At 42.5% G+C, this 144,179-nt stretch overlaps 2 protein-coding genes and 1 long non-coding RNA gene across 3 annotated transcripts; 1 reads left to right on the top strand and 2 right to left on the bottom strand.

Annotated features, from left to right (window-relative positions):
* Positions 1-31,400: 31,400 nt before the first annotated feature.
* On the bottom strand, positions 31,401-62,243 carry LOC140135196 (nicotinamide N-methyltransferase-like). Its single transcript, XM_072156350.1, has 3 exons — positions 62,048-62,243; positions 42,552-42,756; positions 31,401-34,572 (listed from the first exon to the last, which is right to left on the bottom strand). Exons 1-3 carry the CDS (start codon positions 62,196-62,198, stop codon positions 34,152-34,154), a joined length of 777 nt encoding a protein of 258 aa, XP_072012451.1. The 5' UTR covers positions 62,199-62,243; the 3' UTR covers positions 31,401-34,151.
* LOC140135198 (uncharacterized) lies at positions 55,525-114,982 on the top strand. Its single transcript, XR_011856485.1, has 3 exons — positions 55,525-55,613; positions 112,656-112,686; positions 114,760-114,982. It is a non-coding gene; the product is annotated as an uncharacterized lncRNA (long non-coding RNA).
* A 116-nt stretch (positions 114,983-115,098) lies between these two features.
* Positions 115,099-130,791, bottom strand: LOC140135195 (nicotinamide N-methyltransferase-like). The gene is made up of 3 exons (XM_072156349.1): positions 130,602-130,791; positions 119,044-119,251; positions 115,099-118,564 (listed from the first exon to the last, which is right to left on the bottom strand). The coding sequence occupies exons 1-3, from the start codon at positions 130,750-130,752 to the stop codon at positions 118,141-118,143; spliced, it is 783 nt and encodes a 260-aa protein (XP_072012450.1). The 5' UTR covers positions 130,753-130,791; the 3' UTR covers positions 115,099-118,140.
* Between the last annotated feature and the right edge of the window lie 13,388 nt (positions 130,792-144,179).

Raw genomic sequence — 144,179 nt, 5'->3', positions numbered from 1 at the left:
GGAGGAACTGCTCCGCGTCATGCAACAAGACGTGTGGCTTTCTCCGCGACAACTAAAAATCGGAACCATGATGACAGACAATGGAAGGAACATGATGTCCACGTTGCACCGAGGAGGGATGGTCCATGCGCCTGCATGGCGCACATGCTCAATCTGGTTGTCAACAAGTTCCTGAAGTCTTCCACCCATTTGCAAGACATTCTAAAAATGGCCAGGACACTGTGCACGCACTTCAGCCATTCTTACAAAGCCAAGCACACCCTCCTCGAGTTGCAGCGGCAGAATGGCCTACCCCAGCATAATCTGATATGCGATATTTCAAGCTGTTGGAATTCCATCCTCCATATGTTAGACCACCTGTATGAACAGAGAAAAGCCATTAATGATTTTTTGATGATGCAAGCGGACCGGAGTACTCTCCTGTATAACTTTGATGTCAGCCACTGGCAGCTCATGCGTGACACCTGCCGTTTGCTCAGGCTCTTTGAAGAGACCACGTTATTTGTCAGTCACCAGGACTGCGGGAAGAATAACGTCATTCCACTGCTTCATATCCTAGAACTCAGGCTACAAAATCTGTCTGGTCAGGGCACTGGAGAAGTGGAGACTACATTTAATGACCACATGAGTCTGGTGGGGGCTGAACTGGAGGAGGAGAACATTGGAGCACAAGCAGAGTCTGGTGCAATTTATGGTTTTTCTACTCAGGTGACAGGAGAGGAGGAGCAGGAGCATCTGGAGGAGGTAGAAAATGAGGCAGATGACCCAGAAGCACTGTGGCAGTATACAGTGGAGATGGAGGCCGGGAGTCCCTCAGAGTCACTTGAGCAGATGGCCCGAAGCATGCTGCTTTGCCCATCTAGTGACAGCCAAATAGTCAACATCCGCTTTGCTACCGGTCAAAAAACGGATGACTTTTTTTCCAGCTGCGAGGGGGAGGAACAACTGGTCTACTATAGAGAAATACTGTGAACACAGTTGGCCGCTGCCTATGTGTGCCATTGTCCATCCTCTGTCAGGTCTGAACAGGGGATTCCTGACATTCATTGCTCAAGTACTACTGCCACGGCTTCTGTGGGGAGATGGGGGGGTAGGAGCAGTAGCAGCTCCATCGGCAGCAGCTTAAGTCTGGAGTCCTTAATGAGCAACTTCCTTCATCCGCCTAGTGTGGAGGTTAGCCTCCACCAGCAGCAGCAGGCCATGGAGCAGAACCTGGACCAGCAGGTGGTGGCCTACTTGGACAGCATTTTACCACCCCAGGTAGAGGATCCCCTATACTACTGGGCAGCCAAGCTTGATGCGTGGCCGCAACTTGTGGAGTTTGCAGTAAAGAAGCTGTCTAGTGTGGCCAGTAGTGTGGCATCAGAGAGGGTGTTCAGTGCGGCGTGGGCAATTGTTTCCCCAAGGAGAACACGCTAGTACACCCATAATGTGGAGAGGCTGACCTCTGTGAAGATGAATCAGGCTTGGATCGGCCCGGATTTCACCTCCCGAATGCCTTATGCATCAGATTAGATCAGCCATTACCCCTCCCCCAAACATTGAGAAATGAGTCTGGATTCTAACTACCTGCCTTAGCCACTAGTCTGATGCTGCCACCCACCTGATGCCACACATCTGCTGCCAGTTGCTCCATCTTCCTCCTACCATCTTTACCAGGGACTGGAATTGTCCATCACCTACACAATCTGTCATTGAGTCACTCTGTGGCTTACCAGATTGCCACCAACTCCATGCTCTTTCATTGTGACAATCTGCGGGCTCCTGCTGCTGCTGACGCCACCTCCACACTCTATCATTGTGCCACTCTGTGGCTTACCAGGTTGCTGTGACCTCCAAACTTTGTCATTGTGCCACTATGTGGGCTCCTGCTGCTGCTGATGCCACCTCCATGCTCTATCATTGTGCAACTCTGTGCCTTTCCATGTTGCTGGTAATACGTATGGCCTCAAGGAAATCACACTGTTCAATGTTATATGTTTACCTTTCTTACAATGTTAATATTATGCACATAACCAGAAGCGTTATTTTATTATATTGTACCCCATGATATTTCATGTAAGCACATTTGCTTTAACTCATGACACAAAATCAATTTAAGAAAAATTGCCAGAACAAAGAGGCAAAACAACTAATTAAAGGAAACCTACCACTTGTAGTGGCAGGTTTCTGATGGAAATACCGGGCACCAGCTCAGGGTGAGCTGGTGCCGGAGCTTATTTTCGTTAGTGTTTTAAACCGCGGTATCGCGGTTTAAAACACTTTTTAAACTTTATAGCCGGCGCAGGCAGGTACGCGCTCGGCGCTTACCATGCGCGCGGCTACATAGGAAGTGAATGAGAGCCGCGCGCATGGTAAGCGCCGAGCGCGTACCTGCCTGCGCCGGCTATAAAGTTTAAAAAGTGTTTTAAACCGCGATACAGCGGTTTAAAACACTAACGAAAATAAGCTTCGGCACCAGCTCACCCTGAGCTGGTGCCCGGTATTTCCATCAGAAACCTGCCACTACAAGTGGTAGGTTTCCTTTAACCATTTAATTAACAAGAGGTTCATAGTAATTATCATATCTTACAATTATAAGACAGAAAACTGTATGTCCAATATATGTATGCCCTTTTTTATGAACAGTTTACATGTAGTTGGTTTGCAAGGTTGACTTCTTCACAAATTTCTTTATTTAATGTCAATTAGTGCCTTACTGTACTAAATTATGTGTTTGTGCAATAATGCAGTTTTTAGAGCTTTTTTAGCCTGAAATTAAATGATAAAATCTAGCCTAATACAGTCAGCCCTGACAGAGTTGGCACAGCTTCCGTGCTACCAGCATCTCTGGGCCATAAAGTTATGTGATATATGAAAAGTGTGGAAAAATCGTGCTAGCCAAAATAAATGATAATATTATGTTGAATGAAAATATGATGAAAAAATTAAAAAGTGTTTGAAGGAAATCACTGTTTGGGTTTATACATTATGAACCAAACAAACCTTGATAATGCTGTAGCTACAATGATGCAGAAATATATATTATTTAATCCCTGAACTGAGTGGTTTTGCTTAAAAACCAATTATATAATTCAGGATAATGAAGCTCTGTTGCTCCTTTGGCTGGCCCGGCTATTCTCCTCATATAATAATTATACACTGCTCCAGAGAACACTGTAATCACTGTGTTGTCCCTGACAGGCAGAAGTAATCAATCGCTGCACTAGAGCTAAGAACTTACTTTCTTTACTACAATAGGGCTGAGTTGCAGTACTAGACATAACCCAAGCCGCTGTCTATGAGTGATCCAGCTCAGGTTGATTAGTCCTGTCTGGCAGTTCAGGAACCTCCGTGTACCGTGTTTATGCACCCCAGATTTTTGAGCAAAACCACTCGATCAGGGATTAAACAAGATATGTTGCTACAGCATTCTCAACTTATGTTTGATTCATAATACATAAAAACAAATGGTAGTTTTTCTTCAAGGAATGACACCTTTATTGGCCAAACAGAAAAATGAAATATGCAAGCTTTTATGGCACACATACTTTACATCAGGCAACATTACACTGAAAGAAGAATACAATCTATAAGAGATGCTGCACCAAATTTATTAGTGATACCTTATTAAGATAAGCCAAGGCTATAAAACTGAAGTTTTTCTTACTCAATGAAGTTCATTAGGGATATTGACCTCGGAATGTAGTTACTGTATAACTCAATTAAATAATGAATTTCTTTTTGCATACTTTGCAACTGTAAAATCCTGCAAAAAAACAATACCTAATTTTTCAAATTTCTGCTTTATTCACTATCCGTGCTAATAGGTTACAGAGACATTGGGGCAGATTTACTTACCCGGTCCATTCGCGATCCAGCGGCGCGTTCTCTGCGCTGTATTCGGGTCCGGCCGGGATTTAATAAGGCAGTTCCTCCGCCGTCCACCAGGTGGCGCTGCTGTGCTGAAAAGCATCTGAACGCGCCAGAGTTCACCGGCTCGGGCTGAGTGAAGGTAAGCGCGTCCCGAGCGACACATTTTCTGTTCTTAAATGCGGCAGTTTTTCCGAATACGTTGGGTTTTCGTTAGGCCACGCCCCCGATTTCCGTTGCGCGCATGCCGGCGCCGATGCGCCACAATCCGATTGCGTGCGCCAAAATCCCGGGGCAATTCAGGTACAATCGGAGCAAATCGGAAATATTCGGGTAACACGTCGGGAAAACGCGAATCGGGCCCTTAGTAAATGACCCCCATTAAGTTTTACTCTTAATGTCTCATCTAAACTGGGCTATAGTGGCTGACTGACCTGATATCTGCCACACACCTCACTCCGCCTTCCAAGGTAGCAAAGGAGGGGTTGGGGCTCATTTACTAAGGGTCTGAATCGCGCAATTCCATCGGGTATCCCGACGATTTCCGATTTCTGCGAAATTCCGGTAGGATTTTGACGCACGCGATCAGTTTGCTCCGGGTTGCATGCAACAGAAATCGGGGGCGTGGCCGTCGGAAAACCCGATGGATTCGGAAAAACCACGGTGTTTAAAAAAAAAAGTGTCGCTTGACACACACTTACCTGCACCAAGAAATAGAAGGTGAACTCCAGCGGACCTCGGCGCAGCAGCGACACCTAGTGGATATCGGCGCACGGACCTTAGTGAATCCCGGCCAGACCCGAATCAGCATCGGAGAACCCGCCGCTTGATCGCGACTAAACCAGGTAAGTAAATGTGCCCCATTGTTTTCCATTTCCCACCTTGGAAAATATATTTGCATATTTCTCAGAATCCCCTATTGGAGCATCAATGGCTTTAAGTCTCCACAATCCTATAATGCGACCATAATTGGCAAAATCTACATAAGGAGAACTCTTACGTTCTGACCCTAGTTAACAGCCTCTCACTTAGGCAATCCAGTTCCCTATGCTGTACTGAAAAGACCCAACCAGGTTGAAACAGTGCTGGCTACAGTTGGAAATCTGTTCCTTCTGGCCCACTTCTTCCGCCGGAGTTCACCAAGCTAGACTTAGTAAATGACCCCCTGTGTGTTTGTGTTTGATTGCTCTTTCCACTCGTGACAGGGCCCTAGTCTTCCTATGAGTATCCAGCTCTACACTCCTTGCTGGTAAAATTGCTGTCATGCCTTTTTCAGACTCGCTCTGCTTTTGCATTTTCTACCATGTTGGTATTTGCAGATTGTTGGATTGGGATATTCTCTTTATTTGTTCCCAAGTTGTTGTTTACCTTGCCTTGTTGTGTTTTTAGTTTATTTGTTGTTTTCGGTGTGTGCACAAAACAAGGGATCGTTTCTGAGTTGTCTACTAGGAGAAAGTGACAGCTTGGGACTGGATTTATCATCAGGGCCCAAGATTTGTGTCATATGTGATTCCCAAGGCCCTGCATTACATGCACAGTAGAACTTTAATAGGCTTACTTAGACTTTCTAGGTCTCCGTGTTAACTGCAGTGTATACAGTGGCCTTAAAGTCAGTGAGATCACTCACATTTCTTCTCTTTGTAACTCAAGGAGATCAATAACAAAATGTTCTCCAATTAGAGCTTTCCTAACAAACTTCTAATTATATCTGAAAACATGGAACTTATCTTTCCTTATTGTCATATGTTTGTCATAAACAGTAAAAGCAATAAAATGCAAGCCCACAATTTCTAATTCACTGTTATTAACAAAAATACAGCATTCCACAGATAGAAGTCCAACCTGTCTCTATCAGTGCTGGTCTATACAATTGTAGTTGCCTGTGATTATGACCGTAAATCTTCTGACTATGGTCGGATTCTTCTCATGTCTGCACACTGCATTACAAGACCAGCTCAGAAACAGGCACTTCCTGCCGGCAAGCGGCAGCTTGCAGAGACTTACTATACAAGCCACAGGGAGATAAGGGGGATAAAGGGCTTGTACGCCGGCGAATGATAGCCCCACCACTGCATTTTTGCAGTGCGATACATCAGGAGCCTCCAGCCTCTGTGCAGTGCAGTGCTGTGCAGCGTACTACTTCTACACCAGGCCCTGCCTGGCATATAAATAAACACAGCCGGCGACTTATTACATGTGAAAAGTTGCCGGCTGTAGCAAGTGCGCAGGTATGGGGACAGTGTTAACATCACTAGGGGATTCAAATTTGAGAGCTTTCTGTCATGGGTAAACCCCTTTAATGAAGTCTTAATTTTTGCAGGCAGAGATGCCTTTCGCAGTGATACTATTTTTGGTTGGCTCTGCCCTATAGATGAAAATTAGAGAAGAGCGAGCACTAAAATGCTCGGGTACTCGTTATTCGAGACAAACTTTTTCCGATGCTCGAGTGCTCGTCTCGAATAACGAGCCCCATTGAAGTCAATGGGAGACTCGAGCATTTTTCAAGGGGACCAAGGCTCTGCACAGGGAAGCTTGGCCAAACACCTGGGAACCTCAGAAAAGGATGGAAACACCACGGAAATGGACAGGAAACAGCAGGGGCAGCATGCATGGATGCCTCTGAGGCTGCTTAATCGCACCATTATGCCAAAATTATGGGCAACAGCATGGCCATGACAGAGTGACCGAATGAGGCTAGATAGCATCTAAAACATGCAATAATTGACCCTGACACTATAGGGGACGGCATGCAGAGGCAGCGGCAGCAGTGGCAGGCTAGAGAGTGTCATGGCGACATACCCTAAATGGACTCAGGTTTCACCTGAGGAGGTGAAATGATTTCCTATGTGAACAAAAGGTTGACGCTATATTTAGTCGATAACACAGCATGGTGGCGACATAGTGACCAAGTTCCATAACGTATCTGGTGAAACACCCGAAAATTAGCCTGACACAGCTCTTTTGATAAGGGGACGACATGTGGAGGCAGCCATGGAGACGACTTCCAAGATTAAGAGCGACAGTATGGGGCATTCATATTGCGCTGCTATGATTGCAACTTCAGGTCTCCAGCATGGCGGCGACAGATGGGCCGAGTTCCACTATGTATCTGGTGAAACACCTGAAAATTCTCCCTGACACAGCTCGTTTGATAAGGGGATGATGTGCTGCATATCCTCTCGTGCTCCAGCATCTGGGGTATAGAGAGTTGAAATGAGACATTGGTGGACGCTGTGGAGGGTCGTGGAGGCAAAATGGACAGGAAACAGCAGAGGCAGCATGCATGGATGCCTCTGAGGCTGCCTTATCTTGGGATGGACCTGGCGGTCCACTGCCAGGCGAGCTTTCGCCTGTCCAAGCCCCTGTCTCTCGACTCCTCCCCACCCAAAATGGGCCTGGGGGCCAGAAGCGTTTACTTTGAAAAAATTATAATTTTCAAAGCAGGCCGGGTGGTTTGAATATTTCACCTAGGAATAATGGAATAGCATAGTGGTTCAATTTTTAATTGTTTTTACGGAAATGGTTCCATGATTAAGAGCGACAGTATGGGGCATCCATATTGCACTGCTATGATTGCAACTTCAGGTCTCCAGCATGGCGGCGACAGATGGGCCGAGTTCCACTATGTATCTGGTGAAACACCTGAAAATTCTGCCTGACACAGCTCGTTTGATAAGGGGACGATGTATGGAGGCAGTGAACCAGTAGTAGATTAAAGGTGCTGCAGTTAAAACTATGTTAGTTGGATCTTGAGATGGAGCTGGCGCTCCGCTGCCAGGCGAGCTTTCGCCAATCCAAGCCCCTGTCTCTAGGCTACTCCCCAAACAGCACTTCTAAGAACCTTTTGTATAAGATCAAGTGTAGTAGCGTTCTTATAAGTTTAGGATATGGCGGGTAAGGGGAATGTAAACAGATGCGCAAGAAGCGCTGAAATAATATCGGTAAATGATAAAAAATTGCCAGTATATTTTGTGGATTACACAGCAGGGTGGCGACAAAGTTAACAAGTTTGATGTGGAATCCATGAATACAACCCAAAATTCTGCCTGACACAGCTCGTTTGATAAGGGGACCATGTATGGAGGCAGTGAACTAGTAGTAGATTAAAGGTACTGCAGTTAAAACTATGTTAGTTGGATCTTGAGATGGAGCTGGCGCTCCGCTGCCAGGCGAGCTTTCGCCAATCCAAGCCCCTGTCTCTAGGCTACTCCCCAAACAGCACTTCTAAGAACCTTTTGTATAAGATCAAGTGTAGTAGCGTTCTTATAAGTTTGGGATATGGAGGGTGAGGGGAATGTAAACAGATGCGCAAGAAGCGCTGAAATAATATCGGTAAATGATAAAAGTTTGCCAGTATATTTTGTGGATTACACAGCAGGGTGGCGACAAAGTTAACAAGTTTGATGTGGAATCCATGAAAACAACCCAAAATTCTGCCTGACACAGTTTGTTTGATAAGGAGACCATGTATGGAGGCAGCTATATGGATGACTTTTGGAGGCAGCTATGGCGATGACGTGTGGAGGTAGCAATGGAGACAACGTGTGGAGCCAGCTAAAAAGACGACATGTGGAGGCTGCTATGGAGACAATTTAATTTGGATAGTGCCTGTATGTGGCAGTCCAAAAAAGTTTTCAAACCAGAGGAGCAGGTAGGTGGTCCTCTAGAAAAATTAAATAAATTGAGTACCTGTATGTGGCAGTCCAAAAAAGTTTTCAAACCAGAGGAGCAGGTAGGTGGTCCTCCAGAAAAATTAAATAGATTGAGTGCCTGTATGTGGCACTCCCAAAAATTGCTTAAAACAGAGGACCGGGTAGGTGGCCCTCCAGAAAAATTAAATACATAGAGTACTATAGCTAGAGCCAGTTGGCCCTGGCAAAAAATAGCCAGTTTCCTATGCTTTAGTGTACAAAAAGGAGGAGAAGGAGGAAAATGAGGAGGAGGAGTGCATACATTATTCAGGTTGAGCTTCTTTCACCTGGTGGAGAATGAAAATGCGGAGAAATCCAGGCTTTATTCATCTTGATAGGCTTGATAAGCCTGTCAGCGCTGTCAGTCGACAGGCGTGTACGCTTATCGGTGATGATGCCACCAGCTGCACTGAAAACCCGCTCGGACAACACGCTAGCGGCAGGGCAGGCAAGAACCTCCAAGGCGTACAGCGCCAGTTCGTGCCACATGTACATCTTTGAAACCCAGTTGTTGTAGGAAGCTGTGTGATCATTTAGGACGATGGTATGGTCAGCTACGTACTCCCTCACCATCTTTCTGTAAAGATCAGCCCTACTCTGCCGAGACTGGGGACAGGTGATAGTGTCTTGCTGGGGTGACATAAAACTGGCAAAGGCCTTGTAAAACGTACCCCTGCCAGTGCTGGAAAAGCTGCCTGCTCGCCTACTCTCCCTCGCTACTTGTCCCGCAGAAGTACGCCCTCTGCCGCTAGCGCTGTCAGAAGGGAAATACTGTTTCAGCATGTGCACCAGGGCCTGCTGGTATTCATGCATTCTCACACTCCTTTCCTCTCCAGGGATGAGAGTGGAAAGATTTTGCTTGTACCGTGGGTCCAGTAGAGTGAATACCCAGTAATCGGTGCTGGAATAAATTCTTTGAACGCGAGGGTCACGGGATAGGCAGCCTAGCATGAAATCTGCCATATGCGCCAGAGTCCCAACGCACAAGAATTCACTACCCTCACTGGCCTGACTGTCCATTTCCTCCTCCTCCAACTCCTCCAACTCCTCTTCTTCTGCCCATACACGCTGAACAGTGAAGGACTGAACAATGGTCCCCTCTTCTGTCTCGCCAACATTCTCCTCCTCTTCCTCCTCATCCTCCTCCACCTCCTCCGATATGGTGCTTTGGCTATCAACAAGGGAATCTTCTTCTCCCGTCTCTTGTGACGAGCGCAAAGCTTCCGACTTCATGCTGACCAGAGAGTTTTTCAACAGGCGAAGCAGCGGGATGGCGAGGCTGATGATGGCGGCATTGCCACTGACCATCTGTGTTGACTCCTCACCTGACAGATATCAGACATCCACGTCCACTCCTCATTGTAGACTTGAGGAAGCTGACTGACCTGACTACCAGTTCTGGTGGAAGTTGACATCTGGCAGTCTACAATCGCTCTGCGCTGCTGGTAAACTCTGGATAACATGGTTAATGTTGAATTCCACCTCGTGGGCACGTCGCACAACAGTCGGTGAGCGGGCAGTTGGAGGCGGCGCTGCGCTGCCCTGAGAGTGGCAGCATCTGTGCTGGACTTCCTGAAATGCGCACAGATGCGGCGCACCTTCGTGAGCAAATCATACAGATTGGGGTATGTCTTGAGGAAACGCTGAACTATGAGATTTAACACATGGGCCAGGCATGGCACATGTGTCAGTCTGCCAAGTTGCAGAGCCGCCACCAGGTTACGGCCGTTGTCACACACAACCATGCCTGGCTTCAGGTTCAGCGATGCCAGCCACAGATCAGTCTGCGCCGTGATGCCCTGTAATAGCTCTTGGGCGGTGTGCCTTTTATCGCCTAGGCTCAGCAGTTTGAGCACCGCCTTCTGTCGCTTAGCGACGGCACTGCTGCTGTGCCTAGAGCTACCGACTGATGGCGCCATGCCCATGGATGGTAATTCAGAGGAGGAGGTGGAGGAGTGGTGGGAGGAGGCATAGTAGGTCTTTGATATCTGGACCGAGGTAGGCCCCGCAATCCTCGGCGTCGGCAGTATATGAGCAGCCCCAGGGTCAGACTCGGTCCCAGCCTCCACCAAGTTAACCCAATGTGCCGTCAGCGATATATAGTGGCCCTGCCCGGCAGCACTCGTCCACGTGTCCGTGGTCAGGTGGACCTTGTCAGAAATGGCGTTGGTCAGGGCACGGATGATGTTCTCTGACACGTGCTTGTGCAGGGCTGGGACGGCACATCGGGAAAAGTAGTGGCGGCTGGGGACCGAATAACGAGGGGCGGCCGCCGCCATGAGGTTTCGAAAGGCCTCGGTCTCTACCAGCCTATAGGGCAGCATCTCCAGGCTAAGCAACTTGGAGATGTGGACGTTGAGGGCTTGGGCGTGTGGGTGGGTTGCGCTATACTTCCTTTTGCGCTCCAGCGTCTGGGGTATGGAGAGCTGAACGCTGGTGGATGCTGTGGAGGATTGTGGAGGCGAAGATGGGGTTTTCACACGGGAGGTGTTTGGGCCGTGGTCCTGGGCAGGGGGCTGACTAGCAGATGACACAGGGGAAGGAGCAGTGGTGTGCGGAGGTGAACGGGCTTGGTGCCATTGAGTGGGGTGTTTAGCATTCATATGCCTGCGCATACTGGTGGTAGTTAAGCTAGTAGTGGTGGAACGCTTGCTGATCCTGGTTTGGCAAAGGTTGCACACCACAGTCCGTCGGTCATCCGGTGTTTATTTAAAGAACCTCCAGACTTCTGAAAATCTAGCCCTCGCCACGGGAGCTTGACTACGGGCAACATTTGGCGCTGATGCACCAGCTCTGGCCCTGCCTCTCCCTCTGGCCCCACCACTGCCTCTTCCAACCTGTTCTGCTATAGGACTCGCCTCCGTCTCAGAAGCACTGTGTTCACCCGGCCTATCAACCCAGCTTGGGTCTGTCACCTCATCATCCTCCGATCCCTCAGCCTGCTTCCCCCTTGGACTTCCTGCCCTGACAACAACTTCACCACTGTCTGACAACCGTGTCTCCTCATCGTCCAACACCTCTTTACACACTTCTTCCACTACGTCAATAATGTCATCATCACCCACAGACTGTGACCGGTGGAAAACCTGGGCATCGGAAAATTGCTCAGCAGCAACCGGATAAGTGGTTTGTGACTGTGGGAAGGGTCCAGAAAACAGTTCCTCAGAGTATGCCGGTTCAAATGCCAAATTTTGCTGGGAGGGGGCAGACTGGGGGGTAGGAGGCTGAGGTGGAGGAGCTGGAGAAGTGCTGATTTCGGTGACATGGGTGGACTGCGTGGAAGACTGACTGGTGGACAAATGGCTAGAAGCATTGTCCGCAATCCACGACATCACCTCTTCGCACTATTCTGGCCTCAACAGTGCTCTACCACGAGTCCCAGTAACTTGAGACATGATGAACCTAGGGAGTGTAGCTCTGCGGCGTTCCCCTGCTCCCTCATCAGCAGGTGGTGTCTCACCCCGCCCAGGACAACGGCCTCTGACCCCTGCAGTAGTTGGACGCCCACGTCCACGCCCTCGTCCTCTACCCCTAGCCCTTGGGTTAAACATTTTCAAAATTAAAGTGTAAACTTAAAATTTTTTTTTTTTTTTTGTGTTTTTTGTGTTTTTTTTTAAACAAAACGATGCTATCCTATTGCTATGGCTAGTTTCTAACCTACACTGACAGCACACAACTGGATTTTGTGCTGTGCCAGATGACTTTGAGTTGTAAGATAAATAAACGTAAAAAATAAATAAATCAGCAGACTGTGCCTAATACAAATCAAACCCCTAATAAATTGTCCCACTTCGGTGTTTGAGGTGGATGCAAATTCCTCACAATATGGTACTAGCTGCACTACTAATGCCAGCAAGCCCAGCCACAAGCAAACCAAAAAAAAAAGGAAAATATAATGCTATTGTAGGCCTAAATAAGCCATTGGGGTTCTCCTATGGCTATTTTCTAGCCCACACTCAAAGCACACTGCTTTGGCAGATTACTGTGAGTTCTAAAAAGAAATAAACGTAAAAAAAAAAAAAAAAATCAGCAGACTCGGCCTAATTCAAATCAAACCCCTAATAAATTGTCCCACTTGGGTGTTTGAGGTGGATATGTGTGTCACTAAGAGCTAAACACAAGTCTCCCTGCAAATTACTCACAATATGGTACTAGCTGCACTACTAATAGCAGCAAGCCCAGCCACAAGCAAACCAAAAAAAAGTAAAATATAACGCTATTGCTAGGGCTAAGAAGGACTGTTGGGTTCTTGTAGAATCACTCCTGCCTAACACTATTCTAATAGAACAGCCTAACGCTTTCCTTGACCAGCAGTAGCTCTCTCCCTAGCGGCATCCAGACAGCGAATGACGCGAGCAGCGCGGGCAGGGGCTAGTCTATTCCAGGGTCACCTGATCTGGCCAGCCAACCACTGCTATCTACGTGTAAGGGTACCACGTCATGCTGGGTGGAGTGCAGAGTCTCCTGGCTTGTGATTGGCTCTGTTTCTGGCCGCCAAAAAGCAAAACGGCGGGAGATGCCATTTTCTCGAGCTGGCGAAATACTCGTCCGAGCAACGAGCAGTTTCGAGTACGCTAATGCTGGAACGAGCATCAAGCTCGGACGAGTATGTTCGCTCATCTCTAATGAAAATGTATTAACTTTTGTGTTGGAGTAGAAAAAATAACAAAAATGTATAACTGAGTTTTGACATTTTTTTTCTTTGTTTACTATATATCCTAAGTTACACATTATCTATATTCTACAGGTAATCATAGTTACAGCATTAACATATTTAGTTATTTTTTCTTAAATTTCACTAAAGTTACAGAATAAAACCTAATATGGGGAAATAGCTATGAATTTTATTAATGTTCTCTAATCCAGTCTTGAAGGTGGATAGCTGAAGTATAAAGTCTGTCTCTCTTTTTCTCTCTCTCTTTCAATCTTCCAGCAAATGATTGTTTTCAGTTTCCTGCCTTTTCTACAGCCCCTGTAGTAAAGGAAGCTGTATATGTCTATAGTTGAATATGATCTCTAAGTACTAGTTTCATACCCGGAGCATGTTTGTAGCAGTGAGATCTTTCAATCAGGACACGGGAGACAGGACAGTGCAGGGAACACTGCAAATACAGTTTTATTTTTTAAAATCTGACAAGTGTCTCTTCGTTTTGTAATAACTTTTTATTACTTTAAATTATCTAACTGATTTTGAGACTATTTTCTCATGACACATTGTAGTTTACATTAGTAGAATAATTTTGCTGATTGGTTGGGTTTTTTGGGGGTGGGGGAATTCAACAATTTAGGAAAAATTTGAAAAAAATTACAATTTTATGACTTTCAAATGTTCTATTTTTTGGACAAAAAGTTTTTTTTTTGTAGGAAACTTTTGCCATTTGTCTTCTTTTTAGTCCCAAATTTTTTTTTACGTTTGCTTACTTTTTACAAATTTTAAAAGGTTTATAGTTTTAGTAGCAAATTGCATGCACCAATACCTCCTCGAAACACCCATGCACTACTAACTCCTCTACCGATGACTTGCACTGCTATGGCCTCCGCACACCGCATGCAGTACTACATCCTCCACAAACGGCGTCCACTACTACATCCTCCAAATACCACATGCACTACTCTTACTTCTATAGATCCAAAGGCAGCAGATCAGGTTTGGGCGAGCGGGAAACAAATAACGGCCCAGTGGCACAAGTCCCTCCAATTCTGGCCAAAAGTGGCCCCCCACCTGTTGGTGTACGCACAAGGCTACACACCTCAAATCACAAGAGAACCCAAAAGTATCCCCCCAAGGCAAAGTCGGAGGGAAGAGAGGAGTAACCAGAACAAGTTGTATAATTTGCAGATAAAATACTTTTATTTTAAACAACAACAATAAAACGACAAATAATGTAGACAAGTAGATACAGTATGGTGATGACACAGAAAAACTAGCGGTCAGAACCCAAGGCAGTAAGGGAAAAATTGTGTATATAACATGGTGGACTGTAAAACCCGGGAAAGGGGGAAGGGAATCCACTGAAGTACTGGCTGGTAATGTCTACCGTGCCTGGTACTCATGCAGTAATGTGGGAACCTACACAGTAATGGAAAAAGGTCCTTACCAATAGGGTAACGATATGTTCCTCTGCCTGGACTGAAACGCTGGCCCCGACGCGCGTTTCGGCTCAAGGATGAGCCTTCGTCTGGGGGCAATAGGGGGCATACTACAAGTAAATGGACGGTGCTGGAAATAAAGCTGGGGGGATGACGGGGGGGGGGGTCGTAATAGTGATTGTGCAACAGTACCTACCGTACAGATCCCTAGTATCTTTCCTATCTCACTGAGCACTAAGTCAATATATTAGACGCTGAGCAGGAAGGGGTTAAATGGCAGGTTCTATTTAGCATTCAGCATCAAACACTTTGTTAAAATCTAGTGCAGCATAGCACTGTCTAGTCTTACTGTGCATACTTTTACTTTACTTTACCTTACGGCACTTTGGTTAACACTGTAATGTACCCCCTAAGAAAAATTCCATGTGAAATATTATCCTTTATTACAATTTTGATATAAAGCACTTACCAGTTGTTAGAATTATTATATTACTTCATGATGCCCCACATGTTCAGGAAATACTTCTATAATATCATAACTATAAGACCTCAATCTTAAATAAGAGTCACCCATCCCATATACTCTATACCAGTGGTGGCGAACCTATGGCACGGGTTAGCAGAGTTAGCCAGATAAGACTCAAGGATTCCTCCTGTGGTACAATACAGCCCAGGATGCGCCATGCTCAGCGCTATTTTAAAGTGACACCCTTGGGTGCTAGGACTACAGGAGGAGTGAGAAGGTGTGGATAGAGTTGGATTGTCATTTGAGCTCCTGCTCTGGGTCCCCTGATTCTTCCTCTTTAGGGGATCCTGGAGGGAAGCTCAAATCCAAATTTCTCCATATTTCTATTGTTTTGGTGAATTCAGGACAGTAATAAGATTAAAACCTGTGATACAGCAGGAATCAATTAGTTACTGCTTACATTGTCATGTTGGCACTTTGCGACATACAAGTGGGTTTTGGTTGTAGCTTGGGCACTCTGTCTCCAAAAGGTTTGCCATCACTGCTCTATACTCTATTAACTGCTAAGAACAGCTGAGGTGTGGAGACTGGCCAGCAATATATTTATATGTTAATGCATATATGAAAGTTTAGATGAAATTTATATATAATCTTTATGAAATTAGTAGTACACATATATGATGTTTGTATACAATTTATATGAAATCAGTGGGAATTTTATATGATATTTTTTTATTTTTAAATTTACATGTTGACTAGAGATGAGCGAGCACTAAAATGCTCGGGTGCTCGTTATTCGAGACTAACTTTTCCCGATGCTCGAGTGCTCGACTTGAATAACAAACCCCATTGAAGTCAATGGGAGACTCAAGCATTTTTCAAGGGGACCAAGGGTCTGCACAGGGAAGCTTGGCCAAACACCTGGAAACCTCAGAAAATGATGGAAACACCACGGAAATGGACAGGAAACAGCAGGGGCAGCATGCATGGATGCCTCTGAGGCTGCTTAATCGCACCATTATGCCAAAATTATGGGCAACAGCATGGCCATGACAGAGTGACCGAATGAGGCTAGATATCATCTAAAATATCCAATAATTGAGAAAAGTAACTGTTCCAGCTCACCTCCAGCCTCCTATACTCTGGAAACGGCACGGACTCCACCTCGTTTGTCAAGGTCGAAACAGCATAAGAAAAAACTTTCAATGATCCAGCCAGGTTCCAATGAAACTTCAGACTTTATTTTGTCAAAACCGTGCATCCACAGTATGGTTTCAATATTCCCCTTCAATCCAACGCGTTTCGAATGGACAGACCGTTCTTAATCGTGGTGTATCTGAAGTGAAAACGTGCACTCGGCTTTATACTATCTGGAATGACTGCACCTGTGAAGAGGTGTGGTGACCCGACGTGCACATGTATACCTTTCAGATACTCTGTGTTACAAAAAGTTTACATATGTTTTTTTACAAAAGATAAAACATACATAGCTTTATTATTATACATTACAGTAAACAAATAAAACACTGATGGGTATAAAAAAAAAACCTTTCTTGTTTCCCATTGTTCCAATTAGACCTCCGATGCTTCCCATCTCCAGGGCAACGAAGGCGTCTCTTGTGCCGATCACATGCAAAAACAAGTGATGGATCACCTTGTGTGATATATCAGTGGAGACGTTGCTTGTGATGGATCACCTGGTGGTAACCCGGTCTCTGTGGCAACCATGTATGCGGGGCCCTCTCATCGCGCCCAATTCATCGTAGAAATTTGTTAGTGCCTATCTACGGACAGGCATATCAGGTGAGTGAAAAACGAATATTATTTGATATGTATGATGTGGTTTGCATCCACGTTGCCTTGGTGTTCGGGGAGCATGATTGGATGCACGATTGGATGCACGATTTTGACAAAATAGAGTCTGAAGTTTCATTGGAACCTGGCTGGATCATTGAAAGTTTTTTCTTATCCAATAATTGACCCTGACACTATAGAAGAAGGCATGCAAAGGCAGCGGCAGCAGCGGCAGGCTAGAGAGTGTCATGGCGACATACCCTAAATGGACTCAGGCTTCAAACCAATGGGTTGCAGAGAGGAACCAAAGGAGGTGAGCAAGAAGCGCTGAAATGATTTCCTATGTCAACAAAAGGTTGACAGTATATTTAGTCGATAACACAGCATGGTGGCGACATAGTGACCAAGTTCCATAACGTATCTGGTGAAACACCCAAAAAATGAGCCTGACACAGCTCGTTTGATAAGGGGACGACATGTGGAGGCAGCCATGGAGACGACTTCCATGATTAAGAGTGACAGTATGGGGCATCCATATTGCTTCTATGATTGAAACTTCAGGTCTCCAGCATGGCGGCGACAGATGCGCCGAGTGTATCTGGTGAAACACCCGAAAATTCTGCCTGACACAGCTCGTTTGATAAGGGGAAGATGTGCTGTATATCCTCTCACGCTCCAGCGTCTGGGGTATAGAGAGTTGAAAGTTGCGCATGGAGACATTGGTGGACGCTGTGGAGGATCGTGGATTCGAAATGGACAGGAAACAGCAGGGGCAGTATGCATGGATGCCTGTGAGGCTGCCTAATCTTGGGATGGAGCTGGCGGTCCGCTGCCAGGCGAGCTTTCGCCTGTCCAAGCCCCTGTCTCTCGGCTCCACCCCACCCAAAATGGGCCTAGGGGCCAGAAGCGTTTACTTTGAAAAAATTATAATTTTCAAAGTAGGCGGGGTCGGTTGAATATTTCATCTAGGAATAATGGAATAGCATAGCGGTTCTATTTTTAATAGTTTTTTTTGAAATGGTTCCATGATTAAGAGCGACAGTATGGGGCATCCATATTGCGCTGCTATGATTGCAACTTCAGGTCTCCAGCATGGCGGCGACAGATGCGCCGAGTTTCATTATGTATCTGGCGAAACACCCGAAAATTCTGCCTGACACAGCTCGTTTGATAAGGGGACGATGTATGGAGCCAGTAAAGTAGTAGTAGATTAAAGGTGCTGCAGTTAAAACTATGTTAGTTGGATCTTGGGATGGAGCTGGCGCTCCGCTGCGAGGCGAGCTTTCGCCTGTCCAAGCCCCTGTCTCTCGGCTCCTCCCCAAACAGCACTTCTAAGAACCTTTTGGATAAGATCAAGTGTAGTAGTGTTCTTATATGTTTGGGTTATGGCGGGTGAGGGCAATGTAAACAGATGCACAAGAACCGCTGAAATAATATCGGTAAATGATAAAAGTTTGCCAGTATATTTTGTGGATAACACAGCAGGGTGGCGATAAAGTTAACAAGTTTGATGTGGAAGCCATGAAAACAACCCGAAATTCTGCCTGACAAAGCTCGTTTGCTAAGGGGACGATGTATGGAGGCAGTAAAGTAGTAGTAGATTAAAGGTGCTGCAGTTAAAACTATGTTAGTTGGATCTTGGGCTGGAGCTGGCGGTCCGCTGCCAGGCGAGCTTTCGCCTGTCCAAGCCCCTGTCTCTCGGCTCCTCCCCAAACAGCACTTCTAAGAACCTTTTGTATAAGATCAAGTGTAGTAGTGTTCTTATAAGTTTGGGTTATGGCGGGTGAGGGCAATGTAAACAGATGAGTCCCAACTCGCAAGAATTCACTCCTGACTGTCCATCACTGGCCTGACTGTCCATCTCCTCCTCCTCCAAATCCTCCAACTCCTCTTCTTCTGCCCATACACGCTGAACAGTGAAAGACTGAGCAATGCTCCCCTCTTCTGTCTCGCCAACATTCTCCTCCTCTTCCTCCTCATCCTCCTTCACCTCCTCCGATATGCGCTGAGAAACAGACCTGGGGGTGCTTTGGCTATCAACAAGGGAATCTTCTTCCCCTGTCTCTTTTGATGAGCGCAAAGCTTCTGACTTCATGTTGACCAGAGAGTTTTTCAACAGGCCAAGGAGCGGGATGGTGAGACTGATGATGGCGGCATCGCCACTGACCATCTGTGTTGACCCCTCAAAGTTACTCAGCTCCTGACAGATATCAGACATCCACGTCCACTCCTCATTGTAGACTTGAGGAAGCTGACTGACCTGACTACCAGTTCTGGTGGAAGTTGACATCTGGCAGTCTACAATCGCTCTGCGCTGCTGGTAAACTCTGGATAACATGGTTAATATTGAATTCCACCTCGTGGGCACGTCGCACAACAGTCAGTGAGCGGGCAGTTGGAGGCGGCGCTGCGCTGCCCTGAGAGTGGCAGCATCTGTGCTGGACTTCCAGAAATGCGCACAGATGCGGCGCACCTTCGTGAGCAAATCATACAGATTGGGGTATGTCTTGAGGAACCGCTGAACTATGAGATTTAACACATGGGCCAGGCATGGCACATGTGTCAGTCTGCCGAGTTGCAGAGCCGCCACCAAGTTACGGCCGTTGTCACACACAACCATGCCTGGCTTCAGGTTTTAGCGGTGCCAGCCACAGATCAGTCTGCGCCGTGATGCCCTGTAATAGCTCTTGGGCGGTGGGCCTTTTATCGCCTAGGCTCAGCAGCTTGAGCACCGCCTGCTGTCGCTTAGCGACGGCACTGCTGCTATGCCTAGAGCTACCGACTGATGGCGCCATGCCCACGGATGGTAATTCGGAGGAGGAGGTGGAGGAGGGGTGGGAGAAGGAGGAGTCATAGTAGGCCTGAGAGACCTGGACCGTGGTAGGCCCCGCAATCCTCTGCGTCGGCAGTATATGACCAGCCCCAGGGTCAGACTCGGTCCCAGCCTCCACCAAGTTAACCAAATGTGCCGTCAGCGATATATAGTGGCCCTGCCCGGCAGCACTCGTCCACGTGTCCGTGGTCAGGTGGACCATGTCAGAAACGGCGTTGGTCAGGGCACGGATGATGTTGTCTGACACGTGCTGGTGCAGGGCTAGGACGGCACATCGGGAAAAGTAGTGGCGGCTGGGGACCGAATACCGAGGGGCGGCTGCCGCCATGAGGTTTGCGAAAGGCCTCGTTCTATACCAGCCTATAGGGCAGCATCTCCAGGCTAAGTAGTTTGGAGATGTGGACGTTTAGGGCTTGGGTGTGTGGGTGGGTTGCACTGTACTTCCTCTTGCACTCCAGCGTCTGGGGTATGGAGAGCTGAACGCTGCGCATGGAGACATTGTTGGATGCTGTGGAGGATCGTGGAGGCGAAGGTGGGGTTTTCGCACGGGAGATGTTTGGGCCGGTGTCCTGGGCAGGGGGCTGACTAGCAGAGGCAGCAGATGACACAGGGGAAGGAGCAGTGGTGAACCCGGCCAGAGGTGAACGGCCTTGGTTCCATTGAGTGGGGTGTTTAGCATTCATATGCCTGCGCATACTGGTGGTGGTTAAGCTGGTAATGGTGGAACCCCTGCTGATCCTGTTGTGGCACAGGTTGCACACCACAGTCCGTCGGTCATCCGGTGTTTCTTTAAAGAACCTCCAGACTTCCGAAAATCTAGCCCTCGTCACGGGAGCTTCACTACGTGAAACATTTGGCACTGATGCACCAGCTCTGGCCCTTCCTCTCCGTCTGGCCCCACCACTGCCTCTTCCAACCTGTTCTCGTTGAGGACTCTCCTCCGTCTCAGAAGCACTGTGTTCACCCGGCCTATCAACCCAGCTTGGGTCTGTCACCTCATCATCCTCCGATCCCTCAGTCTGCTCCCCCCTCGGACTTCCTGCCCTGACAACAACTTCACCACTGTCTGACAACCGTGTCTCCTCATCCTCCGACACCTCTTTACAAACTTCTTTCACTACGTCAACAATGTCATCATCACCCACAGACTGCGACCGGTGGAAGAACTGGGCATCGGAAAAGAGCTAAGCAGCAACCGGACAAGTGGTTTGTGACTCTGGGAAGGGTCCAGAAAACAGTTCCTCAGAGTATGCCAGTTCAAATGCCAAATTTTCCTGGGAGGGGGCAGACTGGGGGGAAGGAGGCTGAGGTGGAGGAGTGCTGATTTCGGTGACATGGGTGGACTGCGTGGAAGACTGACTGGTGGACAAATGGCTAGAAGCATTGTCCGCAATCCACGACATCACCTGTTCGCACTGTTCTGGCCTACTACGGGTCCCAGTAACTTGAGACATGAACCTAGGGAGTGTAGCTCTGCGGCGTTCCCCTGCTTCCTCATCAGCAGGTGGTGTCTCACCCCGCCCAGGACCACGGCCTCTGACCCCTGCAGTAGTGGGACGCCCACGCCCTCGTCCTCTACCCTTAGCCCTCGGGTTCAACATTTTCAAAATTAAAGTGTAAACTGTAAATTTTTTTGTGTTTTTTTGTGTTTTTTTGTGTTTTTGTTTTTTAAGAAAACGATTCTATCCTATTGCCGTGGCTAGTTTCTAACCTACACTGACAGCACACAACAGGATTTTGTGCTGTGCCTGATGAATTTTAGTTTTGAAAAAAAAAAAGAAAAGAAAAAGCAGACTGTGCCTAATTCAATCAAACCCCTAATAAATTGTCCCCAATTGAGATGGATATGTGTGTCACTAAGAGCTATACAGAACGTTCACAAGACTCCCTGCAAATTCGTCACAATATGGTACTAGCTGCACTACTAGTGCCAACAAGGACAGCCACAAGCAAATCAACAAAATATATATATATATATATATATATATATAACGCTATTGTAGGCCTAAGAAAGCCGGTTGGGTTCTTGTATGCCTAGTTTCTAACCTACACTGACAGCACACAACAACTGTATTTTAAGTCACTTTAAGTTTTGAAAAAAAAAAAAATCGTCAGACTGTGCCTAATTCAATCAAACCCCTAATATATTGTCCTACTTAGGTGTTTGAGATGTGTGTGTCACTAAGAGCTAAATAGAACGTTCGCAACTCTCCCTACAAATGCGTAACAATATGGTACTAGCTGCACTACTAGTGCCAGCAAGGCCAGCCACAAGCAAATCAACAATATATATATATATAACGCTATTGTAGGCCTAAGAAAGTCGGTTGGGTTCTTGTATGCCTAGTTTCTAACCTACACTGACAGCACACAACAACTGGATTTTAAGTCACTTTGAGTTAGTCAGACTGTGCCTAATTCAATCAAACCCCTAATAAATTGTCCCACTTAGGTGTTTGAGATGGATATGTTTGTCACTAAGAGCTAAATATAACGTTCGCAAGTCTCCCTGCAAATTCCTCACAATATGGTACTAGCTGCACTACTAGTGCCAGCAAGCCCAGCCACAAGCAAACAAAAAAAAAAATATATATAACGCTATTCTAGCCCTAACAACGGCTGTTGGGTTCTTGTAGACTCACTCCTGCCTAATAGTAAGCTAATATAACACCCTAACACTATCCCTGCAGCAGCAGAAACTCTCTCCCTAACGGCATCCAGACAGAGAATGATCCGAGCAGCGCGGGCAGGGGCTAGTCTATTCCAGGGTCACCTGATCAGGCCAGCCAACCACTGCTATCGACGTGTAAGGGTACCACGTCATGCTGGGTGGAGTGCAGAGTCTCCTGGCTTGTGATTGGCTCTGTTTCTGGCAGCCAAAAATCAAAACGCCGTGAGATGCCATTTTCTCGAGCTGGCGAAGTATTCGTCCGAGCAACGAGCAGTTACGAGTACGCTAATGCTCGAACGAGCATCAAGCTCGGACGAGTGTGTTCGCTCATCTCTAATGTTGACATATCCGTTAGTGTCACTAACATTTAAAATTAAGCTAACATCATCTATTAAGTGTCATGTATGTTATACAATGGATAATTTTTATTTGAATAAATAATTCTAGTTAACTAGTATATCTGATGGCAGATGCCTATAACTCACGTGTCTGCCATTTTTTTAGGTTTCTATTTACCGTATTTTCCGGGCCATTAGGCGCACCGGAAGATAAGGCGCATTAGTCTGATGCGCCTTATATATGTAATAATTCCATATATAAGGCGCATCGGACTATAAGGCGCAGGGTCGGGGGCGTGGCGGAGGTCCGGGGGCGGAGCGGAGACCCGACGGGACGCGACGCCGAGAAGAGACGCGGCGACGCAGGGATGGTGAGTGGGGAAGGTGAGGGGGAGGTGGAGGAGGGCAGCGGACCATACTTACATAGGTCCCCGCTACCGGAGACAGCAGATCTCCAGCGGGAACTGCAGACCACGCGGCAGAAGTTGTTCGTGCCGCGTGGTCTGCAGTTCCCGCTGGAGATCTGCTGTCTCCGGTCTCCGGTAGCGGGGACCTATGTAAGTATGGTCCGCTGCCCTGTGCCATAGATAGGGCTTTTCAAGGCTTTTAAGTGCGCCCTATAGTCCGGAAAATACGGTAGGTTCTTTTTATTACTGCCCAGGGCATCTTTAACGTAAAGATAAAAAGTTATATTCTGTATGCTAATGAGCCAGAGGTGCTCAGGCTTACAACACCTGAGCGCCTCCTGGCTCTGTGGACTCATAATTTATTCATGCCCCTTCATTTATTCGCACCTGGTATCCTTCACACTGCTAGTGATGTCACCTGACAGTGTCTAAGTTGTCTATTTTAACTTCCAGTATCTGAGACACTAGAATTTTTGCCTCATAAATTCAGATTAAACAGGTTCATGGAATACGCCCAGTTTGGGCTGTGGTGGGAAAAAAGATAACATTTACCCTACAGCAGCCAGGGCACAACACCCATGAAAAATGGAAGTGGTGATGGATAGTCATTAGAGAAGGGGTGAATCGATTCTAAAAAGTGGAATTCGTTTAGAACATCAGGAAAACTTTGGTTTGGCAGGAATCCAAAGTTTAACGTGAATAGTGGGAACAATTTTTCTCCCCTTTATTAGAAAAATGGCCATGAGCACAACGTGTTACATGGGGCAGTGAACTCTGGAAAGATGAAAGGAACACCCAAGATCACATGAGCAGACATGTAAGCCAATCACTGACCAGCTAGCTTATGTGATGTCACATCTCTATAAAAACAGATGGCCATTTGCAATCCCATCATTTCACACTGCATGTGCTGTCTCTAGCATCTAGCTGCTTGGACTCAGTAGCTGATGAAGTGATTTTTGCTCAAAGTCCAGGGTGTCCATTTTGGGGGATCTGTATACCCCAAATTAAAAATTTTTTTGTTGCTAAAGTTGATATAAGGAAATCTGTGTCAAATCGACATAGTTTATTAACCAATATGTCAGACAGAGAGGTGGCAGGTGGGGCAGGCACAAATCGCAGCACAGTAAGGGGGCATGGCAGCAGAGGTGACTTTGTGAGGCCAGAATTGCCGGTGTCATCTAGCGGCAGTGTGTTGATGAACAACCCAAAGGTTCTCGATTGGTTGACTAGGTCATCCACTTCCTCCCAAATGACATCTGACCACCCCAGCCAAGAATACATGTGTTCGTCAGAAACAACCCTTAGTTGGCATGACCCAGGAGCAAGTCAGCCACCCTCACCTGTCTTCAACTAGCCTCTGTCCTGTTCATTTCCCTCAGCCACCTCCACACTTTGTCATTGTGCCACTCTGGGGTCTACCATGTTGCCACCACCTCCTGAAATTGTCATTGTGCCACTCACTGATCTCCTGCTGCTGCTGCTGCCGCCACCTCCATACTCTGTCATTGTGCCACATTGTGGTCTATCATGTTGCTGCCACCACCAGAATTTGTCATTGTGCCACTCTCAGACATCATGCTGCTGCCGCCACCTCCACAATCTGTCGTTGCGCCACCCCATGTTGCTGCCAGCTCCAGAATTTGTCATTGTTCCACTCTGCGGGCTACTCATGCTGCTGCCAACTGACCACTATCTCCCTGGAACACCCTGTGAATTCCATCATGCTGTTTTCACCCTCCACCATTCTATGACGTTGCTATGTTTGGTTTTCCCCTTCATTTCATCAGAAGGAATGAAAAGCTTCAGGATTGATAACCTAAAGCAGGAGTGGATACAGAACACAAAGGACGTGCAAATATCCCATTTACTGGTCATATCGGTTTTGGATCAACTCCTGTTTGTTTTTGGCTTTAGCAATACTGATGGATTATTGATCGATTGAAAGCGGACACTGACGGATGAAAACAACAGCAAAATCATCAGTGACATCAATGCAAAATTAGTGCCGACACCCTCTCCATCCTTTTGGGGGGTTTCTACATGTATCCGCGTTTAACAGAACAGGTTCTATCGTAATCTATGGAATCATCTGATGTCAGTTTAAAAAGAGTGCACTCTTTGATGTTATAGTGGGATCTTCACCCTAAGCTCAATCCTTTCAAGCTGGCACAGACGTTACCATGTCAGGCTGCGTTCCCGCTTCACTTATTTGGTGAAGTTGGCCCCTGTAAGTGCCCATGGAATTGAAGAGTAAAGTGATTCTAAGAGTGGCGACTGTCATGTGTGTGTCATACTAAAACACAGCATTGTTTGAAGACCAAACCACACTCCCTATGCATATTTGAGCATGGCACAACGTTCTACAACACCCTCTGCAGCCAGGAAATACCTGTTTTTTAACATGATTGGCTATGATTCGATTCAGGTTGAATTGAATTTTGTCGGAAAATTCTGCGAATTCAACTAATAGAATTTTTGAAAAATGTGCCCATCTCTAATATTCATATAATGCTACTTATTGGATGAAGCAGGACCCCTGACCCTCTGAAGCTTTTAACTGGATATAAAAACAAGGGTAGAACAGCAATGTTGGAAGTGGCAATTGCTGCAGTTAAAGTAAGCTGCAGCTAAGAAGCAAGGAGGTAATACTGATCTCCCCAAGGAATTCACACACTTTAATATTATGAGTTTATCTTTATTACAATGTTAATAAAATGCACATAACCAAAAGCGTTATTTTATTATACCCTATAATGTCCTGGCACAAAATCAATTCAAGAAGGATTAACAGAACAAAGAGGCAAAAACAATTAATTACATTATTATTTAACAAGAACTTCCTAGTAATAATCATATTCTGGAATCATACTGAAGACTAGTGTGCATCAAAGTACAAGTATGCATTTTTTTATTTCAGAATTCAGCAGTGCGTAAGATAAGTTGACCCGTTCACCCATTTTTTTTTTTAATTATCTCTGATTCTATACTAAATATAATGTGAAGTACATTAATTCTAGAGCTAATTAAGTTTAGAGCTTGTTTAGCCATAGATTCAATGATAAAACCCGAGGCTGCAGCCTACAGTCAGCCCTGGTGGCATTGGCACATGCACATCTTCTGTGTCACCAGCATCCATGCACCATACCATAATATACTTAGCTGTAGGACGGGTCGGAACTGGGAGTGTTAAGACAACACAACATAAATTGATTGTGCTTTTGTTAGTTAACCAGATTTTAAAACTTGTTGTATAAACTCAAGGTCATTCACCAGCCTTTTGTTAAAAAAAGAAGCAGGCAGTACTTTTTCCTCAAGCACTATTCACTTTTGTCCATATAATAGTTCAGCCACATGCATACATGACCCACAAATGCTGGTTATCCAGGGTGGGAAGAGAAACACTATTATCTACATATTTATACTGAATTATGCAAAAATGTGGTTTGATTCTGTATTGAAAAAAATCTATAAAGTGTTGAGCTGGTCCCAACCTCCAAATTCAGGTTCTTGGCACATTTAAAATAAACAATATGATACCCTCTACCTGCAAGTAATAGTTGACAGGAAAAGAACGGCGCAAGGAGGAAAAAGTCAGAAAAGATCCAAAGCTGACCCCTTAGTTTCCAATAGAGCAAATATAAAATTAACCTCCGCCTCTACGTTCTCCTGTTATCGCTACAGATGATAGAATAAAATAAGCATACCTCACTGCAGTGTCTTTTTCCAATGGGGGAGTCCCGGTACTCACAAGTGAAGGTTGTCCTATCAGGTCAGTGGCTCGAGACCCGCACAAAAACAGAGAGGTATGTACGTCTTTCCTTGGTATTTTCAATTCAACGCGAGCTGTCTTCCCAGCGTCTCCAAGGTAAGCGGTAGTTCCTGTGCTGCTGCAAATTCCTCCCACCGGGGAACTCCGTCTCTTTCACAGTCGTTCCACCTGCTGTGTCCTCCCTCCTGTTTGTTACTCAAATGAGAAAAGGACACACGATGGTGCAGCAAGTTCACAGTTGTTAAAAAGATTTTTAATAAAAAATACTCACAAACGTTGAAATATAAAAAGGCCTTAAGTACAAATACACGCTCGGTAATGCCTAAGATGGCTTCTTCCGGGGCTTACCGGCGTGTTCTTTGAACCACGGGGAATTAAAGTTCGATAGTATTGATACATTTCACCCCTTACATTTTGTCTTTCTACGGACGAAAAAATGAGGAACATTTGAATATGTACTTTATAAATTTATTTGTGTATACTGATGTATAATTTATGTATAAAAGACACGCATTGTAAAATGCCGGTAAGCCCCGGAAGAAGCCATCTTAGGCGAAACTCGGAGTCGGGCATGCATTACCGAGCGTGTATTTGTACTTAAGGCCTTTTTATATTTCAACGTTTGTGAGTATTTTTTATTAAAAAATCTTTTTAACAACTGTGAACTTGCTGCACCATCGTGTGTTCTTTTCTCATTTGAGTAACGAACAGGAGGGAGGACTGGGCAGATGAAACGACTGTGAAAGAGATCGAGTTCCCCGGTGGAAGGAATTTGCAGCAGCACAGGAACTACCGCTTACCTTGGAGACGCTGGGAAGACAGCTTGCGTTGAATTGAAAATACCAAGGAAAGACGTACATACCTCTCTGTTTTTGTGCGGGTCTCGAGCCACTGACCTGATAGGACAACCTTCAAACTTGTGAGTACCGGGACTCCCCCATTGGAAAAAGACACTGCAGTGAGGTATGCTTATTTTATTCTATCATCTGTAGCGATAACAGGAGAACTTAGAGGCGGAGGTTAATTTTATATTTGCTCTCTTGGCACATTTAGCACCCATGACTGTATGATACCGTTGGCGTTCGGGTATATTGGAGCACACTGGTTGATTGACTGCTGAGCAGCCATTCAAGATGTTTGCAGCCTCTTAACAACCGCAGCCATGTCCAGGAAATGTGACACTGCAGTATAAGAGCATGTCCAGACACCATTACAGACAGTAGACAGAGCTAGGGAGAGGTTGCTGTCTTCATAGGGTCGTCAGACAGGCAGGGATTTCTCTAACTATTGCCATTTTCAGGGCACTTAGGAGGTGAGAGAAAGCAGCTGTGATGCAAATCTTAAATAATTGCTCTTTGTAGGGTACTATGAAGAACTGCATTAAGCTGCTGATAAGCTGCTGTAGTGCAAGGCTAGACCTGTATTTGCATCAGTTTTAACACAGTGTTAACAGGGTTAGCTTTGGACCTATTTGTGTCAGTGTCACCTCACACTACCAGTCTTTTAAGTATTTGCATCAACGTTAACTTACACTACCAGTCTTAGACCTATTTACATCAGTGTTCTCCTATACTACCAGTGTTGGACCTGCAGAAGTGTTTCTTCATCCTACTAGTTTTAAAAGTATTTGTGACAGTGTTATCAGTAAGTTACCAGTCCGGGACCTATTTGAGTCAGTGTTAACTTACACTTCCAGTGATGGATCTACTTAAATTAGTGTTACCTCACACTACCAGTTTTAAAAATATTTGCGTCCGTGTTCTCCTATACTAACAGTTTTGGACCTATTTGTGCCGGTGTTAGCTCACACTATTAGTTGTAGAAGTAATTGTGTCAGTGTTACTTCTAAAATTTGAACTGTAAATTAACAATGACACAAATACTTCTAAAATTTGAAGTGTAAATTATTTGTGTCAGTATTAATGCACAACTACTATTCGTAGACCTATTCACATCATTGTTAACTACCACCACTGGTCTTGGACCTATTTGCATTAATGTTAACTTACACTACCAGTGTTAGACTTAAGTGTCAGTCTTACCTCTTATTACCAGTCTTAAAAGTATTTGCATTATTAACTACCTCTTCCAGTCTTAGACTATTTAGTATTTCAATATTACCTCACCCAACAAGTGATGTATGCCCTACAGGGCAGCCCATAGTAGAAATGCCTTCATCAAGCAGGCGCTGCTGACACACTACAACCACATGAGGTCCCACATTGTCATGCATCAGAAGCAACCAGGCCCAAATGCACTTGCCTTTGGTCTCATAATTGCTCTAATCCCAACTTGGTACCTAATGGATATGTAAAGATTCATCTAGCTACAGGGTTGTGAGTCCATCCAAAGAAATTCCTCCCCACATCATTACTGACCCAATGCCAAACTGGTCATGCTGGGGGAATGTTTTGAGTGGCAGAACATTGTCCACAGTGTCTTCAGACTTTTTCACGTTTGTCACATGTGCTCATTGTGAAAGAATAGCACAGTGAGCCATTGTTGAATCTGCCAATCTTGGTGTTCTTTGGAAATTCCAATTACCCTGCAAAGTGTTTGACTGTAAATACAACACTGACTTATGGATATAAGGCCCTCATAGCACCCACATATAGTCTGCTTCTGACAGTAAAAAGTACAAAGTGGTCCTGCTTAGGCTTGTTGCCTTCCTTTGGCCCTCACCGCATTGTTTGGTGTACTGGACCAGGGCCACATCTGTCATCTGAGACAAAATGAAAATATCAGTGCAAGAGACAGATGGAGGAGCTCTGATGGGGATGGCAATAAAGAGGTGGAGGGGCCTGCAACCTGCCAACTGGCAGGGGGAAATAATTTATGGCAGGGAAAATAATTTTTAAGACATGCATACTTTTGCTTATGGGAGCTCTGCATTAGCAAAAGTCTGTGCACTCTCTATGATGTCAACAAACTGTGCCACCATCACATCATACAGAGTGAGCAGGCAGAACACAAGGACATGAATCCTGCGCTGCTGCACTTTAAGCCAAGGAATAAAAGAATCTTGAGGAAGTGCCTGAACACGGGAGAGGAGTACTGAGTTTGCTTTTTAAAATATTCTTTATTGCTGCTGCTGGACAGTACATAAATAAAGGGGGCTGCTGCTGGACATAATATTATTAACGGAGACTCCTGCAGGACATTATATTATTAAAGGAGTTGTCCAAGACCCTATTAAATAGCCCACCCGACACCATTTCCAGTGCTGTATCAGGCAATGAAATATAGGAATGAGTGTGTGTGACCGGCCACATGAAACGACCAGAAGCCATTCACAGCAAACCTTTAGTGCCCCTGTAAACAAACAGGGGCATGGACCAGAGAGACGGTGACGAGGGCAGGGATAGAGCCAATTCACTCACATGGGGCCGGCAGGGGAGAAGAGCCCTGGCCCCTGTGCAGAGCTCTCCCTGATTGGTGGTTGAGCAGCAGACAGCAGGGGTCTGTGTTCTCGCTGCTGCTCTCCACCAAACACAATCTGCTCTAAGGCTGAGGTCATCAGGGATGTGCCATACAGCAGCTCTGTGGAGGAGAAGCTCCTATCTATCATCTATCTTTCCCATATCTTCCTCTCTCTTTCTATCTCTCAATCCTAACCAAAGAAGCAAGCAGCTGATGAAAGATTATTTTTTTAAAAAATATAATCTTTCATCAATCCTGCAGTTTCTTGGAACCAGTTCTCCGGATGCTTTGATGGGGAGAAGGTAGAGGCCTTTTATGCGGCATAAAGTAGCATTATGAAGGGAATAGCAGAGGCAGCACTGCTTCTGGCTCTGTAGACCTGGTGGCCGTATGACCGCCAGGTCTGCAAGGGCTAAGCAGAGCTGCTTGGTCTAATCTGCCCCCACAGGGGGTCATTTTCCTCTGTAACTGGGGCTCTATATATGCTGGGGTCAATGACAAAATGCAAAAGTGACCAAAACAAACAGCATAAAAGCATGAGAACAAAGAAATGGCATGTGGTAACCAACTACAGAACCGTTCCTTTATAGGGGTTGTCTTGCTAATCATTTCTACCTGGTGTCTGTTCCATTACATTATATGAGGAGCAATTGATCCCCATAAGTGTTGATTTATAACAGGACACGTATAAGAAAGATTTAAAGTCTGAAACTAAATTTGGTTCGTTATACTGGAAAGAAGTTAGTCAAAAACTACTGTATGTGGCTAAACTATACAATGGACTAAAGTGAATATTGCTTAAAGAGGACCTGTCACATAAATTTATGTGCAGTAAATGGATTTAAAACGATCCGACCTCTTACCAAATAAGAGGTCGGATCATGTATCCGGCGCGCTGGCAGTTGGCGTTATTGATTACGGATGCAATGCCGCCGGGTTCTTCTACAATGTGTCCGCTGGCGGGGGCGTGCTGGGGGTTTGTCGGCACGCCTCCTAATGAATAACGCCGACTGCCAGCGCGCCGGATACACGATCCGACTTCTTATTTGGTAAGAGGTCGGATCGTTTTAAATCCATTTACTGCACATAAATTTTAAAAAAAATGGCTAGGGAGAAAGGGGCTGGGGGGAGGATTATGGGGGGCACATTTTCTCTGTGGGTTTTCCGCGGTGACAGGTCCTCTTTAAGCAGATAAATATACTTTTGATTGACTCTTTTTAAACAAGAGTGGTGAGTAAAAATATAAAAGTATCTTGACTTTGATGGAAGCAGGAAATTTCACTTTTGAATTGTAAAATAAAGCATACTATATTCTTAAAGTTACTTAAAAGTCTGTGTGTGACATATGCGAATATATACCAATAACTAGCATACATTAGAGCTTTCAATTAAGGATATGCATTAATTAATCTTTCAAATGCACGGTATTCATTCATTGGAAAGATTAATAAAATTTAAAAACTGTATACCGTATATACTCATTTCTAAGACCAGTTTTTCTGCACAATTTCTGTGCTGGAACCCCCCCCCCCTCAGCTTATATATGAGTATATAAACTTATATACTTACCCTACAGCACTCCCTGCACCCCCTGGCATTGTGGGCTGAGGCATTTCTAGGCAATCTGCCCGTCCATACATCATGATGTGGTGGTGTCACCACTTGCTGATGTCATAGTTTATGCGCAGAAAGAGCACAAAGACTTGCCTCTACCTGCAGAGGCAGGAGGATGCCAGAAAGAGCTGTGAGGAGAAGGATCTGCAGGAAGCACCATAGGGTAAATACACTGCTCAAAAAAATAAAACACCCAAATTACACATCCTAGATCTGAATGAATGAAACATTCTCATTGAATACTTTGTTCTGTACAAAGTTGAATATGCTAACAACAAAATCACCAAAAATAATCAGTGGAAATCAAATTTATTAACCAACAGAGGTCTGGATTTGGAGTCACACACAAAAAGTGAAAAAACACACTACAGGCTAATCCAACTTTGATGTAATGTCTGTAAAACAAAATGAGGCTCAGTATTGTGTGTGGCCTCTATGTGCCTGCACGAGCTCCCTACAATGCCTCGGCAACCCACAAGGGGCTCAGGTAGTGCAGCTTATCCAGAATGGCACATCAATGCAAGCTGTGGCCAGAAGGTTTACTGTGTCTGTCAGCGTAATACACAGGCTGGAGGCACTACTGGTAGAAAGTCCAGTACAGCATAAGACATGGAGAGAACCGTAGGAGGGCAACAATCCAACAGAAGGACTGCTACCTCCACCTTTGTGCAATGAGGAAAAGAAGGAGCACTGCCAGAGATCTGCAAAATTACCTCCAGCAGGCCACAAATGTGCATGTGTTTGCACAAACAGTTAGAAACTGACTCCATGCGCATGGTATGAGGGTCCGACATTCACAGATGGGGGTTGTGCTCACAGCACAGCCCAACACCAGGCAGGTTTCTTGGCATTTACTGGAGAAGACCAAGATTGGCAAATTCGACAATGGCACCCTGTGCTATTCACAGATGAAAGCAGGTTCACACTGAGCACATATGACAGATGTGACAGAGTCTGGAGACACTGTGGAGAGCAATCTGTTTCCTGCAACATCCTTCAGCATGACCAGTTTGGTAGTGGGTCAGTAATAGTGTGGGTGGCATTTCAGTGGAGAGCTGCGCAGTCCTCAATGTGATTACCGGAGGTAGCCTGACTGCCAATTAGTACCATGATGAGATCCTCAGACACATTGTGAGACCACATGCTAGTGCGGTTGGCCCTGGGTTCCTCCTAATGCAAGACAATGCTAGACCTCATGTGGCTGGAGTTTGTCAGCAGTTCCTGAAAGATGAAGACATTTAAACTATGGACCGGCCCACTTGTTCCCCAGACCTGAATCTGATTGAGCACATCTGTGACATCATGTCTTGCTCCATCCACCAACGTCATGTTGTGCCACAGACTATCCAGGAGTTGGTGGATGCTTTAGTCCAGGTGTGGAAGGAAATCCATCAGGAGACCATCCGCAACCTTATCAGGAGCATGCCAAGGCATTGTATGGAGGCAATACAGGCACGTGGAGGTCACACTCAATAATGAGCCTCATTTTCTCTTGTATTACTGATAGTACATCAAAGTTGGATGAGCCTGAAGTGTATTTTCCCCATTTAATTTTGTGGGCGACTACAATTCCAGGCCTCCATTGGTTAATAAATTTGATTTCCGTTGATGATTTTTGTTGTGATTTTGTTGTCAGCACATTCAACTTTTTACAGAACAAAGTATTCATTGAGAATATTTAATTCATTCAGATCTAGGATGTGTTTTTTGCGTATCCCCTTTATTTTTTGAGCAGTGTATATATGTTTATTATTTTTAATTAATTCTGGACATTTTGTTTTAAATGGGGCCATATTTGACATTTTATCATAAAGGGTGCATGCTAAAAATGTTATTATAAAGTGGACCATGCTGGACATTTTATTATAAAGGGGGCCACGCAAGGCATTTCACTATAAAGAGGGTCATGCTGGGCATTTTATTCTAAAGGGGGTCATGCTGGGCATTTAATAATAAAGAGGGTCATATTGGGCATTTCTTTATTGAGTAGAGGCTACTGTGAACATGTGAACGGTGATTACTGTTGGAAATTTCATTGTTGAGAGGTGACTACCTAATTTAAGAGTAGTTGCTGCATTTTCCATTCTAGGCTTACACTCGAATCAATATATTTTCCCAAGTTATTTGTGGTGAAATCAGGTACCTCCGCATATACTTGAGTCGGCTTATATTCAAGTATATATTGTAACTTTTACTTAGATGTCTATTTCCCCTTGTGAGCTACAATGAATATGACCCGCTTATAGTCAGTGAGATCACTGACATTTGATCTCTTTTTAACCTCCCAGCGATCAATAACAAAACCTTCTCCAACTAGAGCTTTCCTGACAAACTCCTCATCATATGTAAAAACATGGAACTTATCTTTACCGATTGTGTAATATGTTGCATCCAAGGCCCCAAATAATATTAGGTGTCCTCCAGGTTTTAGTAATTTTAAGAACTTCTTGAGATATCGGATGTAATCATCTTGGTCTTTGCTAATAGAATCAAGGAGTCCAGTGATGATACAATCCGCTGGTGGTAAATCTATTGGTTCTGTTATATTCTCTTTCTCCAGGTCACATTTCATAACATGTTGTAGCGCTGATCTCACTTTTCCTTCTTTATCTACTAAAAGGTCACTGAAAGAAATGGAAAAATCAAAGAAAGTCAACAATAATAGTGCATGTAGTCATTAGCAGGAGCATACATGATAAAGTGAAAAGATGAAGAATGTCAGTTTTTCACTGACCAAACCCTGATCGCACTTATTATACCATGTATAAGGCTTAGGCTATAGCTGAAACATGTAGGTTACACAGTGTAGTCTATTTAAATGGATGACTAATAAAGAACCTTGATTTTATTTAGATGTACCATGACAAGTTGATTTAATCTCATCTAAAGCCAGACGCCGCTGTGCTCTCCTACCTTCTCTCTGCTCTCCTCTCATCTAAAGCCATGGTATGTGAAACGCATTCATTCTTATACATACAGAATAATTTGGGATTTTTTTACTTTCCTTGCCAATGTTTCTTTCAGTCTAAGTAATGTACACTTTTGTTGGACAGTGCACGTTCTTCTGGGCTAAAACGGCTTGCACAGGTATGTAAATAATGTGTGCGCTGGGATTGTGGCGCTCGCGCCCCTTTTTGTGGCACAGCTGCGCTAGATTCAATGTGACAGAAATTAGGGGGCGTGCCCTCAAGGAAGCAACACATTCATGATTTCAGGAGCACGATCTTAGTGAATCGCTGCACATTGCATTACAGACGAACAATGCACAATGCATCTCAGTTTATGCTATTAAGGGCCACCATAAACTTCTAAAGAGTGTTTATTGCCCCTCCAACCATCTTAGTAAGGCACAATAGAAAATCAATGATATTGTAGTCATAATTACACAGTTTTTCCCAAATCTACAATTTTGTTCTTCTTCCAGGTCTGTTGGTTAAAAGAAGTTCCAATAGTGCCCCCCCCCCCCTACTTGTTGGCTCCAGAACCAATTGTGACAGGTAATTTTGTTTCTGATAAAAACCTGCTGCCTTTGAAGGGCCTGCAGGTTTCTGCCCACCACTACATATTGGGGTAATTGAAGTTCCTTTATAAGTACTTCACCATGTTGTGACCATTGTGCCCCTTGTGTTGGATTGTCAATGCAACCCTCTTCTCCCCCTCTTGACATACTGACCGCAACCGCAGAAGACATGGTAGCACAGGTTTCTATTATCCATTGTTTCAGATGCTGCATATCTCATATCTTTAAAGCATAGACGATTGCCTTCAGATGACTACAAAGATAAAATTCTAAGGGGGTTAGATCTGAAAACATTGGTGGCCATCCAACTGGCCCACGAAGACCAATCCACTTTCCAGGGAGCTATTAATATAAGAATGCTCGGACCTTTAGGGTCATCTGAAAATACAAGATGTAACCAAGTCCTGTAATTTTTAATTTATCATCTGACAATTAATTTAGAGGAATTAAGTTGCTTATATCGGGAGTTTGTTCAGAAACAAGTCTACAACCATCCTTCAAAATTGCTGCTAGTCTCTCATCTTTGTATAGTATAGGTAAATGTTTCATAATCAAATTTTTTATGTACTGAAATTGATTACTGTATTGTAGTACAAGTGTTAGTGGATTATTTTTATTATTTTCTCTTGGACTCATATTTTGTTGTTATGCTTGGTCACATATTTTCCTTTTTGTTGTGTTGTATGCACACTTAAGCATCCTCTTACAAATTTCTTTAGAATGATCTATTGATGGTTTTAATACATTCAGTCTCAAATTCTTTGGTCTCACTGCAATTTCTAAGGGCTAACTTCTAGAGAAATTGATTTTATTGTGTGCCGAGGGTAAACTAGTATTGTCCGAAATTTATTTTCTGTGTGTTTTACTCCCTATTGTATCCCCCGCCCAGGCCGCTCATTTAAGACCCAAAAATATCATATTGGTCTGATGGCTGGAGCGTAAACACAACAATTATGATGGATAATAGCCATGAATTTTGGCATGACATATGCATTACCTTCCCATATAATGAGAAGGTCATCAATGTATCTGCCATACCAAAAAAACTGAATCTGCAAAAGGACAATTCACAGTATAAATATAAATTTCTTCACACCAGGGCATTTTCAAGCTAGCCACCGATGGGAAAAATGTGCCCCCATTGATATTCCTTTTAATTGGAGAGAAAAATGACCCATAAAAAAGAAAATTACTATGTTTGAGCAAATACATAATAGTCTCTTTAATTTTGGATTATGCTCCTACTGCCTGTATTTATTGAGATGGTAATTAAGCCCACTTATTGCAACTTTTTGTGGTATAGATGTATATTAAGATAAAACTCACAACTAAGCCACTTAAAGTTTTTCCTGCCAATTTTTATTTTTCATGATTCTCAAAATGTCTTTGTGTTCTTTATACATCTGGGAACCATTTTGACCAATAGTTAGATCATTGCATCCAACCATTCACAGGGTTTTTCATTAAGAGATTAAGAAAATAGTGGGATTACTGGATTTCCTCCATTAAGATATTCATATTACATTTCTGTATGTCATTGGTGCCCCTGCGACCCATATCCCGGGTTGAAGGCGTACCCGAGTACCTCTGTGTGCCCCCAACTCACCTTTCCCAGCTCTGCGCTATGGTGCATGCATTCCCGTCTCCTAGGCCATGGCCAGCCGCCTGCCATGATAAATTCCAGGCCCTTCCTGTGTCCCCTGCTGGATCTTTGTGCCTCATACCCTTAGAGATATCTTGCCTGATTCCCTGTGCGATTATGCTGATTTCCCGTTGTGACCTCAACCTCGCTCCTGTGCTGCCCATCCTGACTTTCCGCTATGTCCCCGAGTCTGGCCCTTTGCTGCCTGTCTCGACCTTCTGCCTGTCCCTGACCACGACCTTGCCTTACGATTCTGTACTTCTTCTTGGCTACCAATGCAGACAAAGTCCAACCTGCTTTGCGACGGGCTCTGTTGAAAACCGGGTACCACTTAGACTCTGGTCTCATGTGTCAGCTTACGCCATCGTCCACGGTGGTACAGAGGATCCTGACAGTAAAATCCGGCCATGGATCCCACCAAGGTTCCGCAACCTGAACTGGCATATCTTACCACCGTTGTGGCTCAACAGTCTCAACAGATTGCTGTTCAAGGTCAGCAGCTTGGACAAGTCACCGCCATGTTACAGTAGTTGCTGTCTACCCAGCACCAGTGTCCAGTACCTGCGGTACCTCCCGTTACTATGTCTGTGTTGTCTACTGCTGAACCCAGGCTGCGTCTTTCTATGCCCAGCAAGTACAGTGAAGCCAAGTTATGCAGAGGCTTCATAACCCAGTGATCCTTCGATATTGAACTGATGCCTTCACAGTTCATCACAGAATGGGCAAAAGGGGCTTACGTGATCAGCCTTCTCTCTGGGAAAGCCCTGGCAAGGGCCACTCCTCTCTGGGACAGGAAAGATCTTGTCGACGCTACTCTCACCACTTTCCTCACTGAATTCCGGTCCATTTTTGAGGAACCTGTCCTGGCATCTTCTTCTGAGATTGTACTGTTGAACCTGTGTCAAGGGGACTCCTCTGTTGGAGACTACGCGGTCCAGTTCCGTACTTTAGCCTACGAGCTGGGATGGAATGAGACGGCCTTGCTTGCGACTTTTTAAAAGGAATTGTCTGGTCAGATCAAAGACGCCCTGTCTGCACGGGACCTCCCATCTACACTGAGTGATCTAATCTCTCCCCGCCTGGCTTCAGTCTTCCAAAGACCTCCAAAGCCATCTTCAGTGTCAGCTTCATAGAGGCCTATGCAGGTGGATAGAGCTTGACTGTCTTCCCAAGAACGTTCCAGATGAAGACAGGAGAACCTCGGCCTCTATTATAGCAGCCCCGAGCACTTTCTCACATCTTGTCCAGTCCATTCACAGTATCCGGGAAACACCTGCACCTAGGTTTCTTGGGAGTAATGTCCCTAGGTGAGAGCAAAGCTTCTCCACGTCTGAATGTTCCTGCTCTTCTCAGTTTTGGAACAGGCAACCCAGTTCAAGTTTCAGCCTTCCTGGACTCTGGCTCTGCAGGGAATTTTGTAGATGCTGCCTTGGTCTCCCAGCATCACTTTCCTGTAATTAGCCTAGAGAAGCCGCTGGTTCTCTTTTCCGTCAGTGGACAGATTCTCCATGACCCAGTCCAGTATTGTACTACACTCATACTTGTACTCATAGCCTACATCAAGGAGAATTTGCAGAAGGGATTCATCCGCAAGTCATCTTCCCCTGATGGTGCTTCATTCTTCTTTGAGGCCAAGAAGGATGGTACCCTCCATCCGTGTATCGATTACCGCAGTCTCATTAAAGTCACAGTGAAAAACTGCTACCCTTTGCCACTCATCACTGCACTTTTTGACCACCTAGGGGGTGCCCAGGTTTTCACCAAACTGGATCGGCCGGGGGCATATAAATAACCTCATCCGCATCCGTGAAGGCGATGAATGGAAGACAGCCTTCAATACTCATGACAGGCATTTTGAGTATCTGGTAATGCTCTTGGGACTGCGATTTCCCAGCGGTGTTGCAAGAATTGGTCAACAATATCTTCAGAGACTTGCTCTACACTTATGTCCTTGTCTACTTGGAAGATATTCTGGTATTTTCTCCTGCCTTACATTCTCATCTGATCCACGTCCAGCAAGTTCTCAGGCGCCTAAGGGCCAATCTCTTATATGCCAAGCTCGAGAAATGCTAAATTAATCAGAGTAGTCTTCCGATCCTGGGATACATAATTTCTGACAAATGACTACAGAGGGATCCTGCCAAGTTGTCTGCCGTACTTCAGTGACCTCGCCCAGTGGGACTACGTGCTTCGCAAATTATTACCGCCAATTTATTTCCCATTTTTCCTCTCTGGTATCTCCTATTGTGGCACTGACCAAGAAAAATGCTAATCCTAAACTCTGGCCTCTGACAGCTAAAGAAGCTTTCACTAAGCTGAAGTCTGCCTTTGCCTCTGCCACAGTTCTCACACGGCCTGATACGGAGATGTCATTACAGCTGGAGGTTAATGCCTCATCCTTCTCAGCCGCAGAAAAGAACTATTCCATTGGGGATTGGGAATTTCTGGCCATAAAGCTAGCTATGGAGGAATGGCCCTATCTTTTGTAGGGAGCTCATCATCCGGTCTATATCTACACTGACCACAAGATTCTCCTGTATCTTCAGACTTCCCAGTGTCTCAATCCTTGTCAGGCTAGCTGGGCCCTCTTCTTCTCTCGATTCAACTTCCGGATTCACTTCCGTCCAGCCCAGAAGAACATCAAAGCTGATTCCCTCTCTCGTGCCTCTTGTGTTGTTGGGGAATTATTGGCTCCTTGTTATTTTGTTCCACCGGAATGACTGGTTGTTTCTGCTCCTATGTCTGAACTGCTCTTCAGAAGAGGATACTAACTTGGGGACATTGCTCCTGTGTGGCTGGTCACCCTGGGGCGCTGAGATCTATTTCTCTGATATCTCTTGGTGACATTCTTGGCCAGATCTGGTCAAGAACGTTCAAGATTTTGTGGGTTCCTGCTCTTCCTGTACCTGTAAAAAGTCATCACAAGCCAGCAGGTCTGCTGCTGCCATTGCTGATACCCAGTTGCCCGTGGACTCACATTGCCATGGACTTTACTACAGATCTCCCAGCTTTTTCCGGCAATACAGTCAGCTAGGTGGTAACGGATTGCTTCTCTAAGATGTCCCACTTTGTTCCTCTGCCAGGTCTGCCTTCAGCTCCACGCCTTCCCAGCCAGTTTTTCCTGCACATCTTCCAGCTACATGGACTTCCCCTGCACATTGTCCAGTTTTTTTCCCATTTCTGGCGGTCTTTGTGCAGTCAAATGCAAGTTAAAGTTGGACTTCTCTTCTGCATATCATCCGCAGTGGAGTCAAGTGGAGAGGGTCAACCAGACTCTGGGTTGCTACCTACGGCACTTTGTTCGCTGCTCGTCAGGATGATTGGTCTTCTCTACTACTTTGGGCACCCGAGCAAACACAGTAGTCGCTACTTCAGGCGTCTGCCTGCACCAAAATCAATGCTGAAAAGAGACGCAGGCCTCCTCTAGTCTTCTCTCCAGGTGATAAGTTGTGGCTGTCTTCTAGATACGTCCAGCTGAACTTTCCCAGCTACAAGCTTGGTACTCGCTATCTTGGTCCATTTGTGGTACTGAAGTGCATCAATCCTGTGACCTATAAGCTCCAACTTCCTTCCACCATGCGCATCTCAAATTCCTTCCACATCTCCCTTCAGAAACCAGTCATTCTGAACCGCTACTCCCATCAAGTACCACCTCCAGCTCCTGATGCGGATTCCACAAATGTCTATGAGGGGAAAGAGGTCCTGGGTATGAAGTCAGTCGGAGGTTAAAGTTCTTTCTTGTTAACTGGAATTGGTTTGGCTGGAGGAGAAGTCTTGGGAAACCGAGGACAACATCCTGGATCGTACTCTACACAGGTTCCTCCAGTCCAAGAAGAGGTGGAGGCTGTCATGGGTGCCTCTGTGACCCATATCCCGGGTCACAGGCGCACCCGTGTACCTCCGTGTGCCCTCAGAGACAGCCTGGCTCTGTAAAATTTAAAGGGCCAGCGCGCCTACCCTGATAAATTCCAGCCCCTTCATGTGTCCCCTGCCGGATCTTTGTGCCTCATAGCTTTAGAGAAAGCTTGTATGATGCCCTGTGCGATTATCCTGATTTCCTCCTGAGACCTTGATTCTGTTCCTTTCCTCGCTCCTGTGCTGCCTGTCCTGACCTTCCGCTACTTCCTTGACTCTGATCCTGTGCTGCCTGTCTTGACCTCCTGCCTATCCCCGACCATGACCTTGCCTTACGATTCTGTACTTCGTCTTGGCCGCCACCACGGACAAAGTCGTGCCTGTGGAACGACCTGGTGGTACCGCGCCACAACAAGTCCAACCTGCTTTGCGACGGGCTCTGGTGAAAACCGGGTATCGCTTAGACTCTGATCCCAGGTGTCGGCTTACGTCATCGTCCACGTTGGTACAGAGGATCCACTACCCCTGATCCTGACACTAATTACTACTAATACAACTTTAATGCAACTTAAAAATTTGTGTCAGACCTGTATGATAAATAATGGTTGGGTTTGGTGGTAGCTTTTCATATGATTCTTGATCATCTAACATAAGATGTATTTGTGAAAAATATTTTCCTGATTTAGAACTACTACGGCCCGTCTTTATTCACCATTTTCACTAGTACTTCTATATATAGAATAAGGAAAAAAATATAAGCCCCAGAAAACATTTTATGGACTAGGAGCAGATAAAATCAGTTACATTAATTGCAACATCACATATGTAGTATATGTTTTTGAATGTACGTTGCGTGAAAAATATTACGTTGGATGTACTACCAGGAAATTTAAAATTAGATTCTTGGAACATCTGGGGTACATGAATAACAACAAAATGACATCGGTAGCTCAACATTTTACTGAGCTACATAATAACAATACCAAAGGTTTAAAAACATTGTTATTGACATCAACATAAAACATTACTTCTCAGTGAAGGTTTTGAGATTTTTCATTTAAACACTAGATTCCCACAAAGTCTTAATTTTAATGGAAACAAGTTGTTTTCATCATGGTCCTCTTTTTAGTAGCCCCTGTGTACAGTTTGTGGGATTTGGCCAACATACAGGCCCAGTTCCACAGACTTCACATGTTCATGTCTAGGTAGCCTTATTCCACTTGTGGCTGTCTTAATTTTCACCATAACCTGTTTCTAATTGACTTTGTTCTGGGCATGTAACTAGAGACTCAGCCATTCTAGAATATTGATTGATGAAAGATTTTTCTACATAATGGGGTTATCCGGGATTGAAGATTTTTACAGCAATAGCTCTGGGTGTTGTAACAACAAGAAACAACTTTCCTCTGGTGCTTCTGTCCAGTGAGACACAACCATAACCAGAAGCTCCACAGAGACGTTACTACTATGTACATTTACACTTATTAAAATGGATTGAGAAAAGACGCTGCCTAAATATTTCATAGTATACACCTTCACATCATTGTACAGTAGCAGCAATGACAATATTTGGATAAATACTTCACCTGTTTCCTATGTTTAGATAGAGTTGTGCAGCATGACACCAGTCGAATGCTCCTGTACGTGTGTCCACCCATCTCTTCAGCTCCAGGATGCATCTGTCTTGGATCTTTAGCACTATAATGTGCTTGAAAAATTCACAGGCTGAGTACAGATGATGAACCGCGGAACCCATGGAGAGGTCTATTAAGATATCTCCTTTAATATTACCTGTAGGAAAAATAACATACTTAAAATCAAATATATTAGCTGCAAGCGCTGTTCATGTTCTGCAATGTAATCCAAATTTTAGGAAAAATGATTCTGGAGTGAATGTTCACCTATCCAGCTCCCCACCTGCTGCTAGTACAATGCCAGCAGTAGGTATGGTCCTGGGTAGGATACAGCTGCCAGGAGTTAATTTTTTTCATAGTGATCCTGCTCCATACATTTTTAACGACATGTGACATACAGATGCTTATCTATTCCTTTACAGTTTCCTCTTCTTCTTCCCCCTCCCTTCTCCCTGCTTTTCCCCCTCAAGTTTGAATTCATGTCTACTTTTTAGTTCTACGATCTGGTACCTGGATCACTCCCAGACTGTTTACAATTTACTGCATACTTTGATTCATTTGCACTCTCCTCACCCTAGCTAACATTCCAGAAAATGTATGTATGGAGGGAATGTTATGGACATAGTTTTGCCCTCATGCAAATCACTGGTTAGACGGCACATGGAATAATGGGGCTCACTTACTAAGGGTCCGAATCGCGCACTTTCGTCGGGTCTCCGGGTCTCGTTTTCATGCGACAGAAATCAGGCGGTGTGGCCGCCGGACAACCCGTCGGATTCGGAAAAAACGCGGAATTAAAAAAAAAGATAGTGTCGCAAGAACAGAACTTACATGCACTGAGAAGAAGAAGGTGAACTCCGGTGGACCTCGGCGCAGCAGCGACACCGGGCGCATGGACCATAGTGAATCCCGGCAGACCTGAATCAGCATTGGAGAACGCGCCGCTGGATCGTGACTGGACCGGGTAAGTAAATGAGCCCCATTGTGTGCAATTTTGGGCACCAGTGTATAAAAAGGACATAGTAGAACTGGAACAGGCGCAGATGAGAGCAACCAAGATTATTAGGGGAACAGGGGAACTAGACTACAAGGACAGATTATAAAATTTGGGGTTAATAAGTTTAGAAAAAAGACGGCTGAGGGGAAACCTCATTACAATGTACAAATACCTGAACTGGCAGTACAAAGCTCTTTTTTGTTTCCTAGGCCTGTGACCAGTACAAGGGGTCATCCTCTATGCCTAGGAGAGGCGGTTCTGTCATCACCATAGACAGGGATTCTTTACTGTAAGTGTAATGATCTGGGTCTGATTTTGGAATCTAAGTGTTGAAACTTATTTGGGTATTGCAGGCAGGAATCGTAATCGGTGAAGCCAGAGGTCAGCACACAGGAGAAGCTTAGCAGTACAGAGGAGCAGGCAGGTATCGTAGTCAAGAGGGAGCCGGTGGTTGTTGCACAATAGAGAATTTAGTAGCAGGAGACAAGGAGACAAGCTAGAATACAGGCTGGAAGGTGAACTCCAGCGGACCTCTGCGCAGCAGCGACACCTGCTGGATATCAGGTGCACGACCTTAGTGAATCCCGGCAGACCCGATTCAGCGTCGGAGAGCGCGCCTCTGGATCGCAACTGGTCTGGTTAAGTAACTGTGCCCCAATGTGCTACTTGTTCAATACTTGTTCTTTATGCAGCACCTTTCTCCTTCGAATAACTCTTGGTCCAAATGTGCTTTTTTTGAGAAAATGTATTATGTACATGTTTGACCTTATACTCAAGTGGGAGTGCACAGGAAATGTAATGGTATAAAACCAATAAAATGTTTGTTAAGAAAGTCCTGTTTTCATTTAAAATAACAAATAGTGAAAAAGATAAAATCAGGAAATAAACACAATACATTAACTATTGCCACATCCTTAAAGAGAACCCGTCAGGCAAAATAACCCCCCTAAACTGTATTATCATAAACTGCCTTTAGAGAGCATTGCCCCTATCCCTTCATTGTCCCTCTACATGCCTGTAGGACAGGAGGAGGCTACTGGGGAACAGTGAAGGCTGGTGGGGGACAGTGAAGGCTGCTGGGGGACAGGAGGAGACTAGTGGGGGACAGGAGGACGCTAGTGGGGGACAGGAGGAGGCTAGTGGGGGACAGGAGAAGGCTGCTAGTAGGGGACAGGAGGAGGCTAGTGGAGGACAGGAGGAGGCTAGAGGACAGTGGGCTACAGGAGGAGGATAGAGGACAGGAGGATACAGGAAGAGGATGGAGGATACAGGAGGAGGATGGAGGATACAGGAGAATACAGGAGGAGAAGGCTGGTGGGGGACAGGAGAAGGCTGGTGGGGGACAGGAGAAGGCTGGTGGGGGACAGGAGAAGGCTGGTGGGGGACAGGTGAATGCTGGTGGGGGACAGGTGAAGGCTGGTGGGGGATAGGAGGAGGCTGCTGGGGGACAGGAGGCGACTACTGGGGGACAGTGAAGGATGCTGGGGGACAGGAGGAGACTACTGGGGGACAGGAGGAGGCTACTGGGGGACAGTGAAGGCTAGTGGGGGACAGGAGGAGGCTGCTGGGGGACAGTGAAGGCTGCTAGTGGGGGACAGGAGGAGGCTAGTGGGGGACAGGAGGAGGCTAGTGGGGGACAGGAGGAGGCTGCTGGGGGACAGGTGAAGGCTAGTGGGGGACAGGTGAAGGCTAGTGGGGGACAGGTGAAGGCTAGTGGGGGACAGTAGTAGGCTGCTGGGGGACACTGAAGGAGGCTGCTGGAGGACACCGGAGGAGGCTGGAGGACAGGAGCTGCAGGAGGAGGATGGAGGACAGGAGGAGAATGGAGGACAAGAGGAGGATGGAGGACAGGAGGAGGCTGGAGGACAAGAGGCCACAGGAGGAGGATGGAGGACAGGGGGGCACAGGAGGAGGATGGAGGACAGGGGGGCACAGGAGGAGGATAGAGGACAGGAGGAGGATGGAGGACAGGGGGGGCACAGGAGGAGGATGGAGGACAGGAGGCCAAAGGAGGAGGATGGAGGACAGGGGGGTGCAGGAGGAGGCCACAGGAGGAGGAGGAGGACAAGAGGCCACAGGAGGAGGATGGAGGACAGGGGGGCACAGGAGGATGATGGAGGACAGGGGGGCGCAGGAGGAGGACAGGAGGCCACAGGAGGAGGCTGGAGGACAAGAGGCCACAGGAGGAGGATGGAGGACAGGGGGGCACAGGAGGATGATGGAGGACAGTAGGCTACAGGAGGAGGATGGAGGACAGGGGGGCATAGGAGGATGATGGAGGACAGGGGGGCGCAGGAGGAGGACAGGAGGCCACAGGAGGAGGCTGGAGGTCAAGAGGCCACAGGAGGAGGATGGAGGATAGGGGGGCACAGGAGGATGATGGAGGACAGTAGGCTACAGGAGGAGGCTACAGAAGGAGGATGGAGGAAATGAGACTACAGGAGGAGGATGGAGGACAGGAGGAGGCTAGAGGACAGTGGGCTACAGGAGGAGGATAGAGGACAGGAGGATACAGGAAGAGGATGGAGGACAGGAGGACACAGGAGGAGGAGGATGGAGGATACAGGAGGAGGATGGAGGATACAGGAGGATACAGGAGGAGGAGGAGGATGGAAGATACAGGAGGAGGACAGGAGGATACAGGAGGAGGATACTGGAGGAGGATGGAGGACAGGAGGCAACAGAATGAGGAGGATAGGAGTGCAGATAGGATTATGTATACATTTGGGAGATTAAATAAAAGTGGAAAGGACGCGTGACGGCATGACGTAGGAGACGTCACGGCCGCTCCTCCCCCTTCTCTCCGCTGCCTCCGCTGCCTCGTCCGTCCTCGGCGTGGTGCAGGCGCCCGGTTCCTGTGTGTGTCCGGCGCCGCTACCCGAGTCCAGCGCTAGCATGTCTGTGGTGCGGTGAAGATGCCCAACAGCAGCATGAGGTACCTTCTATGATGTGTGGCTACCTAAGACACAGGGAGCCTGCACAGGATATTGGGAACCGGCAAGCATAGAGGGGCCTGAGTGTGGTCGGATCCAGCGTGACTCCTTTCCCAAGATGGATGGGTGCCTGACTTGGAGCGTGCAGAAGACCAACTAGGTGGATCCGTGAGTGCAATCTTCAACCTGATGTTTTCATGGGAATAAACACACCCTAATTGTCGTTTTAACAGCACTAACTTAAAAGTAGTCTTTGCCGGCTTTGCAACAGTAATAAGGATACGGTCTGCCTGGTCCCTTGGGTGAAATCCCCTTTAATGTGCATAAGCCTTGACTCAAGAATCAAGATTGCTAAAACGACTAACGACTAAAACAACTAACTTTTGAATTCACTGAGACTATGCTGTTTGCCACTAATTTGCCCCATGCTTGGTTAACATCTGGCTGACTGTGTTTAATGCTGCCTGTCTTCGACTACACGGATAAGGATACTAATTCATGACTAATACATGGCTGTCTGTGCCGAGGCGGTTTGCTACTAACCCTGTGACGATGTCTGGCGAACCCCTGTATAACACCGGTTCTCTATGAAACAAAGGGGGAATCCTCAATTAACCTTTAGCTGCTGGACCCTAACCTCTTTGTTTGATGGTTGATCGCCTTTATGTATGTCTGAAGGTTGCCACCCTGCATGTTATTAACAGTGGCTTTATATGAAGTAGATCTCTCTGCCTACTGAGGAATTAAAACTACTAACTTATGAGCAATATGTGACTGACCGCGCCTAGGCCTTTTGCTGCTAACTTGCTACTAATTCTGCTAATTTTGCTGCTAATTTGTTACTAATTTGGTGACTAAGAATGGTGACCTCCCTGTGGGATATTGACTTTAACCTCATATAAAGGAAAGGGGGATCCTCTAACCTTTCTGTGTATTGAAGTCCTGCTAGCCGCTACCCTCTGGTTCTTGGTCCAACGGCGCTTGTACTCTGGATCTTCTTTTCTTGTATGCATTGTTGATCTCGCTTGACCCGGTTACTGTTAACATAATTTCCTGTTAATAGAATAGGTTCCCTTAGACTGCAATCTAAGGGAATCAGGCAGGATTTTAGTAGCCAACTGTTGTAAAGGCCCGTAGTAGTAACGTGAAATTTGGGGATTGAGGAAGGTCTGGGTGAGGTGACCGGGTTATCTAGTGTGTCATCGACTACGTTACCGGGACCTGAGTGTGGAAGATTATGGGTCCCAAAGCTGCCCAACGGAAATCAGGGGGGGGGGGAAATGATAAGCTTTGGAAAGGATCCCCTGCCAAAACTAGACAAAACCCAAAAGAGCTAGAGAGGGGTATAGACGGGGGATCCAGATTTACGGCCCTGCAGGTGGAGGAATTACCAGGGGAATTGAAAGAAACACTACAACAGATTTTGGCAGCGGTTAAAGAAACGAAAGTGGCAGTGGAGGAATCAAAGGTGGTGATAGGCGACTTAAGTCAACAACTTGGCTCTCTACAATCAGAAGTCATGGTAATAAGAGACGAAATGAGTAAGCTTAGAGATAAATCTAAAGAAATGGAAAAGGACTGTAATAGTTTGGTTAATCAGATGAAAGATATGAGGAAGGAGATGGAGGAAAATAAACAGATTAATAAAAAACTACAAGAGAAAATAATTGATCTGGAAGATAGATCCAGAAGAAACAATATCCGTATAGTGGGTATCCCAGAGGGGGAAAGCGGTAGGGATCTATCGCAAACGATCCAGAAAGGGTTAATCGAGACCTTTGGAAGTGAATGTTTTTCGGCAGTTTTTGGAGTGGAAAGAGCGCACCGTATTCCGCTGAATAAGCCCCTCCCCGGTGCACCACCTCGCGCCATATTGGCAAAATTAATCAATTCCCAAGATAGGGATAAGATTTTACAGGAGAGCCGAAGGAAATCAGAAATAATCCTTAATGGTGCCAAAATAGCTATTTACCCGGATTTTTCGAGGGACACTCAGCTGCAAAGGGCCAGATTTAAAGGGGTTAAAAAAAGGCTTGCTGAGGCTCAATTACAATACGCTTTGCTATTCCCTTTTAAGCTACGGGTTATTTATAAAGATAAAGCACACTTTTTCTCCTCGCCAGAGGAGGCGGGAAAATGGCTAGATCAAGAGGGTCTGAAATAATTGATATGTGGGTAAATCTCACTGATGTTATTACGCTGGAGTCTTTATGAAGTAATACGTGGCCTATTCGGGGTCGGATGTGGGGTAGCGGAGGGAGGGGGGGATGGATGGCGTTAGGAGATGGTTGAGACCCGGAGTAGGAGGTATGAAAACGGGTCACTTGGGGGGGGAGGGGGTCCGCTGGGGTTGTGGGTTTTTCCCTTTTTTTTTTTTTTCTTTTTCTTTTTTCTCTTCTTTCTCTCGCTCTAAAAAGAAATGGGAAGTGAGGTTAAAATAATAACATGGAACATCAGAGGGTCCAGTGAGAAAATCAAAAGATGTCAGATATTTGATATTATCAACAAACACCAGCCAGCAATTGTTGCTCTGACGGAAACTCATCTGATCGAAGATCATGTCAGAAGATTTAGGAAAAATTGGATTGGGGAGGAATACCATTCATTTGGTACTATTTTTTCCAGAGGAGTGTCAGTTCTCATACATAGGAATATTGATTTTAAAATGGAAAAAAAGAGAATTGATAAAGAAGGCAGGTTTGTCTTTTTATACGGCACTCTGAAAGGAACTAAGATTACCATGGCTTTTATTTATATTCCCCCACCAGCATCTTTGGAGGTGATCAACTCCCTACTGAGATTCCTGGAAACTATTGAGGAGGCCCCCCTGGTGATAATGGGTGATTTCAATTTGGTAATGGATGAGTTTAGAGATCGATTTAATATGGCGCATGGATGGAAACCCTCCTTAAATAAAAAGAGTAAGCTCAGTCATTTATGTGAAAGCCTGGGATGGATGGACGTGTGGCGTTCACTTTATGGAAATAAAAGAGCATACTCTTGTATGAGCAAGACATACCAATCGCTGTCCAGAATTGATCTCTGTTTAGTTAATAAAGAATTTTTTGGGCTGATCAGGAAAATGACATATGAAAATATAGTGATCTCTGACCATGCTTTGGTTATGATCATTCTTAAAAATCAAGAAAGGGGGTATAGCCGGTTCAGATTAAACCCATATTGGATCACGATATTAGAACCTAAATTGGATATGGTTGGGGAAATGGAGTGTTTTTGGAAGAGAAACCTGGGAACCTCTGACTTGTTAACGGTGTGGGATGCCTTTAAATTATATATAAAAGGGACATATTCTAAACACATTAAGCAGGCAAAAACCTTATTTGGTAGAGAAGAGCAAAAACTGAAGGAGGAAATGCGGAATGCAGAGCAGGTATTACTGGAATCCCCATCGGAGGATGCAAGGGGGAAAGTAATTGAATGTAGGGATGCCCTCAGTAACTTCCTAAGACAGAAAGCGCAGCATAAGGTTTTTTTCAGGGACCAAAAACAATTTTTAGAACAGGGAAAATGTGGTAAAACCTTTGCAAGGATGATACAGAGCAATGGGAAGAATAGTGTAATCGCGGCACTTAGGGACAAGGAGGGGAAGGTAAACAGGGATCCAACGGAAATTTTAAAGATTCTTAGTGCATTCTATGAAGAACTATACCAAGCTAAAACCCCAGTAGTAGAAGGGGGAATTAAGAAGTACTTAAGTCATATACAGGGTCCCAAGATCACTCAGGAGGATAGGGTAAAACTGGATGCTCCGATTACGTTAGAAGAAATAAAGGCGGCTCTGTTCTCCTCAGGGAAAGACACTTCCCCAGGCTCAGATGGTATTCCATTTGCTTTTTATAGGAAATATCATGGTACCGTACTCCCTAAGCTGGAGATGGTCTTCAGAGAAATATTAGAAAGAGAAATGGTTTCGGGTTCGATGGCGGAAGCAGGTATTGTATTGATTCCAAAACAGGGAAAGGATCCCCTGGATGCAGCCTCTTATCGCCCAATTTCATTGCTCAATACCGATGTAAAAATCTTGGCAAAGGTTTTGGCGATGAGACTGCAACGAGTGATTAAAGATATTATACACCAAGATCAAAACGGGTTTATCCCAGGCAGATGTACGGGAGACTGCATCCAGAGGATGTACGCGGTCATTGAGATGGGGGGGGGGGGGGACTCCGCTCCATCCTGTCATTGGACGCGGTTAAGGCCTTTGACAGGGTGGAGTGGGGTTTCCTCTGGGAAACCCTTGAATGGTTTGGAGTGGGTCCAAGGTTTATCAAGTATATAAGATGCATGTATAATGCTCCAGTAGCTAGGGTAAGAACAGCAGGGAGAGAGTCGGAGACTTTCCCTTTATCATGCGGGACCAGGCAGGGGTGCCCCCTTTCCCCACTCCTCTTTGCCATCTACATTGAACCATTGGCTATTCAGATTAGAAGTGAAGAGGGTATACAAGCGGGTGGATGTGGGGACCCCAAAGATAAAATCTGTCTATACGCCGACGACCTGGTTTTGTATGTGAGCAACTCTCCATCCTCGATTCCAAAAGCGATCCAGGTAATTGAGGAATTTGGTAGTCTTTCGGGGCTCGATATTAATTGGGGTAAATCCGTTATGTTACCTTTGGATCAGGAAACCAAGGAATGGGCTAGAGGGAACTGTGGAATTTCATGTAAAGAAAAATTCCGATATTTGGGGATTGAAGTCTCCGGGAACATCCAGGAATTTGATAAACTGAACCTACAACCATTGATTGGATTGGTAAGGGGAAAAATTAATTGTTGGAGCAAACTACCACTCTCCCAGGCCGATAGAATTGGGATAATAAAAACGATCCTGCTTCCCCAGGTGCTGTATACCCTGTCATCTTCCCCTATTTGGATAGAGGAGTCCTATTTCAAGCTGATGGAATCCATTTTGAATGAGCTGATTTGGGGTCGGAAAAAAGTGAGAATGAAAATGCAGTCTTTATATAGCCCAATTGGAGAAGGAGGTTTGGGGATCCCCTTTTTTAGAGGGTATTTTTTGGCCGCGCAGGTAGCACGCTTAGTAAAATGGAAGGAGACACACTGGCTTAATAAGCTGGTGGTTTGTTCAGAGGGTAAGGTGAGAACTATTTTTGAATTTTTGGAAAGTTACCTGGGGAGGGAAGAACCGTTTAACAAATGGACATTATGTAAGACAATAACAAAGGCCTGGAAGGCATATAAAAAGATTCTAAACATTACAGGATTTATAGAAGAGTCTCCGATCTGGTTCAATGAGAACCTGGGGGAAATAGATAAAGTACCAGACAGGATATTTTGGGAGAAACTTGGAGTGAGATATGTAGGACAAGTATGGAAGGAGAATAAGATTAAATCTTTTAGGGCATTACAAGAGATATATGGGTTAAGAGAAAAGGATTGGCTACGATACGAACAATTAGCACATGCACTAAAAGAAGATGCACATAAAGAGAATATACATATAGGAACACATGTGGGTCTAAATCTGGTGATGTTGGGAGGGACAAATAGGAAATTGATTTCTAAATTATATAAATATATGGTGGATGGAATGGCACAATCGGAGGGAAGTAAAGTAAAAAGTAAATGGGAAAGATTGATTGGACCCATAGGGGACGTAGAATGGGGTAGGATTCAGAAGAATATTAAAAAAGGGTCAATAAATATAAATCACAGGATAATACACTTTAAGTTGGTGCACCAAATATATTACACGCCACAAAGTTTATCAAAAATGGGGGTTAAGTCGAACTCCAGATGCTGGAAATGCGAAACTCTGGATGCTGACTTTTATCATGTGGTCTGGGGATGTCAATTAGTAAGGGGGTTCTGGGAAAAGGTATTTGGAAAAATCTGTAGTGTTCTGGAGATTAGGTTGAATATGAACTTGTATACGGCGGTTTTGGGTTTAATAGAGAACCAAGATATAGAAAGGAAACATGGCAAACTTATTCTCAGATTAATGAATCTGGCTGGTGTTTGCTTGGCTCGAAATTGGGGATCAAAAAACCTCCCTACCTTGGAGACATGGTATAATCTCTCACTTTTAATTAAAAACTATGAAAGAAGTATGTTTGGGAAAATCGGCGCCTTAGGGAAATGGGAAGGAATTTGGGCCAAATGGAATTAGAAAGAGCGAAAAGTACATTATTTACACATATGTTTTTTTTGTTTTTTTTTTTCTCTCCTCAGCGGACTGAGGGAGGGGGGTGGCGGGGGGGGGGGGGGGGGGTTGGAATATGTTACAATGTTTATATATTTAGCTGGCTTACCGACTAGGAGAATTAGTAGGATAAGGATATATTTATGTAAAGCCGCTTATGTTTTGTATATGAGCCATATTGATTACTAATCGAAATAAGAGGGCTCACCCATTTGGAGGGCATATATGAGAAATAACTTGTACAATTTGTGTATATAACAGTATGTCTTCCTTGTGGTTTCTCCTTTTTATGTGCATGATAAATATTTTCTAATAAAGTTTATTTATTAAAAAAAAAAAATAAAAAAAAAAATAAAAGTGGAAAACCAAATGTAAAGGGAGGATAACATTAAAGAGGGGTTTTATAAAAGGAGTATTTCCCAAAAAATTTTAAAACATTAAATAAACTGATATTAATGGGGTATTGCCATAATCACAAAATACTTATGTCTTATAGTGAAATGTAGAAAATAAAAAAATATATAATTGACCAAAGTGATACATTTTATGATCCTCCAAAAGAAAGAGTTAATAACATTCCAATAATGAAATACTGAAATCTTGTCCCGCAAAAAATACAGCCCTCATTTGAATTAATTAGCAGAAAAATAAAACATTTATTAAATGTACCAATAATAGGCACAAAAATTGCCACCTTTCAAGAGAAAAGTGTCTGGGGCACAGAGATAATTGCATAACTAATATATACGCCGTGTATATTAGTCGCATTAATGAAAAAGGTACCCAAGAATCCCCCCCAACACTAGAGGTTACATAGAGCAGAATCTGGACATCCTATATCAGTGATGGCTAACCTATGGCACTGGTGCCAGAGGTGGCACTCAGAGCCCTTTCTGTGGGCACTCAGGCCATCACCAGAGATGACTCCACGTATCTTCCTGCAGTCCCAGACAGCCCAGGACTTGCTGTGCACAGAGCTATTTTAAAGTGACAGCTCTACCTGAGACTATTTTCTGCTTTATTGGTGTCCTCAGGTGCTGGTATCAATGAAAGCTGTGACAGAAGGGAGTATAAATCACAAATTAAATTTTTGTGTTGGCACTTGTGATAAATAAGTGGGTCTTTGTTGTAGTTTGGGCACTCGGTCTCTAAAAGGTTTGCCATCACTGTCCTATATAATATCTTCATTTGAATTCACATGCTTAGTTCAGTACTGCTTGCTCAGTGTTCAGGCCACATGTTCCTGCGTCCAACTGGCATCACACTTGTTCTAGTGTAAGGTGCCTAAGTTTTACAAGGGGAAGGAGGAGGGCTATGAGCGTGAGAGTTGGTATTTAAAATTTCACAATAAATAAATTGGGGTTATAATTATCCTAGTCCACTGTGAAATAGGATGTTTATCCACACACAATAAATTAATTGTGAACCATCCTTTATTTTATTTTTTACAGCCCGTCCTTCCTGAGTATATACGCAAGACATTTCTGTTCAACACTTCACCTCTCACTTTTATAAACCCCAAAGAATAAAAATAGATAACTTACCTCAATTACACAAGTCTATCTAGTCACATCATTCATGAGTTTCGGGCTTAAATTCTTATCCCCAGAGTAAATCTGCAAAATGACCACTAGATGCCCTCAGAGTACATCCACACTGATGCAGGAACCAATCTAATTTTGATCCCGTCAGGCCACCTTACTTGTAGTTTCAAGAACTACCCCATATTTGTAGTTCTCAACTCCCCTTGTACAGCATTAGCCACGCCAGTGGATCCACACTTGGTCCGTCGGGGCCTCCGTAGTTGTAGTTCCAAGGGCAGCTTCATTTTTGTAGTCCTAGGACTCTGATCTAATCATGCTGGATAAGTAATCATATTTATGTTTTTACTGTGATAAATGCCATGTATTTCACCTGCTAATACTTGATTTTATTTTTAACCTATTTTAACTTGTTGTAAGTAATGGTTTGATGTCGCCACTGGCCCACCTGTCCCCATGCGGTTCTGGGCCGGGAGTCTCACTGGTGGACTTCCTGTTTGTTTGATTGCTCCCTGTCATCTATAAATGTCAAGCAGCTAATTGTATGTCAAGGAATCTGAGGAAGCCCTAAGTCCTAGTGCGAAACGTGTTATTCCAATTTTTAATTGTAAGAACCTTTTATTGTTTTATCGCCATTTATGGCTTAAAGGGGTATTCTCATCTGGCCATTCACATTCAGTTTCATTAATCTGTCAAATATAAACATTTCTTCAATGGGATGTTATTAAAAAAAAATGTTCCTGTGTGAAGATATTTTCTCATAAATGTAGTGATATGGTCCCTTAGAAACAAGATAGCTTCCTCGGTTACAACCACCCCGCACTCTGGCAGCAACGGCCAGGCATGCACTATTGAGTCCTGCCTGACCATCTGGATTCAGCGTTCATTACTACAGGACGGTTGTAGGATATGCAGTAACTCCCGGGCATTTCATATACAAAAACTTTTTGTTTCTTTGTGCAATCCCTCCAGCAGAGGTGGCCGTATCCAGGGACACAGCCTTGTGTCTAAGGGACCATATGACTACATTTATGAGAAATTATCTTCACATGGGAACATTTTTTTAAATGACATCTAATTGAGTAAATGTTAATATATGGCAGAATAATTAAACTGAATGTGAATGCCCAGATGAGAATACCCCTTTAAATAAAAAAGCCTTTTTTAAGGAAAAGCTTCCGAATAAGTCAGCGCCTGTCTCATGTCCCAAAACTTGAGGAGAACATCAACGCACCCCATTCGGATGCTTTTGAATACTGTGTACTGTTTACAGGAGAGTGAACAGCGGGACCGGGCAGCGGCTTTGAGCATTGTTACAGGCATCAAAAGGAGTTGTGCCCTTGATGCACAACTCTCAGAGGTGAGTGGAATACCACAACACTGATAATCATGTTATCAAGGGTAATACACCATAGGAGAGCTCTCTGTCTCCTCTTGTCTCTCCACTTCGTTCCTATATCTAGATAAAGACTACTGGCATAGATATCTCTTTGTTACGCACATGTTTCACCGAGAGCACTTGGTCTGCAGTGTAGTATAACTGCCACCAGTCATTCTTCAGTGTAGTATACCTGCCATTATTCCGTCCACAGTGTAGTATAACTGATACCAGTGATACAATTGTCATTAATCCTTCCACAGTATATTGTAATTGCTGACACTGGTAAGCATTGAGTCTAGTGTAAAGTATCCTCATAGGGGTTTGGGGTCTAAGAGGTAAAAATAGGTGCACTGAGGCTTTTGGAGCTTGTTAACAGCAGGTGGCATAGCCTCTTAGGTAAATTGTGGGTGGATTGCCCAGGAGTAGTGTAAAGACAGAATGTGAGCTGAGGGCACCAGGGAAATATTAGGGGGGCTATGGGGGTGTCTTCAGACATTCAACTGGCTATGGGGAGCTTGGACAGACATTAGGTTGGCTACAGGGGTGTGACAGACAAAGTGTGTTATGGGTGTTCATAACGATTTTAGGTTGGATTTGGGGTGTAGGTCGACTTTAGGTAAACTAGGTGAATGTGAGCAGATATTAATTGGGCAGACATGGAAGGAAGACTATTTGGCTTTTGGATCACAGGTAGCTTGAGCTTTGGATGCCATGCCCCTTTTGCAGAACTGTGGAGTTGCCAGTATAGAGGAATGTGCTGGAAGTGACCTCATTTTCATAACTGCACCTTTGTGAAGTATATAGAGAATATTTAGTGAGCATTTTGACCTTCAGAAATGGAACTAATTTTATTTCTAGTAGTGAATCCACAGCTGAATAAACTGAAGTTAAACTTCCTTTTTCAAGAATAACACAATTTCACTGCACAATATGCCCACCTTGTGTTATACATCAAAATGTTCACTAAGATAACCCATGTAAAGTAAGAGACTTGTGCAGTAAGTGTCTCTGTCAATGAAATTACATATTTGTAGAAGAAACACAATCTTAACTAGGTACAAGACATTTTACCTAAACATTTAAAAGCTACTCTGGGCTCGGTTGCTCCCTGCATCCCTTGATAACTACACCCTACAACATCCTTTCAGGACCTGAATCCAAATAGTGCTGACACTGACTGCAGGTATAATGCTTTAAATGTTGCAGGAAAAGCTGCCCACAGAATGCAATTGCCAGTGCATGATGCCCGTTGCCATTTTGGCAGCGTTCTTAGGGAGCAAATGGGCGGGTAGGAATGGAACATGGACTTCTGACTAAGGTCCACATTCATGTTCTTCAGTCATAAATTCAAACTCGGTTTGACCTCAAACATTGCGATTCAGCTCCGCTCATCTCTACTTTGTAGTGTTCTTTTAATTTTGAGCCCTGGCTTTTGCCACTATAGCAATTTGTGACCACATGTAGGTGATTTTCATATGCATATTAATTGATTGTGGTGTACAAATCTTCAAACTTTTGGTAAAAATAAAATTGGAGATATAGTCATGTAAAATTTTTACAGGCCATTGCTTATTAATTCCTTAATACCACTAGTTGTGTTCAAATGCTACCTATAACACTATATCTTAATACATTTTCTATAATAGTGCCCCACTTTTATTATTCGGCTACAACTGTATATGGTGTACGGTGTACACCATCAGGATGCTGGCATTTCTCTCTTTTTTTGATTTCTGTGTAATTGATAACTACACATTCTAGATTTCTATCCTACACTCATCTGATGAGCCCATAAACTTTGGGTGAAACACTTAGAGATTATGAGAAATTTAATACTACATGTTTGTAGCAGTATAGGGCAATAGCCTAGGTTAGCAAATCACCTGGCTAGGCAGTGTTAACCTAGTGCAGTAGCAGACAATACTCCTGTTGCTATCATAATTGAGTCTTATGTTATTTTGCGCTTGGCAACCCCTGTTGATACATCTTGGGATTTCTATGTTGGAAGTCATGCATTGTAAAACATACACTCACCGGCCACTTTATTAGGTACACCATGCTAGTAAAGGGTTGGACCCCCTTTTGCCTTCAGAACTGCCTCAATTCTTCGTGGCATAGATTCAACAAGGTGCTGGAAGCATTTCTCAGAGATGTTGGTCCATATTGACATGATGGCATCACACAGTTGCCGCAGATTTGTCGGCTGCACATACATGATGCGAATCTCCCGTTCCACCACATCCCAAAGATGCTCTATTGGATTGAGATCTGGTGACTGTGGAGGCCATTTGAGTACAGTGAACTCATTGTCATGTTCAAGAAACCAGTCTGAGATGATTCCAGCTTTATGACATGGCGCATTACCCTGCTGAAAGTAGCCATCAGATGTTGGGTACATTGTGGTCATAAAGGGATGGACATGGTCAGCAACAATACTCAGGAAGGCTGTGGCGTTGCAACGATGCTCAATTGGTACCAAGGGGCCCAAAGAATGCCAAGAAAATATTCCCCACACCATGACACTACCACCACCAGCCTGAACCATTGATACAAGGCAGGATGGATCCATGCTTTCATGTTGCTGACGCCAAATTCTGACCCTACCATCCGAATGTCACTGTAGAAATCGAGACTCATCAGACCAGGCAATGTTTTTCCAATCTTCTACTGTCCAATTTCGATGAGCTGGTGCAAATTGTAGCCTCAGTTTCCTGTTCTTAGCTGAAAGGAGTGGCACCCGGTGTGGTCTTCTGCTGCTGTAGCCCATCTGCCTCAAAGTTCGACGTACTGTGCATTCAGAGATGCTCTTCTGCCTACCTTGGTTGTAACAGGTGGCGATTTGAGTCACTGTTGCCCGGTTTGAACTGCAGGAGATTGTCTTGACCATGTCTACATGCCTAAATGCACTGAGTTGCCGCCATGTGATTGGCTGATTAGAAATTAAGTGTTAACGAGCAGTTGGACAGGTGTACCTAATAAAGTGGCCGGTGAGTGTATATATTCATAGTCAAGTCCCTACTTTCTGTGTTGATATTCAATCCCATTCTCACACTTATGCATCAGTATATTTTAAACATTGGAGTATCATTCTAACTATTTCTAATAAAAGTTATATTTTATCTCCTATTTACTACTTTAGCGACTCCCTACAATATTCATATTTACGGGTATTGTACTATAAGTGCTTATCAGTGACTCCCCTTTTTTTTATTTTTACGGGCCATTGCTTATTAATTCTTTGAAACGCTAGTTGGGTTAATATGCTACCTATAACCCTTTAGAAATACCTTATTAAATTTTTCCAAATCGTGTCCCACTTTTATTATTTTTTTCTGTTATGATATCTCAGAGGGGTAGCATCATTGACCTGAAATCTAGTCCAGGAAAATCTGTCCTCCAAAAGCATAATGAGCAGCTTTCTTTTTATGTCCTGCTCAGTGCCAGTCCAGCAGTTTCCAAAGACATGTAGGGTATTTCGAATTAAATTTTTCAACAAAATGTGGGGTGATTTTCCCCTTTATTTCTTAGCAAAAATAAAAATTTGGAGGCTAAAGTGACATTCTTTTGCATAATTTTTGGGGGGAAATGTTAATAATCAAAAATTGTGGGGTTAAAATGCTTTTGCTCAAAATCTGCCCTACAAAAACATAATGGTGCTCTTTCCCTTCTGTACCTCTTAGAATGCAGAGGCATTTAGGCATAAATACGTGTGTTTGGTATCTAGTAACCCATGTTTGCCTTCTTAACTGACAAAATACTTGTTACTGGTTTTAAAAAGGAATCTTTAATGTCCAAGTGCTTCTGCATTCGGGAGTAACTCAGCCTCAAGCTGCATTCACACTATGCAAACATGCTTCACCTAATGCATCACCAAACTCAGATGCTTTATGAACTGAAAGGATGACAGGATTGTGATATTTGTATTACCTCTGAAAAATTAATTATAATGAAAAACGCATTGCACTTGCATTGGACGTCCATGTGTCTCAGGCCCCTTCTACACTTGTGTTTTTCACGCGCGTGTTCTGCGTGTGCTTTTGACCAACAGAACTTGCATTGAACTCTGACCCATTGTAATCAATGAGTCTTTTCAGTCGTTTCCACACTTGCGTTGCAGATCACGTCAGAGTTTGATGAGGGTGCGATCAGCATTTGGTCAGTGAAAAACTGACATTTTTCATCAGAGTTCAATCAGTTTTCAGTTAGAGATTGTTCAGTGTCTCAGTTTTTCACGCAAGTGAAAAGGAATCGGGACTGAGGTCTATCTTTTCTATGGCAATTGATGTGTGAAAAACGCATTGCACTTGATTGGGACTTGCATGTGTCTCAGAGTGCAATGCGTTTTTGATGCATCTCCATAGACTTGTATGGTGCGTTTTTCAAGCGTGTGATTTGCAAAAGTAGAGCATGTCGAGATTTAAACGTGCGTAAAAAAAATAAAGTCTGCAAAAGCCTATTGATTACAGAGTGCAATGCAAGTTCTGCGTGTCTTTATATCTCAGCATGCTCTACTTTTGCAAGTCACACGCATGAAAAATGCACCATACAAGTCTATGGAGACGCATCAAAAACGTCTTGCACTCTGAGACACATGCAAGTCCAATGCAAGTGCAATGCGTTTTTCACGCATCAATTGCCATAGAAAAGATAGACCTCAGTCCTGAGTCCTTTTTACGTACGTTATCTGCGCGTGAAAAACGCATTGAAATTGCATTGAAAATGCATTGAAAACACGCTTGAAAAATTGAGACACCAAATAAACTCTGACTGAAAATTGATTGAACTCGCACCCTGATCAGACTCTGACGTGGCAATGCGTTTTTGATGCATCTCCATAGACTTGTATGGTGCGTTTTTCACGCGTGTGACTTGCAAAATTAGAACATGCTGAGATTTAAACGTGTGTGAAAAAAAATGCAAGTCTGAAAAAGCCTGTTGATTACAATGGGTTGGATTGCAGTTTTTGACTGTCTTTTTTCCATCTGCTACTTTGATCATTTATCTATCTCACTTTTCTTTTTTTTCAGATCTTTTTTTGAGATGTTTGTTACAAATGTCTCAAAAATGATGCACAAATGTCTCAAATCATTTCTTTCTGTTTTCCAAAGTTTTCCTTTAAGTATGGTTTTGCTAACGTTGCAAGTTTTAGTCAATTTGAAATGATAAATGTCATTTGCAATAAATGTGTCTTACTGATGAAAGACAAATTTCTGGCGGACATTTTAAAATGTCCTCAGAAAAGCGCAAAAATTACAATGTGCCAAAAAAAGTCTCAAAAAAGACAGAAAAAACAGGAAGAAATATAAAAGTAAATGACCCTCTGAGGGTGCATTCACATGATGCGTTTCGTCACGTTTTTTGATGCATTTCAAAGGCTTCAGCCTTGATCACATGCTAAGTTTACATTGTATTTTAGAAAATGCAGTGGAAACGCGATGTAACCTAAATATGTGATCAAGGTTGAAGGCTTTGGAATGCGTCAAAAAAGCATCAAAAAAGGCTACGCCATACATGGTTTGAAAGCACCCTGAGACACTGAACATACTCTGACTGATAAAACTGATTGATCTCTAAAAAATGTCAGTTTTTCGTTGACCAAACCCTGATCGCAAAGTCATCAGACTTTGCTGAAGCTCTAGCAATGCTAGTGTGAAAGGGGCCTCACAAAGCCCAGACAAAGTTAACATTAGACAGACTGGTGCAGTGGTGATTAATTAAGACGTAGATGAAATAAGGTAGTGTTCAGACAGCTGCGGAACTGAATGTAAATTAAATACAAATCATAATCAGCACTGTATATTCTGCCACCCTTTACCTGCAGAGGATGGCAAAGATTTTACATGTACAATTGTTAAATATACTTTCTGAATTCATCTCACTGACTACTTGTCAAAATTAAACACTGGTAAATGTGCTTCATGGTCATATGATGTCACACAGATCCACGGCTCGTTATAACTAACTTATTTCATTATTAGCTCTTTAGTTGTCATTTGTACATCAGATTTATTAAAGTGGCTTAGACAGTTTTATAAATGTGGCACGTGAGGTGTTCATGTCTGTCGTTGATTAGTAACTTTTTGACTCACTAATTTGGCTCAACTAGTTCCTATGTTTTAACTGCATCAGGAGTAAATTTGGGTCTTACATATGACCTACATGTCTATACATTTCTAACCAAGACAGTAGGTAAGGATGGACAGATTTCTAGTTAAAACCTTTTCAATGCTTACAAAGGAAGAAAACACAAAAAAACTATTTTCTTAATTATACTTGGCAAATCTTTCCCTTTAGGTTCTATACTGGTGCATCTTTGTTGCTCTTTCTCTTTCACATTTAGAAAAAAAAGTTTACTAAGTATGCATTCAATTGTTTGCAATTATTCAAAAGTAATGACTAATTATGTTACATACCCAAATGGAAAGTTTTTATAAGTTGTTCAATGGGAAATATTAACGTATCCTCTCCAAAGATCATTTGAGCTTTATCTGAAAAAAATGTGTCCAGATGTTCTCTGGTATCACAGCCATGTACATGGTAGAACTTGTAGTTGCTGGAATCCATTGTTTTCTCTTGTGCTGCAGACAAAGTGACTCCCTCTATACTGGTGCTCCAGGTACTTATATAGTTCTATTCATGAGCCTGTCATGGGAGCATGGGTCCACGTGTAGAATAAATAACATTTAAATAAACAACCCCTTGGGCTAGTTTATATTTGGCCTTAAAGGGCACCTACCACCACAAATCTACCTATAAAGGTAGATTGGGTGGTAGGTGGATCAATGGGACGTGAGGATAGCCCTTTTAAGGGCTAATCCTCACGTCCCCACACTTTTTTGATAACTTTTATTATCCCTATATTCAAATTTACTTATGCGGCTACTGGGGCGTGGAGTAGCCGCATCTGAGGTTACACGAGGTGGCTACTCCACGCCCCGGTAGCCACTTTACCCCTCCTACTCACCCATCTTCGGCGCGCAGCAGCTCCATTTTCTGTTAAGTGGTAAAACGCAGTTCAAAACTGTTGTTATATTTTGATAGATATGGCATTTTCGGACACGGAGATACCTAATGTGTTTATGATTTTTGATGTTTATTAACCACTTCGTGACCGCCCGCCGTGTATTCACGGCGGCGGTCGGGTCGCGCTGCATGGAGAGGGCTCACGGGCTGAGCCCTCTCCATAGCCAGTAAGTCTTTGCTGCATATTGCTAGCACCGATCGCGGGTGTTTTCACAGTGATGGCTGCCGGCAAAGCTGCCGGCAGCCTCAAAAAGATAGCGGCGCATGGGCGCCGCCATCTTACCTGGGGTCGCCGCTCCGTCTCCATGGTAGCCTCGGGTCTTCCGAAGACCCGAGGCTATTTCGTTTTAACCCCTTAATTACAATGTGCTACAGGAAAACTGTAGTATGGCAGTATATGATAGGATCGATCAGACAACCTAGGGTTAAAGTACCCTAGGGAGTCTGAAAAATAGTTAAAATAAAAATAAAAAAAAGTTTAAAAAAAATTATAATAAAAAAAACTAAAATTTCAAATCACCCCCCTTTCCCTAGAACTGACATAAATATAAATAAACGGTAAAAATCATTAACACATTAGGTATCTACGCGTCCAAAAATGCCCGATCTATCAAAATATGATAACGTTTTTTCAATGCGTTTAACCCCGTAACGGAAAATAGCGCCCAAAGTCGAAAATGGCACTTTTTTTCCATTTTGAAAAATATAAAAAAATCTATAAAAAGTGATCAAAAGGTCGTACAGTCCTAAAAATGATATCATTGAAAATATTATCAAATTTCGCAAAAAATGACCCCACCCACAGCTCTGTACACCAAAGTATAAAAAAGTTATTAGCGCCAGAAGTTGGCAAAATCAAAAAAATAATTTTTGTAAAGGAGGTTTAATTTTTGTAAATGTATGAAAACATTATAAAACCTATACAAATTTGGTATCCCCTTAATCGTACCGACCCAAAGAATAAAGTAGACATGTCATTTGGGGCGCACAGTGAAAGACGTAATATGCAAGCCCACAAGAAAATGGCGCAAATGCGTTTTTTCACCATTTTCACTGCATTTGGAATTTTTTTCCTGCTTCCGAGTACGTGGCATGGGATATTTAATACCATCACTATGAAGTGCAATTTGTTGCGCAGAAAACAAGCCATCACACAGCTCTTTACGTGTAAAAATAAAAAAGTTATAGATTTTTGTAGGTGGGGAGTGAAAAATGGACATGAAAAAACAGGAAAGGGCCCGGTCCTTAACCGGTTAATATTTATATCAGTTCTAGGGAAAGGGGGGGTGATTTGAATTTTTAGGGTTTTTTTACTATCATTTTTTTTTTAACTTTTTTATTTTTACTTTTACTATTTTTCAGACTCCCTAGGGTACTTTAACCCTAGGTTCTCTGATCGATCCTATCACATAGTGCCATAATACAGTATGGCAGTATATGGGGATTTTCCTCCTCATTCATTACAATGAGCTGATAGCATGTTGTAATGAATGGGTTAAAACGAGACAGACCTTCGATGACGGGAGCGGCGATCCGCGGCAAGGACATTGGCACCGCCATCTTTTTGAAGTTGCCGGCAGCATTGCCGGTGGGGATCGTCGGGAAAACACTCACAATTGGTGCCTTTCTGCCCTTTCTAAGCATTTGCATAAAAATATAATTGTGTGTTATAACTAACCTTGCACCTTGAGAAAATCCTGGGGTAGTCACAGGGCTGGACTTTGGTGTGAATGCATTTCAAAAAACAACATGTGCCTTGTCTATGTTACTTCCTCCTCAGATCTTTACCACCTTTGTGCTCCTGCACAGCCCCACCTCCTGCTCTTTCTCAGCGGTCACAGCCTGGTCAGCCTGACATCAGTGGGGGTGAGATGAGCTGTACAGGAGCACAAAGATAGAGGCAGCCTGCAGCTCAGACAAGTCACATGTTTTTTTTTTTTAAATGCATCCAACCCTGACTACCCCAGGATTTTGTCAGGGTGCAAGGTAAGTTATAAAATACAATTATATTGTAATGCAAATGCTTAGAAAAGGCAGAGAGGCATATTTGCACTGTAGGTGGCTTTTACCATCTGTTTTTAGTGAAAATGAGGTCCCTGGTGACAGGTTCCCTTTAAGCATGAGAAACTCTGCTTTATTTGCAAGTCACACATGTGAAAAAATCCCCAATACAAACCTATGGAGAAGCTTCAGAAATGCATTGCACTTTCGGACACATTCAAGTGCAATGCGATTTTCACTGATTGATTGCTATTGTAAAGATAGTCATGAGTCTTTTTTACGCCTGTTTTATGCATGTTGTCTGCATGTGAAACACACAGTATAAACTGATCAAACATGCGTGTGAAAAACAAAGATACTGAACAAACTCTGACTGAAAACTGATGTACGTTTTTTACTGTCCAAACCCTGATAGCACTCTAATCAGACTCTGATGAAACTCTATAATGCCAGTACGAAAGGGGCCCAAGACTATTCATTTTTCTTTTGCCATGTCTGAATGAAGAGTTACTTTGTTACAGGACCATTTATAATTTTTGAAGGACACCAAATTGAGGAATAAGAAAAAAGCTAAAATAATTTAGCCCTTTCCGTGGATGGATGGGAAAGAAATGCAGTTTTTGCTTTCATTTTTGTGTTAAAATATTTAAATCTTGTGCCATTTACTGCTTGACTGAATAACCTGAATTGTATATTTTGATTATTTACGTAGCAAATAAGTAAAGATTTTTTTAAAATAAAATCAGCCTTAGGCCTATTGCCCATAAGCGAGTTTTATGCATGCAACTCGCACCAAACTCGAAGTGTGTGTCATGATTGGAACAACCATCAAGAATACTCAGGCCACAGTCTCACGTTCTGCTAGCGTTGCATTCATAACGGGCTTTTTTTAATAACGTCCAATTGAAGAAATGTTTATATATGGCAGATTAATGAAACTGAATGTGAATGCCCAGACGAGAATACCCCTTTAATAAACCACTACCAGTATGTTGTCAAGCAGCTGAGCTGCTTCTAGTTCATGTTTCTTTCATGGCCCAGCTTGGTCGTATCATCCAGAAAATCAACTTTGAATGAGATATAAATTGGTTTTATGAAGTCAAGGAGGCAAATAATTTAACACTGAAGTCAAGTTTTTCCTGCCTTAAAACACCTCCTTCACTGTAATTATGATCTTGCATCCAGGGACATCACTGATCAAATTTCCTGAAGCCTGATGCATGATGTCAATCACATTTGAGGAGGTGTTCAGAGGCAGGGAGAGCTTGACGTCAGTGTTAAACTCTCAGCCTCCATGACTTTATACAAACAGTTAACATTTCACTTCAAAGTTTATTTTCTGGATGATGCCACAAACTGGGCAATGAAAGAAACATGACATAGAAGCTGTCTAGCTGCTTGACAACATACTGGTAGTGGTTTATTAGGCCAATTTCTGATGACAGGTTCCCATGAAAAGGAATATGGAAAAGCACCAGGGTAGCAGAGCCAGGGTGCAGGAATAAAGGACACATACTATGCTCTGGCTCCCTATTCCCTTTCACTCCAGCATATGTGATTTTTAGACTGAATCTACTTCAGTCAATGGGGGTTTTCCTAGGTTTTCCAGGGAAGATCAAAGGTAGTACAGTAACCTGGAAAAAAAATTTAACAACTTGTGGTCCAAGGAGGACACACATCAAATGATATGTGTCCCATGACGCCCCAGAACTTCTGAACACAGACCAGAAACCAAAGTACTAGAGCAACATGGATAGGAATGCAAAGGAGCAAGCAAGTAATTCTTCTGGCCTCAATGCAATTACACAGTTCAAAGTTACATGTTTACCTTTATTTCAATGTTAATATAATGCACATAACCAAAAGCGTTATTACATTGAATGATTCCACATGATGTCTCAGATGATCATATTTGCTCTAACTCATGACATAGTCAGTTAAAGCAATTTTGAAATCATAACATAGACTGTCTGTCTTAGCACATGTTTGCCTTTTTTATGAACAGTTTATGTAGTTGAAATGTTAGTTTGACCTTTTCACCGATTTTTCCTATTTTAATATCAATTGATCTTTACTAAATTATATATTTGTATGTGCAATAAAGACAGAAATTTAGAGATTTTTTAACCATAAATGTAATGATTTTTAGTTCTATACAGTCAGTCTCTTGTTATGCCATAGAACTTTTATGAACACGGTCTTTAGGGAATTGAAGTAAGATTTGGGAATTGCTATAGGATCGCGAATGGACCGGGTAAGTAAATCTGCCCCGATGTGTTCTCTGTATTTACAAATGGATTAATAAAGAAACAGTCTCTTTTTATGATGCTGAATGTTTCCACCCCTTTTTCTTTTATGTCAATTTAAAGTCCTGCAAGGGTTTTCCAAGATTGGGTTCACCAAGCTAACACCAAACACCTCCTTGTGAAAAACACATTATAATACCTTAAGAGAAGGTAGCATCAAATAAGCTAAAAGAACAAATTGGCTTTCTATGTGGCCATTAAAACTGTGTTTCAGAGGCACATGAACACATTAATAGGTCACTGAGGCAAAAAATACTTCAAAAAACTATTTAGCTTCTCGTAGCTGCTAATACTGTATGAACAAGGCTCACGGTATAAGCCAGTGCCATGCAGAGGTCAGATACCCGCTATCGGTACGATCACACTCTTTGAATGCCGCCAGAGTTGCCAGCAGCATTTAAAAGACTGGGCCACCATCTTTGAAATTGGTTGCCATTAGTATCCCATCGGCAATTGGTATGGCTTCTACAGATTTGTTACAATGTGCCAGTGTAATGTAATTGTAATGAATCCTGTGTAAAAACGCCATATACTGCAATACAGTAGTACCAGAGCATACCATCTAGGGTTAAAGTGCACTAGAGGGTCTAAAAAAATAATTTTAAAAAAGTAAAAAATTTAAAAAACTTAAAAATTCAAATCGTCTTTCCCTAGAATTGATATAAAACAAAATTAACAGTAAAAATCAGTCATGTGACCGCCGGGTCCAGTCCAGACCGCCGGATCAGACCCAGTCCAGCCCGTGACCCTCTCCAAACATTGCCAGACGACATGTAAGGGGTTAATCCTGGTTTAAGGGGTAAATAACTGGTTCTGAATAACTAGAGTGCCTTTATCAACAGCATTTTTTAATTAATTCTTTTAACCTCTAGGTGCACCAGGACGTTATAGTACGTCCCCGGGGCTAGATGCTTAGCGCACGGGGACGTTCTATAACGTCCTGCTTCTGGCACCGGCTCACGAACAGAGCCGGTACCAGAAGCAGCGGCTGTCAGCTGTCTAGTACAGCTGACAGCCTGCGCTAACACCCGCGATTGGAGCCGGCTCCGATCGCGGGTGTTAACCCCTTACACGCCGTGTAAGGGTGTTTGCGCTGTGGATCGGATCCCCCGTGCCGCTTACCGGGGGATCCGATCCACTTCTGGGCAGCTCCGAGGACTGGCATGTGCCCCGGAGCTGCCCGGTTTCCATGCCCGGTTTCCGGGTCTGACTGTAAACTGTCTGAGCATGCGCAAGCTTGCTCAGACAGTTTACACTGCTCTACAATAAAATAGTATTGTAGAGCAGTGTATTGAACTTAAACCAGTGATCAGAGCATCACTGGTTTAAGTTCAAGTATGTAGAAGTAAAAATATGAAAAAACAGTTAACACTTCACATTATAATAAATAAAAAATAAATACATAAAAATATAAGCCCCTAAAATGTCACTTTCCCATAAAAACACTTAATAAAGTATAAAAAACACAAAAACACAAAAAACCCCGCATATTTGGTATTGCCGCGTCCGTAACAATCTGTATAATAAAACAGAATCGTTACTGGACCCGCACGATACACGCCGTAGAAAAAAAAAATCAAAAACATTCCGAAAAAAGATAATTTTTAATTAATACCCTATAAAAAAAATGCTCTAAAAAGTAATTTAAAAAATGTTATGCACTCCAAAATAAGCCCACTAAAAAGAACAACTCTTCTCGCAAAAAATAAGCCCCAAACCAGATTTGTCAGCTGAAAAATAAAAAAGTTATGCATATGAAAAAATGATGATGCTAAAATGAACAAGATTTTATCCAAATTGGTTTTTATTCAGTACAATTGAATAAAATACACAAAACCCCACATATTTGGTATCCCTGCGTCCGTAACAATCTGCATAATAAAACAGAATCGTTATTAGATCCACAAAGTTAACCCCGTAAAAAAAAAAAAAAAAAAAGCTCCAGAAAAAAGATCATTTTCAATTAATACCCTATAAAAATGCTCTAAAAAGGGATTTAAAAAATGTTATCCACTCTAAAATAAGACCACTAAAAAGAACAATCCTTCTCGCAAAAAATAAGCCCTTAAACAGATTTGTGAGGCGAAAAATAAAAAAGTTATGCATATGAAAGACGGTGATGCTAAAAGTAACAACATTTTTGCCAAATTACTTTTTATGCACTAAAAATGGGAAAAAAATAAAAAATCTATATAAATGAGGTCTTTTTGTAATCGTGGCGACCCATAGAATAAAAATAATATACTATTTTTATGGTATGGTAAACAGCCAAAAAAAAAAACCCCATAAAAATCTTCCTGAAAAGTGATGATTTTCATTTCCCCCACCAACAAAGAGTTAATAAAATCTCACCAATTAGCCTATAGATTCCCCCAAATTACGTACCAGAAAAGTGCATCTCATGTGGCAAAAGAAATAAGCCCTTATAGGTCCACATTAAAAAAAAGAAAAAAATTATAGCCTGTACAATGTGACATAGCAAATCTGCTCTGGATGGCGCCTCCTTCCCTTCTATGCCCGGCCGTGCGCCCATACAGCAGGTTACCACCACATATAGGGTATCCGTGTACTCGGGAGAAATTGGGTAACAAACTTTGTGGAGCCTTTATTCATTTAATCCATTGTAAATGTTTAATTTTCCACCCAAAATGAGTGTATTGTGAAAAAATATTACAATTTGCAGACTGCACCTCCATTTTGTTTTAACCCCTATAAAACACGTAAAGCGTTAACAAACTTCTTAAAAGTGGTTTTTCATACATTGAGGTGTGTAGTTTCCACAATGGGGTATTTTACGAGTCCCACTATTATTTAGGCCTCTCAGTGTCAATTAGAAGTTGAGCAGGTACATCTAAATACGGGTTTTGGTGATTTTACAAAAAATGTGAAAAATGATACCTAAATTCTGAGCCTCATAACATTCTAGTAAAATATGTGGAATCTTAAAAAACCATGCCAACATAAAGCAGACATTTGGGAAATGTAAGTTATGAATTTATTTGGGTGCTATGACTATCTGCATCAAAAGTAGAGAATTTAGAACGTTGAAAATAAAGAATTTTTCCAAATTTTTTCCAAATTTAGTTTTTTTTCATAACTAAACACAAAAGATATCATCCAAATTTTTAAACTAATTTGAAGTACAATGTGTCACGAGAAAACAATCTCAAAATCCCCTGGATATCTCATAGCGTTCCAAAACTATAACCACTTATAGTGACACAGGTCAGATTTGAAGAATGGGGCCGCGTCCTTAAGGCCAAAATAGGCTGAGTCCCCTAGGGGTTAACTATTATTTCATTGTTTATTTATTTTTGTTTATATATTAATTGCTTAATACCATTTTGGGCAGGGTAACTGTTATGGTACTAGCAACATTTTTGTCAGTCCTTTTAACCCTCACTAGTCCTATTTTACAGCCATTTTGCGTGTTAAAATTTGGGTCTACTTAATTTCAATGGGGATTAAGTTTGGTTGCAAATTCTTGCAGAAGGCTCGGACCCAAACTCAAATCTGTACAAACCCGTTGAACCAGAATTCCTTTTAACCCTCTCATCACTACCTATAAAAAGTTGAAAGGGTGAAGAAGCGTCATGCTGGGATGTCCCTTCCTGACCGGATTGATGTTCCAAACGTCAAGTACAACATCACAATTCAAATGCTGGATACTATAAAAATCATTATACATTTATTTATTAAGAACATAATATTTATTCCCAGGGCACAGTGTGGTCAGTTGTGGTGTAAGGGGTATATATTAAATTATTTAGGAACACAGTGTTATCCAGGTGAGGGCTCATTCACACTGCCGTCTGCGGGGCCGTACATGCGGCCGCAAATTTGCGGCCGCATGTACGTCCCCATAGACGGCAATAGCGGCACGGCGGGGATCCGGTGCCACACATGTGTGGCACCGATCCGGGCCGCACACCGCAAAAAGATAGAGCAAGCTCTATCTTTCGGCGGATGTGCGGCCGTGTCCCGCTATTTCCTATGGAGGGAGGAGGGGTCACCTCCTCCTCACCTCCAGCACACGGCGGTATGCCCGCACGGCGGGCATACCGCGTGTGAATGTACCCTGACAGTCAGGATACTACAGTTATTTACAGTCAGTGTAAATAACTGTACTATCCTTAGGATATGTCGAGATGTGCTGCAACCTTTGGGGTTGACACAAAGAGGCCAAAACAAAATCTTTTCTCCAGCTATGAACAACATATCTGCTACAGGTGAGAAAAAAAGGAGGAGATGACATCAGAGGATGGGAAGAGTAACATAAAAACACAGATACATCACACCTGATAACAATATCTAATGGTGGCCACAGGGTGGCAGCAATGCACAAACTAATTGAAACATCATACAATAAATGGATCCCCGTTGGGAATTCTATCTGGCACAGCATACTTGTACATAGAAGCAGTATTAGGGTACTTATATTTTTGAACATTGGGGGATTATTCTAGCAGTTATATTTATATATTATAATTTTTTATAGTTATAGTTTTAGTTATATTCTTGCACCCAAACACCTTTAGCACAGATGGCACATGGGAAAACACAATACATGGCAAGTAACAGATAATATAATGCAAGATAATGGGGCAGATTTATCAAGCTGTCTGAAAGTCAGAATATTTCTAGTTGCCCATGGCAACCAATCACAGCTTTAAAATGTGAGCACTGATAAAATGAAAGCTGAGCTGTGATTGGTTGCCATAGACAACTAGGAATATTCTGACTTTCAGACAGCTTGATAAATCTGCCCGAATATATATACTTATTTATATATAAAATACATGTACATAGTCTTTATTGAATACATTCTGTGCTGCAATTGTTAAAGGGGTTGGCCACTTTACCTCATGTTTTCTATAATGTGTGTAAGTGCGGGGGCAGGATATTAGGTAATTTACCAATATAAATCTACTAGCTGTAGATCCCTGTGTTGTCCAGGAAAGTAAATAATTGCTCTTCGCTATAACAAAATAGAATAATATAAATCTATCTATGCATCTATCTCTCCCTGTCTGTCACATACTCACTCTCCCTGCCTGTCTATAAGTTACTCTTCATGTCTGTCACTCACTCCCCCTGTCTGTCACTCACTCACTATCCATGCCTGTCTCTTACTCACTTACTCTTCTTGTCTGTCTCTCACTCACACTACCTGTCTGTCTCTCTTTCACTCACACTCCCTGTCTGTCTCTCTGTCACTCACTCTCCCTGCTTGCCATCTCTGTCACTCACTCTCTCTGTCACTCAATCCACCTGACTGTCTCTCTGTCATTCCCTCATCCAGTCGGCCTCTCTGTCACTCACTATACCTGTCTGTCTCTGTCAATCAGTCTCCCTGTCTGTCTCTCTGTCACTCACACTCCCTGTCTGTTTCTCTGTCACTCACACTCCCTGTCTGTCTCTCTGTGACTCACTCTCACTGTCTCTGTGACTCACTCTCGCTGTCTCTCTGACACTCACACTACCTGTTTGTCTCTTTCACTCACTCTCCCTGTCTGTCTCTCTGTCACTCATACTCCCTGTCTGTTTCTGTCACTCACACTCCCTGTCTGTCTCTCTGTCACTCACTTTCCCTGTCTGTCTCTCTGTCACTCACTCTCACTGTCTCTGTGACTCACTCTCGCTTTTTCTCTGAAACTCACACTACCTGTTTGTCTCTTTTACTCACTCTCTCTGTCACTCACTCTCTCTATCCATCTCTCTGTCACTCACTCTCCCTGTCCGTCTCTCTGTCACTCAATTTCCCTGCCTGTCTCTCTGTCACTAAGGCTACATTCACACTAACGTATACGGCCGATATACGTCCCCCATAGGCCCTACGGGAGCGGTACTTTTCCCGTAATACAGCGCCGTGCGCCATAGACTAACTCTTCCTCTGTCTGTCCTTTCTGTCTCTATCCACCTTACCTCACACATAAGCTGTATTATGCTCATTGCCTGTAAAAACCAATCAAAGCTCAGAGCTCTCCTCTCCTGTCCTGGCAATCTCTTTCAGTGACTGACTGTCTCTGATGCTCTCAATCAGTGACAGTCTCTGACACTCTCATTCTAATGACTGTCTCTGATACTTTCATTCCAGTGACTGTCTTTGACACTCTCATTGGAGTGTCTCTGAAACTCTCATTGGAGTGTTTCTGAAACTCTCATTCCAGTGACTGGCTCTGAAACTCTCATTCCAGTGACTGGCTCTGAAACTCTCATTCCAGTGACTGGCTCTGAAACTCTCATTCCAGTGACTGGCTCTGACACTCTCATTCCAGTGACTGGCTCTGAAAATATCATTGCAGTGACTGGCTCTGACATTCTCATTCCAGTGGCTGGCTCTGACACTCTCATTCCAGTGACTGGCTCTGACACTCTCATTCCAGTGACTGGCTCTGAAACTCTCATTCCAGTGACTGGCTCTGACACTCTCATTCCAGTGACTGGCTCTGACACTCTCATTCCAGTGACTGGCTCTGACACTCTTATTCCAGTGACTGGCTCTGACACTCTTATTTCAGTGACTGGCTCTGACACTCTTATTTCAGTGACTGGCTCTGACACTCTTATTCCAGTGACTGGCTCTGACACTCTTATTCCATTGACTATCTCTTATACTCTCATTCCACTGACTGGCTCTGACACTCTAATCCCCATGACTGTCTCTGACACACTCATTCCCGTGACTGTCTCTGACACTTTTATTCCAGTGACTGGCTCTGACAATCTCATTGCAGTGACTGGATCTGACACTCTCATTCCCATGACTGGATCTGATGCTCTCATTCCAGTGACTGGCTATGACACTCTCATTCCCATGACTGGCTTTGACACACTCATTCCAGTGACTGGCTCTGACACTCTCATTCCAGTGACTGTGTCTGACACTCTCATTGCAATGACTGGCTCTGACACTTTTATTCCAGTGATTGGCTCTGACACTCTCATTCCAGTGACTGGATCTGACACTCTCATTCCCATGACTGGATCTGACCCTCTCATTGCAGTGAATGTCTCTTACAATCTCATTCTAGTGACTATCTCTGACACTCTCATTCCAGTGACTGGCTCTGACAATCTCATTGCAGTGACTGGCTCTGGTGCTCTAATTCCAGTGACTGGCTCTGACACTCTCATTCCAGTGACTGGCTCTGACACTCTCATTCTAGTGACTGGCTCTGACACTCTCATTCCAGTGACTGGATCTGACACTTTCATTCCAGTGACTGGCTCTGAGGCTCTAATTTAAGTGACTGGCTCTGACACTCTCATTCCCATCACTTGCTCTGACATTCTCATTCCAGTGAAAGGCTCTGACACTCTTATTCCAGTGACTGGCTCTGACACTCTCATTCCCGTGACTGGCTCTGACACACTCATTCCCATGACTGGCTCTGACACCTTCATTTCACTGACAAGCTCTGACACTCTCATTGCAGTGACTGGCTCTGACGCTCTTATTCCAGTGACTGGCTCTGACACTCTCATTCCCATCACTGGATCTCACACTCTCATTGGCTCTGACACACTCATTCCAGTGACTGGATCTCGCACTCTCATTCCCATGACTGGATCTGACCCTCTCATTGCAGTGACTGTCTCTTACAATCTCATTTCAGTGACTGGCTCTGACACTCTTTTTCCAGTGATTGGCTCTCACCAGAGCCGGATCATCATTGGCACTATTGGAGCACTAGCGCCGGGCCCCCGGATCCGGATTTATTGTTTGGGGGCCCCTGGCCTGGCGCTCCAATAGCGCTAATGTTCAGTCTCCTGCTGGGCCCACCGACGGGCCCCGACCCTCTATTCGGCAGTCGGGCAGGGGCCTCCGTCCGTCCGGACCGGAAGCTCCTGCCCGTCCCTGTATAGTGCTCGATGCGGCCGTTTCCGGCCACTCGAGCACTATTACTGGAGCGATGTGGCCGGAAGACAACCCCGGCGCACATCGCTCCATGAACTAGGATGCGCGATGACGTCATCACGCGGCCGTGCACCCCTTCCTGCCCGGACGCGGCAAGAAGCTAGAAGCTGCGGAGCCAGAGGCGAGTATAAGGTTTTTTTTAATCAAACATCAAACAGCAGTAAAAACATGGTGGGGGCTTATTGTATAAAAGCATTCATTAGGGGTGAGGGGTGGTCGGCGGGAAGAACATGAAATAATATTATATAATTCATTGTGTGTGTGGGGGAGCATATCATATAATTCATTTTGTGTGGGGGGCAGCATATCATAATTCATTTTGTGGGGGAGGCAGCATATAATAATTCATTGTGTGGGGGGGGCAGCATATCATATAATTCATTGTGTGGGCTGCGTCCCGAATATTTAGACCGCTATGTAGGTCTCTGGGTACCTGTACTTTGTTTCTTACAGTTCATACTACTGTCATTTTTCTTCACAACTGTGTTTTTACTCAATAAACTCTTATTGAACCATAATTCATTGTGTGGGGGGGCAGCATATCATATAATTTATTGTGTGGGGGGCAGCATATCATATAATTCATTGTGTGTGGGGGCAGCAGATCAAATAATTCATTGTGGGGGGCAGCATATCATATAATTCATTGTGGGGGGGCAGCATATCATATAATTCATTGTGGGGGGCAGCATATCAAATAATTCACTGTTGGGGAGCAGCATATCAAATATTCATTGTGGGGGGCAGCATATCATATCATTCATTGTGTGGGGGGGCAGCATATCAAATATTCATTGTGGGGGGCAGCATATCATATAATTTAGTATTAGTATTCCAATATTCATTCTATTATATTAAATTCTTAACGCTCCGCGCTGTACTATTACGACATGGAGTTGTTAAACATTTATCAAGAGGGATCACAAATAGTTCACAAGGCGAGGGGGGGGGGCACTATATTAGATAATTCATTGATTGTGGCAGTACATTAAGTAAATGTATTTTAAATAATTACTTGATCAGCATCTACAATTCATGGGACACCACCGTATATTAGAGAGGGCTATAAATAGGTAAATTAATTAATTAAAGGGGGCAATAAAAATTAAGTCATTAATTGGGGGGCAACATATATACCGCATATACTCGTGTATAAGCCGAGTTTTTACAGCACAAAAAATGTGCTGGAAAACCTCATCTCGGCTTATACACAAGTCAATTTTAAAAAAATAAACGTAATACTCACCTTCCAGCGCCCAGATCCTTGGCGCAGCTCCTGATCCTCAGCGCGGCTCCTATTCTTTCTTCTCTATTTCTTCTCTAGCCATCAGAGTTGCGTCCATGCGACCAGTGTCGCCGCATCATAGTGTGCACCGGCCAGCAGATCGCATGGACGCGACTCTGACGGCTGTTACAGCAAATAGAAGAAAGAAGAGGAGCCGCGCCGAGGATTGGGAGTGAGTGAGTATCGGCGGATGGTGAGTATTAGGTTTTTTTTCTTATGTGCTTGGCATACAGGGGGCTGGCTGTATACTATATGGGGCTGGCTGTATACTACATGGGGCTGGCTGTATACTACATGGGGCTGGCTGTATGCTACATGGGGTTGGCTGTATACTACATGGGGTTGGCTGTATACTACATGGGGTTGGCTGGATGTATACTACACAGGGGCTGGCTGTATACTACAGGGGGCTGGCTGTATACTACAGGGGGTTGGCTGGCTGCATACTACATGGGGGCTGGCTGCATACTACATGGGGGCTGGCTGCATACTACATGGGGGCTGGCTGTATACTACATGGGGGCTGGCTGCTTACTACATGGGGGCTGGCTGTATACTACATGGGGCTGGCTGTATACTACAGGTAGTTGGCTGGCTGTATACTACATGGGGACTGGCTGTATACTACTGGGGACTGGCTGTATACAACTGGGGGCTGGTTGGCTGTATAATACAGGTAGTTGGCTGGATGTATACTACATGGGGGCTGGCTGGCTGTATACTACCTGGGGGCTGGCTGTATACTATATACTGTATATGTGATATATGTGGGGGCACAGTGTGGACAGTTGTGGTGTGAGGGGTATATATGATATATGTGGGGGGACAGTGTGGTCAGTTGTGGTGTGAGGGTATATATAATATGTGGGGGAAACAGTGTGGTCAGTTGTGGTCTGAGGGGTATATATGATATATGTGAGGGCACAGTGTGGTCAGTTGTGCTGTGAGGGGTATATATGATAAATGTTGGGCTGCAGTGTGACTAGAAGTGGTGAGAGGGTTATATATGATATATGTGGGGGCACAGTGTAGTTAGTTGTAGTGTGAGGGGTATATATGATATATGTGGGGCACAGTGTGGTCAGTTATGGTGTGAGGGGTATATATGATAGATGTGGGGGATACAGTGTGGTCAGTTGTGGTCTGAGGGATATATATGATATATGTGAGGGTACAGTGTGGTCAGGTGTGGTGTGCGGGGTATATATGATATATGTGAGGGTACAGTGTGGTCAGGTGTGGTGTGAGCAGTATATATGATATATGTGGGAGCACAGTGTGGTCAGTTGTGGTGTGAGGGGTATATATGAAATATGTGGGGGCACAGTGTGGTCAGTTGTGGTGTGAGGGGTATATATGATTTGCTGGGGGCACAGTGTGGTCAGTTGTGGTGTGAGGGGTATATATGAAATATGTGGGGGCACAGTGTGGTCAGTTGTGGTGTGAGGGGTATATATGAAATATGTGGGGGCACAGTGTGGTCAGTTGTGGTGTGAGGGGGTATATATGATATATGTGGGGGCACAGTGTGGTCAGTTGTGGTGTGAGGGGTATATATGAAATATGTGGGGGCACAGTGTGGTCAGTTGTGCTGTGAGGGGTATATATGATAAATGTGGGGCTGCAGTGTGACTAGAAGTGGTGAGAGGGGTATATATGATATATGTGGGGGCACAGTGTAGTTAGTTGTAGTGTGAGGGTATATATAATATATGGGGGAAACAGTGTGGTCAGTTGTGGTCTGAGGGGTATATATGATATATGTGAGGGTACAGTGTGGTCAGGTGTGGTGTGCGGGGTATATATGATATATGTGAGGGTACAGTGTGGTCAGGTGTGGTGTGAGCAGTATATATGATATATGTGGGAGCACAGTGTGGTCAGTTGTGGTGTGAGGGGTATATATGAAATATGTGGGGGCACAGTGTGGTCAGTTGTGGTGTGAGGGGTATATATGATTTGCTGGGGGCACAGTGTGGTCAGTTGTGGTGTGAGGGGTATATATGAAATATGTGGGGGCACAGTGTGGTCAGTTGTGGTGTGAGGGGGTATATATGATATATGTGGGGGCACAGTGTGGTCAGTTGTGGTGTGAGGGGTATATATGAAATATGTGGGGGCACAGTGTGGTCAGTTGTGGTGTGAGGGGTATATATGATTTGCTGGGGGCACACTGTGGTCAGTTGTGGTGTGAGGGGTATATATGAAATATGTGGGGGCACAGTGTGGTCAGTTGTGGTGTGAGGGGGTATATATGATATATGTGGGGGCACAGTGTGGTCAGTTGTGGTGTGAGGGGTATATATGATATATGTGGGAGCAGAGTGTGGTCAGTTGTGGTGTGAGGGGTATATATGAAATATGTGGGGGCACAGTGTGGCCAGTTGTGGTGTTAGGGGGTATATATGATATATGTGGGGGCACAGTGTGGTCAGTTGTGGTGTGAGGGGTAAATATGATATGTGTATATAATTTGATGCCAACCATGTCTGTTTTATAAACCAGCAGAGATGAGTCATGGCTGGAAGAAGCCTCATGGAAGATCAGAAAGAAGGGAAGAGACAACATGAGGGACGTCACCTGTAAGTCATTGGATGACACTGCAGCCTCTGCAGGACTGGTATATACTGCTATATGGTCACTATATGGTGGTACATACTGGTCTGTGTGTAGGTTATCATTTAGTATTGCAGTATTATTCGGTCATTATGTAGTGGTGATAATCAGGATGTAATGTTATTATCTGGGCTTGTACAGAGGTGCTATTAATGATATTGCCCTTTGCTGGTTGGTGTTTGTATAATAACAATATGGCGGTAAAGATAATCAGTAAATGGAGTTTATATGTGGTAAATTGTTGGTAATACTGGTCTGTGTATAGAGTCTTGTACTCATTATCTGTAGGTTGGTATTATCTTCATGTTGTGATGATGCTATGTGCTGCATTTTGGAGGAATCATTTATAAATAGTTGCGCTATTGTTTGGAAAATTGGTCTTATGGTAGTTTTAATTGGTCACAGTATTGTGGTATCATTATTTTATAATAGTATGGCGGGAGTATTTTTTGGTTTCTAATATCTCTAGAGCTTTGAAACAGTATAACTATGTGGTATCTTTTTACTTATATTGTTGTGGGAGGGGGCACCGCATTGGCAGCAGAGCTGGGGGGGCCCCATCCTAAATGAGGTGCTCCATACCGCTGGGACCCTTAATCTGGCCCTGGCTCTGACACTCTTATTCCAGTGATTGGCTCTGACACTCTCATTCCAGTGACTGGATCTGACACTCTCATTCCCGTGACTGGCTCTGACACCTTCATTTCACTGACAAGCTCTGACACTCTCATTGCAGTGACTGGCTCTGACGGTCTAATTCCAGTGACTGGCTCTGACACTCTCATTCCAGTGACTGGCTTTGACACTCTTATTCCAGTGACTGGCTTTGACACTCTTATTCCAGTGACTGGCTCTGACACTCTTATTCCAGTGATTGGCTCTGACACTCTTATTCCAGTGATTGGCTCTGACGCTCTCATTCCAGTGACTGGCTATGACCCTCTCATTCCAGTGACTGGCTGTGTCTCTGACACCCTCATTCCAGTGACTGGCTCTGTCTTTCACTTTGTCTATAGGGAGATTTATCAGAAGTGTCTGAGAGCAGAACTGCTCTAATTCCCCATGTCAACCATTCAGAGCTCAAGTTTTATTTTTGCAGAGCTGTTTATAAAATTATAGCTGATCTCTAATTGGTTTCCATTGGTTTCCCCCTATCTGATTATTTAGCCCTCTCCTTCACCTTCAAGCCAGTGGGGCGTGAAGGGGCATTAAGGGGGGGGGGGGGCGGCTGGCCGAACGGAGGGCGCTTCTGGCCAGTACTGGTTGCGGGGCATTACTGTCCCTGCGCCTGGGCACTTGCTGTGGCCGCCGACTTTTCAAATGTGAAAATTTGGTGGCTGCGTGTATTTCTACGCCAGGCAGGGCCTGGCATTGAATAAACGTTGCACAGCACCCTGCCCAATACATATATATAACACATATATCCTCCATACACTTAGCTTTATATAATAGATATAGTACAGTAGCTTTGGGTTGTGCACTTAGATATGACAATATGTAGCTACTCTTCATGAGAATGTAAAGCAGGTTCATTACTGTGTTCTTAGTTACTGTGTTCTTTTCTAAATCCTTCCTCCTAGAAGAACTCATTGGGGGTCATTTACTAAGGGCCCGATTCGCGTTTTCCCGACGTGTTACCCGAATGTTTCCGATTTGCGCCGATTTTCCCTGTATTGCCCCGGGATTTTGCCGCACGCGATTGGATTGTGGCGCATTGGCGCCGGCATGCGCACGATGGAAATCGGGGGGCGTGGCCGAACGAAAACCCGACGTATTCGGAAAAACCGCCGCTTTTAAAAACGGAAAATGTGTCGCGGAGCTTGCACTTACCTTCACTCAGCCCGAGCCGGTGAACTCCAGCGCGTTACGATGCTCTTCAGTGCAGCAGCGCCACCTGGTGGACGGCGGTGGAACTGCCTTAGTGAATCCCGGCCGGACCCGAATCCAGCGCAGAGAACGCGCCGCTGGATCGCGAGTGGGCCGGGTAAGTAAATCTGCCCCATTGTCTACATTCTGGAGTCTGGGTCACCATTAAAAAACACAGGAGAAAGATGTTAGACCTTGAATTTGACCGAAACCAGAAAAGCCAAAATGAGGCCTGTGGCAAGGATGCAATGGAAATTTTGCAGACTACATCCATTTCGGGAGTCCATTTGTACAAGGAATTTAGAAAAGTGCAACACCCCTGCCAATGCAAAGGCAGGTGGGTAGTTGTGAATAGTGCCCTTTGCCTGTCAGCATCTATATGGTGGGACTGTGAAACTCATCCAGAAGATAATGCTAGGAGAACTTAGTGCAATTGCAGCTGTAGATACTGCCTGGAAAGGCAACAGTTAACTGATATATGTAATTAGTGAATTATCTGTCTGCTATGTTAGCTGAAGTGTAATTGGAGAGGTGCTACCACCTGACCAGGGGGAGTATAAAAACCCCTACTGGGTGAGAGCATGGTGCCAGTGCTGCCACAGATATCAATCCCAGGAACTTCCAGTGCCTCGGGCCTACTGCCTGGCACCTAGGGCGAGTTAGGAAACTAAACCCCCGAACTGCAGCCTTCACTACTTGGACACAGTTGTCCCTGAGCCAGCCCAGCCTGCAGCGACTATCAGGCTGCGTGCACCCTTCCTGCAGTCCACTCTCCATGACCACTCCAGCAACCAGAATCTGCTTTGTTAACGTTTGGCCGCTGCCTGCTGTTTGAAGTTCAATAAAGAACTGTTAGTTGCACAATGTTGCCTCCGTTTGATCCCTAGATACGGTTGTTACCACCACGGGCTTCTGCATCCATTACCCAGGGACTCATCCTACAGACACACAGGGGTTGCCCCAGAGAGAAATCAGTACGTCAGCCCATTAAACTAAACTAATTTAAACCCCTTATCACCGACACTAGTTTTCAGCTTAATGACCAGACTTGATTTTTCAAATCTGACATGTCTCACGATAATTGGTTATAACTTCGGAACGCTTTAACATATCCAGGTGATTTTGAGACTGCTTTCTCGTGACACATTGTACCTCATGTTAGTTACAAAATTTAAGTGATAAGTTTTGCGTTTTGTTCTGAAAAAAGGGAAAATGAAGAATTTTTACAAACTTTTGCCAAATTTTCAAAGTTTGAAATGTTCTGCTTTCCAGACAGGAAGTAAAACTTCCCGAAAAGCTTGATAATTAACATTTACGGAATGTCTGCTTTATGCTGAGATGATATTTTATGCATCCTCTCATTTTTCTAGGATGTTATGAGGTGCAGAACTTTAGGTGCTATTTTTCTCATTTTCATGAAAATTGCCAAAACTCACATTTTAAGGGACAACTCAGCTTCCAAGTGACTTTGAAAGGCCTAAATAATAGTAAAACCCCATAAATTTCCCCACATTAGAAACGTGACCCCTCAACGTATGTAAAACAACTTCTATTAAGTCTATTAAAACTTTAAGTGTTTCGCATGGGTTAAAACAATATGGACCTGCGATTTAGAAACTTTCAATTTTTTTGGGAAAATACATTCATTTAGGCCAAAACTGACAGTTTCAGAATAAATTAAATGATGAAACGCACTGCAACATTTGATGCCCAATTCCTCCCGAGTGTAGCGATACCCCATATGTGGTGGTGTCCCGCTGTATGGGCGTACGGCCGGGCATATAATGAATGGAGGCGCCCTTCACAGCAGATTTGTATTGTTACTTTCTACGACGTATATATTTCCACTTTTTTTTTGGTAATGCGAACATATGAGGCTTATTAGTTACGGGATGAGATACAATGTATATATAATTCGTTTTGGGAGTCTAGAGCTTATTCATGAGATTTTATTAACTATTTCAAGGGGGACACAAACAAAATCATCAATTTTTATCTTGGATTTTTAGCATTTTTTTTCCCCCGCTCACCGTAATGTAAAAATAATATTTTATCTTTATTCCCTGGTTCACTACGATTGCGGTGATACCTCATTTATATAGTTTTTCTCATCTTTGCTCAATTTTCCTGAGCAAAACTAATATTGGAGAAAATCGCATTGTTTTTACTATTGACAACTTTTTAGGGCCATAACTTCTGTATTTTTCTGTTGTCAGATATGGTTGAGGGTTATTTTTTTGCAAAAAGAGTTGTTCTTTTCAGTCATATCATATTAGGGTCCGAAACTTTTTTTGATCACTTTTTAGAACATTTTTAGTGATGGTGTTTGATGAAAAATTGTATATTACGGGAAGTTTTTCAAGTTTTTTTTAATGTCGTTCACCGAGCGGGTTCAATATTAATTTAGATTTATTGTACAGATTAATACGGACGCGGTGATACCAAATATGTACGTGTTTTTGTGTTTTATATACTTTATTTGCATTTTATGTGTAACTGGGGAGATTATGGGACTCTTATTTTATTTATTTATTTATATTCTAAAATGACTAAATCTTTTTTTTTTTAACTTTTTTACATTTTCCTCTTCTTGGCTTGAACAAGCAATCATCCAATCGCTTGTTCAAGCCTTTACACTGCAATACACTTGTATTGCAGTGTATAGTGTAAGTAACTGAGCATGCTGAAGAAGTCAGAAGAAGTACCCTTAATGCCCGCCGTAAAAAGCCGATACGACGGTCATTAAGGGGTTAAAGGACTCATGTAAAATATTATTATTTATATATGATTTTTCTGCGGGTTGGGAGATCTGAGATTATGCATTATAGAACAGCAGGTATGGAGGGATAGAGAGAGATGGTTTGGGGGAATAGAGGATAAAAAAGTAGAGAAATGCCGTTTTGTTTACCTCCTTGATGCATGGATTGGACCGGGGTTTGTAATGGTGTATTTTTTTTCCCTTTCTTCTTTTACTGAGAGCCACAAGGGGGAAAAAGAAGGGGGGGTAGGATTTAGGATCCCTAAGGATCACTGGGAGTTTTGAAGAAATTATGTTTACAGGAGTGTAATGCTTTCCCAGATCCTTAAAGGACACCTGTCATCAGGTCTCTGCCACTAGTCCTGTCACCTCTACCTGTAGGAGCAGCTCACAAGGATTCCATCCCAGCCTTTATCTAGTCACTTCATACATTAATCATTGTAAAATCATCTATTTTTTATTATGTAAATGAGGCTGGTCACATGGTCAGAGGCAGTGATGTCACCCCTGTTCCCCCTCACCTCTCCTCCCCCTGCTCATGTCTGTGTGTAATGTATAGTAAAGCATAGTTAGTGCATCTGCTGACATGCTGCATCCTCCTAATACACATGTGTGATACACAGACATCAGCTACACATGAATCTGTGGTAACATGGCTGCCTGGAGCTGCTGTATCTCTCCTAAACACACACACATGCACACACAGGCTGCAGGGGGCGTGGCCACCAGCACCAGGAAGCACATCATTATACAGCCTCACATCATTATACAAGCTGTCAGTCATGTACTGGGGGTGTGGCTGTGCCTCCCACTCATGAATAGAGTGGACAGCTTGAATATGCTAATGCTTCATTGGACATTTCACAGGTCATTTGCATACAGCTTTAGGACCTCATTGCTTAGGTTTACAGGCATGTAGAGGGACAATGAAGGGATAGAGGCAATGCTCTCTAATGACAGTTTATGAAAATATATTTAGTTTAGGGGGGTTATTTTGCATGACGGGTTCTCTTTAAGGGCCAAGGGTAGTTAACGAATTGTTGGGTGATCGGATTTCGGTTACAACAAAGGCACGTGGAAGTTGGACAAAAATGGCAAAATTGTCTATGCAGAAATAGAGGGTACAACAGGGGAAAAAAAAACATTGGTTAGGTACAAGAAAAAGGGAATTTTTTTTAAATTGAAATGTATGGTATATGTTTTGGATGGACCGATGGTCTTTATACTAGATCACATTTATATACTGTCGATCAAGTTCAATTATGTATGTACTAGGTGCCTTTCTTTTTATAATGATTGGAATTGTGTAATTATTGTATGTAAATTTATGTATTTCCGATCTTTGATTACTCATTCAAAAAACTTTTCTTCAAAAAAAAAAATTATGATTTTTCTGTTGTAGCAGTACACATATATTATATCTTCCCTATAAGTTAGATTCCATCTGTTGTATAGGTGATGAAAGGCCAAGGTAGTGGAAGATGGTTACTGAAATGGGATCATTTGGAAGGATACTGGTTATCCCACGATCTATGAGAATTAGTATTCTCATTGTTTGAGTAAATAGAATAAGCCTCTACAATTGTCTTTGGTGTTTTAGGGAGTTAAGAACTATCTATGCAACCTTTAGAAAGATGATGAAAAGAGGGGGATAGTGTGAGAGAACGGTGAGAACTAATATTTTGATGTATATTGTCAGCCTTTACTTAGTTTAATGGTGCAGGATGACACCTACATCACTGCCTCCTGCGGTGCATTCAGACCCTTTATCTTTCCTCCTCCATTCACAACTCTCTTGACAGAGAGAAGACAGCCAGTGTGCTGCCTGTTTAACATTTCCTGCCCCTGAGAGCACTGTCTGCAGGAAAAGTGGGGGTGGCTTTGAAAGCATGAATTTCAAAATGCAATGGATCACCTGATGAGAGATTTGCCTAATTGAATGGCCGTTAACATTTGCACTTACAAAATGCACGTGTTAACCTGATTTTACTGCCTTCATTAGTTAACGCATATGCTAACTCATGTGTTAACGGTTGGGTTTTGTAAATGCAAATTTGGAAAATCTAATTAGGAAAATCTCTCTTCAGCTGATCCATTGCCTTTTGAAACGCATGTATACAACGCCACATGTGAATGCACCCTAAAGGAGCTGCATAAGTATGCAGTTGAATATTGGCAGACAGTCCCTCAGTAATAGTTTCATGCACACCAGAACTGTAAATCTGGAATAGAATATGCAGGACTCTCTTTCTGTGATTGGACTCACATCAGGTGAGTTACATATGAATATACAAATTGAATACAAATATTTCACAATACAGCCTTGGAGAGGAACCACTCAGGCATGAGAGAAATGCTTTTTATTCATAGTTTTTAATTAAGTGTTTATTTTGTGTGGGTTAATTAACATTTTGAACGCTTTAAATCACCGGAGTGTTATTTAGATTGTTCTTTTGTGAGACTTTTTATTTGTCAGTGGTAAATTTTGGTTGATATGTTTTAGGATTTTATTTTTTAAACTGTATTTATTAAATAATTTTCAAGTTTTATGACACAGAAGAACAAAACCCCAACATAGGTTCATCAATGCAAACATTGTGTCTAGGACCCATAGGGAAAGGGGGGGGGGGCAGAGACCCGAATCTCTCTGGTTCCCAATTGTGTACCCTGAAAACTGGAAGTGGTATGTAAGTGGTAGAGCAGGGGAACTAGAGAAATATTGAAAAGAAGAGGGGATATTAGGCAATCCTGTCTAGTTCCCCTAAATATATCTATCTGTGGAGTGTTCCTTCTATCAACCGTGATTGTTGTGTAGGAACCTGTGTATTAAGTTTTGAAAAGGCCTTTTAGGATTTTTTTTTTAAATAAAAATTTGGCATTTCAAACATTTTGAAAAATTCACCATTTTCAAAATTGTAAATTATCTCCTTTTTAGACAGATAGGTAGTAACTGTTTTGGGCAAGAAAACTAACATTTCCCATTTTTAAAATGTCCTGTTATTTTAATACAATGTTGGATGACTAACAAATCTAATTTTCATGGATTTTCCAAGCAACTTCAGAATTTCATTTTTATCTGTTCTAAATTAGCTTAGAAATCCCCTATATGTCACCCAGTTTTAAAATCTCAAACTATTTTAAAGCTCATTAAGCCTTTGTGATCTTCATAGTTACTAAAACAAAATTGAGGTTACATTTAGAGTCGGTACTTGTTCGTTGGTAATACATTCATGCCAGTTGTTACGGAGGAGGTAATACCATAGGGTACCATGTGTAGGGTTTGTGTGATAATTTTCACTTTTTCCCATTATATGTAACATATATATATATGTAATGTGGGCTTTCAGGCATTTTTATTCATTTATTTTTTTATTATTTTTTTTACTTCTTTATTAGTTCCACTATTAGACAATCTGATATCCTTCAATACTGATGTATTGCAGGATATTATTACTTTGATCCTATGCTGATACATAGGCTGAAACAGTGATTTTCACTGTAATTACTATATGTAATTGGGGCTTTTGGGCATTTTTATTCACTTATTTTTTTTTATTATTTTCTTACTTCTTTATTAGTTCCACTATCAGACAATCTGATATCCTTCAATACTGATGTATTGCAGGATATTATTACTTTGTGCCTATGCTGATACAAAGGCTGAAACACTGCCTGTAAGATCCTGTCTGTGTGACAGGATCTTACAGGCTCTGAATATGTACAGCCCTGTGGTCCTGATAAGACCTCAGGATTGCCATAGCAACGATGCCCCCCTCCCCCTAAAGTGGCATGTGCTATAGAGTAAAGGGATGAGTGCTTGAGAAGATAAGTATACACCTACCATCTTTTCCCTTTTTAAACATAAGCAAAGTGTAAAAGTATAGCACTATCACAACTATGATTAAAGCATAAATTTCACTCTTGAATTGTTTAAAAAAAAGCATGCTCTATTCTTAAATTTATCTCAAAATCTTTGGGTTATGTATTCTATTATATACCAATAAAATAGTATACACTGGAGCCTTCTGTTGAAGATATGCATTGATTAATCTTTTTTATTTTTTTTATTTATAGAGCACCATTAATTCCATGGTGCTATACAATCAAAAAGGGGTTCCCATACCTTAAAACAGTGGTTCTTAACCAGGGAGACGGTATCAGGGGTTCAGTGGAGCCACGGAGGTCAAGACACACACATATTTGATTTATCACTAAAGAAGGGTTCCGTGAATGTGCTTATGAAACTGGTGGGTTTGGTACCTCAAACAAGGTTATGAACCACTGCATTAAAACAAGAATAACTTGTACTTAGATATTCTTGTGAGCTGCAATGAATATGACTCGCTTATAGTCAGTGAGGTCACAGACATTTGTTCTCTTTTTAACCTCACATCGATCAATAACAAAACCTTCTCCAACTAGAGCTTTCCTAGCAAACTGCTCATCATATGTGAGAATATGGAACTTATCTTTACCAACTGTCAAATATGTTGCATCCAAAACCCCTAATAATATTAAGAGTCCTCCAGGTTTTAGTAACTTTGAAAACTTCCTGAGATATCTGATGTAATCATCTTGGTCTTTGCTGATATAATCTAGAAGAACAGCAGTGATGATACAATCAGCCAGTGGTAAATCTATTGGCTCTGTTATATTCTCTTTATCAAAGTTACATTTTACAACATGCTGCAGTGCAGATCTCACTTTTCCTTCTTTATCTTCTAATTGGTCACTGAAAACAAATGGAAAAAAAAGAAAGTGATTGTCTATCACTCAACAATTCTAGGACAGCATGATAGTAATCATTAGCAGAAGTGTAACAATTACAGTTGCAGCAGGTGCAGGGTGCTAGATGCAGAACGGGAGTAATGTACTCCTGGCTTGTGCACTGCACGTGTCTATCTTCAGTCCCCAGCATTGGAGGGAATCAAGCAAGGCAAGCTTTTTGGGGGTGCAAACTAGGCAACTGTGAAGGCCCCCCCACAAGGAGGCGCGCGTGCATGGCCGAAGCGCCGAAGCTACCTCGGGGCTGTAAATCAAAATGTGTTTAAACCGCGATATAGCGGCTTAAAACACCAGCTAAGGTAAGCTCCGGCACCAGCTCACCCTGAGCTGGTGTCCGGTGTTTACATCTCATACCTACCTTCAGAAGTGGTAGGTTGCCTTTAACTGAATTATATGAGGGTATACTTGCCTCACACTGTATATATCACTGATTTACATGAGGATGTACTTGCGTTTCACACTGTACATATCACAAATCTATATGAGGGTACTTACCTCCTGTAGGCTATATAATGTTACACAGGAACATTTGTACCTTCATGTCACAAGGACACACGGCTATTGTATTACTAATCCTCATGGCACAGACATGGTAGAACAATCACAAGCTCCATACTGACGGCACATGTGGCGTTTTGAACGCGTTTTTGGGCCGTTTTAAAGCAGTCTATTAAAAAACACATGTGTTTTAAAAATACATGTGTATTTGAAAACACATTCGTTTTTTTGAAAACGCATCTGTTTTTCCGGTTTTGTCCATTTTCCCCAATTATGATAATTGTAATAATTGGGAAAAACAGAGAAAGAATGAAAAAACTGATGCGTTTTCAAAGGCGCATGCATTTTTAACGGACCGTTTTTGGTCCGTTTTTAAGCAGTCCGTTAAAAAATACATGAGTTAAAAAATGCATCCGGTTTTTAAAAAGGCATCCATTTTTGTCAGTTTTTTATTGCGCAAATTCAGAAAACCTGTAAAAAACGGATGCGTTTTCAAAAAACACATGCGTTTTTAAAAGACTGATGCATTTTTTAACCATGCGTTTTTTAACGGACTGCTTAAAAACGGACCAAAAACGGTTTCAAAATGCCATGTGTGGCATCACCCTAAAGCTTCGGCAGGAGTCCTTTCCTTTGAGATAGGGAAGATAGGGACCGAGAGCAGAAATCCTCCATTACTCTGCTTGTTATGGGGAGGTCACATGTATTATACACAAGGGAGAGAGGAGCTGCCCTGAGAGAGCACATGTACAGCATCAAAGATGGAGACTGCACTATTACTAGTCTCTTATAATATCATCCAGCTCTCTGTAGTTTAGGTGGCCTACACCTGACTGATATTTACTAACCATGATAGGCGCAGGTCCCACATATTCCTGGTTTTTGCAGGGGCGCACCTACCATGAAGTGAGTTGAGAAACTTGCCTCAGGCGGCAGCGCCCCCATGGCGGATGTGCTGATCACTGATGCCTGTAAAATGGCAGCCAGCCAGGCAGGGGTGCACCTACCATGCGGTTCCGGTCTCCGCGTCGCCAAATACATTGTACCGTGTGGAGCAGCAGAGGAGGCACAGGTCCTGCAGGGCCTATATACACACCATACATTATATACACACGCATATACAAACATACATACAGTATATATTCAGAGTATACGGGTGCACAAGTAGGTTACTACACCATATATATATAGAGAAAAGATAACTTGGCACTCCATATTGATCAAAAATTGAGAACTTATTTGGTCCAGAAATGAGCGCTCATTTCTCCAGCAGGTGCACCCGCTTTTCCTCCTTTACATCTGCGCTCCAGCGGTCATAGCACCGCATCTCATCTCCATTTCTACTTATACCTTGCAATCTGTGCCTGACGAAGGTCTGATTTTACAAGACCGAAACGTTGCAAAATAATATTTTTGTTGGATTACTATACACATCATACACACATACATATAGTATATACACACCATACATCAGATGCACACACATATTCAGACATAAATACAGTATAAACACACTATACACACAAACATATAGTATATACACACCATACATCATATACACACATATACAGCATATACAGGGAAACAAACAGTATATACACATCATACACACTAGTCCGTCCCCAGGGTGGCCCAGTTCTCTCGCCAGCCTGTGTAGTGTGGCTGTGGTGCCATTCCCCGAGACCCTGTCAGCTCAGCGGTGCTATGTGTACATGCTACGGCAGGCAGCAGACCGGGCCTTGTTTAGTGGGCATCTGGACATAGTGGGCATCTGGAAGGCCCCTTCCCTGGAGCGGCGGGAGTGGCAGTAGTGGTGGACAATTCAACTGTGCTACATGTCTCCACTCAGCACAATGTATTTATTTTATACTATATGGCTGCACACTGTATATATTTAATGTTAAATGGCGACATGCTGTATATATTATATGGCAGTGGTGGCGAACCTATGGCATGGGTGCCGGAGGTGGCACTCGGAGCCCTTTCTATGGGCACCCAGGCAATCACCAGAGAGGACTCCAGGTATCTTCCTGCAATCCCAGACAGCCCAGGACTTGCTGTGCATAGAGCTATTTTAAAGTGACAGTGCTACCTGGGACTACTCGAGGAGTGGGAAGGTGTTGTGACTGAGCAGGGAGTATAAATCACAAATAAAATTTCTGTGTTGGCACTTTGCATTGAATAAGTGGGTCTTGGTTGTAGTTTGGGCACTCGGTCTCTAAAAGGTTCGCCATCACTGTTATATGGTATATGGCAGCACGCTGTATGTATTTTATATTACATGGCGGCACGCTGTATGCATTTTTTATAACATGGCAGCACACTGTATGTATTACATGGTATATGGTGGCATGCTGTATGTATTATATGGTATATGGCGGCACGCTGTATGTATTGTATGGTACATGGTGGACCGCTGTATGTATTATATGGCATATGGCTCCACGCTGTATGTATTATATGGTATATGACGGCATGCTGTATGTATTATATGGTATATGGCGGCACGCTGTATGTATTATATGGTATATGGCGGCACGCTGTATGTATTATATGATATATGGCGGCACACTGTAGTAGAAAAGAGAGATTTGGGGCGGCACCGTGAAAAGCAGTAGGGTGCAGGTCTTCACAAAGGGTCCGACAAGGCCCACCAAGTATAGTACCAATCGATGATGAAGCAGCACTCCATAAATTTCAGTGATGGTATTTTTATTCCACCATAAATGCGATGTTTCTCCTTTTCTTTAAAGGCATTCTCAATCATAGTGAGTTAATAGTAAGCTAACTTAACCCCTTAATGACCGCCCTATCGGCTTTTTACGGCGGTCATTAAGGGTACTTCTTCTGACGCGTACGCCTTTCTACGGCGGCGCGTCAGAAGAAGATTTTGGGACACCGGGTCTCGCTGGTGCCAGTGTCGGGCTGTGATCTTACAGCCCAGACCCGGCACTAACACCCGGGATCGGAAAAACTCCGATCCCGGGTGTTTAACCCCTTACACGCCGCGGTCAAGCATGACCGCAGCGTGTAAGAGTGTCCTGCGTGGATCGGACCCCCCCCCGGTGTGCTTACCGGGGGATCCGATCCCTCCTGCCGCAGCCCCGGGTTCCGACGAGTGACCCGGGCCTTCCGACTCCTCTACCCGCCGGGTTCTGCCTTCCTGGCAGGACCCGGCTGTATGTAACTGAGCATGCGCCCGCTCACCCGCTCGGTGAACGACGTAAAAAGAAATCTCGAAAAACTTATTATACAATTTTTCATCAAACACCATCACAAAAAATGTTCTAAAAAGTGATCAAAAAAAGTTACGTTCCCTAATATGATACGACTGAAAAGAACAGCTCTTTTCACAAAAAATAAGCCCTCAACGAGGTCTGACAACAGAAAATTACAGAAGTTATGGCCCTAAAAAGTTGTCAATAGTAAAAACAATGCAATATTCTCCAATATTGGTTTTGCTCAGGGAAATTGAGCAAAGATAAGAAAAACTATATAAATGAGGTATCACCGCAATCGTAGTGAACCAGAGAATAAAGATAAAATATAATTTTTACGTTACGGTGAGCGGGGGAAAAAAATGCTAAAAATCCAAAATAAAAATGTATGATTTTGTTTGTGTCCCCCTTGAAATAGTTAATAAAATCTCATGAATAAGCTATAGACCCCCAAAATGAATTATCTATACATTGTATCTCATCCCGTAAAAAATAAGCCCTCATATGTTTACATTACCAAAAAAAATAAAAATGTATAGGTTGTACAATGTGACAATACAAATCTGCTGTGAATGGCGCCTCCATTCATTCTATACTCGGCCGTGCGCCCGTACAGAAGTTTACCACCATATATGGGGTATCAGTACACTCGGGAGGAATTGGGCATCAAATGTTGCAGTGCGTTTCATCATTTAATTTATTCTGAAACTGTCAGTTTGGCCTAAATGAATTTATTTTCCAAAAAAATTCCATAGTTTCTAAATCGCAGGTCCATATTGTTTTAACCCATGTGAAACACTTAAAGGGTTAATAGACTTAATAGAAGTTGTTTTACATACGTTGAGGGGTGAAGTTTCTGTAGTGGGGTAATTTATGTGGTTTTACTATTATTTAGGCCTTTCAAAGTCACTTGGAAACTGAGTTGTCCCTCAAAATGTGAGTTTTGGCAATTTTCATGAAAATGAGAAAAATGGCACCTAAAGTTCTGCACCTCATAACATCCTAGAAAAATGAGAGGATGCATAAAATATCATCTCAACATAAAGCAGACATTCCGTAAATGTTAATTATCAAGCTTTTTGGGTAGTTTTACTTCCTGTCTGGAAAGCAGAACATTTCAAACTTGGAAAATGAAGAATTTTTACAAACTTTTGCCAAATTTTCACTTTTTTTCAGAACGAATCGCAAAACTTATCACTTAAATTTTATAACTAACATGAAGTACAATGTGTCACGAGAAAACAGTCTCAAAATCACCAGGATATGTTAAAGTTATAACCAATTATCGTAAGACATGTCAGATTTGAAAAATCGAGTCTGGTCATTGAGCTGAAAACTAGTGTCGGTGATAAGGGGTTAAATAGGCGGTGAGACAATCACCAACATTTGTGACATCAGATACAAGAGAACAATAAACATTTCAAAACATCTCGTAATCAATGTGCACAATAGGTACAATATTTGTACATAAATAACATTTGATAATCAAGTGAATCATAGAGAAAATATCCCTGAATAGGTAATTCACGTATCTCCATGGTTACCAGCGTAACAGCCTGTAGTAAACAGACGGAAGGAAGAACCTAATGTCTCAATGTGCATATCCAAAGTGCCGAGTGCAGTTAAAAACACAGACATACAACGGTGTACTATCAATATAAGAGGCGTAACTATTATATTAATATTGATCATGCTCGGGGCGATCCATACGTGTCAATCAGTCCTCCTTGAGCAATCAAAATCATAAGTGCGGGCATGCGTATACAGGTAACTTCCTCTTAATGTCTTCTTATAAAAAATCTTTCTATAGATGCACTTGACCAATGGAACTTGATACTGCTCTGATTTCTTCTCCGTGTGTAATGACAAAATTTGTTATTTAATTTCCTGATATATATTTTGGTTAATTATACCATTTCCTGCCATACAAGGTGTTGGCACGTGTCCAAACTTGCTTTTCTTGCTAATCTGTCCTTTTATTCTTACAATCTTTAGCAACCTTTGGACATAGACGGACACGTGAATGACCCTCCTGAATCAGCGACTACTGGCTGAACAGGAACCTGTGGACCCCTAAGAGGAGGCAGAACATGTCCAGAGGGGACATGTTCTATGGGCAAGATTTCTTCAGCCATACGGAGTTAATTTGATGTCTGTGCCTGATAGTTTCTGCTTACCTGTGGACCACTCATTATCCTCCCATACATCCCTTTCATCTGTCCCGTTTGGAGCGTCTGAGTCCCGTCACCGCCCCGCTGGCCGACACCGATTTCCCGACCTGCGGCCGGCCAGCATCCAGCTCTTCCCTCTGTCTGGCTCCGAGCCCACCCCCTCATACCTCCGCTCCTGACTCCGGCATCAATCTCCCATCAGCCAGCATCAAACTTTTGCCCCGCCAGTGGACAATGATCTCCCGCACCCCAGCCGGCCGGCATCCAGCTCCATCCTCTGTCTGGCCCTCTGGTGGCACGCTGTATGCATTTTATACTACATGGCGGCACGCTGTATGTACTTTATACTAAATGGTGGCACGCTGTATGCACTTTATACTACATGGCGGCACGCTGTATGCATTTTATACTACATGGCGGTAAGCTGTATGCATTTTATACTACATGACGGCACCTTGCATGCATTTTATACTACATGGCGGCACGCTGTATGCATTTTATACTACATGGTGGCACACTGCATGCATTTTATGCTACATGGCGGCACACTGTATGCATTTTATGCTACATGGCAGCACACTGTATGCATTTTATGCTACATGGCAGCACACTGTATGCATTTTATACTACATGGTGGCATGCTGTATGCATTTTATACTACATGGCGGCACTCTGTATGCATTTTATACTACATGGCGGCACGCTGCATGCATTTTATACTACATGGCGGCACTCTGTATGCATTTTATACTACATGGCTGCACGCTGCATGCATTTTATACTACATGGCGGCACGCTGCATGCATTTTATACTACATGGCGGCACACTGTATGCATTTTATGCTACATGGCGGCACACTGTATGCATTTTATGCTACATGGCGGCACACTGTATGCATTTTATACTACATGGTGGCACGCTGTATGCATTTTATACTACATGGCGGCACTCTGTATGCATTTTATACTACATGGCGGCACGCTGCATGCATTTTATACTACATGGTGGCACGCTGCATGCATTTTATGCTACATGGCGGCACACTGTATGCATTTTATGCTACATGGCGGCACACTGTATGCATTTTATGCTACATGGCAGCACACTGTATGCATTTTATACTACATGGTGGCACGCTGTATGCATTTTATACTACATGGCGGCACTCTGTATGCATTTTATACTACATGGCGGCACGCTGCAAGCATTTTATACTACATGATGGCACGCTGTATGCATTTTATACTATATGGCGACACGCTGCATGCATTTTATACTACATGACGGCACGCTGCATGATTTTTATACTACATGACGGCACGCTGCATGCATTTTATACTAAATGGTGGCACGCTGTATGCATTTTATACTACATTGCAGCACATTGTATGCATTTTGCATTGCTTTATTTACACCCCAAACCTATATGATCTGGTCCTGACACTCCCTGATATATTACGTATATGGGGTGGGGGCGTCTCTCTATGTCTCACCTCGGGCAGCAGACAGGCTTGGTTCACAGAAATATGTTGCTGTGATAATTCCTCCTTATTTTTGTATAACTGTGTTTTTATTGGGTTTTTCATTTTTTTCATGCTTTTACAAAATTAATGGATTTTACATAGTCCAGAATTGGAATACAACATTGATGCATCTGTTGTAAAACAAAGTGAAGAGACTGGGTCTTGTCAGCCAACATAGACCCATTTGTACAAAAAGGGGAAAACTCCCCAAAAACATGTCATTAAGAAGACATAAGAAACAACTCCAGAGAGAGAAAACAGAGTAATTTAACCAATGAGGGGATTTGACAGAGGACAAGACACAGGAGGAAGGGGGTAAGGGATGATATGCAAATTAGCTGAGTAGTGAGTGCTTCCTGTTGTGGAAGCTGTCTTCTAACATATACTCCGCCCCGTCCAATAATCATCCCATGGAGCCCAGATGCTATTAAATGTATCTACCGTATTTTGCCGGAGTGCAGTGAGGTACTCCATGGTACGAATCTCCTGTATACGTGTACAAAGCTTCACTCTAGAAGGTGATACAGGGTTTTTCCATTTTGCAGAAATTAAACATTTTGCCGCGGAAAGGAGGTGTAGGAGCAGCCTAGATGAGTGTTTGCGCAATCCTGCCGGGTAGAGGTTCAATAAACATACACTGGGATCCACGGGGATCTGACATTTGAGAACCGAGGATAGAATGCTCGTAACGGTGGCCCAGTAGGGTTGTATAACTGGGCAGAGCCAAAAAATGTGTGGCACATCTGCTCCCCCCGCCCCACACCGCCAGCAAGTATCAGGTGAATCAGGGTAAACTCGGTGTAGTAATGCCGGTGTGTGATACCATAACATTAGTAGTTTATACTGATTTTCCTTGTACTGGACGCATTGCGACGTCTTCGCCGCTCTATCCCTTATTTGTTGCCATGTTTCCAGTGGAAGTTCTCTGCCCAAGAAAGATTCCCATTTCTTCATGTATGTATGTTTCGGTATTTCTGTTGGGTTGGGGTTTATTAGTATTCTGTAGATTGTGGAGATGAGCCCTGCTGTGGATGCGTTCAATTTACAGAGTCGCTCAAAGTCAGTGGGTGTAGATACAGTGGGTGAACCGTATAGGGAGAAGAGAAAAGATTTAATTTGTAGGAAGCTATACATAGCTTGAGATGGTAAGCTAAATCTATCTACCAGATCTGGGAAATCTAGAATCGCTTTGGAGCCTGCATCGATTATATCCGCGAATCGAAACAGGCCCTTTGGTGCCATGGCCGAGACATAGGGCCCGTAAGGCTCGATGGGAGTGGATTATATAAGAAGGAAGTTATAGGGGAATGGGTGAATTCCAAGGGAAATAGTTTGCTGCACTTTAACCAAATGGATCTGGTATGGTTCATGGGACCTAGGAGTGCTACCGCCGGTGGGGTTGAGGCAGTTACCCAGAGATAGGCGTTAGGGTGTATCGGAGCACACCACAATTTTTCTATTTCCATCCATTTGGAGTATGCGAGGAGAGTGGACCAGGCTGGAATTCTTCGCAGGTGTGCTGCCCAATAATACTTAAGCAGGTCTGGCACACCAAGACCCCCCCTATCTCTTGGCTGAACCATTAATGTACGTGCTAGTCTATGGCGTTTGTGGGCCCATATAAAGTGCATAAGTGAAGCCTGCAGTTTCCTGAGAATTGTAAGAGGAACCGGGATCGGTAGGGTTTCGAAGTAATACATAAGTTTTGGAAGGATAGTCATTTTGACTGCCGTGATTCTACCAAAAAAAGAGATCGGTAGTGAGTTCCATTTGTGTAATAGAGTCTTCACCGATTCAAACAGGGGAGGATAGTTTTGTGTATATAATGTTTTGTAAGTAGGGGTGAGTCGAATGCCCAGGTATTTTAAGGATACCGTCTGCCATCTATAATTGTAGTTAGCTTTTAATAAGGTAAGTGTAGACTGGGGTAAGTTGAGAGGTAAGGCTTCTGTTTTACTAATGTTAACCTTGTAGCCTGATAGTCTACTGTATGTGTCTAGCAATCTGTGCAGGTTTGGGAGTGTCAGTAGAATATCATCCGCGAAGAGCGAGAGCTTAAACTCTTTGTCTCTCACCAGCACTCCCTTGACATCCACAGATCGCCGGATGGTTGCCGCCAGCGGTTCTATACATAGGATGTATAGGAGAGGGGATAGGGGACAGCCCTGGAGCGTCCCATTACGTATTGGGAACCTGGAGGACGTAATGTGGGGTAGTTTGATTGAGGCAGAGGGGAAAAGATACAGGTTCTTAATTACCTCTAAAAAAGGACCATGAAGGCCCCCATGGTCCGTAGCATAAAAGACCATCCCAGATGGTCAAAGGCCTTCTCTGCATTGAGGCTCAAGAGGAGGGCCTCAATTTTGGTTTTGTTCACTACCTCAATCAAATCTATGGTTCTCCTCATATTATCACCCCCTTGACGAGACGAGACAAATCCAACTTGGTCCTTGTGAATTAGCTGAGGGATCCATTGTATAAGCCTATTGGCCAATATTTTCGTGAAAATCTTGTAGTCTGCATTTAATAATGCGATGGGCCGATAGTTGGAGCAGTCCAATGGGTCTTTGTCAGGTTTAGGGATTAGGGTGATGTACAAGTATGACATTTCTTGTCGGATGTGTGTCCCCTGCAAGAAGGCATTATAGAGTTTAAGTAGGTGGGGGGAAAGAATGGAATGAAAAGTTTGATAATATAGGTATGTGAATCCGTCTGGGCCTGGGGATTTGCCCGATGGGAGGGACTTTACTACCTCCGCTAGTTCTTCTGTCTCAATGGGGGTATTGAGGGATATTAATGCTTCCGGGGAGAGGCAGGGAGGGTCACATGACTGCAGATATGAATCAATTTGTGAGTCGCGCAGGGTAGGGTCAGAGGACAGTGCGTTCGGCAAATTATACAGCTTGGAGAAATATGTTTGAAAAATATCTGATATATCCCGAGGATCATAGGATATGGATCCATCTGAGCGCCGGATGGAGTGGGCCATCGATCTACTAGATTTCTCTGATAGTTGTCTCGCTAGTAGAGTATGTGCTTTATTGCCTTTCTCATAGTATTTTTGCTTAGAATAAAGCAGAAGTTTCTCTGTATGCGTGACTGTTAGTTCCTTTAATTTGGTTCTAACTTCCACTACTTTTTTAAGGAGGGGTCTGGTGGGATTCAGCAGTAGAGCTCCCTCTAAGGAGCGAAGTTGGGTCTGTAATTCTATCTTAGTTTTATTTTGTTCCTTCTTCGCAGCTGCCGCCAGCGAGATACATTTTCCCCTCACCATCATCTTGTGTGCCTCCCAGCACATTGGCAGTGACATTGAATCTGCCGTGCTCTGAAAGTGGTTACTGATTACCTCGGCCAATGCGTCTTGCTGGAGGGGCTTTTTCAGAAGAGACTCGTTGAGTCTCCAATGACATGCTCTTATGCACGAGTTGGAAGCATTTAGTTCTAATGTTAGGGGGGCATGGTCCGACCATGTTATGGGGCCTAAACTAGACTTTTTCATAATCCGCAAAAGTTGTATGGAGCCAAAGAAATAATCTATCCTAGTGTGTGTTCCATGTGGTGGGGAGTAGAAAGAGAAGGAGCGGTCCCTTGGGTTGTCTATTCTCCACAAGTCATAAAGCCCTTGTTGTCTGAGGAGCACCCGAAAATCTCTTGTGAGTCTAATGAGGGTGGGGGATGGAAGTGCGTTTTGTTCCGCTAAGCGGTCCATGTGTGCTGAAAAAGGCAGGTTAAAGTCGCCCCCCCACAAGTAACATTGCTGGTGAAAATCTAGATAAACGCTTGAAGACTTTTCTAAGAAATCTTAATTGGCCCGTGTTGGGTGCATAAACGTTACATAAAGTGATAGGTATCCCCTTAAGGGACCCATGTATAATGACATATCTTCCCTTCGGGTCCAATAGTGTTTCAGTAACCTGGAGCGGGCATGAGGCCGCTATTAGTACTGCTACCCCTCCCCGCCGTCTTTCTCCCATAGCCATGTACGATATGGGGTATGTGCTTTTCGCAAATGCACATGATCCTGAGGCATCAAAATGAGTTTCCTGTAAAAACACTATCTCTGCCCCCTGTGCCCGCATTTCTAGTAAGGCCATGCGTCTTTTCGCATTGGAGTTTAACCCTTTAACGTTTAGTGACAGAATCTTAACCATGATGCTGGCGGCGAGGACAGGGGACGCAGATAGTATCTTTCATCCCTGGTGAGGTGGATGACATCGCAGATCAACGATCGTGTATTGCCAGGAAGGGGTCTCCTTTTCTTGGCTAGCAGAAGATACCTAGGTAAAGACACAAGAGGAGAGGTGGGAAGGGAAAGGGAGGGGCATACTGTAAATTTAACAAATTAATACTTTACGTATAGAAAGTAGTGAAAAATAGGAGGTTTCCCACAGGTCCCTCCGATCACCAAAGCTTCCTGGGGGAACCAAGAGCGTCCAATCTCAAAGTTGAGGAGGAAGATTGTCTGCCAGTGACAAAAATCAGGTGTTTGAGTCCTTCAGGTGGCGCCGGGGTGATGGACGATTCCTTTTCCTTTGCACCTGGGACCATTCCGGGGGCGGAGCTGTCGGGGGTGGTGATATGTCCCAATCTTGAATCTCCGGGATATCCACCTCCAGCGTACGACAGAAGGACTGTAGGTCAGCGTGAGACTGTAGTAATGCCGTCTGGCCGTTTCTGGTTGACATCAATGCAAAGGGGAATCCCCACCGATAAGGGATCCCGTTGTCGCGTAGTTTAAGTAGCAGAGGCTTCAGTTGACGACGTTTGTGCAGTGTTATCCAAGAAAGGTCTGCAAAGACTTGGACTTGAACTCCGTCAAAGATGAGGGGGTCGGTTTTTCTAGCTTTCAGCATTATTTGCTCTTTGTGCTCATAGTCCGTTACACAGCACACTATATCCCTTGGTCTAGTCGCTGAGCCACGTGGACCTAGAGCTCTGTGCGCCCTGTGGAACTTGATCTTATGAGCAGGAGGTTGGTCTAAGATTTGGTTGAATAAAGCTTCCAAGAGACTTTTAACATTTTCAGCACCTCGTGATTCCGGTACTCCCCGGACTCGGATGTTATTGCGGCGCCCTCGGTTGTCGAGGTCCTCAATGTGTCGATTCATGTCTCGTATGTCTGTAGCTTGAGTGGCCACATTCTCCTGTAGCTGTGTTATATATACACTTGTATTATCATGAGACTTCTCAATGCCGTCTACCCTGTCAACTAGAGAGCGCAAGTCTTGTTTGACTGAGTTTAGTTCTCTACGGAAAGTGTCTTTAACATCCTCAATTAACCCCTTAAAGTCTGCTTTTGTTGGTAAGCTTTGAAGCAGGGCTTGCAGGTCAGGTGGAAAGGAATACGAGAGTTTAGCAGGAAAGCCTTCTGTAGACTCCGGACTGCGTGGAGATTGCCAGGGGTCAGATCTTGTGAGCAGCCCAGTAAGTGAAGGAGTAGCACTCAGATCAGTCTCTTGTGGATCAGCCCAGCTTACTCCGGTATTGAAATCTGTTGCTGTTGCTATATGGGCTCCTTGATCACATCGAGGTGGGCGGCCCAGCATATTCTCTGAGGATCGCTGGCTGCATTGGGTCAGTGGGCCTGCCTTAGGGCCCGTTCCAGGCCTGGATTCTTGATACGGCTCAGCCAGTTTCAGGGGGGGCTCCCACCCCAGCGGCTCTCCACCCTCCTGATGGTTGTGTAAGGGGGAGGCCGCCGTGTGAAGCTCTGGGGAGTGAGGATTCTCTGGCCTGTGTAGGAGAGGGGGGAACTCTGCCAGGCTGGGGTTTCCTGGGGGTTCCAGCTGGGGGGGCGCCACGTTCTCAACAGGCCCTCCTGTAGCAGCACGACCCCCACCCTCCTGATGGCTGTGTAAGGGTGAGGCCGTGCTGTGAATCTCTGAGGAGTGTGGAGTGTCTAACCTGGAGGGGCTGAAGTATCCCAAAGCTGTCATCTGGAGGGATTCTGTGGGCCTTGCAGCAGTCCCAGCTGCCACTGTGGCCCAAGATGGCGGCTGAGGTGAGCTGTGCTCTTCTTCTTGGGCTGGCGGTGTCTGGCCAGGGAGCGGTTTCCTTACCGCAGCTCGTAGCAACGCCTGTTCACGCTGGGGTGAGGGGTCCGGGGGAACTTGGCTGCCGGTACCTGAAGTGTTCGGAGAGGCTGGCAGGAGGCTGGTGGCCGCCGGTCTGTTCGCGCCAGTCCGCGCACGTGGAGGAAGAGGCGTGTCCCTGCTGCTGGCCTTGCGCTGGATCTCTATGTGCCGGTAAGAAAGCGGTCCATCGTTGGATCAGGGTTCGTAGGGGGTCCCGAGGCGGCTTGGCCCCGTTTGGGAGCTTTTCTGGTCTGCCCTGCCAGGGTGAGATTGCTAATTTAGCTGCAAATTGGTGATCGAGCACACGTCCTACTCCATCAAGCTCATTCCTCCTTATTAACAACTTCCCCTTCTGTATGACGAGTTCTGACAAAACCCTGTAGCACATGGTATATGCCTCTGCTAAGCTGCAGGATTCTTCCACTATCTAGCTTTTAAAGCCATTCTTGGGCATGTATATGCACACTGAAAATGTATGTACGATGTACAATGTATATAAATAGAAATATAGAAAAAACCAGAGCAGCACAATCAAGGAAAAGGTTGGTGCAGGGCCGTATGATCCGTGGCAGCAGATCTCCACAAATGCTTTGTGAGACCTGGGGGGGGGGGGGGTTACTGTGTGAGAAGGGAGAACCAGAAATTCAGAGGGGCTACCTGTGTGAGAAGAGAGACAAGACCTGGGGGTACAGAATTATAGCATTTATATTTTTTTACTTGAAAAAGGTGTGTGCCACCACCAAAACATCGCATATGGAATAAAGTTTCACCGTTTGATTTTTCCACTTTATCTGCGAGTGCTGCCTATTTTTGGACACATATATATATATAAATGACGAAAAGGCAGCACAAAAATTGGGTGAAAAAAAACGGTGGTTTAATCCATAAAAGACGACGTTTCGGCTCGTGAGCCTTTCTCAAGTGAGGTTACAAGAGTAAGAGTAAGTGAACATATATATACTCTATCTGTGCAATACAGTAATTGATACAAAATTCACAATAAAGTGCATAATCGACAAAGTGCAGTGCTTTTTTCCAGTACATTCAAAGAATACATGATTACAGCATGTTGTGGGAGTATATGAATACATAATTACATGTTATAAAAGTGGAAAACAATGCAAAGACCTCTTAATAAGGTAATTAATATGTGTAAAGTGCAGGTGCTATTTAAAAACATTACCGGGACATGGGTAGGCATACTTCCAAGCATGGGTCCGTCAAACACGGTTTGTAAACAATAATACTGCGCATGCTCGCACTATCATCATTCCACATACATTCCAGGGGGTGAGGGAGTGCCTCCCACCAGTGGGTTGACACCACCACCCTTCGACCAGGCTGGTTTTCTGACTATATTATATACTTACCTGATACATGCTATATTTGCTGGTTGCCCTCAATTAAAATGGTGCACACTATCGTACTCCAGCATATGCGCATGTCTACACCGGGTGGCTGGTTTCCCACACCCTAAATGGAAGCTTAGGCTTCCTGTCAGAGCTGTGCGCCTGCGTAACTGATTGACACCCTTGGCCGGATAGTGCGAGCATGCGCAGTATTATTGTTTACAAACCGTGTTTGACGGACCCATGCTTGGAAGTATGCCTACCCATGTCCCGGTAATGTTTTTAAATAGCACCTGCACTTTACACATATTAATTACCTTATTAAGGGGTCTTTGCATTGTTTTCCACTTTTATAACATGTAATTATGTATTCATATACTCCCACAACATGCTGTAATCATGTATTCTTTGAATGTACTGGAAAGAAGCACTGCACTTTGTCGATTATGGACTTTATTGTGAATTTTGTATCAATTACTGTATTGCACAGATAGAGTATATATATGTTCACTTACTCTTGTAACCTCACTTGAGAAAGGCTCATGAGCCGAAACGTAGTCTTTTATGGAATAACCACCGTTTTTTTTCACCCAATTTTTGTGCTGCCTTTTCGTCATTTGTTTATTGGAGGGTCCTTCTCCTGGCCAGGACCCAGTACGGCTTTGCACACAACTAGCTCTGTTTGGCTAATCAATTTTCTAATAACTGCTATGCTGCTTGAACTTTCTTTTTCTCTCTCTCTCTCTCTCTCTATATATATATATATATATATATATATATATATATATATATATTGGAGCGTATAGTGTATCTATGTTGGTTGAGTCGAGTTTTGAACTCTAGTGTGGTTTTCCCACATAAAGTAAACCGCAGGGACAGCTCAATACGTAGATGACAAATGAGCTGTCACATGTTAGGTAATGTGCTATATGGTACCGTTATATATATATACACATGTTGTACATGTTAAGATGCAAGTATGTGTGCACATGCCATATGTTTGTATGTGCTGTATGTGTGTTTATGTATATTCTGTATGAGTGTTTATGTATATGCTGTATGAGTATATACGGTATGTATGTGAATGCTGTATGTGTGTGCATATGTTGTATATACTGTATGTATTTGTGTATTTGCGTATTTGTGTATATGTGGTGAGCATATACTGTATGCTTAAGTATACAATGTATATATTTTATATTTATGTATATAATGTGTATGTACTATACAGTATGTGTGCATATAATCTATGTGTGTATAAATGTATGAATGTGTATATAATTTCTGTATATACTGTATGATTTTGTATATACTGTATGTATTAGTGTATAAATGTATATATGAGTACATAAATGTGTGCACCTGAGTCTATATATGTAAGTATGTGTGTCTGAGTATATAAAAGTGTGTGTACGAGTGTAGACCTTTATGTGTGTGTATATAAGTATACAATTGTCTGTATATATAAGTGTATAAATGTAAGTCCCCATGCAGAAATATGCTATGGGGCCCAACTATCCAATTTACGCCCCTGATAACTACTATAACACTGCCCCCATGTGCCAGAATGTAACTACTATAATACTCCCCACTATGTCCAAGAACATAGGTACTATAATACTGCTCCTGTGTACAAAATTTAAATACTATAATTCTGGCCCCCCAGGTCTTGTGTCTCTTCTCACACAGGTAGCCCCTCTGGATGTCTGCTACCCCCTTCTCACACAGGTCTCACAATGCATGTCCCCCTTTCCCCCAGGTCTAGTTTCCCCCCTGTCCCAGGTCTAGTTTCCCCCTGCCACAGGTCTAGTTTCCCTTGTCCCCAGGTCTAGTTCCCCATCCATACTGTCAGAACCCTGTTATCTGGCTGCTGTATCAAGCTGGCCGGCTGTACTGCTTTAATAGCTTGTGTAGCAGCCTTGAATTATGTCATTCAAGGTCCCGATGCACTGTATGCTTACTGCACATATGTTTTATTACATGTTTACAGCAAACTGCACCAAAAACCCTGATCGAGGGTCACAACCTGAAGCTCTGCGGGCCTCAGGTGCCCCTCTGCACTACTCCTAAAGCAGCTTGAATTGTGTGCCTTTAAACTTTTCCTCCAGACTCTGGAACCTTGATTTCCAAATGAAATGCAAAATTTACTTTCAACTGATAACTTTAATCTGAGCAACTGTCCAGTTCTTTCTCTCCTGGTATTGTCTATTGGTCAGGAGCAGCTTGGCACATGGAATGTCACACTTGTAGCCCATGTCCTGGATACATCAGTATGTGGTGGATATTGAAGCACTGACTGTCCACTGTATAGCCTTTAAAAAGTGACAATGCATAATGTGCTCTGAAAGGCGCCATTCAATGCCATGGGATGTGCCCATACAGCAGTTTACTACTAAATATGGAGTATTGGCATACTATGGAGAAATTTGGTATCAAACTTTGTCAAACGTTTTTGTATTTTATCCACTGAGAGTGTATATTTTTTTTAGAAAAATACATTAATTTAGCCAAAAGAATTTAAATTTCAAAATTACACCTGATTTTGTTTTAACCCATGTTGACAAACTTAAAAAAAGTTGTTTCACATATGCTGAGGGATGTAGATTCTAAAATGGGTACATTTTTGGAGTTTTACTATTGTTTAGGCCTCTCAAAGTAACTTGAAAGCTGAGCAGGTCCCTCAAAAGTATGATTTTCAGTTTTTTTTATCTAAATGGGAAAAATTGCACCTAAAGTTCTAAACCTCATAACAACCTAAAAAAATGAGAGGATGGATAAAAAAAGCATACCGATATAAAGTAGACATTCAGAAAATGTTAGTTATCTGTCTAGTTATTTTGGTGTTATGAGTATGTGTCGGAAAAGTAGAACATTTTGAATTTTGAAAAAAGGATATTTTTTCAAAATTTTCGCCAAATTTTCTCCATTAATAAACACAAAACGTATCATCCAAATTTGTTAACTAACACAAAGTGCAATGTGTTATGAGAATATAGTTTCAAATCACTTGGATGTGTTAAAGTGTTCCAAAGATATGACCACTTAGGCCCCTTCCACACTAGCGAGTGTGATGCGATGAACTCGCATCACACTCGCAACGCAAGCTGCCGGGAACGCACGGCCCGAACGCTGCACCGCGGGAGTGAACTCAGCATGTCAGTTCACTCCCGCGGTGCAGCGTTCGGGCCGTGCGTTCCCGGCAGCTTGCGTTGCGAGTGTGATGCGAGTTCATCGCATCACACTCGCTAGTGTGGAAGGGGCCTTATAGTGACAGATATCAGATTTAAAAAAATGGGACGTGTCAGGAAGGTGTAAAATGGCCATGTTTCTAAGGTGTTAAAACACTTGTTGAGTTAAAATGCTACCTATAACCCTTTTCAAATAACTTGATACCTTTTCCAAAATGGTGTCACACTTCTATTATATTTACTGTTATGATATCTCAGGAGCATAGGGCTATAGACCTGAAATCTTGTATAGCAAAATCTGTCCTCAGAAAGCATTATAAGGCAGCTTTACTTTCATATTATGCCCAGCCCCTGCCAGCAGTTTCCTACCACATGTAGGGTATTTCTGAATTCAGGAGAAATTGTGCAACAAACTGTGGGGTACATTTTACCATTGAATTCTTAGAATTAATAAAAATGTATGGGCCAAAGTGACATTTTTCTGTAATATATATTTTTTAATGTTCACAACCCAAATCAATCCGTTAACGATCAAGCCAAATTAGGGCTTTTGGACCAAGCCTTATTTTTTAAATCTGCCCTGTGTCACTGTCGTTATAAACTTTGAAGGCTTTAAAATATCCAGGTAATTTTGCAATTGTTTTGTCTTCACACATTGTACTCCAAATTAGTGGAAATATTTGGATGATATCTTTACTTTTGCAAAAAGGGTAGCATGGTCTCTGCTTCTGAGCCTGTACGATTGCTAAGACTTACATGCACGTTGGGATGCGGCAGCAAACCTCATTTACTCACGTATCCTGAGTGTGTTAAGGGGTTATTAATGAAATAATGGTGAGTTTAAAATGCCCTTGATAGATTTTTTTAAGGGTTATAGTCAGGGGTGAACCTAGCCTTTCTGCTGCCTGAGGCGAACTATAGAAAAACGCCCCCCTCCATATATGAAATATATCAGGGAGTGTCGGGACCAGACAATCATATTGGTTTAATGTGAAAATAAAGCAATGCAAAATCTATAGTGTGCCACCATGTACTATATAATAGACACAGCGAGCTACCACAAAGAACAAAATACGTACAACAATCCGCCATATAATATAAAATTAATACAGCGTGCCACCATATACCATATAATACATACAGCGTGCCACCATATACCATATAATACATACAGCGTGCGGCCATATACCATATAATACATACAGCGTGCGGCCATATACCATATAATACATACAGCATGCCGCCATATACCATATAATACATACAGCGTGCCGCCATATACCATACAATACATACAGCGTGCCCCCATATACCATATAATACACACAGCGTGCCACCATATACCATATAATACATACAGCGTGCCACCATATACCATATAATACATACAGCGTGCCGCCATATAATACATACAGCGTGCCACCATATACCATATAATACATACAGCGTGCCACCATATACCATATAATACATACAGCGTGCCGCCATATAATACATACAGCATGCCCCCATATACCATATAATACATACAGTGTGTCACCATATACCATATAATACATACAGCGTGCCCCCATATACCATATAATACATACAGTGTGCCACCATATACCATATAATACATACAGCGTGCCACCATATACCATATAATACATACAGCGTGCGGCCATATACCATATAATACATACAGCGTGCGGCCATATACCATATAATACATACAGCGTGCCACCATATACCATATAATACATACAGCGTGCCACCATATACCATATAATACATACAGCGTGCGGCCATATACCATATAATACATACAGCGTGCGGCCATATACCATATAATACATACAGCGTGCCACCATATACCATATAATACATACAGCATGCCCCCATATACCATATAATACATACAGTGTGCCCCCATATACCATATAATACATACAGCGTGCCGCCATATACCATATAATACATACAGTGTGCCACCATATACCATATAATACATACAGCGTGCCACCATATACCATATAATACATACAGCGTGCCGCTATATACCATATAATACATACAGCGTGCCGCTATATACCATATAATACATACAGCGTGCGGCCATATACCATATAATACATACAGCGTGCCGCTATATACCATATAATACATACAGCGTGCCGCCATATACCATACAATACATACAGCGTGCCCCCATATACCATATAATACATACAGCGTGCCCCCATATACCATATAATACATACAGCGTGCCGCCATATAATACATACAGCGTGCCACCATATACCATATAATACATACAGCGTGCCACCAAATACCATATAATACATACAGCATGCCCCTATATACCATATAATACATACAGCGTGCCGCCATATACCATATAATACATACAGCATGCCCCCATATACCATATAATACATACAGTGTGCCACCGTATACCATATAATACATACAGCATGCCCCCATATACCATATAATACATACAGCGTGCTGACATATACCATATAATACATACAGTGTGCCACCATATACCATATAATATATACAGCATGGCGCCATATACCATATAATACATACAGTGTGCCACCATATACCATATAATACATACAGTGTGCCACCATATACCATATAATACATACAGTGTGCGGCCATATACCATATAATACATACAGCGTGCGGCCATATACCATATAATACATACAGCGTGCGGCCATATACCATATAATACATACAGCGTGCCGCCATATACCATATAATACATACAGCATGCCCCCATATACCATATAATACATACAGTGTGCTCCCATATACCATATAATACATACAGTGTGCCACCATATACCATATAATACATACAGCATGCCCCTATATACCATATAATACATACAGCATGCCCCCATATACCATATAATACATACAGTGTGCCGCCATATACCATATAATACATACAGTGTGCCACCATATACCATATAATACATACAGCGTGCCACCATATACCATATAATACATACAGCATGCCCCTATATACCATATAATACATACAGCATGCCCCCATATACCATATAATACATACAGTGTGCCGCCATATACCATATAATACATACAGTGTGCACCCATATACCATATAATACATACAGCGTGCTGACATATACCATATAATACATACAGCATGCCACCATATACCATATAATATATACAGCATGCCGCCATATACCATATAATACATACAGTCTGCCCCCATATACTATATAATACATACAGCGAGCCACCATATACCATATAATACATACAGCGTGCTGCCATATACCATATAATACATACAGCGTGCCGCCATATACCATATAATACATACAGCGTGCGGCCATATACCATATAATACATACAGCGTGCCACCATATATCATCTAATATATACAGCATGCCGCCATATACCATATAATACATACAGTGTGCCCCCATATACCATATAATACATAAGTGTGCCCCTATATACCATATAATATATACAGCGTGCCACAATATATAATCTAATATATACAGCATGCCGCCATATAGTATATAATATATAAAGCATGCTGCCATATAGTATATTTTACATGGTGGCACGCTGAAGGTACACACATACATACACATATATAAACAGTAGATACAGCAAATATACACACATACATATACAGAATATATATATATATATATATATATATATATATATATATATATATATATATATTACACACATACAAAGACACACAGACACATCTATACATACATACATTCATACACACACATATATATACATACATAGAAGTTACCTTAACTCTTTTCTCCTTTTCTCGTCTGCCTTGTCCTCTGATGGGGGTGGGGGGACGTGGGAATCAGAGCGGGGGGGGGGCCAAATCGGAGCCCGGGGGAAGAGGGGGAGCGGAATCGGAGCAGGGGGGAGGCGGAATCGGAGCGGCGGGGGTTACCGGCGCAAACATTGGGCTGGGGCGGGGGCAGGTACCTGTCCCGGGCGGGTGTATGTGATAGGCGGGCCGTGGTGGGAAGTGTCGGCCGGCGCGCAGGAACATGTGCCGGCCGCGGGGGTGGAAGGAGGCTGCGGGGCAAGTGTCGGCAGGCGCGCAAACACATGTGCCGGCCGCGGGTGGGTAAATGTGATGGGCGGCGGCATGGGCGGGGAGATGCGCTGGCCACGCAGATGGATGTGATGGGTGTGCCGCAGGGGGACGTGTCGGCTGGTATGCAAAAACATGTGCTGGAGGAATGTGTGGTGCGCGCAGGTACATGTGCCAGCCGCGGGTGGATTTGAGGGGCGGGCTGCGGGGCAAGTGTCGGCCGGTGCGAAAATACATGTGCAGGCAGCGGGCGGGTGGATGTGAGGGGCGAGGAGATGTACGGACCGGAACACATGCCAGTGGGAGGGAGTCCGACGCGGCTCCCTTGCCTAGCAGGAGGCGCGCCGCCTGAGGCAAGAATCTCAACTGCCTCATGGCAGGTGCGCCCCTGGTTATAGTTTCCAAAATTGGTTATTTGTTTGGGATTTACACAATTCTGGTATTTCAGGGGGAATGAAAACATGTCATGACACCTGAAAACTACTCCCTCAAAATCTGCCCTTCAAAAGCTCAATGTTGCTCCTTCCCTTCTGTGCCCTTAGGAATGCAGAAGTGTTTAGATGTAAATACGTGTGTTTGGTAATTAGTAACCGGTGTTTGTCTTGACAATTTTAGCTAGTTGGCAAAATGTTATGTCTAAAAGCTTCTGCATTTGAAAGTAACTCTGCCTCAGGCTGCACAGTGGATTTTGAAATGCATTGCAAACATGCATCGCTAACTACCAAACTCATATGAATTATGACAGAATAGTATTAAAAATAAATATTGCTGTAATAGCAATATTTGTTTTACCTTTGAAAAATTAATTATGTATAACACTGCACAACAAGTCGCTACTTACAAAATGCATGGTTTTAGGTCAAAACACTAGTTTTTGTTGATGCATTTCATTCTGATTCCTTTGCAATGTATTACAGAATGCAGCGCAAATACATTGGGGGGAATTCATTATTGCTCCTGTGCCTGAAAATTGATTTTGTGCCTTCTGACATATTATTGAAGGCTTTTAGACCTTTTTTTGGCTCTTTTACAGCTTTTCTGACAAATAGGGTGTGGCCTTGTGAAAAGGTGTGGAGTCATATGGAAATTAGTTCGTGCACTAAAAAATTAAGAAGGGTGCCCCAAAATGTGGCGCACAGTTTAGACATGCTAAAAGAAGGTTTTAAAGTAGAACTTGAAAGTCTTATACAGTGGCAGATTCATTATCACAATGATGAATCTAGTGTAGCACAAGATACTGTATGCATTCAAGTGTTTGCGATTATTCAAAACAAATGAATAACAGAAAATCATGTCACTTACCCAATTGGAAGGTTTTATATAGATGTTCAATGGGAAATTTTAATGAATCCTCTGCATAGATCATTTTACCTTTATCTGAAAAAAACCTCTCTAGATATTCTCTAGAATCATAGCCATGTACATGATAGAACTTGTAGTTGCTGGAATCCATTGTTTTCTATTGAGCTGCAGGCAAAGTGACACCTTCTATACTGGTATTTATATAATTCTTTTCATGAGCCTGTCATGGGAATATAAATTTACATGTAGAATACATTTTCTTTAAATAAACAAGACTTTTTTTTAACTCCTTGGAGTAGCTTATATTTGGCCTTAAGGATCAAGCGTTTTTTTTAATTGTTGTTGTCATGGGACTATTCATTTTTCTGTTGTCATAACTGCATAAGGAGTTTAATATGTTGTTTGATTATGTAAGTACCGAAAAATAACGTTTTTTTTTTAATAAAATCAGCTTTGATGAAAATAATTTTATTCTGTTTTTATTATTTGGTCATTGCACCCAAATAGTCAAGATGAGATGGGGTCTTCAGTCATGTTATTTTTGAGCACTGTATATGACTTGATAATCATAAAATTAATATTTATTCAAAATGCACACTGTATGGTCAAGGTTGCATTTATTTTTAAATATTACCACAAATAAACCTTTTTTTAAACTTTCCAAATAAAAAAAAAACAAATATATGGATGGATAAAATCCAAGTGTTTGAGCATTGGTATTACAACACATTAAAAGTGGTTAAGATAAAATATTTATATTAGATGAGATCTAGAAAACCATGTGGAATTTATACAGAAAGTATATTTGAAAATTGTATAATTTTTCATCATACAAACAATAAGATTAATTTTCCAAAGTGGGAATACCGCTTTAAGATCAGCATTCATCTGCTATCAAAATTTTAGAAGTTTTTTAATTTTCATAATTCTTTTAAATCTGCAAGGTGCTTTGTAACTAAACAGGCTACAAAATGCTTACATATTTCAATAAAATAACTCACAATTTTATTTTTTTATTGTAGGGACCTCATAAAACAGAGTCACTGAGAAGAGGTTAGTGGGCTTTTGCAATTTGATCAAAATGAAACTCACAACTTTGCTAATGTAGCCTTGCAACAATAGATTGTTGTATAACGTGTGGATTTGCTGTGCAGATCGTTCTTTTTCCAGATGTTGGTATTTCAAAACACATTGTGGTTATTTCGATATTATTGATACATTGCACATGTTATATAGCTTGAAAAAGGTTTGATACATTCTTTGCATTGCCTGGTGGAAAATACAAGTGTTCTCAGGTTGCTCAAACCACTTTTGGATTCAGATCCCAAAATTTTGGTTCAAAACAAAATTAGATGAAGAAAAGCTTCAGATCAAGAATATCTGCAACAGTTGTCCTCCTCAGACCAGGGAACACCACAGAAAATGAATGATGATGTGTGTCCCATAACTCCCCATAACTAGGGGGCACAGGCCCAAAAACCAGAGCTACTTGGGAAGGATTGCAAAGGAGCAGGCAAGTAATATTCACTGTTTACCTTTATTATAATGTTAGCATAATGAACATAGCCAGAAGGATTATTATATTGTATTATACCTCATGATGTTCAAGCTGATCATATTAGCTCTGACTCCTTGCGCAAAATCAATTCCTGAAAGATTCTCAGTACGAAGAGTCAATAGCAACTAATTAACCATTTATTTAACAAGAACTTTATATTACTAATCATATTCTGCGATCATATCCAAGACTATTGTGTATCTTAGTACATGTGTGCCTTTTTAAAAATCCAGTTTATGTAGCTGGAAGATCTAGTTGTCCCTTTTTAACCCCTTAAGGACGCAGGGTTTTTTTTCGCTCATTTCTCGCTCTCCACCTTCAAAAATCCATAACTTTGAAATTTTTACGTGTAAGGGCTTATTTTGTGCATAACAAGTTTTACTTTCCCGTAATGTTATTTATTTTAACATGCCGTGTACTGCGAAGCTGGAAAAAATTCCAAATGTGGAAAAATTGCAAAAAAAAAAACACCACGTCACGTTCTTGTGGGCTCAGTTTTTACAACTTTGACTGTGCGTTCCAAACAACACCTCTATTCTTTGGTTCGGTATGATCGCGGTGATACCAAATTTATACAGGTTTTATTGCGTTTTAATACATTTTCAAAAATTAAACGAATGTGTACAAAAAAGAAAAAAAATATTTGCCATCTTCTGACGCTAATAACTTTTTTATACTTTGGGGTACGGAGCTGCGTGATGTGTAATTTTTTGCAAAATGAGCCGATGTTTTCATTGCTACCATTCTGAGGACTGTGCGACATTTTGATCACTTTTTATTCCATTTTTTATGTGATGTAAAAAGGTGTAAAAGTCACATTTCGGACATTTGGGTGCCATTTCCCGTCTCGGAGGTCACCGCTGGTCATAACCGTTTTTAAATTTTGATAGATCAGGAATTTTGGGACGCGGCGATACCTAATGTGTTTGTGATTTTTACTACTTATTATGTTTTATATCAGTTCTAGGGAAAGGGGGGTGATTTGAATTTTTAATATTTTATAACATTTTTTAATTTTTTAAACTTTTTTTTAAACTATTTCTTAGACCATCTAGGGTTAATGTACCCTAGATGGTCAGATCTTTCCTACCATATACTGCAATACTGTATTGCAATATATGGAATTTTTGCATGTTATTCGTTACAACGAGCCACTGGCTCATTGTAACGAATCTGCAGAAGCCATTTAGCCTCAGGTCAAACGAAGACCCGGGGCTACCATGGCAACTGATCGCCGCCCCCCGATGACGTTCGGGGGAGTGACGATCGGAATAAAGAAGATGGCGCCCACGCGCTGCCGTCTTTTAAATGCCGCCGGCGACTTTGCCGGCGGCAACGGAAGGGTTAATGGCCGCGATCCGTGCATGCTAAGAATAGTTCATTTGTAGGGACTATTAACATATTTGGCCTGAAAATTAATGCAAAATCCTCTATGCAAGCATACCATTTTTATGGCTCTCTATCAAATAGAGACATAATAAATCCATTTGTTTGAGGTCTAAAAAGTACCCTTAAAGTAAATATAACTAGTATTTTATTTCTATTCATTTTATATAACTGTGTCTCAGTGTATCCTTCCCTAGTTCCGGGTCCCGGTGTCGCTGTGGCAGTTCTGGATTTTGGTCTTTCATCTGGACAGAAATTCTTGGGGTCACGGGACACGCTTCAGCCAATAGGCGGCCTCCTAACGCCAGGAAACACTATAGGAGGTGAAGTCTCCTGGAAAATTGAAGTGACTTCTCGTGCTATGAGGAGGCCACCCATTGGATCAGAGTAGGAAGGAGTCCTAAAGAGCAGGCAAGTAATACTGACAATACTGACTGACTGAGTAATAATGACATTAAGGAAATCACACAGGTCAATGTTATATGTTTAACTTTATTTCAATGTTAATATAATGCACATAACCAGAAGCGTTATTATATTATACTATACCCCATGATGTTTCAGATGATCACATTAGCTGTGACTCCTGGTACAAAATCAGTTCAAGAAAGATTCCCAGAATAAGGAGATAGCAACTAATTAACCATTGATCTAACAGGAGGTTCATAGTAATAATCATATTCTGCAATCATACAGACTAGTGTGCGCTTAGTACATGCCTACCCTCCTGATATCCAATTTATCTAGCTGAAAAATTAAAGGAAACCTATCACTACGGATCTACCTATTAAGGTAGATCCGGTGGTAGGTGCATCTAATGTATGGGCTAATCCTTTACTCCCCTCTATCTTTTCTAATCTTTAATAAGGGTAATATGTAAATTTTCTGAAGACGCTACTGAGACGTGGAGTAGCCGGAGCAGATGCTACTCGGCATGGCTACTACATGCCCAGGTAGCCCCTTTTATACTCCTACCCAGACATCAAGGAGCTGCGTGCACTTGTCCTTGAAGCCGGAGTAGTTCTTCGCACCTTAATAGGTAGATCCTTAGTGGTGGGTTTCCTTTAAGGAGCTGCGTGCACTTGTCCTTGAAGCCGGAGTAGTTCTTCGCACCTTAATAGGTAGATCCTTAGTGGTGGGTTTCCTTTAAGCTGACCTGCATCCTGACAAAGCTATAAAGTTAAATGAGATTTTTACCATTTCTCCCTGGCCTGTTATTCTTTTACACCCTCATCATGACTACAGATATAATGTAACAGTATTATAACATCTCATATGGTCACTATTTGCCTGTCTTTTTATGAGAGTTAATAAAATTTAATGAAAAATCTATTGCCACCCAAAAATATTGTCAATATTTTCCAGCAAAAAAATAAGCCCTCATATAACTTTAATTGTGAAAAACAAAAAAAATGTATAGCTTGTAAAGTGCACCAATAAAATAAAAATATGCTGTCAGAATTCTCTGACTGGACTCCGTTGGCTGAATTCAGAGCTTGTGGGCAACACCCAAAACTGCATTGCTAGGACCTGAATGAAAGCTACCTTGCAGTATCTGTCAGTTTTTCCTTTGCAAGTAGCTGAGCTAACCACTTTTTTTTTGGTGCACCTTTAAGGTGGTGGGTGTGACACACATTTCTGTCAGACTTTGCATTTAAAATTTGGCCCACGTCGGACTAAGCATCGGAACCCCTTCTGTGTTCAGTGTGAAACTTGTGTTGCATGAAGAATAGTGCAGCCGCGCCACATAACGGTCATGTGTGACACAAATGTGGTGCAGATACTTCTTAAATACATGTGAAAGCTTTTCCAAAGTACTTGCACTTATGTTGCAAAAGACTATTAAAGATATTATTCACTGGGGGACATGTATCATTATTTCTGCTAGGCAAATTGTCTAATTTTAGCAACTTTTGCCGCTTTTGCGCCATTTTTGCGACTTTTTACTCTGTCGTTTTTCAAGTACGCCTTGACTGCACCTTTGTGCAGTGTGCCTTATGTACCATTGTTTCCCAGATGTTCCGTGCTACTTTTCACTTAGGTTTCTCTTTTTAACGCCATGTTTGAAACTTTTTTGGTGCAAATCTGCACCTGGTCCAGGGCAGGTGCAAAGGTAGGATTATTTTCATGGACCCGATTTTAACATGTAAATTGGAATTATTTCACATGCACAGTAACCTCTTTTGTCAAAATTCTGAAATGTTTACATTTACATTTTCGTTTATTTTATTGGTTACTTCCAATGGTGAGGTCACACATAAAGGTTTAATTGAAACCTATTACAACAGCTGAGGAGTGGTGATTTTCCTAATGACATTACTGTTAACATTTGAGTTTACAAAACACAATATAAGTGCCATGTTAACACATGTGTTAACATCACATTTACTATGCGTTTTGTAAATTCAAATGTTAACGTTTTTAATGTCAAAATGCATTAAAAACGCAATGTCTTAAATCCCAAATTAACAGTAGTGTCTACTCCTGCATATAACCCCCTCACATAGCTTGTGTCCATGTGGATTTGAGACATCTGCAACAAAAAGTCACAAAAAGAAGCCAAAATTTGCGCGTGCCAGGATAGGAAAAACTGAACATGTATCACAAGTAAAAAGACATGATCATACATAAGATGCAAAAAAGACCTTCCAAAAGTATTTAAAATTCACCCCAGGGAGACCAAACTATGATACATGTCCCCCACAGTGACCTAAATGGGTTTATACCTGGTAGAAGCACTGGAGACTGTATTCAGAGGCTATACTCGGCCATCGATCTAGGAGAAGGGGGGCTCCGCTCCATCCTGTCACTGGATGCTGTAAAGGCGTTTGACAGGGTGGAGTGGAGCTTCCTTTGGGAGGTAATGAGAAGATTTGGACTGGGAGACCGGTTTATCGAAATGGTGAATTTTATGTATACTGCCCCCACAGCAAGAATCCATATAGGGAATAGTGAGTCGGAATTATTTTATCTTACTCGAGGGACCAGACAAGGGTGCCCACTGTCACCTCTATTATTTGCAATAATATATATTTAAATATGCCAGAAATGGCACAAAATACAAGAAAATGAAGAAACAACTAAGATAAATGACCCAATATTGTTATGTCATGGTATAATTATATTATTTAGTCAGTATAATGGTATTTCTCCATTATATCATGAAACTGTTAATGCTATAAAAATAAAAAAAAATGGCCATGGTTTGTTGGCATTATACAGTCACTGCGGATAGCCGTATACACAGTACATGACATTAATAGTACTCTGATAACAATACTTCAGTTATACAAAAGATAAATTGGTTGCATTTTAACCATCCTACATGTGGTTTGATTATCCTATGGTGGAACAAAGTGAATAGAGTAAAAAGGATTTCCTAAATATGCTGGAAACTATACATCCTTTTCCCATTATTATTATTATTATAATCTTATCTTATATATTATTATAAGGCTGGGTGTGAGCCTGTATATCTATACACTAGTAATACATCTGAGCATTCTACTGAAGAGATACATCTTCCTAATGTACAGTAAACCTTTATTGGAAGGCGTACATTCCTATTTCTCCTTGTGAGCTGCAATAAACATAATGGCCTTATAATCAATCATATTAGTACGATTGGTTCTCTTTTTAACCTCACAGCAATCAATAACAAAACCTTCTCCAACTAGAGCTTTCCTGACAAACTCCTCATCATATTTTAAAATGTGGAGCTTATCTTTCCCAACTATATAATATGTTGCCCCTAAACATCCAATAAATAGGAAGTGACCTCCAGGTTTCAGTAACTTTGAAAACTTCCTGAGATATTGAATGAAATCATTTTGGTCTTTGCTGATAACACTTAAGAGCCAAGCGCTGATGATACAATCGGCTGGTGGTAAATCTATTGGCTCTGTCATATTCTCTTTCTCAAAATCACATTTCAGGACATGTTGTAGTGCTGATCTCACTTCTCCTTCTTTGTCAAGTGCCTGGTCACTGAAAGAAATGCAAAAAGTGAAAAAAGTTATTGTCCACCAGTCAACAATAAATGTTAAGCACGAAAGCTCAGAAATTCACTCTGCATATTTTGTTTTAAAGTACTGAAGGATATATGTGTCATGTGGCTATCCAACAACATAATAATAATAATTCCTTTATTTATATAGCGCATACAGATTACACAGCGCTATAGAGAGCTTTCCAAATCGGTCCTTGTCCCCAGTAAGGCTCACAATCTGATCAATTTACCATCATCTATTATAAGATTCAGCAGGAACTTATAGATAATATTGTTGATATGGTTGGTTCATTAAAATAGTTTTACTTACTTAAATTTGATAATGTGTTAATAAATAGTTATTTAAAAGGACTGAGCAAAGACACTACCTATTTATTTCCTAGCCTTCACAGCATTATACAGGTCGGCAATGACAACAGTAAACTGGTGTGCTCTAATATTTTCTCAAATACTCTACCTTTTTCCTTCTATCTCTGCCTGAAGTTCTGCAGCATGTCCCCAGTAAAATGCTCCTGTACGTGTGTCCACCCATCTCTTCAGCTCCATCATACATCTGTCCCTGACCTTCAGGACTATGATGTGTTTGAAGAACTCACAGGCTGAATACAGATGATGAATAATGGGACCAATGCTGAGGTCTATCAAGATATCTCCTTTAATATGACCTGTAGGAAAGAAATCATTCTGAAACATTAGATATATTAAAGGGTTATTCCCTCAAAGACAAGTTTCTTAACCCCTTTCCAGCGTTGGACGTAGTACTACGTTACGGACGTGCTGCATCGCGGCATAGTACTATGTCCCACTTCTGGCACCTACTGCCGAACAGTGCCAGTGCCAGAAGCTGTGAACCCCGCTATAGAGCCAACACCTGGCGATATTCCATCGATCATGGGTGTTAACCCCTTATACGCTGAGGTCATGTGCAAGGGTCTTCTGCACTAGATTGCGCTTATCAGGGGATCCACTGCTCCGATGGCAGCCCCGGGCTCTGCCAGGGCCCCGAGGCTGCACGATCCTGTCCAGGAGCATATATAACACAGTGTAGTACATCTGTATTACACTGTCTTATAGAAAAAGAGCTTGAACAAGCGATCAGAGCATCGCTTGTTCAAGCCAACCTGTAAAAGTAAATAAAAAATGTTTAAAACACTTCATAAAACCACTTTTTAATAAAAATAATTAATTCAAGTTAAAGTCCCCTTAACACCAACATTCCCTATATATAGCTAATAAAGTATAAAAAACACAAAATCATGAAAGAAACCCACATATTTGGTATTGCCGCGTGCATAACAATTTGTACAATAAATCATAAACATTATTGGACCCAGAGCTGTGGCTGGAAGAGGATGTGAGTGAGGCTTTGTGTTTGAGCCTTGCCTTGACTGCAATTTTACAGAAAAATTGGTCCTCATGTCGCAGCAGGGAATTGCAACTGAATTTTAGCAAAGAGGTAACCCATATCTGGACAATATTAAACATCACTTTTATTTTTTCAAAAATAAAATAAAGGTAGTAGCCTTACTACTGAGTGCTTGATTGAGAAATGTTTAAAAGCACAGATGCCCAAGGCTCACTGATAGAAAGGTCAAAGAAAAAGTTCTAATAGCAAGGGTTAAAGCATGAAAACCCGACCCGGAAGGCAAATAAGCCGTGTGGGCTGTAGGGTGTAAAGTACCAGTAGTTATAGGACTATAGACATCCTGGCATAATACGTACAATCACTGTCAAATAATGTAAGACTACTAGAGTACGAGGTATACAGACCTAGTGGCTGAAGGACAGTGATTGTAAGGCAGCGATCTCCCCAATTAAATGGAGACAATCTCTGTCATATAGAGCAGGGGTATAGAGCAAGGGCACAAAACATCGGGGTACCACCTCAGAAACAGAGCTAATAGTGATAGTTCATCAATGGATTATTATCATCTAAACCCATGCATACAATTCTGTATCATGAGATTGTAAATGATCCCAATTATATACAGAAATAAGTCGCTACTATAGAAATATAGATATAGCTCTGCACCACCAAAATGATCCCCAGAGATACCCTATGCTCACTGCATCACAATGGGTTATCGCCAGCCATTCCAGCCGCAATTTCCTAACCCTAAGGGTATGTACAGTTAGATAGAGGTATAGTATCTAGAGCCTAAATGCACTGCATATTAAAATAGCGAACAAATTAGCCCCCCGACATGTTTCGCCAGTGACCTGGCTTCATCAGGGGACAGGCTAATTAGGCAGTATTATCCCGACCCCTGATGAAGCCAGGTCCTTGGTCAGGTCACTTATGATGACTAAGAAGAAGAAGAAGATAACATAGATCAGATCCCCTTGGTGTTTAAAAGAGAAATATAGGATTAAGATAGAGGGTTGTTGAGACAAGTTAAAAACTGGCAAAAGGACACACCGGTGGAAGCAAACTCCCCTTTTGTATCTACATACTGGTGACTATTATATGAAAGGTTAGGGAAGAGGCTACAACAGCTAAATGATCTGTTGTATATATATCTTATATATGTTAGAAGAGAAAAGTAAGGGTTATATGAAGGAGATATAAGAGAATAAGGTTCAACATGGAAAGAGGGCTCAGGATACATTGTAATGCATTACATCTCCTGGTACATGGTACAAGTCGTAGCACCTAAAGGTTGTGCTGGGATTGATTTCAATAATAATGACATATATTTCTCACATATATAGGAGGAAAATAATTAGCGATATAGGAATTGGGTAGAGGAGTATCAGATACATGAAGTCTTCCCCATTGGGATATAATACAACATACCACGTATCATATACTTACATTTAAGTGATCATTATATGAAAGGCAATTGTATAGATGTTACATGATAAAAAGTCCGATTGGGAAGATAACATGCCATCAGTTATACTTTAATTTTTTTTTCCCTGCACACTTGCTTTGTTGACGACTACCTTATGAAAGGTTCATGTATATATTTTTCAGGCCATATGTTATGCTGAATTTATGTTGTATTATTTGTTACAATAATCAGTGCAACGGTAATACCATTTATCTGACATGTGTCAGGATTCAGAGTCTGTGGACCCTCCGGGCCAACAGTGGGAGAACAGCGCAGGAAGGAACACAAGGACTCATGTCAGGAACCCAGGAGATGACACACGGAACAAGAATGCAGCAAAGGACTGGCACACGGGACAGGAACACAGGAGCAGGATCTTGGGGACAAAGGAGGAGGAACTGGAATGCAGGATACACAAGAACACACTGGAACGCTGGAGACACAGGAACATTGGAGACACAGGAGGGTTTCTCTTAACAGGAATGGCTTGAAGATCCGACGGGGAATGACGGGAGCTGTCGGATTAAATGCAGACCTGGAAGTCTGTACTGGCCCTTTAAATCTCAGTGTAGCGCCGTGCGCGTGCCAAGGGAGTGGGGCCATGCGCGGGGCCTAGTCAGGATGGGAGCAGGAACATGGAGAGGTGAGTCCAGTGGGACCGGCACCACAGAGAGGTTCAAGGGTGCACCCCCGATCCGTGACAGGGATCGCAGGGGTACCCATGACAATTATGCGTATGACATGAATAGTAAGCGAGACATGTTGAAAAATATATATTTTTTTTTATTTAGTTTTTTTATTCTTTTATCTCTCTTTTTCCTCTCTCCCCTTAAGTAAATAAATAGGTATTAGACAGATAAACCATCGGCTGTGAGGGAAGCATACTGTAGTGCGGAATGTTTAGACAATTATGTATAGGTCATTAAGGCAGTTTTGGCGTAGCCACAGTGAACACAGCCATCATAGCTCATTCCTATTTACAAAGTTTTCCCCCTCCAAGAGAAGAAGAGTTATCAAGCCCTTATTTTTTGTAAGCAAACGTTAGGGAGCACTTCTGAGTGCCATTTCCCCCGACCAAGGGGTTTGAGGGATAGCGTGGTATTGTATTTGTGTTTTTTTCTTCTCAATCCCTCTCTCTCAGAATTCTCCTTTTCTGAATACCAGTTATATTCTCGAGCAAAAGTCGAGTTTTTCAGCACAAAAAATGTTTTGAAAAACCTCACTTCAGCTTATATTGGAGTCAAGAAAAACAAACAAACAGTGTACTCACCTTCTGACTCCCCCAGGCAGGTCCTTTTCTATACAGCGATGCTCTGGCATCGACTCCGTGTCCCAGCGCTGTTCTTTGCAGGGATCGTGACGTCAGCCGCTTTCTGTCCCGATCGATGGCATAACACCCGCGATTGGTGCTAGCACCAATCGCGGGTGTTACCGGTAAGTCTTTGCTGCAATATGCAGCGAAGACTTACCGGCTATGGAGAGGGCTCAGCCTGTAGGTCCTCTTCATGCACCCGCACCTGACTTGAGCCGTACTATTACGGCACGTGTCAGGAAGGGGTTAAGATCAAGGAGATGGTAATTTATATGAGGAGGAACAAAGCACCACCAAAACCGATTGGGATAAAAGAGAAATGATTGAGCAGGTCAGATAGTACACATATCTAGATGTGCACTTTGATGACTGGTTAGATCGGAGGACAAACAATGATAAAGTTTAAATTAAGCAATAAAGGCTTTAGAAGAAGCTGTGTAGGTGAAACCCAGGGTCGGGTGGACATGTGTGACTGGCATCCTGCTTATGTCTAGATATTTTGTGAATATATTTTCAAATAAAATTTTAAACTACAAAGAATATACTACACTATCCATACGCGTATTGTCTTAAAGAGAGATGGCAATGAAGGAGGATTAGGAAACGCGATGGACTTGGTCTGAATGGTGACCTATTCTTGTCGGAAATCTCTGGAGATGTGTAATACTCATTGTAAAGGATCGATGCATCAAGCAATATACTTTGTTGGATTCATAAAGAATTTATAAAGGATTGTCAGAGCTCCGGCCAGAGTAATTTCTTTATCTTTTGTTTTAATTGTGGGACTGTTTGTGGACCGTCCCTGAACCGTTGTTAGCTCCTGGGAGCCAAGAGTGCAACACATTAAGTATTGTTTAAAAAATACAATGCAAACACATTGAGGTACATTTACTAAGGGTCGGGCGCCAGTTGAGCACCAAACTGCTTGTACGTGTATTTAAGAAGTGTCCAAGGCACATATGTGTCGCATGCGACCCTTTTGTGTGGTGGCTGCACTATTCTACATGCAACATAAATTTTGTCACTGAAGGGGTTGCTCAGGTGCTCAGTCGGACCGTGCGCACATATTGTGGCCTCTCATCTCCTCATATTGTGGCCCCATCATCTCCCCTCATATTGTAGCCCCCTCTCATCCCCCCTTCATATTCTGGCCCCTCTCATCTCCTCTTCATATTGAGGCACAGCTCATCTCCTCCTCATAATGTGGTTTCTCTCATCTCATATTGTGATCCTGATCATCTCCTCCTCATATTGGGGCTGCTCTCATCTCTTCCTCCTATTGTGACCTCTCATCTCTTTCTCATATTGTGGCCACTCTCATCTCTCCCTTATATTGTGGCTCCTCTCATCTGCCCTTCACATTTTGGTCTCTCATATTCCCTTCATAATGTGACCTTTCATCTTTCCCTCATATTGTGGTCCCTCTCAACTCCTCCTCATATTTTTGTTTCTCAAACCCCCTCCTATTGTGACCTCTCATCTCTTCCTCATATTGTGGCCACTCTGTTCTCTTCCTCATATTGTGGTCCCTCAATCCCCCTCATGTTTGATCTCCTCTGCTACCCCTTATCCTCTGTGCCCCCTCAGCTCTACTTTATCTGGTGGGCCCCCTTAATATTGTATCCCAAACACCTCATCCTGTGGCCACCATCCTCCTCTTGTTAAAGTGTATTGTAAAACAATAAACTACATACTCAAAATGTCCCCATTCCCAAGGAGCACTCCTCCTCATCCTATGCTGCTGGCATATGCAGTGATGCCGGCAAACATGGTGCTGTCATCACATCACACCTTCTGGCCTTTGCTGCAAGCATCAAGGTGAATAGTGATGGTGCAGAGAACTGAAGGTGTTCTGCAGCATCATCATATTTATCTCTCCGCGTTCAGAGAGTGCAGATAGAGTTAAAGTACTGGCAGAACTAAGAGGTGTCAGGGTCCACCGGTGATCTTCCAGGCTATCTGTGGCGCCAATCACTCAGAATAATTTCCTTTTCATAAACGAATATCTTTATTCATAGGCTGAACAATACACGTTTCGAGCCCGGACTGGGCTCTTCCACTGTTATATACAGCATAAAATTACATTAAAACATATTTGACCTATATAATGGTGTTTTGTCACAAAATTGAGGGGGAGTGGCTTCAGAGTGACACTGGAATAAAGAAAAAAAAATATTGAAAGTTCATTCCTGCTACCACTTGGTATGGACCAGTGGTTTCTGAGAGAGAGAAGAAAAAAAACCTTTAAGTGCTAGGAATAAAGGGGTAGGGAAGTTACTTGTCAGAAATATAGATTAAAAATGGGGAGTACAGGAAAATATATTTGCATAACATATAAAAGTATATAAATACAAGAAGCATCATTCATATGTTTACAACAAATAGTTAATTGCAGGTACCGTTCAATAAAAGTGTAAAGGCAAAAAGGCGAAGCAGAGGTGTGGATCAGATGCCATTATACAAGTCAGATAGGTTTTAATGTAATTTTATGCTGTATATAACTGAGGAAGAGCCCGGTCCGGGCTCGAAACGCATATTGTTCAGCCTATGAATAAAGATATTCGTTTATGAAAAGTAATTATTCTGAGTGATTGGCGCCACAGATAGCCTGGAAGATCACCATAGATTTTCATATGTAGTAGAGAGTAGATTGTATTAGATTGTTTCTTTATTTGTTATGCTATGAAGTATTTTGCTATATAGTTTCATTTTAAGGTATATAGGAAGGTGTACAAGTGATAATACGCATGTCTGAAGAAGGAGGAACCTCCGAAACGTCACACGTACGGTTTGGGTGTTCAGAGTCTGGGTGATACCAAGGAGTTGGTGTGGATATTGATCACTATGGACTACTGCTTTCTATAGAAAGTAAAGAGTGGTGACGTCCTTTTTAAGCGTTTTATTATGTACTTGTTTTTTACTAATATATAAAGGTAAAAATGTTTTTCTACACAAGGTCTCAAGGACTCTGATGTGCATGAATAGAGGGAAGAAAAGGAGTTCCTGGTTGGACCTTGTTCACACCACACTAGAAATGGGAGCAATAGCATTTTTTGTATAGCCCGTCTAACCCTGCTCATAGCACATATGTTCACATTCGTTGTAAGCACTTCACACATGAATGAATGAAACAGGTGGAATTAATCAGTCACGGACAGATCCCAGTGCCCGATATCTCAGAAGATAAAGCCAAAAACATACACTAAGGTGGCTACTGCTGCTAAACACTCACTACAGGCAGTCCACAGGGTTACGTACAAGATAGGTTCTGCAGGTTTGTTCTTAAGTTGAATTTGTATGTAACTCAGAACTGTATACTTTATTATTGTAACCCCAGCCAAATTTTTTTTTGTCTCTGTGACAATTGGATTTTAAAAATGTTGGCTTGTCAAAAGAACCAGGATTAACAATGAAGCTTCATTGCAGACACCTGTGATAACTATTACAGCTCTTTAATGTAGTTTAGGGTTAAAGTACAGTAAATTACCAACATCCAGAGTCCGTTTGTAACTAGGGGGTCGTCTATAAGTCAGGTTTTCTTAAGTAGGAGACCATCTGTATTCAAAATAATTATATATATATATATAATACCATATATAATCGAGTATAAGCCGAGACCCCTAATTTTACCATCAAAAACTGGAAAAACCTATTGACTAGAGTATAAGCCGAGGGTGGGAAATGCATTGGTCACAGACCCCCCCAGTATGTATACAGCCTGCCCCCAGTAGTATACAGCCTTCCCCCAGTAGTATACAGCTTGCCCCCAGTAGTATACAGCTTGCCCCCAGTAGTATACAGCCAGTCCTCAGTATACAGCCAGTTCCCAGTAGTATACAGCCTGCCCCCAGTAGTATATAGCCAGTCCCAGTAGTATACAGCATTGCCCCCAGTAGTATACGGCACAGCCCCCAGTAGTATACAGCACTGCCCCCAGTAGTATACAGCACTGCCCCCAGTACCAGCTTGCCTACAGTAATATACAGCCAGCACAGCATTAAAAGAAAATAATAAACTTATATACTCACCCTCCGGTGGCCCCGATGCACAGCACTGCTCCCCTGATGTCCATGCGGGTTCTCTTCTGGCTTCCGCGCCCGTCTTCTTTCTTCTCTAACTTCGTGCTGGGCGCCACCATTGTTCTCCCCCGGATGGCGTCTAGTATGACGCGCCGCTGCTGGCATACTAGGCCCCGCCTGGGAGAGAAACATGCCGGCGCCCAGCACGAAGTTAGAGAAGACCGCTGCAGGTCTGGGCCACCGGAGGGTGAGTATATAAGTTTACTATTTTTTAAATATTTTTTATGACTGTATGACTTATGTATGACTCGTGTATAAGCCGAGGGGACGTTTTTCAGCACATTTTTTGTGCTGAAAAACTCGGCTTATACACGAGTATATATGGGATATAAAAAGTTTTTCTTGTGTCAAGATGTAAAAGACACACTACTCCTCTGTGCATTTTCTTTATTTTCTACCATATTTGACCTGCATTTCAGATCCTCTGCATTCCTTCTAGTGTAAAGAATAGATGAAGCATAGCCTGTCCGTACTTCACAGAAAATTCTTTATTCCATCATACTCACAATTCGACATTTTAAAACCCACTTTTAAAATCCTCTAAGCATACACATGCTAGCCAGAATGCACAACCCAGGGTTTTTCCCACAAGTCAAACTTCGAGGCATCAGAACCTCATTAAATACACCTCAGCAGCTACAGAACCTCATAACACACACCTCATCTACTGCAGAACCTCGGCCTTTTTACCACAGGCCTTTTTACGTTTAAAATGAATCTGTTATTATGATTAGGGGACAAAAACCTCAACTAACCAATTACGCAGGACAGTGAAAGGGTCAGTATATTCTATATTCTGGGAATTGCAGCATTTCACAGAAAAAAGACTACAAAAGAATATTAAAGAGTCACAGGAGTGGAGAAGAGCCATGCTGTTATGTTTTCTTCTGGCACAATTAATGTCCCATTATCCAGGAACATCGTCACACGTCTGTGATGCAGTGGCGTAACTACCGTGGTAGCAAACATAGGAATTGCTACGGGGGCCCCTCCTCTCAGGGGGCCCGGATCCGGCCTACCACACGAACTATAGAATGCCTGCACAGCACATGTTCCCTAGTACAGAACCTTATGCTCAGAGAAGAAATGCTAGGAGAGGCAGAGGAAAAGAGAGCGGCAGGAGAAGACACTTCAGGTAACAACCTGTCCTGTCACCCAGCTGCATTTTTATCTATGTGGCCTTCTGACCCGCAGAGCATGGAGCAGAGGTCTAATGACAACCACTACCTGCCTTATCGTTCCACCCTTCTGACTGGACAATGTCTCCTGAGATGTAAACAGTTTCAGTGCCTGTAAGAGGATCGCTGGACGCTGCTTCCAGGGATTATAAGTCAAAGTGTGCAGGGGATACAAATGTGTATCCCCTGGGCAAGGTGTTTGGCGTTTCTGATTTTAAAGATTTGATATGCGAGCTTTTTTAATATTTCCTTGTGATTATATACAATAAATAGTTTTTATCCTGGTCTTCTACACTATCTGTCCTCAATCCCCGACACAGGGACGGCAGTGAACCTCGGACATGAGAGTGGGACGTGGTGTACACTTCGGTCTAGAGAGTGGAGATGGGGAGAAGGATGTTGAACCTAGGAGACCTAGCCTAGGAGACCTATTCCTAACCTGAGGAAAAGAGGTGGTGAGATTCCTCATTGCCGAATGTGAATAGGAGCTTGTAATGGAGTAGAGCACTGACACTTTCTTGTTTGCTTTGTACATTTTGGCTCCTCTGGACACATACACCGTTTTGTTTCAGATACCAAACGATCCTTTTGAAGTCTATGATTGTATGTGTATATGACTTAATGCACGATTGTATATATGAGTGTATTATGCACATGTAAATGCAAGTGTATATGCACACATAAATGTATGTTTATACATGTATATATGAGTTTATAACTATATACAATTGATATTATTATGTATATTATTGTGCACACTTAGGCTATATTCACACTAACGTGTGCCTGCCGTACCGTAGACACCCCCCTCCATAGAGAAACATGGGGCACGGCGCCGTATTCCCGGGAAAGATTGGAAACGGCGTTGTACACCCACTGCCGTCCCCCACACGCCAGTGTGAATGTAGCCTTAATGTATATAACTGAGTGAATGTGTGTATATGAGTATAAAATGTATTTGTATCGGTACATAACTGTATGTGTATGAGGGTTATAAATATGTGTATATGAGTTAATAAATCTACATGTATCAATATATAAAGGTATCTGTATAAATATGCTTACAAATAAAAAAACCTTAAAATACATTTGAAGTCAAGTTTAATGGAGTTTTCCAGATCCAGAATATTAACAGCCTTTCTGTATTATAGGTTTGTAATGATGATGTGACCCGTGCAGTTCCCCTTAACCACCACTACACAATGGGCAGTGCTGTTTATTTCTGTCTCTGCCCTGTGTGTAGTAAAACTGTGTGAAACTGTTCTCCTGTGATCAGCGATGCTGCCAGTTGTCACATCGCCATCATGTATTATAAATAATCTATCCTACTGAAAGGTTGCAATATTTTGTGACTGTAAAACTTTACGTTAAATGTAGGTTAATGGCAGTTGCTGTAGGTCCCATTACACACAACACAAACATGTATTAGAATATATCTGCTGGTTTGTTTTTGAGAAATGACATATCTATCTCTTTACAACTTCTGGAGCCTGAGTCATGTGGGCGGGTGTTCCATGGTGACTCCATGACTCCTCCTGCTTGAAACATTGCATGACGTGGATCCCAGAAGCTGAATAGAGATAAGTACCTTTTCTAAATGTGATTTCTCAAAAATAATCAAATACGGGACCTGCGGCAGCTGCTGATAACCTGATAACTGAAATCCTGCCGACAGGTTCCTTTTAAGGTTATGCACCATATTACGTAAGGGGGCCCCATTCAGAAGTCTGCTATGGGGCCCTGCATTTTCTAGTTACGCCTCTGCTGTGATGTTCTGTGTCATGAGACATAAATTAAGCCAGACCAGTGGGACACTTCTCTATGAGGTAACTTGCTATATGGAAGCTGCTGTCTGTGTTACACACACGGCTCTTGACCTCATAGTATGCAGACAGAACAACAACTTACTGCATGTCTGCATCTCCTCACATTCACCCTGCTGCTGCCGCGCTCCTATGTGCAGCTTTGCCTCCTCTGCTCAGACTGCACTCACATCAATGTGAGGAGGGGGAGCACAGGAGAAGTTGTCACATGCTCCCTAGAGCTCCTTCTCAGCAGGGGAAGTATGTAAGTTTTGTAAATTTGTAGCAGCCGCTAATAGCTGCCAATCCCTGGTTCCCTGACAATGTTGGGTTATCATATTGGCACTCTATAGCAGCCTCCGGCCCCTCAGGAGCCTCATCCTAAACACCCCAATGACAATCCGTCATAGCCGGGGACCCCCGTCCCCTCTCTAGTCAGGGTCCCCTGAACAAATTCCCTCCAAACTCCCCTGATGGTGGCCGTGATCACAAGTAATTAATTCCTAAAACAACAATTGAATTATACAAGATGGTCAAAACAAATGTTCTGAACTGAAAAACCCCCTCCCTCTCTTACCACCCTCTTATTACATCTCCTGTTTATACATTTACTGTGGTAATAAACTTGGATCATTTTGGTATTTACTTTTTCTTTGTAATAATTTGCCTGGATCCATATTGTACAAATAATTTCCCTTATGGATTTACAAAATTTTTCTCTATTCTACTTGTTTATTCTTCAAAAGGCAAGTTTCCCAAATATAAGGCAGTTTTACATTTGAAACATATGAATTACAGAAAGTTACATACCCAATTGGAAAGTTTTTGTAAAATTTTCAAGAGGAAATATCAAGGAATCATCTCTCAAGGGCATATCAGGCTTATCTGAAAAATAACGCTCTAGATATTCTCTGGAATCGCAGCCATGTACATGGTAGAACTTCTGCTTACAGGGATCCATTGTCTAATAGTGCGGTATAGACCGGTGCTCCAGGTATCTAAATAGTTACTTGGGATAAAGAATTACTCATAACATCCTGAGTTTTTATATTCACCAGTCAGTCATGGGAACAAATAGAATTATTAATCTTTAAATAAACAATCCTGCCTCTTTTTTAACCCATACAACCAGCTTGATTATTGATTAAAGGCATTTTCCCATAACAGAAAATTCTCAAATTTCAATCCGCTAGTGATTTTTACCCAATAAAGGTAATTTTCTCTTTTTTTTAAAAAAAATTATTAATTTCCAAAGTTACATACATTGTCATAATAATGTATGGATGTACTGATAAATACAGCAAATTAGGTGCAATATACAATGTATTTATGTCTTATCCAAATTCTTCTAATTTTACCCCCCTTTCCCACCCCCACCCCAACTACGTCACCAATCTAACATGCCTTGGTGATGGATATATATTTTAGGTTTGTTTAGATTCAATCTCTTCCAGTTGTTTATATAATTTATCAACCTGTTCTAGCTTAGGGGCTTCTTTTTCTAGCCATTGTATTAGGAAAGTCTTTTTGGCTGCTAATAGTTTCATATGGGTTTTTCTGGAGATATTAATTTCCTTATAATAGTGAAATAGGCATAGCCAAGGGTCTGTTTTTATTTTTGATGTATAAATTGTATAAATTTGTATAAATTTATATAATCTATCACTTCAGTCTACTAACTGCTTGTGGAAGGACAGCTCCATAAACATTGGGTCATGTTTGCTTTAGTTTGCTTACCTTTTGGACATACTTTCTGATCTTTAAGATGCAAATCTACATTTAAAGGCTCTATATGCTCTTAGTATTATTTTAAATTGAATTTCCCTCCATATCTCAGAGTTTATGGCTGCTCTCAAAATATACATGCCTTTTACCATCCTGCATCATATTCTTGGGTATACATAGTGTAAAAATGTCCTCCTTCCACTTCATGCTAATGTTTTTATGCCAGTCTTTTATATTTAAATGTGCTATATAGTTTTAATATAATCTTATAGCCTGGTGTACTTATTCATTTTTCAAATTTTTCATGATTTTGATTAATAATGTTCACCAGCTGTATATAAAAGAAATGTTCTAATGGAGGCAAATTATATTTTTCTAACTTATGTGCAAATGGATATGCTTTTAACATATCATTCCCAATGATCTCGTGCACAGTGTCCAATCCATTTAGTTTCCACAGGGTTATTTTATTTTTAGGTATTATTTTGTAAATGATTTTATATCTCTAATTTTTAAATATTTGGTTACTATACTTTTGATTTTTAACAATTTACATACATTTTTCCAAACAATAATAGTATCATTTAAAATATATCTAATTTTTAATATCTAATATTTTATTTGGACTGTTATTGTGTAGTAAGCTCCTAATATTATATACATTATATATATCTTCTTCTCCCGCTATGGTATAATTTCTTCTCTTCCAGGTTAATCATTCTTTTAAGAGGTCATTTTCAACCCCTTGCTTTACAATAGCAGTAGGCAGGGACTCTCTTCATGATCCCTCTAGTGCTGTGAGATGCTGTGTGCTGACAGTGTGGTTAGATTATCAAGGTACACTTTCATTTAGCTACACTTTCATTTAGCTTCCGAACATTTACTAGTATCTGACACATAGAAAAAGATGAATGAGACAGGTCAGAGTTGGGAGATTAATGAGATGCATATAACACACAATTACATTCTCAGCTCTGCTATCTCAGCCATAACATACACCGTCAGCTTTGCTGTGTCTCCCTCCCCTGGATAAAGACCTTATCTGTCTGTAGCTTGTAGAGAAGGTCTCCTCACACTGTTGCTTTCTGGCAGAAAGTCTCTCTGTGTGAGCTCATCTTGGTGGGCTCTGTTTTTATAACTTCACTGTGCATTCCAAATGAAAAGTTACCTTTATTCTTCGTGTGATTCTTAGTGTGATTACGGAAATAACAACAACAACTTTACATAGGTTTTATTATGTCTTAAAGGAAACCTACCGTCAGAAATCTACCTATTAAGATAGATCTGATGGTAGTTTCCCACCTATTTTCTAAACCCTAATCTATCTTTAAACCCTAATCTATCTTTAGCTAATCTTAAATCTACACTAAACTACAGTTTATCTAACTAATATGCTAATTTCTAGAAGAGGAGAAGCCTCTGCTGTCCCTGCCTACTTGCTCATCCCCGGTTCCCTTCCTCCCAATTCTCCACCCTGGGTGCCACTATATGTGCATGCGCTCTGCATAGACTCATATCTCTGCATGCTCTCTGCATAGATATGAATCTGCATATGTGCATAATGGTGCCTGAATGAGCTGAGGACGGGTATTCAATTCGTGTGATATTCACCTATTTGTTTATAGGTATTTTATGTTATTTGCAGTTGTTGATTATGAGGTCATTATATATTTTGATATTTTAGTTTTTCAATTTCATTACATTATATTGTGTCTATTGTGTCTATATTCAAGTATCAGATCAAATATTAATTACACAAACTGATTTCCTATGGCAAGGTGTTGTGTTGCAGAACTCTATTCATTCTATTGCACTCAACATCTGTTCCACAATCCTCTCCCTTTCTAGGTTCCCTAATTTGTGTGAGAAAAAAAAATATGCCCACTGTAACAAAGCATTACAGTATTAGAATTGATATCATACTGCACATAACTGCAGATAAAGAACATATTTGTTTGGAACACATGAGCCACAGTATTCAGGGACCTCACCAATTTTTTGATTATGTAATTCATACTGTACTCCTGTGGTTGCTGCAGCTACTGCTGGTCTTAAACTGCCTAAAATTGCATTAATCACTCCCTTGTGTAGTGACCTATCTTCCTTGTGGGTCATCATGCTATCTTTCTCAATGCTGTAACATGCTCACCGAATGGTTGGTTGAATGTCTGTTCTCATTTTAACAGTTATTGAAAAAAATAAATATTTTAAATCATACTTACAATTAACTCAAAATGTATTCCATACTTTAATAATAGTTTTTTCAGCTACTTATGGCCCACAACAGATATATGTCCAAATTCCACAGCACTTCCTACCACCATAGATGCTGCTGTTATTTCCACTAAACAGGTAGACATCACCTGCCTGGTCCATCACATTCTATACCAGCGATGGCGAACCTTTTAGAGACTGGGTGTCCAAACAACAACCAAAACCCACTTATTTACCATCAAGTGCCAACATGACAATTTAAACATTAACCTATACTTCCCTGTTCTTCCAGAACATTCAATCGGCTCCCCGAGTACACCAATATAGTTGAAAGCAGGAGGGCAAATTCAGACATCATTGTAGCTTCTCTCTAGAGTCTCTTTGTACAGGAAGAATCATGGGGCCAGTAAGGGAACCTCAAAAGATTATCTGGCCCTGTTAACACCTTCTCACTCTTCCTGCAGTTCCAAACAGTCAAGAATGTGTCACCTTAAAAATGCTTTTGCGCCATATTCTTGTGGGTTTGGATTTTACAGCTTTCACTGAGTGCCCCAAGTGACATGTCTACTTTATTCTTTGGGCTGGTACAATCACAGGGATTACAAATTTAGATAAATTTTATAATGTTTTCATACATTTACAAAAATTAAAACCTCCTGTACAAAAAAAAAAATTTCTTCATACTTCTCATACAGTATTTCAGTGTATGGAGCTGTGTGTGGTGTCATTTGTTGCGACTTTTGATGACATTTTTATTGCAACCATTTTGAGGACTGTACGGCTTTTTGATCACTTTTTTTTAGAATTTTGTATATTTTTCAAAAAGACAGAAAAGTTGCACTTTTGACTTTGGGCGCTATTTTCCATTATGGGGTTAAATATATGGGGTTAAAAATACGGGGTTTAATCGTTATTATATTTTGATAGATCGGACATTTTGGGAGGTGATGATACCAATTTTTTATATTTTAAAAAAAAAAAAATTTTACCATTATTTCAGACCCTCCAGGGTACTTTAACCCTGCAGGGTCCGATTGCTAATACTATACAGTATACTGTAATACTACTGTATTGCAGTATATAGCAATATTACTGATGATTTCTAATAGCCTGCCATCTGCTGGCTATTAGAGATCATACACCAGCTGTGTATGGAGATAGCTCAGCTCTTTCAGCACGGGGATGATAGAGTTAGTCCCGACCACACTCAGGACCAAACTGACCAAAACTCTTGGTTCATGTAGGACTACTAATTCTTCTTCTGACTTCTCTGTGTGTATAAACATCAGTGGACATTTGCTTCCAAAAAAAATATGTAGTTTTTTACACTTTATAATTCATTAAAATCTATAACTAAACAGGCTACCACAGGCTTGTGTATTTAAATGAAGATCAGCCCACATTTATTAATGCGTTTCTGCCAGTTTTCTGCATGACTTTGCACTGAAAAGTATGTCCAAACTGATTGCACATGTATTTAAGAAGTGTTTACACCAGTTTTGTGTCTCAGCTGCACGCCACGCCACAAAATTCTGCACCAAAAGGGGTGTCCCGATGTTGCATTTATTATATAACATTACATTTTATTATTTATTTTAAACGGAATCTTAAAGGTGCACCACAAAAAGGTTTATTTTTAAAGATTGTGCAATAAAGATTATTCAATAATCTGTAGCAATCTACACATTATGGAGGCAACTGCACATAGTACACTAGTTTTGATCGATGTGGGTCATAGTGGTTATTTTGATGTTATTAACACAGTGCTGGTTATATATAGCGTGAAAGTGGTTTGATACTGTCTTGGAAACCTCTGGTTGAACATACAAGTCTTCCCAGGTATATCAAAGCACTTTTGGATTCAGAACCAAAAGTTTTGGTCCAAAGCAAAATAAGGGCGGCAAAATTTCAGATCAGTAATGGCAAAACTTTAGAAAGAAGTTTTAGCCATGGCTGATGCTTATTCTTGTTTTTCTGGTCTCACTGTATTTTGAAGAATCAACACAAGTTTTAACCTTTTTTAAATATATAGACATCTCTTCCCCTTTCATTATGTTGTGATTTCTGCCAACAGTTGGCCTACTCAGACCATGGAACACCACGGGAAGTTAAATCCTTTGGAAAGCTGAAGTGACGTCCCATGGTCTGAGGAGGCCACTCATTGGATAATGTTCTTCTCTTAACTATCCGTAACTAGGAAGCACAGGTCCAAAAACCAGAGAACCAAAGCAATGTGCGAAGGAGTGAAAGGAGTTGGCAAGTAATACTGATTGCCTCTAGGAAATCACACAATCCAATGTTATACGTTCACCTTTATTATAATGTTAATATAATGCACATAACCAGAGGTGTTATTTTATTGTATCATACCACATAAAAGAAAGAATCCCAGAATGAAGAGTCAATAGCTTCTAATCAGTCATTTATTTAAAAAGAACCTAATATTAATAATCATATTCAGCAATCATACCTTCATACCTCAGATATTTTACATCTTAGTATATTTCTCCCTTTTTTTAAATTCCATTTTATGTAGCTAGAAAGTCAAGTTTCCCCTTCAACCCATTTTTTTAATTTCATCCTGACAAAGCTGTAAAGTAAATTGTGCATGGGGAGCTTTCTCTTTGGTCTGGTATTCCTTGTCACCCTCATCATAACTACAGCTTACATATGACATAAACACATATTTGAGTGTCTTCTTTGTCATTGTGCACATTAATTGTTTACATAGCTTTTTAACAATTAACAATTCGTTTTCTATTATATATGTATTTATTAACAGGGGGTAACAAAAAGGTTAGGGCAGTGAAATATTTTGCGAAATTCACATTGGATCGAAAAATTAAAAATATTTTTCAAAAGACTATTTAATGATACCAAACTCAGCCACTTACCCAAATCCTGTGGGGTGGAAAGGGGGGCAACTTTAAAATAGTATAATCTTACTGCAGATTCAGATTCCCCAGGAAAAATTACATGTATTCAATCTGTGATTCAAGTAATTTGCATTAACAGGTGGCGCTGTAATTGCAAAAATTCAAAAATGGTAAAAAATTGTTCAGAAATGGGGATATCTTGATAAATAAACAACAAGAACTACTCTACCTCGTATCTAGAGAACTATGCTTGTGCCCACTAGTCGTACTTCAAAATATGTACTATGTACCATTACAGAACAGACATGAAAAGCTTAGATAAATAAGAAAGTTTACTTCTGTAATCCAGCTAGTGCATAGGTACAGGAGGGGGGAACAACCAACATATGCTGCATTGTTTATACCTCGGCCACTGTGTATACCACTGCCACCCACCACTTTTCCAAGATGCTGCATGTCTCCTTCCTTAATATAGTAAGCTAAGCCATAATCCTCTAATACATGCAGTCACGTCAACCTGGATAGCACCAGCACCATCTTGACTTTACCTGTTCCTTTATAAGGTGCATTTATAAGGCACCACTGACCCTAGCAAGCAGTAGTGCATTATAAGGCACCACTGACCCTAACAAGCAATAGTGGGTTATAAAACCATCATATAACTCTTACATATATCTTGCTTCCCATGGATTACCGTTAGAGAATGCCAACATTCTTATGCATTTAACATCATACTTAATAATTATTCATGTACAAACCTAACAGCTAGTGCCATAACTAGGTGTGGCTAACCAAACCAAAACCATCTTCTCAGGGACATTGCCATTAGAGAGGTGTATATATGTCTTCTCATATAATCCACTGGCCAACCTCCAAGCTAGTGCTATAACTAGATTTGGCTCACCAAACCAAAACCATCTTCTCAGGGACCACCCCTTAGAGAAATGTATATACACTCACCGGCCACTTTATTAGGTACACCATGCTAGTAACGGGTTGGACCCCCTTTTGCCTTAAGAACTGCCTCAATTCTTCGTGGCATAGATTCAACAAGGTTCTGGAAGCATTCCAAAGAGATTTTGGTCCATATTGACAAGATGGCATCACACAGTTGCCGCAGATTTGTCGGCTGCACATCCATGATGCGAATCTCCCGTTCCACCACATCCCAAAGATGCTCTATTGGATTGAGATCTGGTGACTGTGGAGGCCATTTGAGTACAGTGAACTCATTGTCATGTTCAAGAAACCAGTCTGAGATGATTCCAGCTTTATGGCATGGCGCATTATCCTGCTGTAAGTAGCCATCAGATGTTGGGTACATTGTGGTCATAAAGGGATGGACATGGTCAGCAACAATACTCAGGTAGGCTGTGGCGTTGCAACGATGCTCAATTGGTACTAAGGGGCCCAAAGAGCGCAAAGAAAATATTTCCCACACCATGACACCACCACCACCAGCCTGAACCGTTGATACAAGGCAGGATGGATCCATGCTTTCATGTTGTTGTCGCCAAATTCTGACCCTACCATCCGAATGTCGCAGCAGAAATCGAGACTCATCAGACCAGGAAACGTTTTTCCAATCTTCTACTGTCCAATTTCGATGAGCTTGTGCAAATTGTAGCCTCAGTTTCCTGTTCTTAGCTGAAAGGAGTGGCAGCCGGTGTGGTCTTCTGCTGCTGTAGCCCATCTGCCTCAAAGTTCGACGTACAGTGCGTTCAGAGATGCTCTTCTGCTTACCTTGGTTGTAACGGGTGGCGATTTGAGTCACTGTTGCCTTTCTATCAGCTCGAACCAGTCTGCCCATTCTCCTCTGACCTCTGGCATCAACAAGGCATTTCCGCCCACAGAACTGCCACTCACTGGATGTTTTTTCTTTTTCGGACCATTCTCTGTAAACCCTAGAGATGGTTGTGCATGAAAATCCCAGTAGATCAGCAGTTTCTGAAATACTCAGACCAGCCCTTCTGGCACCAACAACGTTCAAAGGCACTCAAATCACCTTTCTTCCCCATACTGATGCTCGGTTTGAACTGCAGGAGATTGTCTTGACCATGTCTACATGCCTAAATGCACTGAGTTGCCGTCATGTGATTGGCTGATTAGAAATTAAGTGTTAACGAGCAGTTGGACAGGTGTACCTAATAAAGTGGCCGGTGAGTGTATTTGTCTTCACGTAAATACAAAGCATGCACAGCGCGTAAGCCAACGTTTTAGTAATGCACTAGCCACAGACCTCCTGTCTAGCGTCGTAACTAGGTGTGGCTAACCAAACCAAAACCATCTTCTCAGGGACATTGCCCTTAGAGAGGTGTATATATGTCTTCTCATATAATCCACTGGCCAACCTCCTAGCTAGTGGCATAACTAGATTTGGCTCACCAAACCAAAACCATCCTCTCAGGGACTGCCCCTTGGAGAAGTGCACATATTTCTCCACATATTACTAAAGCACACACAGTGCAAAAGCCAAGACTCTAATGATCCACTAGCCGCAAACCTACCAGCTAGAGGGGTAACTAGTTGTGACTAACCAAACCAAAACCATCTTCTCAGGGACCTTGATTTATTAAAATTACTAAAATATCTAATATATAACTGTCTGGTTAAGACTGATACGGCATAGATCCCCAAATCTGAACATCTCTGAGTTTATCTAACTAACATATATACTGTGTGTCTTCCCTATGGGAACTGCAAATTAATACCTTACGAAACAGGATCACGATCAAGTGATGTGCAAGGAGGTATGGCCCGATGACATGGGAGAAGTGGCCCCACTGTCATGCTCCTGGCTACCAGATTAGATCCCTGATGCTGTAACATATTGGGCTTCCTCAGGCTGGTGTAGGGGAGTTACCGGTGACGTGGAGTGCTCCAGGACTCCACCTCCTAGGGCGGTGCTTAATCTTTAAAGAGCCTTGGACGCTACAACACACGTGGCCAAACAAGTGCCGGTGTGTGTTACCATACCAGCGTGGGCAATCTCTATATGCTTTAGTTTACCTAGCTAGCTGTTATCAAAGCAATGTGTTGGGAAGCTCAGAGTGAATTAGGTGGTCGCTAATATAAACACCTCTGATTAATCGCTATAGAACCTTTTAAGCGGGAAAACATGTCAGGTTTCTAATTGACTAGTTGGTCACGATAGGTGCATGTCCAGTATTGTTAATATACACGAAAACTGACATATTAGTGACAAAGCACTGTGATTTTTTTTAGGTGTTTGCATCCCATCACTATCTCTAAGAGTTATTGGGCATTAAGTATGAAATAGTGAGTGCCGGAACGTTAACTGAATCCAGTACTTTCTTCCTCACACAGACCCTGTATGTGTTGTGGATCCAACACAACATCCAACTGTTATGTTTGTCCTGTGGACTTGTATTACAAGAATTGGCAGCCTTGCTATTTTTAATGATATTTAAATAATGCTTATGTCTTTTTAATGTCCTCTTAATGTCCTAATTGAATTAAGTTTGGACATAAACCTTGATTACTATCTAAGTTTTGTTGACTTCTCAGGGACTTCGCCCTTAGAGCAGTGTATATATGTCTCCAAAAATATACAATGCATGCAAAGCATGGAAAACAAACACTCTAGTGATCCACTAGCCGCCATCCTCCTAGCTAGTGGTGTAACCAGGTGTGGTTAACCAAACCAAAACCATCTTCTCAAGGACCGCCCCTTAGAGAAGTGCATATATGTCTCCACATATAATCTACTCACCTAAAACCTCCTAGCTAATGGCGTAACCAGGTGTGGTTCAGCAACTCAAAACCATCTTCTCAGGGACCGCCCCTTAGAGAAGTGCATAAACAGTATGTTTTCACATATAATCCCAAGCTGCAAAACCTCCTAGCTAGTGGCATAACCAGGTATGGCTTACAAAACTAAAACCATCTTCCCAGGAACCGCCCCATAGGGAAGGCTATTTGAAAACATTACACAGCATCCTGTAATACTATTATTGTTGCTCTTTTTTATATAAATCTCTGATCTTTATCTTGAAGAGACCAGAGGTCTATACTTGAGACATCTCCTTCAAGTCTTTGCCTATGCAGTTCACAAGTGATGATACATACTATATAATGAGCCTACTGGTCTGAATATAGACAGACAATGCCCCCCTGCTACATATCCAAGTACTGCAATACAGGCTACAGTCATATCAATTATTTGCATGTGGTAATCAATACATTTCTGTATATAATATAGTATGGCTAGGTAAGACACTATATAAAACGTTAAATGCTTCTTCAGCATTATAGGCTGAGGCGGAATGTAATCCACTCAGTATTGAACCATCCACCACTTATGTATGATAAAGTTTATATGAGAGCACAGAAGGTATCGTGGACAGTCCATAATATATAAGATACAAATAACGGCACCTGTATATATATATATATATATATACTCACCGGCCACTTTATTAGGTACACCATGCTAGTAACGGGTTGGACCCCCTTTTGCCTTCAGAACTGCCTCAATTCTTTGTGGCATAGATTCAACAAGGTGCTGGAAGCATTCCAAAGAGATTTTGGTCCATATTGACATGATGGCATCACACAGTTGCCGCAGATTTGTCGGCTGCACATCCATGATGCAAATCTCCCATTCCACCACATCCCAAAGATGCTCTATTGGATTGAGATCTGGTGACTGTGGAGGCCATTTGAGTACAGTGAACTCATTGTCATGTTCAAAAAACCAGTCTGAGATGATTCCAGCTTTATGACATTATCCTGCTAAAAGTAGCCATCAGATGTTGGGTACATTGTGGTCATAAAGGGATGGACATGGTCAGCAACAATACGCAGGTAGGCTGTGGCATTGCAACAATGCTCAATTGGTACCAAGGGGCCCAAAGAGTGCCAAGAAAATATTCCCCACACCATGACACCACCACCACCAGCCTGAACCGTTGATACAAGGCAGGATGGATCCATGCTTTCATGTTGTTGACGCTAAATTCTGACCCTACCATCCGCATGTCGCAACAGAAATCGAGACTCATCAGACCAGGCAACGTTTTTCCAATCTTCTACTGTCCAATTTTGATGAGCTTGTGCAAATTGTAGCCTCAGTTTCCTGTTCTTAGCTGAAAGGAGTGGCACCCGGTGTGGTCTTCTGCTGCTGTAGCCCATCTGCCTCAAAGTTCGACATACAGTGCGTTCAGAGATGCTCTTCTGCCTACCTTGGTTGTAACGGGTGGCGATTTGAGTCACTGTTGCCTTTCTATCAGCTCAAACCAGTCTGCCCATTCTCCTCTGACCTCTGGCATCAACAAGGCATTTCCGCCCACAGAACTGCCGCTCACTGGATGGTTTTTCTTTTTCGGACCATTCTCTGTAAACCCTAGAGATGGTTGTGCGTGAAAATCCCAGTAGATCAGCAGTTTCTGAAATACTCAGACCAGCCCTTCTGGCACCAACTACCATGCCACGTTCAAAGGCACTCAAATCACCTTTCTTCCCCATACTGATGCTCGGTTTGAACTGCAGGAGATTGTTTGGACCATGTCTACATGCCTAAATGCACTGAGTTGCCGCCATGTGATTGGCTGATTAGAAATTAAGTGTTAATGAGCAGTTGGACAGGTGTACCTAATAAAGTGGCCGGTGAGTGTATATATATATATATATATATATATATATATATATGTATATATATATATATGATACAACCTGTTTCCATAACTACCAAGAAGCAGTGAGATGAAAGCCATGTACACTGCAAATGATAAGCAACTGATTGCAGCATGTGGTGAGTATAAAGCAATAGCCTAGGATGGGCATCTGTATATATATAGTTACCAGTGATAGTGATATGGAGGCTTTATTCAGATCACTAAACTTTCTATAACCAACCAGACACTACAATTACTCTGTACAGGTCAATGCTGGACCACATAGACAAGGGCTTTGGGGGGGCCCCACCTATAATTGTCAGTAAATAGCAGTAAAATGAGACTACAGAGAGCTGGATGAAATTACAACAGACTCGTAATAGTGCAGTCTCCATCCTTGATACTGTACATGTGCTCTCCTGCCAGGGCAGCTCCTCTCTCCCTAGTGTGACCACCTATAACACGAAGAGTATTGAGGGCCGGATTAAGGTTGGTGGGGACCCCTGCGTGCAAAGTCTGGTGGGGGCCCCCATTGAATGTAGTCCAGACAGGGAACAGAAATCACTATACACAGGCCCCCAGTAATAACTATATACAACCCCCTATAACTATATACAGCTCCCCCAGCAATCACTATATACAGCTCCCCCAGCAACCAATATATACAGCTCCCCCAGCAATTCCTATATACAGCTCCCACAGCAACCACTTTATACAGCTCCCTAGCAACCACTATATACTGCTCCCCCAGCAATCACTATATACAGCTCCACCAGCAACCACTTTATACAGCTCCACCAGCAACCACTTTATACAGCTCCCCAGCAACCACTATATACGGCTCCCCCAGCAATCACTATATACAGCTCCCCCAGCAACCACTTTATACAGCTCCCCCAGCAACCACTATATACGGTTCCCCCAGCAATCGCTATATACAGCTCCCCCAGCAATCACTGTATACAGCTCCCTCAGCAACCACTGTATACAGCTCCCCCAGCAATCACTATATACAGCTCCCCCAGCAATCACTATATACAGCTCCCCCCACTATCATTATATATAGCTCCCAGTAATCACAACATACAGCCCCCCAGCAATCAATATATACAGCTCCCCAGTAATCACTATATACAGCCCTCTAGCAATAACTATATACAGCCCCCAGTAATCACTATATGCACCCCCAGCATTAACTATATACAATCTCCCTATAACAACTATATACAGAACCCCATAATAACTATAAACACCCCCTATAATAACTAACTATATACAGTCCCCTATTATAACTATATACCCTCAATAATAACTATATGCACAACACCTCCTATAATAACTATATACAGTTCCCTTATTATAACTATATACACAACACCTGCTATAATAACTAACTATATACCCCCATAATAACTATATACAGTTCCCCAATTATAACTATATACACAACATCTCCTATAATAACTAACTATATACCCCCCCACATAATAACTATATACTAGAGATGGGCGAATTTGTTAAAATTCATTTTGTCCCGATTCGCCAAATTTTTCGAAAAAAATTGATTCAACCCGAATCTAATCAAAACGAATCACGTTAAAAAACAGGCATTTCCTGGCTGCAGGGAGCCTGTAGGGTGTTGTAGAACATTCTAGGAGTTGATCCAGATTAGAGATGAGCAGCAAATGGGATACTTGCATGTCCTCTGTGTTCTGTATCCACTCCTGCTTTTGGCTATCAATCCTGAAGCTTTTCATCCTTCTGACAGATTAAATGAAGGGGAACGTCATAGAGTGATGGAGGGTGAAAACAGCATTATGAAAATCACAGGGTGTTCCAGGGAGACAGCAGTCAGTTGGCAGCAGCATGAGTGGCACAATGACAAATTATGGAAGTGGCGGAAACATGGTAGGCCACAAAGTGGCACAATGATAAGA

Source organism: Engystomops pustulosus, chromosome 6 (genome assembly GCF_040894005.1).
Source record: "Engystomops pustulosus chromosome 6, aEngPut4.maternal, whole genome shotgun sequence".
In the NCBI taxonomy this organism is placed as follows: domain Eukaryota; kingdom Metazoa; phylum Chordata; class Amphibia; order Anura; family Leptodactylidae; genus Engystomops; species Engystomops pustulosus.
This window is presented reverse-complemented; position numbering and strand designations above follow the sequence as displayed.

Excerpts from the sequence above, each read along its gene's own strand:
- LOC140135196 (XM_072156350.1), bottom strand. The coding sequence starts at position 62,198 with ATGGATTCCAGCAACTACAAGTTCTACCATGTACATGGCTGTGATACC. Across the intron at positions 42,757-62,047 it reads TATAAAAACTTTCCATTTGG|GTAATATTAAAGGAGATATC; the intron begins GTATGTAACATA and ends TTTTTCCTACAG. Across the intron at positions 34,573-42,551 it reads TATCTAAACATAGGAAACAG|TGACCTTTTAGTAGATAAAG; the intron begins GTGAAGTATTTA and ends CATTTCTTTCAG.
- LOC140135195 (XM_072156349.1), bottom strand. The coding sequence starts at position 130,752 with ATGGATCCCTGTAAGCAGAAGTTCTACCATGTACATGGCTGCGATTCC. Across the intron at positions 119,252-130,601 it reads TACAAAAACTTTCCAATTGG|GTCATATTAAAGGAGATATC; the intron begins GTATGTAACTTT and ends TCTTTCCTACAG. Across the intron at positions 118,565-119,043 it reads GCAGAGATAGAAGGAAAAAG|TGACCAGGCACTTGACAAAG; the intron begins GTAGAGTATTTG and ends CATTTCTTTCAG.